The following is a 127,319-nucleotide window of genomic DNA, read 5'->3' on the forward strand; positions in this document are numbered from 1 at the left end:
TATAACGAAATAATGGACAGTCCTGACCAGGGCACGAACAATGGACCCTCACAGCAGCAGGCAAACAAAACACTCCATCACAGAAATTTCCCCCCAGAAAGAACCTTTTTGATAGCTAGTGTTTCGTAAACCTGCTCTTCATCACCCAAAGTTTAACACTCACATCACTCAGTTCTGCTTCCTGATACAGCAGTGGTCACTAGACTAGCAGACATCAACGTTTTGTTCTTCTCTCATAATATTAGAATAAGTTGTTTCCCTTAGCCTAAAGGTCTTAAATGAAAAACAAACAAAAAAAGAGTTTTATAACAAGATGAAATTTGTTTATTGTAAGATGTTTTGTGGGATAAAAAAGGAATAACATACTAGAAAATTAAAGTGCATGATATTGTGTTTGTTTGTTATTCTGCTAAGTTATCAAACATGTAGAAACAAATTCATAAAATGGAATCTCAAAATGAAAGGTATATGAACTATAAAAATAGATTTGAAAGTCAACTTCAAAAAACACCCGGCTACTTGACCTATATAGAATCTCCATGTTACGTAACACAATCCAATGTCCTTTTTTTTTCATGCAGAATGTGTATAAGAACTTAAAACTTTGTGCAAGAAAAGAAAGTTTGCAGAATTCTTGCTTCAAATTTTCTTAAAAACTTGAACACCCCCCCTCCTCACCCAGCCCTTTCCCCATTCTACTTTCAGTCAATAAACAAAACTCCAAACGTAAGGCAGCGCCAGGGTTCTTCCTTTGTGGCTTAATTCTCAGTTTTCTCGTTCTCTTCTGTAGATCTCTTCACTCCGTATGTGGTGGCTCTCCAGTCTTGAAGCCCATTAGAGTAGGGTCGACGAAATGAGTTGAAAGGTTGAACACCGAACCACTGATATCGCTTATTCAGTTTAGACAAATCTTCCCAGCTCATTAACAGGTCGTTGTTTCCATAACCGCCGTAGCCGAAAGCTCCCAGATCACCGACACCCCCTCGCTTCATCCAGTCTTGCCAAGATTGGTAGTTGGACCTGCTCAGGCCGTTCAGGCCCGTAGGCATGAATGGGTACTGACGCTTAACGAAGTCGTCCCATCTCTGATATTGGCTGCCGGCACCGAAACCTGGTGGGTATCGGCTAGAATCCCAGGAATTCCACTGGTCGTCGCCAGTTCTCTTCGACATCCAGTCGTTCCATCCTTGGAGGACGTTCCTGTCAACGGTTCCAAATCTGTCGTCTGCACCGACCAAACCGAAGCCGCGTTTGTTCATCCAGTCCTCCCAGGGTTGAAATTTGTCCCCGACCTGGCCGCCCCTCTCAAATGGGTTGCCGGAATCTCGCTTTGCACCCTGCGAGGTTTTGTCTTCGTTGTTTTCAAACTTTTCTCCTAGACTTGCACACGTACATATGGCCGGCAGCACCAAGGCTATCAACAAGAACTGGGCTTTGGAAAACATGATGAACTGATCTGTAATAGAAAATAAGTTTACAAGTGAATAAAACAAGAACACGTTTACAGTTGATTTACTAATAAACAAATACTATCAGAAATTGTATATTTGTCTCATTTTTCTTTACACAAAAGGTATTATCTCTTTTTATATCAGCGCTTTTGACAAATATCATTATTACATTTGAGTTCAAAATAATATAGAATGTGTTGGCTTACTTCACAAAGAAATTGTATATAATATTCTAACTAACAGAAAAATATCACATTATTTGCATAATATTTTATTTTAGTTTCTTTATGTTCCTTACATAAAAAATCTGCTCATACTTTTAAAAACATTAACTTGTGCTGTCTAGGACAACAATGAAACTATTTGAATGTAAATACATCAAAAGACTTCGATGGTATTATGTAAACTCAAGAAGTCTAGAGCTAAAACAAGACGATGTCTGAACGAGAAAACATGTAAAAGGAAAAAAAAGGAGAAGAACCGCACTATTACTGCCTTATATAAGATCTGCAAAGTTTCAACTTGATCTGAGAATGGGTGTGGGAGAAATAACGTGTCCAAAGTTGGTACCAGACAGACAGAGTTGATACAAGCTTTGTAAATATCACCCACCCATTTACCGTGCAGATAAAAAAAATCGCTGATTTGGTTTGCGGGATAAACAAGTTTTGGACAAGTAATGTCCAGTCTAGTAGACGGGTCATCGTGGTTATAACGTCCAGATCACTTTTTTTTCTGTGGTCAGCTTTTGAAACGAGTGCTGTCTGGTCCGTCTAGCGTGTCAATTGACGAGGGTAAATGCAATAATCCCAAACGACAAACTCAACTTTTTAGATTGAACTTGAGACTTCCTGTTTAACATCTGTGAGTTTTACCTTTTGCCCATTTTCCTTTCTTCACTAAAAACAGTATTTCAATATTGATTTTGCTTTTTACAATACCTCTATTCAAGTCACAAATTCGTGGAGGAACCTGTAACTTGGTCTAGATCTAGATCCAACATCGGCAATGAAAGGACTATCGCGTTCGTGAATTTCCGAAAGGCCAAAGTATTGTTGATTCCAGAGTTTAATAAATTAATATTCAGGAACATTTTGCGCATCATCTTCTCAATCTAGGTCTAAACGCCTATCTTTGGAATATTATAAAGTGTAGTAGGCCTAATCTATACATTCGCTTAACCAGGATTCTTTCCTTGCGGGGGGGGGGGGGAGGAACAAAGCAAAAAAAAGTTACATTGTTTTTTATTTATTAGTTATCAAGAGAAAAACAATCGCGCTCTAAGTTGACAAAAAGTTATTATCTTTAAAAAAAAGTATTTCTCATGTTTTTCTTGTTGTATACTTTTTCATTTCTCTCCCAATTGTTTTCTTAACATTGTAACTCCCCCAGCCCAGGGGTTTTGCAAGAGAGGATTTGAGCCTCCCAAACCCCTCCCTCAAATGGAGAATGATGATGACACGTTATTTTGTTGATACTTAACTAGAGATAAGACTTTCTAGAGTTCTTAGGGAGTTTGTCCTGCAGTAGAACAGTATAAAGATAAGACTTTCTAGAGTTCTTAGGGAGTTTATCCTACAGTAGAACAATATAAAGATAAGACTTTCTAGAGTTCTTAGGGAGTTTATCCTACAGTAGAACAATATAAAGATAAGACTTTCTATAGTTCTTATGGAGTTTATCCCACAGTAGAACAATATAAAGATAATCAGTTTGAGAATAAGAAATGACATAATGTAGTATGCTGCTGGTGCGTGATTGTTGTTAGCTGCAATGAGTAGACTATATCTGCCTGTACTTGTGGAGGCGTATTACGGTGCAGTTTATAACAATGTGTGAGTTGTTGAACAGCTAATGTACAATTCGAAGGTGTCAATGACTAACATAAGAGTGATAACGACTTCTATACTATCATTGTACAATCTGCGATCGGTCCACGTCTCTGTGTATATTCTTGATGAGATAATACACACAATGATACTACTACTAGATCTTTTTATAATAATAAAGTGCCTTGATATTAGGCTTACATATCAACCTTCGCTAAGTCCATGAAATCAAATAATCTGTTGACAATCACGGGAACTCGATGCCCCACACAATACATCACATGGTACTCAAGATGTCCGTAATATCTGTGTTAAGTCCACGGGAGTTGACCACGAGAGGACAAGATCCATACCACTCACATCACAACCTTCAAGTTACGCAAGGGACACAACTTTACCATGGATGGGGGAGGGGAGACAACTCTTTGGTCAACTCCAATACAAGGTCGTCTAGACGCTATAGTCATATGAGAACCTTCTATTCAGGCCAATGTTCTCATTGGGGAAGAAAGAAGACATTCTTTTACTTAGGAGACCAAAGCACATTGCTGAGTTTTGATCAATTCAAGATATCTGGATCTAAATGGAATGGCATTTTGTATATAAGTCTATATATTTTGTTTGCCATGTCTAGACAGGTCTTTGGATTTATCTTTGCACTTGTATAAGAAAAAAAAAGATTAAGAAAAATATTTAAATATTCACATTGCATTGGGGATTATCACGTTCAACTTTGAACACAGTAGTCGCCTCTTTTTTTTTTTTGATCCTTAAGATCGGGGTTTACAGTATTTTTCACCAATAAAATATAGGGAAATAGAAAAAGAGGCGATATGGCGAAATGAAGGGGGCAATATAAGATGTGGTAAAGAAATAAATAAAGAAGAAGATGAAAGAGATTTTAAAATAAATAAAGTAAACGACGCGAACAATGTCAACAGCTAGATGTACACACTATTAACATTTGTTACTCTCCTCATGTGTACGACAAAGACAATGAAGCTATAATTTGGTTTGAGTTGAGCAAAACGAAATGCAATCTCTCTGTTTATGGTAGCTAAAAAAACAACAACCAGCAAACACCTTCGCTGTTTATTATGTTTTCATATGAATGCACGGTGGTACTGGGACTAGAAGAGGAGATTAAAGAACGTGAAAACATCTCACAGGAAGTTGAGCAGCAAGTCTCTCCTGACCCTGACATCTCACAGGAAGTTGGGCAGCAAGTCTCTCCTGACCCTGACATCTCACAGGAAGTTGGGCAGCAAGTCTCTCCTAACCCTGACATCTCACAGGAAGTTGGGCAGCAAGTCTCTCCTGACCCTGACATCTCACAGGAAGTTGGGCAGCAAGTCTCTCCTAATCCTGACATCTCACAGGAAGTTGGGCAGCAAGTCTCTCCTAACCCTGACATCTCACAGGAAGTTGGGCAGCAAGTCTCTCCTGACCCTGACATCTCACAGAAAGTTGGGCAGCAAGTCTCTCCTAATCCTGACATCTCACAGGAAGTTGGGCAGCAAGTCTCTCCTAACCCTGACATCCCAAAGGAAGTTGAGCAGCAAGTCTCTCCTAACCCTGACATCCCACTCGTTACATTTTAAACGCTTCCTTTTTCTTTTCAAAGTAATATTTTGCGCTCCAAACTCTACGCCTATGCAAACATCTTCTATGAACATTAACGATTTAATAACATTACAAAAAAAAATTAACAAATGTATATTTAATGATGTCAACAATAACAACTGATATCAATATCCGATAAGAAAAGATTGATAACCCCGCGGCAAGACGGCCTAAAATGACTTCTATTAAAGTATTCAGTGTCAAAGTGACAATCTTTTGTTCTATTCTACTGCCCCAGGCTATCGACTGATTTGACTAAAATACTTAAAATCATTTCTCGTTCTATTTGATTTTATGTAGTCAAAGGGTATTATTTCTCTTTGTCTAGTAGAATATTATTTCTTAGTTGTCGGTCTTGAAGTATCTTTTTAAACTTTCAATTAGCTTCAGAGTTTTTATAGGAGAGTACAGTACACAATAGAACGCACTTCAGTTCATCCCATAGACAAGTACATTAACATTTCAAAACTATACTAAGTAGTTACAAGGAAACATTTAAAGCGATGCCTAAATTGAAATATTTAATATTTACTATTTAATTTTCTTAACATGTACATTTGTTATTCTTTTCATAATAGTTGAATATATTTCCCAGCATGCCATGTCTCTTCCATCCATAAATTCGGCCGCATGAAAGCTTGAATTAGTGAATTGCCTGAGCTAGCCAGGAAAACCAGTGACTAGGCAGAATTTAAATCATTGGTTAATATGCATTACAAAATGCATGACGCGTAGGACGTAATCATCTTCTTTTTTGAAGTAACGTCTGTATTATATAAGATAAGATAAGAATTAAGGGTTTAGGCTACTTTCCGTTACCAGAGGGGACTATTGACGAACAATGTCAATGACAGTCATACAGGTGTGTGTACTATATCTGACCATAGTGATCTGTAAGGAGGGGGACCATTCATTACAGACTATCATGCTGTACAAACATTGTTAGTAGTATGATTTATTAGAGCGCCTGATTATTGTTATTATTTGAATGTATACTACATACATATTGAAAGCTTGTAGACCCACGGAGACGTGGTGACAGAGGAACCCAGAGGTGCCGGGCTCGAATCCTATTGAAGGCAGGGATTTTTAATTTGGGGATCTTTAGGGCGCCAAGCTCTAATGGGAACCTGATTTTAGTTGTGGAAAAGTAAAGGCGGTTGGTCGTTGTGCTGGCCACATGACACCCTCGTTAAACATGGGCCACAGAACCAGATGACCTTTACATATTTACATAGATCGCAATGTCTGAGAGGGAAATAGTAGATATATAATCTATATAAAGGCTTTTCTTTTATTAATAAAGAAAGTTAGATTAGAAATATTTTCACCAACTGTTTTTGTTTAGCGCAATATCATGCTTTTAGTTTTCTCAATACGCTATGATCCTATCACTTGTCTAGACCAGTTGGAAAAAAAAAGGGGGGGGGGGAGAAAGAAGTGAGTATATGTGTGATCGCTTTTTAGATTTATTTTTATAAAAAAAATGAGCAATCTTAATTCGAACTCGAGGGCTAAGGCCTCCTCAGCCTCCTGAAGCCAACACGCTAACCACTGTGCCAGGGAGCTGCTTATGGAAATAGGTTTTATAATTATTTACAAACTTTTCTTTCTACAAACAATGAAAGGGGACTAATTCAACGTATACCACCTTTCCAGTCAAGTAAAATTTCTTTCCCTAGTTCGAAATACTAAACAAAATAATTAATTACCAATATTTAATTAACTAATTGGTAATTGTTTTTATTTATTATTGTGTTGGCATGTAAAAGAAATAATTGTGCAAAGTTTTAGCATGATCCGACATTGTGTGTGGGAGAAAGAACGTGTACAAACGTTTTACCAGACAGACAGACAGACAGACAGAATGAGTTGACATAAGATTTGTTAAAAGGAAAATAAAGTGTGGAAAAAAAAATCTTTGTTCCAAGCTGAAGAACGTTCTAGATCGAGTTGTCTTCTCTTTCCATATCTTGATCACGTGACTGAGACTTTTCTTTAATTTCGTGAATTAATTGTTCTTTTTTACGTCTGGCATTGAATGAGTCCAGAAGACAGTCTACTGTGTGTATTTTTAACAAGTCCTAGAGGATTATATACACACTACTAGAAATGGCGTGGGAGTAGAAATGTGGGAGTAGAAATGTGTGTGGTGGAAGGCGAGCAGGAACGAGTGAAGATATTTGAATTTGTCTGTCCTGGTTCAGAAATAATCTGTCATGAGTCGGTATTAACCTGTCATGAGTCTAGACTTGTAATTTGAAGACGGTCCTTGGCACATTACAATTCTAACGTCCTAGCTGGCAGAGAATGGCTGGCAGTGCAAGGTTCGAACTTAGAACGATCGTGACAATAGTCTAAGTTTGTTTTTTTTAAGTTTCTCTTCATCGATTCTGTTTTACTTTTTGAGTGTCACACGTCACTGACACTTTTCAAAATATTGATGTCCAGAAATATTGGTAACTTTAGAGCAGTGGTTCCCAAACTTTTTTGTCGCGTAGACCCCTTGCCATGTTTTCTGGTTTTTGGTAGACCCCCTGCTTAGATTATACCGGTACTGCATTTTTTTTTCAAATTCACAAACTCCATTGTTTAAAGTAATTTCTAACTGTAGTGAGTTGAAGAGTAAATAAGAAATTTAAAGCTACTTTGTAATATATTTATTGATAAAATTCAAAACAATTGATATGTACTACTGGAACCACCAAAAGACACTGAATATGTGTGTCGTTGTTTTTTTTTTCGCAGGTTCATCATCCATTCCTACGGATATTATGTTTCATATAGGAATTTGTCGTTCTATGAAGTAGTTCTTGCTTCAAACAATATATATATCAATAAATTTGCTTTACGTATCACTGTCTTTATATTCCTTTATCTTTCGAGTCTTGTTCAAAACAGGAGTAGGGGTGAAGTAACTGGCGCCTAAACCAGAAAGCTTTTGGCAGTAGGGACTCATTAACCTGGGCTAGCAATCCACCTAGCAGGGGGGAAACTGAATTCAAGCCTCTGCTGTCTTTGAGATCTACCCAAACATGGGAACTGTTTCCTGGGTCAACCCCAAAGAAATAAGGAGCAGATGACCCTTAGGCAGTATGCAGCACACATCGCTACACACTGGTAGAGCCTGCGAGGCCGCTAATCCCAAACTGTATATATTGTTTGCGAAGAATTACACAATAAGCTTTTGTTATAACTCATACCACCGATGTGCCTACTGTATTGTTGGTAAAAGAAATTTGTTTAAAATAATATCAGATGTACGTTTGTGTAAAACAGTTTTTAAAACTACTTTAACAGCTGGTAAAATCAATGTTTTATCTATAGTGTTTTCCGTATTTGACAATTATTAGAGAGATTTGTTAAGACGCTCACAAACCATCATCTTCTCTATATGATGTTGAAGAGAGATTTTGTGGGTCTATTCTGAACTTTAGATTTGAGAGTTCAAAAGTTTTTGAAACCTTTATCTTTCTATCAGGGTGGTATCGTCTCAATTGATTTTTCAGAGTAATTAGTTTCATATCCTCATAAAAAGGGCTCTTGGCAACCGCTTGTTTGACAAGGAAGAAATGAATCCAAATTTAAATGACTAACTCTGTATAATCTACATTTGTTTTTGTTACATGCAGAAAAAAATGAAGCTATTTTTATACGTATGGAAATTAAATATAACAATTTTTAGTTTGAATAATATGATAAATAGTGAGGATTAACTAAGGCACAAATCATATATTAGTGTATGAAATAATTACATTGATGAAATGTGAAAATTAAAGTTACGACCTGCTTAAATGAAATCAATTTTCGTAGACCCCCGTGGACATCTCATAGACCCCCAATTTTTTTTTTTCACTTTCGTAGACCCCTTGGAGCTCTTCGTAGACCCCTGGGGGTCTATATAGACCACTTTGGGAATCACTGCTTTAGAGTATTGTAAAAGTGAGAATGTCTTCTTGAAGAAATTTATAATTGATAATGTTTCTTTAGTATCAACATAATTATTTTGCATTTAAAAACAAGTAGCCGAACTTGGAGCGGTCCTTTCCTTGAACTCTTTGCCTACTTTCGTTACATGACCAAATCGAATGAATCTCTGGAAGTTGTTGTACTCAGTCTCCATTGTGTTACTCTGCGACACATCAACTTTTTAAACAAGGCTTTGTCCTAATATTGAGCTCAACTATGCTATCTTGATTAAATACTCTACGTATAATTAAAGATTGCAAAAATACTTAAAACATTTCATTTAACAAATGGCACTCACACACACAATATGTATAGAAATTATATCTATTGGTTATATATATATATTAAGGTGATAAGAAGATGAGCTACGGATCCGATCTTATAAGCTACAGACGTTCCTTCTGACCAGAAGATAATTAAGATAATTAAATTTAAATCCCACACGTGTGTCAGTCTAGACGTACATGTCATTTTGAGACTCTGATAAGTCATTGGTTTTCCTGGCTGATCCAGGCAACCCGATCAATGCTTTACTAGTCAAAAAGAAAGTTCAAAGCTCAAAAACAAAAATATACTGCTGCAGGGGTGAGCAACTGTATAGAAAATACAATAAACATGCATAGGTGTACCTGCGGGACCAAGTCAAACAAAGAACGACTTAACACTTTACAATTAACACAATTACAAATTAAGCCTATTTTGTGTTGTTTGTCTTTTTTGTTTGTTTCGTTGCTGATGAAGGCCTGGTGGCCCAAACGTCCGTCGTTTTGCTTGGTTCCGTATGTTACACATTTGCATGTTTATTGTATTTTCTATATGGCCAAAAAGAGCCTCGACTTCATTGATAACGAAATAGTACTGCTGATTTATCTTTACTTATTGAAAACAAAAAAGTAGGTTATGCACTACACTATTCCAAGAGTTACTGTATGTTCTTTTTACTTACAAGCGTGTACATGTCACCTCATTCATTCAGACACTTCTCAGTTTATGTGTCACACATTCAATCATTCATACAATATACACACGCACGTTTACAACAAAGTTACATCAGCAATCATTCTCTCGTGAGTAAATGTAATCATCCAAATATCAAAAGCTTATTTTAGTAACAATAAATCCGTCAAACATCTTCTCTTATGAACAAAGCATGGTTTAAATTCCATATGGTACTATAAATAATAAAACAAATAACTTTGACATTGGAAAAAAAAATAGTGGAAGTTCACGATGCTGCAAGATGTAGTTGGGGGGGGGGGGGGGCTAGAGACGAGCAAATTATTCAGAAAGAAAAGGTCACGTGGAGAAAATGTCATGAATGAAAAAGTTCAGTTGTTTCCCTTGTGTTTTTATCCTCTTCAAACTGCGTTGTAAATTTCCTGCTATTTCAAGGGATCATAAAATGTCCAATTCGTAATATAATGTGTTTCTCGTTAATTCCTTAGGCTCCAGGCTATTCAATGTTTTTTTTTCTAATTTTAATATTTTTTTTGGACAACTGGCACGTTTTGTCAATAAAATTTCTTGTATGGAGTCTGTGAGAGTTTTTTTTTGTTCAGTGTAGAAGTGTTATTGTTTCAGCTTATTAGTGATTGGAAAAGATGAAGAAAACTTTCAGAATCCTACTTGAGCTAGAATATGTTCAGACTTGAGCTAGAATATGTTCAGACTTGATTTGAGATCGAATATGTTCAGACTAGATTTGAGATCGAATAATTAAAACTTGATTTGAGATCGAATAATTAAAACTTGATTTGAGATCGAATAATTAAAACTTGATTTGAGATCGAATAATTAAAACTTGATTTGAGATCGAATAATTAAAACTTGATTTGAGATCGAATAATTAAAACTAGATTTGAGATCGAATAATTAAAACTTGATTTTAGATCGAATAATTAAAACTTGATTTTAGATCGAATAATTAAAACTTGATTTTAGATCGAATAATTAAAACTTGATTTGAGATCGAATAATTAAGACTTGATTTGAGATCGAATACGTTGTATTATATATATTATGTGTAGACTGGACGTGGAGATATTTTAACACTACAAAAATGTCGTGAAATTAAAAAAAAAATTGGAACAAGTTGTTTTGTAAAGAAGTTATAGAAAGTAAAGTTGTTGTTTTTTTTCAACCGTAACCTATGTAACATATAATTTAATGTTTAGATCTAGATCTACTAATTGAACATCGAAAAAAAAGAGCACTCTAGTCTCATAAATATTACTTTGCAATTTTAGATACATAATCTAGAAATATCTAGGTAATCATCTATTTAAATGTAGTATACATTAGATGACTATAGTCAATTGATGTGAATTGTTTCGATCTAGGATTTCGGGATATTATCTTAATGGAAACTAACCGGAAATGTCTTTCTTTCATGAATTTGCGTGAATATATAGTTCTGTGATTAATACATAACAAATTATATATATAGGTCTGTGCGTTGATCAATCGAGGATAAGATTTTGTTTCCATTTTCCAGTCTATTTATAATATATAGTCTGTGAATCAAATATAATCCTGTCATTCTCCCCCAGTAAAATGGCAATTAACTAGGAATAACAAAGAATGAAAACAATCAACATTTCCTATGTAAAGTATAGGTATTCAGACCAAAAACTTAAAATATCTAGTCACTATCATAAATCAAATGTAATTATGAAATCCGCATATCGATGAAATAATTGAACAAGCAAACAAAGCATTGGGTGTTTTTCTAAAGAACTTTTTGTAAATTAAACAAGAACAAATAAAATATTATATTTTAGAGCAATACTTGAATGTACGTCCTCTAGTTTGGGATCTCATGATCTATGGAAATATTAGGAAACTAAACACATCCAAATAAAGCCGTGAGGTTTAACACAGATATTCACTTTTGATGAGTGTAACACTATTGGTAACATCAATAAACCTATCGACAATTGAGAATAGAAGATTAAAATGTAAAGTAGCAGTAGTAGTAGCAGTATATATATATATATATATATATATATATATATATATATATGAAGACTCAAAGAAAAAGGGAAATTCCTTTTCCCAAATAGCTAGAACAATGTAACAGAGATGTAGGCCTACTCATTCTTTCAAGTTTCAAATCAGCGAGACTAACCACCAACGACTTAGCAGAGTTTTAGTCTCTAATTAACACGAATGGCTAGATGAACACATGGACAAGCGTAGACGGTATCTTGTTAAGAAGGTCTGTATTTTATAAGATAAGAAGATACCGAATAGGTTTAGATTAGATCTCAGGTCGAATAGGTTCATATTATATCTTAGGTCGAATAGGTTCATATTAGATCTCAGGTCGAATAGGTTTAAATTAGATGTCAGGTCGAATAGGTTTAGATTAGATCTCAGGTCGAATAGGTTTAGATTAGATCTCAGGTCGAATAGGTTTAAATTAGATCTCAGGTCGAATAGGTTTAGATTAGATCTCAGGTCGAATAGGTTTAGATTAGATCTCAGGTCGAATATGTTTAGATTAGATCTCAGGTCGAATAGGTTTAGATTAGATCTCAGGTCGAATAGGTTTAGATTAGATCTCAGGTCGAATAGGTTTAGATTAGATCTCAGGTCGAATAGGTTTAAATTAGATCTCAGGTCGAATAGGTTTATATTAGATCTCAGGTCGAATAGGTTCATATTAGATCTCAGGTCGAATAGGTTCATATTAGATCTTAGGTCGAATAGGTTCATATTAGATCTCAGGTCGAATAGGTTCATATTAGATCTCAGGTCGAATAGGTTCATATTATATCTTAGGTCGAATAGGTTCATATTAGATCTCAGGTCGAATAGGTTTAGATTAGATCTCAGGTCGAATAGGTTTAGATTAGATCTCAGGTCGAATGGGTTTAAATTAGATCTCAGGTCGAATAGGTTTAAATTAGATCTCAGGTCGAATAGGTTCATATTAGATCTCAGGTCGAATAGGTTTAGATTAGATCTCAGGTCGAATAGGTTCATATTAGAGCTCAGGTCGAATAGGTTCATATTAGATCTCAGGTCGAATAGGTTTAGATTAGATCTCAGGTCGAATAGGTTCATATTAGATCTCAGGTCGCATAGGTTTAGATTAGATCTCAGGTCGAATAGGTTCATATTAGATCTCAGGTCGAATAGGTTTAGATTAGATCTCAGGTCGAATAGGTTTAGATTAGATCTCAGGTCGAATATGTTTAGATTAGATCTCAGGTCGAATAGGTTTAGATTAGATCTCAGGTCGAATAGGTTTAGATTAGATCTCAGGTCGAATAGGTTTAGATTAGATCTCAGGTCGAATAGGTTTAGATTAGATCTCAGGTCGAATAGGTTCATATTAGATCTCAGGTCGAATAGGTTCATATTAGATCTCAGGTCGAATAGGTTCATATTAGATCTCAGGTCGAATAGGTTTAGATTAGATCTCAGGTCGAATAGGTTTAGATTAGATCTCAGGTCGAATAGGTTCATATTAGATCTCAGGTCGAATAGGTTCATATTAGATCTCAGGTCGAATAGGTTCATATTAGATCTCAGGTCGAATAGGTTTAGATTAGATCTCAGGTCGAATAGGTTCATATTAGATCTCAGGTCGAATAGGTTCATATTAGATCTCAGGTCGAATAGGTTCATATTAGATCTCAGGTCGAATAGGTTTAGATTAGATCTCAGGTCGAATAGGTTCATATTAGATCTCAGGTCGAATAGGTTTAGATTAGATCTCAGGTCGAATAGGTTCATATTAGATCTCAGGTCGAATAGGTTCATATTATATCTTAGGTCGAATAGGTTCATATTAGATCTCAGGTCGAATAGGTTTAGATTAGATCTCAGGTCGAATAGGTTTAGATTAGATCTCAGGTCGAATGGGTTTAAATTAGATCTCAGGTCGAATAGGTTTAAATTAGATCTCAGGTCGAATAGGTTCATATTAGATCTCAGGTCGAATAGGTTCATATTAGATCTCAGGTCGAATAGGTTTAGATTAGATCTCAGGTCGAATAGGTTCATATTAGAGCTCAGGTCGAATAGGTTCATATTAGATCTCAGGTCGAATAGGTTTAGATTAGATCTCAGGTCGAATAGGTTCATATTAGATCTCAGGTCGCATAGGTTTAGATTAGATCTCAGGTCGAATAGGTTCATATTAGATCTCAGGTCGAATAGGTTTAGATTAGATCTCAGGTCGAATAGGTTTAGATTAGATCTCAGGTCGAATAGGTTTAGATTAGATCTCAGGTCGAATAGGTTTAGATTAGATCTCAGGTCGAATAGGTTTAGATTAGATCTCAGGTCGAATAGGTTCATATTAGATCTCAGGTCGAATAGGTTCATATTAGATCTCAGGTCGAATAGGTTCATATTAGATCTCAGGTCGAATAGGTTTAGATTAGATCTCAGGTCGAATAGGTTTAGATTAGATCTCAGGTCGAATATGTTTAGATTAGATCTCAGGTCGAATAGGTTCATATTAGATCTCAGGTCGAATAGGTTCATATTAGATCTCAGGTCGAATAGGTTCATATTAGATCTCAGGTCGAATAGGTTCATATTAGATCTCAGGTCGAATAGGTTCATATTAGATCTCAGGTCGAATAGGTTCATATTAGATCTCAGGTCGAATAGGTTCATATTATATCTTAGGTCGAATAGGTTCATATTAGATCTCAGGTCGAATAGGTTCATATTAGATCTCAGGTCGAATAGGTTCAGAGCCTAGAAAAATTAGATTCTGCAGTGCTAAAAAGAGCATAAAATTGTATTTAACTTTAAAACAAAAACAAAGCTTCATTTACTCTCTACACCGAATACATCTAAACGTCAGATATTGTTTTTCCGCCATTGATGAAACTCTGTTCAGATTTATGACAAGTGAGCAGTTCAGTTCTTGTAGTACAGTTAGCGTATTGGGACTTTTGTCGTCAATAATGTGATTGAAAATGGCTTGATTTTTTAACACTTTTCTGGACCAGGTAAGTTTAGTGATTAGAAGCCGAATATCGTATACAACAAATCTGATGGAATAATGAGCTATCAAAGCAACTTAATCTGGCAATTTGATTCGGAAATATTTTTTGGGTTTTTATAATAATGCTTAAGCTTATCATTTCACTTGTAATTATCTTTCCTCTACTCACTTATCTATATCTGAATATCTATAGTGCTAGGCATCTATAAAAAAAAAACCCCAACTACATCACGTGCCTTTCTTCAGTGATAGAACCATTCAGAGTTCTTGCTTGTCCCCTCATCAATACTACTGGACAACTGGACCTACTTCCAGGCCATACTAGTCGATATTGCCTGGGGCCAGAGCTTGAAAATATAGAAAATGATTTCAAATGGGACTGTATTCATGATTTGAGGAGAATTACTTTACATTTCTCAGTATCTCTTTTTTGAAAATGCTTTTTCTGTTGTTTTTTTTTTTTTTGTTGTTGTTTAAATTTACTTTATCATCACGGCTTTCCTTCTATCTCTGGTTAAAAATAAATACATTCTATTACGAAAACAATTCTAGCCATGTTCAATCATCAGGTCCAGTCTGCGTGGGTTAACAGGGAACGTGTTGTACAAACAGCAGTGGTGCCAAACTAGTTTCACTTAAGTCTTGTAGAAGAAGAGGATTCCATTTGAGGACCAAAATAGAGGCACTTTCAGGAACCAGACACAGGGTGGACAAAAAATTAGTTGTTTTTTGGTGCCTGTATTTTTTAACAGATTATTTGAATATGATTGGGGTCAGTAAATGGGTCGTAACTCCTCCGTACTCCTCTGTTCAAGTGAAGGACACATTTGTCGTTCTTTTATTTGTTTATACCACCAGCGGACAAAGGTTTTGTCTGCATGAGATGCGGGAAAATATGCAGGTCGCAAACTGGTTTTGCATAGTCATACGTAACACTGCACTCAACTTTAATCTTCAGAATCGAAGATATTTCCATTCTTTATTTGTTTTAGGTTAAGTTAACTTTGATGAATTCAGGAAAAAAAAAAGTTTTTCTGCAAAATAATATTTTGATCGAATATAAAAATATTTTTGACATTCGAATTTTCAGTCTGACCAGATTTAAATTTAGATCAAAAGGTATAAAAGGGAAAAGTTCGTCATTAGTTGCAAGTATACAGACACATTTCAGTATTCTCAGCAAGTATACAGACACATTTCAGTATTCTCAGCAAGTATTTATTTATTCAATGTTTTTATATTGAGTCATATTAACAGATTTCTTTGATCCTTTTTATTATAGAAATCAGTTTTTGTGCAATTAAATATTTTTAAAAACTTTAAATTTGAATCGAAGTCTCTGCTCCATTATTTCGCTCTTGCAACATGCAAAGTGTGTGTGTGTGTGTCTGTGTCCGTATATGTGTCTAGACATATTGCTAGAATCAGTACAACGTAAAAACCAGACGACATTAGCGTGATAGTATTAATCTAAAAGCCCCACGATAGGTGCATTTGAGAACTTTCTCTTTTTGGTAAAACATGTAAATGTATCCCGAGATGCTACATTGCTACTACTGAGAGTTCAAAAAAAACCCCCAACGCTTTGCTTGAAAGATACAGCAAAAAAAAAATAAAAGAAACGAGCAATGCCTTGAAAGTGTCCGACGATAATAGAAATACGGCGTGAAGAGATGTGAAGAGAATACATTCGACATTTTCTCATTCGACTGAGAGGAAACAAACATGTACAAAAGAAAATACTGATTTGAATGGATGGATTAGATTCGTATTAATTGCTTGTGGGGGATATTCCCCATCAAACTAGACGGACTGTCGGTCATTGAGTGTTTGGTTCTAAGTCTCCATTCGAGGTGGAGGTAATTCTGAAGACATTCACGTCTGCTATGGGATATGGTCTGACATTTTTCCCCCCAGGCTTAAAGGGGGGGGGGGGGGTCATTACGTAGATCTATCACCATCACTCGGTTAATCTGGTGTCAGTTTTTTTATAATGTAAGTGAAGGAAGGATCGTGCCGTCGTTATCCAATCGTCTGATCGCTGGACGACACAGGGAAATAATCAATTTCTCTCCGACAGGTAAGACAAATGCGTCAGAAGGAAAAGCAGGAAGAAATATGTTTTGAATTTTTTTTAATTAGAAGATTAATTTTTTTAGAATTCATTCATATCAATATTATCAAAATATAGAAAAAGAATATGAGGATTACAATCAGTGAAAACACTTTCTCCACTCTACACGTTTGGTTATGAATTTTTTTTTGGTAGTATTAAGACAGATAAAAAACAACTTCCCTTTGAATATAAAATTATAGAGATGTCAGCATTATCTGACACTAAAACTCATCGGGTTTAGATCTTGACAACATAATTCAAATGTCAAGTTAATGTGCACTCGAAAAATAATATTTTGACGCATATGTACCAAAGTGTTTTTTTTTTTTTGGGGGGGGGGGGGGAATAACAAAAGGTTGAAGAAAAATAAAATGATTATCGAGCTATAAAAATAGAATATACTGTCATGTAATAATACACGTCTCAAGGTCAAGATCAAGGCTGTTTTAATTGTAGAAACAATAAACAGAATGTTTACATTTTGAAAAACAACAGTAAATTTCAAGTACTAAAATAGCCAAGGAAGTTCTAGTTCTTACTGGCATTTCGGAGAAGCTTATTTTAGAGCGGATAGACTATACAAAGGAATACAGCAAGCGGGGTTCATTCAGTAAGTTTGAAGCCTCATGTTAAGTCTAATTCTGTGAATGGAGTATTGAAATTAAATTATATTGTGTGTTTATTGTGTGTGTTCAATGTGTTTACTCAATAAAATTAAGCTACTTCATTTCAAAAGAAGAAATTCTGTTCTTTCTTCACTACTACAAATATTTCCGGCATATTTTCGACATTGGGTCAACGGCTTGAACTTCTAAAATAACCACTGTGCATTTAAGCACGGGATTTCATCATACCAATACAACAGATTTCTAATACATTTAATTTGATACGATTACTTTTGACTTGACTAGAAGCTCACAAGTTCTTCCCAGACTTTACTGTGTCCTACTTTTTACAATGCAGATTTCTTTCAAATAATCAAATATGAACCTGCAACTTAATGTAACACTGGTTGTAATGAAATAACAAATCGAATGCTAGAAATGACATGAAAGTGAAAGCGGAAGTTGTTAGTTGAATCAGTTGCCAGATGGATGTTGATACTAGATGTAGATCTACATTTTTTTTATCAAGTTTCTTTTATCTGTAGGCTATATTTCTTGCCACAATTTGATATGTGAGACTTGCAGCATTAAAATTATCTTCTTATTTTTTGTTTATGGGGGAGGGGGAGGCGGGTGAGTATGCACAGTACACACATTCCGTTGTTTTAAAGGAGTGTACGTTTTTAAAAGAGGCATTTAAACTAATTCTGTTGTTCAGGGGAAGTCATCACCAGGAGGCTAGAGAACTTCCTTTTCAAATATTCATTAGGTCGTTGAGGTGTTAGAGATATCTCTTGCTAAACACTAAACATGTCTTCTATTAATAGGAAAAGAATTGCAACTAACAGAGAGTAGTTTTTAGCATTGGCTTATAATCAGAGACACACTTATTATCAGAGAAACTCTTATTATCAGAGACACTCTTATTAACAGAGACACTCTTATTAACAGAGACACTCTTATTAGCAGAGACACTCTTATTAACAGAGACACTCTTATTTGAATATATTTAGTGAAAAAAAAAACTCATCACGAGAACAAGTAAGCATATACATTAACGCATTTGATATGATTATTGATCTTTGAACGACTATATTTCTATATTATTCTCCTAAACTAAAAAAATTTGATAATGAAGAGTTTTATAATTTAAAAGCATTAAAGGTCAACTGGCCTTAGGCGTGAGCCATATCTGCTTCAGGTATTTAATAACACTGAGACACGTGAATAGTTTCTTCTTGAAATATATATATATATATATATATATACACAAATGCAAATAAAAAACACTTATACCTATAAATAAAGTATTAATAAGTGTGAGAATCACTGTAAAATAAAACATTCACAAAGGTAAGTTAAAGTGACAGTTTACTTACTGACTCCTATTAAGTTTCTACAAGTCTCTACCAGATATTGCTGGCTATTTAAAGATATGTTGGATCAATTTACTTATAGCTTTATTATATAACGAAGGATTTTTCTACGCCAATTAAGTATGCTAACTATTTTCTATACAATTAAGAAATAAACAAAAAAAAGATAATTTTTTCGAAAGAAAGATGTTAGATCACTTCTACAGGAGTTACAAGGGTAAGTCTTAGGCCGAAAGTTCATTCGACAGATTTTCATTTCATTTCTCCTCTTCATAGTTATATTTCACACCTAATAACAACGAAAATATGTGAGCCTCGGCTTGGAGATTAATCGTTAATGGAAGTTATCTAAAACAACAACATACCCCATTGTGATATCAACTGACCTCACAGATACCTTCAAGGCCCTTGGTATTCATAGGAACATTCTCGTTGCCTATCAGAGGGCGGTACTCCTTCAGACCTGCCACATCACCAGAAAACTCCTCGGTGGAAACTGATAAAGGGACTACGATGAATTTTGTTTCGCTTTAACAAAACTCGACCCTGGCTGCGCCAGAGAATGAATACTCGTTCTTTTCTAACATAGTAATTATAATAATCCTATGACAGTTAAAAACAAACTATGAAATAGGAAGACGAAAACTTGAAAGCTTTGAACGAGAATGTTTTCTTTTAAAGATCAATTGGGTATTCAATCTCATTTATTTTTGGCTTTCTCTCTTCCTCTCTCTCTCTCTCTCTCTCTCTCTCTCAGACTATCTTTCTCTCTATTGAATTCTTAACGAAAAAAAAATGAGCAAAAAAGCGTGCTATACAACTAAAAAAAAAGAGAAATGCCACAAAACGGGATCTAAAGTGTATATCATTCATAGTAACCATGCCGAAACCGCATTAATCAGATCACCAATAATAATAAGGCATAATAAGGAATGAAGTATTTCCAGTGACTACGCAGCCCCAGTTGTGACCTACATATTTTGCCACATCCAGGGCAAGCATAACCATTGTCCGCCGGTGGACGATTAAGATTTTCTTTTCGCCGTCTGCGTCTGTCCTCGGCAGCGGATTTTCTTTTGGTCTCAAATCTGTATCTATATTCCGCGGCCTTTGTAAGTGACCTCCAGCTGTCTCGTTCTGAAGCCACATGCTACCAGGTGATCTCTTCTAAGTCAACTAAGGCAAGTAGGCGCCTAAGCTGGTCTTTGAAGCGTTTCCGTGGGGCACCTCTGTTACGTCGACCACCTTTTAGCTCACCAAAAACAATACTGATCTTGGCATACGTTCAGATGACTAACACTTTATAAATAGATAATTTAAAGGAAATAACCCAATTTTTTACTACTCTAACACCTAAAAACAAAAAGGCCACACCCCACAAAAAATAATTTCTGGGAGGGTAAAACATATCAATATGGATTGCACATCGTTTTTTTTTTTTAAACTTAACTAATTATCTACATTCTACAGTCTTTAGTAATGCCCTAATGGGTGTCACAGCTCATGAACAATAACTCTTTCTGGGAGTTCGTGTTGCTCAGTTAACTTTCTTATTCAGAAGTTCTATATATTTTTTTCTTTAATTACTGTTATTGATGAAGACCTGGAAGAGAAACAGAGAGTCAGACAAGGGCACTGGAAGACGTGTATTGAGTGAGACCGAAAAGAAGAAGAAGGAATCAATCAGGATGATTAAATCCTCACGAAATTTACGCCATCTTAATCCGGCAAACTACTCTCTTCGCCTCATACCCACTATTAAAAATGGCGTCCGAAGAAAGGGGGAAAAAGCTTGCTTCTGATTGGCTGGTATTGGGGTAACGTGACAGACACTCAAACAATCGTCGATGCAAATTGATGTTCGATCCATTCAAACTACCACAAATCGTGGACTACATTTACTAACCACCAATATTTTTTTTTACGCTTTCGACTTTTATTTAGAATGAGAGTTTATTAACAGGCTAGTGGTTCCTGGACCCAGACAGCAAATTACAACATACGAATTTCAGAGGGAAGGGGGACAACACATGCTAGCCCAAGGAAGCTTGTCGTCTGGTAAAGTTTGAACTATTTCCACCAACAGACTTTGTAGAATGGCGCCATGTTCATACTAGTAAATTCAACCTATCATGGACATTTGTTAATGTGTGTGTGAGAAAAAGAGCATGAGAGAGCAAGAGAGGGAGAGAGAGAGAGAGAGAGGGAAAGAAAGAGAGAGAGAGAGAAAGTGAAAGGAGATTGAATGAAATTTAAAATGATAAAGCGAAAAAAGAAAGTAACAGAGAGATTAAAGAGAAAGAGACGAGAGAGAGAGAGAGAGCAAAAATAGAGGAGGTATAAACGAAAGAGTAAGAGTGAGATAGCACATAGAGAGTGGGGAGAGTAAAAACAGAAAGAGAGGAAATAGAGGAAATATGAGAGAGAGAGACAGAGAGAAAGAGAAAGAAGCATACTAAATCTAAATATTTTTTCCAAATATTGGTCTACATCTTTCTATAATCTAAATATTTGGACAATATTCTTTTTTTTTAATGTCTAGAATTATTATTTTATCAGCATTCTGTTTACACAAAAATCAGTACATTAACAAACAATCCTTTCTTTAACAATCCTTACATTAACAATCAATCCTTACATTAACAATCAATCCTTACATTAACAATCCATCCTTACATTAACAATCAATCCTTACATTAACAATCAATCCTTACATTAACAATCAATCCTTACATTAACAATCAATCCTTACATTAACAATCCATCCTTACAGGACCAAGTTTCTGGGAATAATTCTTCCATCTGTCTTTTCTTCAATATTTCACAAAGGCTTCAATCTACCTTTTAGATATAAAGACTATTAGCTTGAGGCATGCGCGCTTCGTTATGGCAATGCTGTATATAGAACAATTTAATCCGGACCATATGCCAGTGAGAATCATTGATTGAGCATTCTTTGTCGACCTCATTATTTTAGTGTGTGTTTGTGTGTGTGTGGGTGTTTTTAATCTTGTGTGTGTCGCGTGTTCCCCACACTGAGGTATAAATGAAAATATATTTCAAAATCTTTTAATTGTATCACATCAGATGTATGTTTCACATACCTGTTTGCATTGATAGGAATCCCCCCCTCCCCACCCTTCTTTGCTTTTAAAAGTCTTTTGTTTTATAAAGAAACTGTTCATTGGAGTTCTGTTTATTTAACAATCTTTCCTTTTTCTGAATTGCCAGGGAAACAAAAAGTGCTATTTAAAAATAAAGAAAATTAAATCTTTTTCAATTACTCATGAATGCACACGTGTGTAGAAAGCTTTTTTTTTTATTTCCTCTCAAGTTTGAAAACTTTTGAAATGAAACGATTTGTTCACAAAGATCAAAACATAAGAAATACGTTGATGGTATAATGATTAATTAGAATCTCTATGGTGACGGTGGAAAGAGGTTAGCGATTAGTTGTAAATGATGCAAGATAAACGGCCTTATTGTCAGCGGTCTTAGATATTACAGACGACTGACTGAAAAGACGTGTTATTGTAGTGAGTTGGATTTTTTTCAGAGTATCATTTTATATGATTCCTAAAGTCTTCTATATTGATTTCATTTGATCTCAAGTTGAATCTGTTTATATTGTAGTAGAAGTTCCATTTAGTTTTGCTCACAAAAGAAGTGATTCAAGTTATTTCAAGCTTTACAAGTTAAAATATAAAACGCCTATATCGGTTTAGTTGTCTACCAGCAGTTTGGTGCTACAAGTCAACGGCCGTCAACAGTGCTAGCAGGTATATTCCACATGAGACAAACTCGCAAAGCTGCAGCGAATCCAGAACAACGCTGCACAAATGGACCTCATTCACCAACCGTAAACAAACAACATTTAGCCACGTTATTCTCTATTTCTTCTATACAAATTACGTTATACACTAAGGCTGTCACGTGATACGTTTTTTTCGTTGTTTTATGAATATTATCACGTGGCTAAGTGTTGTTTATTTACGATTGGTGAATGAGGTCCATTGTTCTACGGAAAACAAGACGCGATTCTGCTACAGATCTCTTGCGTACACTCTTTGGCTTCCTGTGTATGCAAGAATCAACTACAAGGTGGCCAAAGTTATATCTTTTAGATGCTTCGTACAACTACAAGGTGGCCAAAGTTATATCTTTTAGATGCTTCGTACAACTACAAGGTGGCCAAAGTTATATCTTTTAGATGCTTCGTACAAGGACTTAGTTATTTGGTTTAGAGATATTTTTTCATTGATTTCATTTAATCTCAAGTTAAATTTGTTTATATTGTAATAAAAGTTCTATTTAGTTTCGTTCACGTAAGAAGTTATTCAAATTATTTCTTCAAGTCTTATAAGTTAAGATATACTACGCTTACAGTGGTTGAGTTGTCTACCAGAAGTTTGGTGCAACAAGTCAACGACCGTCAACAACGCTATCTTCTTTTTATTGCCTCGTTTATGTATTTCTCGGAGTCCCTTTTAACCTCAAATGAAAACGCATCTCCTACAATGGATAACTTCATAGAGATCACTCTAACAATAAAATCTGGAACTATACTTGTTCAGATTCAGTAATGTATTTTAAAGGTGAAATATACCAGCGTCATCCTTTCCGCCCTAACACCAATGAGGCTTAATCTGGACACACTGAAGGAATGTTTTCCTTGATTTAAATTGTGTTCATTTCCGACAACTCCGTTTTGATTCTCTAGCGGAAGTGGATTTCTTCCAAGCAAAAGGGGGAGAAAATTCTTAATAAACTCATTGTGATTGCATATTATTGCGTGGGATGTTTTATTTTTGAAGGAAAATGAAAACTTAAAAAACAATTTTAAAAAGAGACTATTAGATAAAAGTGATCAAGTGCTACAAGGAGGTCTTGCCAGATAGGATAAAAATGGTGTGGTGGACAAGATTAGAAGAAGTCTTGCCAGATAGTGTGAAAATGGTGTGGTAGACAAGATTAGAAGAAGTCTTGCCAGATAGGATGAATGTGATGTGGTAGACCAGGGGTGGGTAAAAATTACGGCCCGCGGGCCACATGCGGCCCGCCGGAGTGTTATATGCGGCCCGCGAACACCCCAGAAATCAGGAGTGCTCACAGATAATTTTTAAAAAAATGCAAATATGTTAAAAATAAATAATTTTAAAAATCTATTGAAACTTCTGATTCTTCAACTTATGATGAAGAAGCTAAAGAAACGTTGTCTATACATGCAATTCTAAAACGTTTGAAGTAAACGAAGATTATTCTTATTAGCAATATTTCGAAACATTCAGCCAAAGACACAAACTCAGGTCGGTAGTTATTCTTTACAATGAAGAACTGTGTTGAATGTGTTCGCTTGAAACAAGATGATAAGTGAAACGACAGAAAAGGCGTGTTTTCACTGAGAAAAACAGTTTTTTTAATAAATTAAAAGAAAAATATCCCAACCATAAACTATACATGGATGACATAGCTGCATTGAATATCAAAAACATTATTCACCCAATTATCTCTGCGATCAGACATATCAGATAGGGGTCTTAACCACAGGCAGTTCCAAGAAGTACTATATTTAGCAACACAGTAGTGTCCGCTGGCTTAGCATGACCAAGTTATTGAGAATTTTTGATCTCAATAAAGAAATTATGTTCATTGAAGGACTTTGTTACTAATATTTCTAATGAAGAAGGGAAGACGTCATGTTTTTTTTATCGACATAACTGCAATTGGTTGTTTACATTTCAAATGTATACGCATTATATTTTTTTTCAAACAAAGCTATCTCATTACTCTAGCAAGCAAGTGAAAACAGGTTTTGATATTTTCCTTTGCTGAAACATGAAACTATTTCTAGTGAAATGGTTAAAAAGTACAAGACTTATTTGGATTCCGAGATTGTGGACTTTGAAGACAACTTTTAAGACATCAGTTTTCTATACCCTCAGCTCACCATTTAGTGCAGTAGTGCAGAAGCTGCTTCAGCTCCAGAGGACATAATTTAGTTAGTCCTTCCGGTGGAGCTTTGCTGGTGCAAGAAGCTGTATTTTCGCACTTTAAAAAAAAAAAACTTAGCTGCTAAACTTTCACATTATTTGGGTTCAAATACATCTGTGAATAAGTAGTCTATGTATTTTATTGAAAATAAACAAGTGTAAGAACAGGTCGATGCTGACTGACTGTAATTTGACAGCTGTCACAAGGATAAGAACTAGTAAGCTATTGCCTCAGTTCTGGAACATTACGAACGAGTGTATACAGCTAAATACTCCACACTAAGTACAACTGTACATTTGCTGGGAAATGTTGTGAGATAAAATTGTAATGACAAAGAATTAAAAAAAAAATTGTAAAATTGTTATTCCTCGAGTGGAGTCTAAAAAACGAAATGTAAATGTATAATATAGTATAAATGTGAATCAAAAGACATCAAAAACAGTTAGCTAGCGTATTTTCCTAAGTTGTAAGACATACATACATACATATATGTATATATATATATGCGGCCCCCCATCCGCCAAATTTTTTTTATGCGATAGATAGAAAAAGGTTGCCCACCCCTGTGGTAGACAATATGAAGACGAAGAAGCCTTTGTGCAAAACAAGACAATGAAGAAGAAATCTTGCTTAATTAACAAGAGGTTGGTGAAGTAGTGATAAGCAAGACAATAGTTGGTTGATCGAAGAAATATGTGCCTATCTGTTTACTTCTTTTCTATTAATTTTTTTTCATTAAACAGGATGAGTGCAGTGATTGGACACCACGATAACCTGCCAAATACTATTTACAAAAAACGCAAACTAAAACTCGGTGCTCGCAAAGACCCTCCTTCAGGGAACAGTACCATGAAAAAAAAAACAAGGAGGCAGACAGAGAAACCGATGGGAAGACAACATAAAAGAATGAACGGGCCTGCCATCGAAAGAGATTCTATCCAAGGCCAAAGACAGATAGGAGTGGAGAAAGACGGTCAACAGCTCTAGTGTGGTGCCCCAACGGTCCAACAAACTAAAGGATAGGTGAAAGTATAGGAGAAACAAAATAATTATACAAACATTAAGGTATGGGAAAAAAATAACCATGTTATCAATTTGGAATAAGAAACATGGGATTTATGTATTTTTATTAAAGCTACTATGAAACACATTCTAAACTTATAAGAGAATCCAACAAACGAGGAAAATGTAATGCGGCTACATGCATACATATGTAAACATAACAAAAATGTAACAAAACCGCAACAGACTGTAACAGCGTGCTGTTGCTGAGGGCAAGCCACTGACATTACCGACCAGGAAACCTTACTTATGCCAGTGAAGTCGCAAAACTTACTGACAGATAGAAGATGCTATCTTTCAGAAACGAAATGCAGGCGTTAAGATAGAAAGGCAAAACGTGAAGGGCTCATTGGAGGTGAATGTGGAACCCACGCTCTGTCAATAGGAATTAAGATTTCTTTTTTGAGCACAACTGGCTTGTATCTGCCTGCTATAGATCAGTTTGTTTTCATTTAAATGGAGTCTTCTGGGGAAAAAAGCTTGTTCACTGTTCTATTATTTTACATTATAGTACCTTCATAAAGCCAAATTATATTTCGTTCCTGTTACATATTTTCTCTGGGCGAGTAAATTTCTAGTTTTTTTTAAAAATAAGTTAAACGTTTAAATTAAATATTAATATCTATTTCATCATAAATAAGTCATAAAATCCTAAGTAAAAAAATACAATTTTTAGCTACATCATTTCGACAAATAACAAACTATTTGTATAAATGCTACTACACAAATACAAGAAAAATATAAACATACTTTCTTTTAAAAAAGACAATACTTCTTTAGTGCAACTTACAGAGAGCGATTATTTCACTCTAAATAAGTAAAGAATTTTAGATACAAAAATACGGAACATTTATTACCAGACCCCCATCCCCCTCTCACGAGAAAAAAAAACAACCTGGTTTAGAAAATGCATAAATCTACTTTATTTTATACTGTATTTTAGATCTGGACTTTTACACTTTTGTATCTATGGACATATTTCAATATTCGACTAATTAAAAAAAATTATTTGTTTTAGATAAAGTAAACGTTAGCATATTTAATTCAGAAGGTAAAAGTTACACTCATTTTTAGCATGTTATAAAATGTTAAATCCGATATAATATTTCTAATAACATAAGTCCAAGTGAAAATATTTCCATGTCCATGTCTATTTAAAAAGCCACCAAAACAACTCCATTAATGACGGCCTTGATGGGTTCAGTTTCCTGTTTCTGTTTCCCCTCGTTCCGAGAGATAATGAGCAAGAGAAGCCAAAGATAGATTACTGACATAAGAGATATATTGTAACACACACAGTGTGTTTGAATAGTAAGCTGGGTCTTTAACACCTGATTTGTGTCCCCTTTGTTTCATTTGAATTCTTTGTTTTTCTGAAACTTGTCTTGCTTTACTATTCATTCATCTGTGAGTTCTTATAGCAATAAGAGTTAAGCAGAGTGTTTTGGAATGTGTGTGTAAGTTTCTGATGCAACCAATTAGTCAAACTTTCTCAGATATTTTGTTTGTGTTGGAATTCAATGAAGAGTTTCTGATGCAACCATTAGTCAAACTTTCTCAGATGTTTGTGTTGGAATTCAATGAAGAGTTTCTGATGTCGCAGTTGATGTTATAAATAGGTAAAAAAAAAGTTCCCCTTTCAGACCCTGCGATCTATAATATAGGGCAGATGATGTATAGGTCATCTGTTTCATAGGGTTTCATGTGGCTAGCACAACGACCAACCGCCTTTATTTTCCCCGACTAATGTCAGGCACCCATTATAGCTGGGTGGACTCAGAGTCGCCCAAGGTTTCTATTCTTCATCAGGATTCAAACCCGGGACCCACGGTTCACAAGCCAAGCGGCTTACCACTCAGCCGCAGCGCCTCCGAGGTTATAAATAGGTAAGTGTAAACTGAAGTTGGAGACTGGAGTATGTATGGAGTATGTGGTGGCTAAGGATCAACAAATACTTTAGATAAATATGCATATTAAAATTTTTTTTTTTCAAGAATATTTCGACCAATCTTGAAACTTCTATGTTACAATATAATAATATAAGAACGTTTAATTTACACCGTAGGCCCACAATTTATCACATTCTCTAATCACCGAGAAGGTCAAAAATAAAAATGTAAATGACAAGCCTCAAGCAATGTGCAAGATTTTAGAGTGAGTCATTGTGTTTTAACCCACGGAGTGTCCTTGTTTCTCATGATCTTGCCCACGCAAAATGAAGTTATTATCTTTGGCTCCATACATCAGAGAACGTCTGGTCAAGTTTTATTATAAATACAAGTAAATCTTTCTTTACATCTTTATGGGAAAAAAATGTTTCTTACACTCATAAAAAATGTAAATTTAAATTTTACATTTAAAAAAAAAAAGAGAGAGGAGATACAAGGGAGAGAACTTTGTTCTTTTATTTTCCGGATGAAAGCAGAAGTTTTGTCCAGAAGAAAGTTTCACTTGTAAATCTTGACCTTGCAGTAGCCTGGGGGCAGTTGTAAACAGGAGCATTCTCTTTTCCGCTTTAATTAACTGGACAGTTCGTGTCACTTCGACCTGTTAACAGGTCACGCCAAAGACAGGAAATAAAGGAAGTGAGCTAGTGGACGTAAACTCCATCACAACACAGTTTAGGAAGTGAGCTCAAGGATGGGGACAATTTTAGATGACCTTGTCTTCAAAGACTCTGGACAGTCTGACCATCAGCAAAGACCTTGTCTTCAAAGACTCTGGTCAGTCTGACCCTCAGCATCTTTTTGTGTAATAATTCCATCCGATAAAATCAATTTCGTTGTATAAGCTTTAAATTCTATCGCAAGGGTCGAGCTTTGTTAAAGGTAAACTAAATTCATTGTATTCCCCTCAACAGTGCCCACTAAGAAACTTGCTGGTGATGTGGCAGGTCTGAAAGGCAACGAGAATCTTCTTATGGGTGTTTAGGCTCCTGTAAGTGTCAATATCCCCTCAGTCGATATAACAACAGGGTATATTGTTATTCTAGTCAACTTGCATAACCGTTTAATCTCCAAGCTTAGGTTACCATATTATCTATGTTCTTCCATTTCTGCTTTCCTTTTATTCTGGGCTAGTGTTACGGCGATGTCAATGATTGTAACTTTTTTTTTTTCGTTTTTGTCAATAAACAGCAAATCAAACCCACCGTTTATTATTATTATTATGTTAGAAATGAACGAGTAGTCATTCTCTGGCGCTGCCAGGGTCGAGTTTCGCTAAAGAGAAACAAAATTCATCGTAGTCCCTTTAACAGTTTCCACTGAGGAATTTTCTGGGGATGTGGCAGGTCTGCAGCAGTACCGCCCTCTGACAGGCAACGAAGATGTTCCTAGGAATATTAAGGACCTTGATGGTGTCTGTGAGGTCAGTTGTTATTATCCCCTCCGTTGATATAACAATGGGGTATATTGTTATTTTGGACAATTTCCATAGACGCTTAATCTCCAAGCCCAGGTTCCCATATTTTCTTTGTTTTTCTATCTCAGTTTTTCTTAAATTATGAGACAGTGGTACGGCGATATCGATAATGGTAGCGGTTTTTTCTTTTTTATCGATGAACGGCAGATCCAGGCGATTGAAATCTACCGTTTTGTCGGTCAGAATAGGTCTATCCCAGTACAGCAGATGTTCAGTATTATTATTATTATTATCATCATTATGCTTCTAAAAGACATTGTTCACAAATTAACACTATGTTTAACCCTTAAAACTACTGATCTAATAATTATTTTCAATGGATATGAAACTACCAGTCTTTAAAGTAATGTTCTGAATAACCCCCCTCTCCCACCAGCTTACCCAGCAGCACTCTCCCTAAATTAAAATAAATACAGTTACGCTATTAATAACAGAAATGAAAATCTATGGAGTCGATTCAATGTGGACATATTTACACTACGTAGTGACCATTCCACCAGGGACTCATTCGATTAGGTTTAGAAATGACTCCTCGTGTAGTTGTTTCAACGCTTTGACCTAACTCTGACCTGATTTAATATTCACCAGAAAATGTGTTGAACTTAAATGTCACAAGTTAAAATTGTCGAATGACAATTTCTGTCTCAAAAATGTTTCTAGAAAAGCGGTAAATAGATTTAGCATTCAGGTGTCAGATATTTAAACAAATGACTGTAAAATAAGCTAGCTTGTGAACCTATACGAGCTTGTAAAGTTATATGAGCTTGTAAAGTTATATGAGCTTGTAAAGTTATATTAGTTTGTAAAGTTATATGAACTTGTAAAGTTATATGAACTTGTAAAGTTATAAAAGCTTGTAAAATTATATGAGCTTGTAAAGTTATTTGAGTTTGTAAAGTTATATGAACTTGTAAAGTTATATGAACTTGTAAAGTTATATGAACTTGTAAAGTCACGTGAGCTTGTAAAGTTATATGAACTTGTAAAGTTATATGAGCTTGTTAAGTTATATGAACTTGTAAAGTTATATGAACTTTTAAAGTTATGTGAGCTTGAAAATTATATGCCTATGAGCTTGTGAATTTATGTGAGCTTGTGAAGACCTAGAAATGAATGAAATTATGTTTTTACTTTTGTGTTGCTGTTTTTTTGAGAATGTTTCCAGTAAATTGTAGGTTTCCTCGTTGTCCTTGCAAAAAGATGATACAAGATAACAGACATAAATGTAAGTATTTTTGCAAGTAGAATTAGTTTTCGAAATTTAAAGATATGGTACAAGTCAATATTTTTTAAACTAACTTAATTACTGGTTTTGAAAATAAAATTAAAAAAAAAAAGCTTTAAACACATTAATCATAGAGAATTCCATTGCATAACAAGATTTACCATCAATCACGCTATTAAACACATCAATAAATTCAGTAAAATAAACAATAGCATCAAAATAAACACCAACAACATAAACATCCAAAAACAGTCATTTACAACAGCACCATCAAGAACAAAATAAGTAATAACATCACGCACCTTATACACGTACATCAACACCTGCATCTATAACATCAACCGCAACATCAACAACAATATCAACAACATCCACAAAACAACACGGAAAACATCAACAACAATATCAACAACCAATCCACAACAACAACATATCAAAATCACCTTTCATTATCTACACAATAAACAACAAAACCAACAACTAGCAACACCTTTAACATCAAAAACCAAATAAAAAAAAACGTGAATCTACTATGCTGATAAATTTCTACATAACTTAAAGAAACAATTATTGACTTAATTACTAATAAGAAAAACAATATGCTGTCCTGAGCCGCAGGCAACTAATTTAAAGAAAATTGCACAGCAATTAGGAATAATTCTTTGTACGGCCTCTCCATGCTTATTTTAAAAATGTGTCCTCGGAGGCATTTAACTAACGTGTCTTTAAAGCAGACACCATTTAAGAACATTTATTAATGACATATAATTTTTTATTTAAATAGAATTAATAGCACACTGGTGTAAAATTTGCGAAATCATATCTTCAAATTAATAATAAATAAATATAAATAACCGGACACTCAAGGCAAAAAGTTTGTGCGAGTTTTGTAAGTGATCCTGGAGAGGAAGGAATTTGGTTAGTAATAATTTATATGCAATGGGGAGAGGGAGAGCGAGAGAGAGAGAGCTAGAGAGAGAGAGAGAGAGAGAGAAAGAGAGGGAGAGAGAGCATCATAATTCACGCATTTCTACAAGTTGAATGAGGCGACTGATTATTTGTTAAAAGTAATCTTAGAGAAAAACAAAGAAGCGAGACATGAAGCCATGAAAAAGTAAATGCTAGAACCCTTACCGAGGAATCTGTCATGACATTAACGAATAAAGAAAGACTATTGTGTACACACTAAATAAAAGAAAACTACCTTCTCAATTCCAATGGAAATAACGCAGAGGAGATACAGCTAGTTCTTGAATCGTCAGAACAAAAACAACAGAAACATCTGAATGAAACAAGATGCCATCGAGAGATGGAGATATGCTAGCATAAAGTTTGTAAAGAGTCGCATAGGACATCAGATGATGGATGACATTTAGATCTACACTTGATATGATCAGACGGTCCACTGGGACCTTAACATGATCCATTATAACACAGATACAGACAAAAACATGCATGGCAACCATCATAATAGTTTATGATATACGGCGAAATATGTAGGGTTTCGTCCCCTTCGATAATTGAACACATTATTTTTACCACACTCGGTATCGGATCTAGTTAAAAAAAAATTAAACAATTATTTATTACACCTGACTAAACATGAATAAATTTAACAATTAACCTATCAGTCAATTATTTATTGGTAATTAATTATTTAGTTTAATATCGAATAATGGAAATAACTTCTACATAAAAGATATAGTTGTTAGTGCGGAGTTCCATCCCTTAGATAAGCTTTGTTTTTCAAAAACATTTTTAAAAAATATTGTTTGTTTTTAGCATGCAGTTTCAGGAAACCAAAGTCCAAGGTCAAGGTAATGTTTAATCTATTTGGGTCATCACGGCTTGGTGTAGCATGCAGAGTGAGTTTTTAGAATTGTACATTACCACGAGTCTTACGTTCAAGAATCGCCAGTTATATCTAAACGTCTAATTGTCGTGTCGCGGACCTATTGTGCTACGCGAGTCATAATTTTAAGTACAACTGTTAATGAGAATTCTTCCGAAAGTTAAAAAAAAAAAGCATGTAGGCCCAGATCTGTTACAATGTTAGTGGTACAGAGTGTGTGGCTGAGCAGTCTTCCTTTTCTGTCCATCCACCTCTTGCTAGACTTCTATATAGTAGTGTACCACATAGAGAAAAACGTGCTCCCGAGGCAGGCACTTTATTGGAGCCCCCCTCCTGCCCCATTTAAAATGAATGTATATAGGCGCCTCTCTGTGTGTGGCACCTCCCTGAGGGTAGCGCCCGGGGCATCGTGCCCGCCTCCCCCCCCCACTCACTACGCCTCTGGTACCACATTCAGACATGCTTAAGAAGGACGATTTACTGATAATGCATTTTTAGATTACTATTAAAATAATGACTTTATGTGTGATTACTATTTTGTTGTGAAATATAAACGCTATTATTCAGAAGCTTATATTTTATTACTTCCCCTTGTGCTGTGATTAGATTTTAATTTTTTTTGTGTGTTGTAAATTGAATAACATGTTATTTAGAGTTTTTTTCCCCCTTTGTGGGCAGTTCAAATAAATGAAACTAAACTAGGGGAGATCAATGAAGAAAAAAAAGTATGATGCGAAGAAGGTCAAAAGATTGTGTTAAAAGGGAAGGTGTTACTTTTTTTTTTTTTAAACTCATGGGCGGCACTTCCGTTCAGCTTTGTTCTTGAGTTCCACACTGTGCTGCAGGGGGGTAATTATTTGTCTGCATTGCATGCCCTGTTATCAAGAAACTTTTATCAAGAATTATGTTTTAGATAGATCATTGTGTGTGTGTGTGCATTCTTGTGTGTGTGTGTGATCATGTTGATGTACATTATTTATGGCAGCTGTGCAGAAAGAAAAACAAATAGTGTGTGAGAGAGAGAGAGAGTGTGTGTGTGTGAGTGTGTGCATGTTGGTGGGTAGTTGGGTGGGTAAGTGAACGCGGTTAGTTGATCTACATTCTGAAACTGGTTGATAGAGTTCCTTTATGCCCAAACTAGGAATCAAAAGTTTCTTATATCTTTCATGCATCTAACTTTCCCGTCAAATTCCTGGATCCGCTCTCTAGAAAGTCTATGTACATGAGATACCGATATACAAGTCAGGTATCTGGTACATGAGATACCGATATACAAGTCAGGTATCTGGTACATGAGATACCGATATACAAGTCAGGTATAGGTACAGGAGATACCGATATACAAGTCAGGTATCTGGTACAGGAGATACCGATATACAAGTCAGGTATCTGGTACAGGAGATACCGATATACAAGTCAGGTATCGGTATATTTACCAAAAAAGATTCCGATGCAAATATTGTACCATTTTAGATTCTATTGTTTAAATAGGCTTTTACAAACAAGGAATTAATATTTTTTAAGGGCTCGTGTGGGTAAAAACTGGACACGAATGATCAATCAACTCCTTTGCGCCATGGTTGATACGCCACAGCGTAGCATACATAAGTAAGCGTAGATAAAGTCTCAAGAAACGCACTGAGCTGTATAACTTATGTGTATCTTATGACTTCTTATAACGCATTAAACGAAACGTTAGAGATCATGTGACTTGAACAAAAAAAAAAAAAAAGAGGAAGCCCAACATTCCCAGTTGTAGAACTTGAATGTATTCTTTCAACGCTACTATCTTTCCTTTTACAATACAGTGATTCTCACAGTTCACAATAATTGCTCCCTTTTTTTCTTACTGGGCGCGTGTAGCTTCGTTACATCTTGAATAGCCAATGGATAAATGTGCTCACGCTTTTAACATAAAATTTATAGAGAAAGCAGAAGTTACAATGTAAATTTAGTTTCCCCAGGCGGCAGAAGTTACAATGTAAATTTAGTTTCCCCAGGCGGCAGAAGTTACAATGTAAATTTAGTTTCCCCAGGCGGCAGAAGTTACAATGTAAATTTAGTTTCCCCAGGCGGCAGAAGTTGCAATGTAAATTTAGTTTCCCCAGGCGGCAGAAGTTGCAATGTAAATTTAGTTTCCCTAGGCGGCAGAAGTTGCAATGTAAATTTAGTTTCCCCAGGCGACAGAAGTTGCAATGTAAATTTAGTTTCCCTAGGTGGCAGAAGTTGCAATGTAAATTTAGTTTCCCTAGGCGGCAGAAGTTGCAATGTAAATTTAGTTTCCCTAGGCGGCAGAAGTTGCAATGTAAATTTAGTTTCCCCAGGCGGCAGAAGTTGCAATGTAAATTTAGTTTCCCTAGGCGGCAGAAGTTGCAATGTAAATTTAGTTTCCCCAGGCGACAGAAGTTGCAATGTAAATTTAGTTTCTCCAGGCGGCAGAAGTTGCAATGTAAATTTAGTTTCCCCAGGCGGCAGAAGTTGCAATGTAAATTTAATTTCCCCAGGCGGCAGAAGTTGCAATGTAAATTTAGTTTCCCCAGGCGGCAGAAGTTGCAATGTAAATTTAGTTTCCCCAGGCGGCAGAAGTTGCAATGTAAATTTAGTTTCCCTAGGCAGCAGAAGTTGCAATGTAAATTTAGTTTCCCCAGGCGGCAGAAGTTGCAATGTAAATTTAGTTTCCCTAGGCTGCAGAAGTTGCAATGTGAATTTAGTTTCCATAGGCGGCAGAAGTTACAATGTAAATTTAGTTTCCCCAGGCGGCAGAAGTTGCAATGTAAATTTAGTTTCCCCAGGCGGCAGAAGTTGCAATGTAAATTTAGTTTCCCCAGGCGGCAGAAGTTGCAATGTAAATTTAGTTTCCCCAGGCGGCAGAAGTTGCAATGTAAATTTAGTTTCCCCAGGCGGCAGAAGTTGCAATGTAAATTTAGTTTCCCCAGGCGGCAGAAGTTGCAATGTAAATTTAGTTTCCCCAGGCGGCAGAAGTTGCTCGTTAACCAGCCACAAATTTCTGGAGCAATTTTGTCATCTACTAAACGCGCATTGATTTTGTAATTCAGAAGCTTTGAGAGTTCTAAGCCAATCCTGGCTATTGTCGTCGAAATGGCATTCAAATAGTTGCAGTGGTTTATAAATATACTTATATTGTTTCATAAATCGTTGTTTTAGACGTTGCCAATTGTCTCAGGGATCCACGCTTTGAGGCCTACTCCAGAACTCCACCCACGTAACAATTCTAGGTTGCTGGATCATCCGTGAATTGATGCGTCAATTAGATTCACGCTTGCCTCTCTCGGTACATAATCACTGACTTTCTAGTTAGTGTACACACACAAAATTAGAACAATTTCACCTCGGCATGCTGAGCTCTTCTCTCTGCTGCAGAGATCACAAGGTGCAGAGAACACGACAGTGGGTGCTTTAAAGATTTTCTGATCTGTATTTTCACGGGCAATGCAAGATGACAGCCGTGTGGAAACGTTCGTTAGAGGAAGCCAAATAGAATCCCCGTTTAGATGCCAAATGAAACTGGTGGAGGTGAAAAAGAGCCTCCACTGTTCTGTCACAATCCACACATGCCAGAATGTGAGGACCTTTCATTTCTGATACATGCGGGAGAAATCCATGTCACCTACCGTTAGGTTGTCAGCCTTCGCGATTTTATTTCACATGCTTTGCTACATTAGAACACCGCTGGCACTACTTCGCTCGCACTACTTTTTATGCACTACTTTTTATGCACTACTTCCGTGGCAGCACTTAACAATTAGGAGAAGGAACTCTTACCATTTCTGTCCGACCTCATCTATTATTCTAACGCCATTTCTTTACATTTAGCTTATTTTCTGTGAATGCGTCCTAACAACCCTATTCGATTTTATTTAAACATTTAAAAACCCAGCAGTTTTTAAGAACAAATGTGGGTGTTTGTTTATAAGTCATTGTTTACAGTATTTGTATATTTATGTTTCTACAAAGCTTATATCAACTCACTGTCTGTCTGGTAAAAAGTTTGTGCACGTTATTTCTCCCACATCCAATCCCGGATCAAGCTGAAATTTTGCCCAATTATTTCTTTTACCTGACAATACAAGAATCAATAAAAAAAATTAACCCGTTAGTTAATTAACTATTGGTAATTAACTATTTTTGATTGGTATCTCAAACAAGTTCTAGGAATTATTGATGGGGTTTAAAATGGAGGATGAAATACTAGAAAACAAAATATTTTTATTTTTGACCTACACAACTGGAAGTTTAATTTTTTTAAGTTTCTTTTAAGGACTGAGTTATTGAAAGCAATAATACTTTTCTACATTTTTTAAAATATAATCGAAAGCACATATTGTTTCGTAAAATTATAGAGGAAGGCAGTTTTTTTCTTTTTTTATTTTTTTTATTGAACATGACATCGGTGTTAGATTGACCTATTGGCAACACAAACTATACTTTGAGGGCGCCTACTTGTGTTGAGTGCCCCCACAAAAATGGTTCCAGGAATATTTTCATTCTTTTTGAAAAAAAGAGCAAATGAGAAATAGCCTAATGTTGATTACAAGGCTCCACATATCTTTAAAAGCTTAGGGCCTTATCAAGTTCTGGTAGTCTCACGTGATTAAAAAAATATCTATTGAAAAAAAAGCCATTGAAAAATGAAAAGGGTTCCGGAACAAAAAATTACATTAAGTGTAATTATAGCAATTAGTTTGAATCATTCATACAAATAAATTTGTAATAGGTCTAGACCAACAATAATGAATCTGTGCGATTAGAAATATTTTTACCAATTGTTATTGTTCAGGAAAAAATATGTATGTTATTCTATTGTAATAACGAACGATTGTTTGTATCTTATTGGTAATAATAAAATAAAGCAATAACGATTGAGTACTTGGCTAGTGTTAGAAATGAAAGCATGATCAATGGAAACAATAACGTAGTTTTTCTGGGGTTTTCCTGTGTGTGGTTTTGATGTTGATCCCAGCTTCGAATAAATGTCGTCTAGTCATTAAAGACGCCATCTTTATGTCACACATTTCTAGTGTCAATGTTCTGGTGTTGTCACATTTCTTTGTCCCTGGCAGAAGTGACGCCAGCTTATATTGACTTGACATTATCAACATCTTGTATTGGTTGCTCTTATTTGACCTTCACCTTTTCAGGATTCCCCCCTATATTATTTGTATGCAAAATAAAGAAACAAAATAAAAGATATTGACTATGAAAACAGTCTTTAAAACGTAAGCAGGTCATGGGTGATGCGAACTCCCAGAATGAAGACCTACTTGAAAACAATACTATAAGTAGTGGTCTCTACACTTCCCCACTTCTGACACCAAATCGCCGCCTATAAATGAGAGAACATAGGTTTAAGTTCAAACACGTGGGGAAAAAAGCCATCAGGTCAAGGCTGTTCGTGGGTGGGACGAGGGAGTGTGAGATAAAAAGAACTTAATTGGAAGGAAGGGGGCGAACAGGGGAAAGAGTTATTAGCTTACTCTAGGACGACTTCGAACGTTAAGCAACCATACCATTTTTTTAATATTCATTCAAAGTGTACAAGTTGGCAATTATCTTCCCCTGTTTTACAGGTAATCAATGGCAATATCTTTTGTAGTAGGTCTATGGTTAGAACTATGTGTCAGATTACAGAGAATGTTCTTAAGCTGCTTGTTAGTACACTTAGGACGTTTTTGTAAGATAACTTCGGGACGTCTTTTTTATAAGATTACTTATTTGACATGAGCTCAGCTAAATACTTTGTTTTGTTGTCCAAAATATGATGCAGCATTGACTTTGTTTCTAGACTTTTCTTCTGTTTTCCCAACTAACAAAAATAGAAAGTGAAAAAAGTGTGTGTTTGTGAGAGAGAGAGAGAGAGAGAGAGAGAGAGAGAAAGAGAGAGAGAGAGAGAGAGAAAGAGAGAGAAACAGAAGGATGGGGAGAGAAGATAACAAGAAGGAGTGAAAAAGAGTAAGAGAGAGAGGAAATGCCTTTGTTCCTGTTCTCCTACTAATAAAAGAAAATAGAGAAAGATAAAACAAAAAAGAAACAAAGTTACAAAGACAGTTTGTGTGGAAACACAAACTCAAAATCTACCCCTGAAGTGGTCCACCCAGGCAGATAAAAAGGCAGGTTTCAATATTTTCAGATTAAAATTCTATCATAGGCAAATTACAGAGAAGAATGGAGAAAGAAGGTTGACAGATCTTGTGTGGTGCTTCAACGATCCTGCAGAGCAAGGAATAGGTAAAAGTGAAGGTGCAGTTGAATGTGAACCTTGCCTAACAGTTGTCATATCATGATTATCTAGTGATCTAATTGTTTTGTATAGGGTCAATCTCTTATTCTTACTTTAGTGTTTAATAGTGATACCATAGCAATGCAGTTCACGGAATAATATGAAAAACTACTTATTAATTGTTGTTTTAAATTATGTTGACTTATATGCATACTAAATAGATTTTTTCTATTTAAGAAAAAATAATAATTTTTTTTTGCTAAATGTATAGTTAGCATGACTAAACTTCGCAATACAATTGTAAAAAAAAAAATTGTGTCAAAAATCCAAAACCGTTATCATAAATGTGTTAACAATATGGTAAATGATAGTTTCCCTTACTAAATAGCCTTCTGAGTTTATTACTATTAATAGTGAATAGTAGTGAAAAGGTGTACTTTTATGAAAAAAAACTGCTTGCATAGTTGATTTTAAAAATTACATTTTTCGTTTTCAGAAAAGAAAAAGAAGCCGTTGCATCAGAACTTTGAATGGTCTAAAATATCATGATCTCGGTTTTTCAATATCTTTTCCAGTTTACGAGATCTGAACGGGCGGATGGACGGACGGACGGACGGACAGAAAGACCACACAAAACTAATAGCGTCTATTGTGATGTTGCTAGTTCAGGCTGTCTTGAAGTCAACCAATTACTCTGCAATCGTTTGGGTGTAATTGTTCGGGTGTATTACGTGTAGTTGACCAACAACACAAACAAGAACTGGCACATCAATTGTAACAGGTGAAGAGATGTAGTCAACGATGATGAACAAGTTAATATATATTTATTATGATAAAAGGCCACAGTAGAAGTCTCTGTCACTAAACACGTCGTTACCCTGGAGTGTTCTAACGCTAACTGATTTTCCGGTCTCTAACCCAACATATCCCAAACGTCACTAGTCCCGTTCAATATGCGTCTACTATGGTGCGTCGCTAAATAACTAAAATAACTAACCTATATAAATAAGGTGTCTAACAGATTCCTCCCCCCCTTGAAAAAAAAATATGTCAATATTTTTCCACTACTGTCAAGTCTTACAAGGGCATTTTCAATTTAAGGGGAAGACAACAAACATAAAATCTTGACATCTTCATCTTGACTTCTTCATCTTGACATTTTCATCTTGACTTGACAGTTCTTCATATTCAATGTCAATGTTCATAACAGTTCATAACATTCCAGAATCATCCTCCTTAGTACACAGTTCATCATAGAGGAAAATGTGGCATCCTATGGGCATGTCCTACACATCTCAAATGTTCTTCACTGGCAGTAATCTGATAAAATACAATATTTCAAAAAACAATTACAAACTTTATTTACACATTCAATACATTTTTCTTACCACCCTTTTATACGCTTTTGTCCATTTTTCTTTTATACTCACCCTTTTCCATAGAACTAACTTTCGTCAATGATATATGAAATGATTCACACAAAAAAAAATATCCATACTTACTTTTAAATGCTTAACATCAAATTTACTTATCTCCCTTTTCCATAACATATAAATGGTGTCAATATATTAATATATATTACATACTCAATATAATCATAGTTTATTTACAAAATTGTTTCACTTCAATGTCATTCTAGACAATAAATCAGCTACAATATTCACAGATCCACTAATAGCTTTCACTTCAAATTTATACTCCTGTAGTGCTAAGAACCATCTATAAACACGACTGTTTTTCATGCTCTTTTGCTGTATATATTGAATAGGTTTATGATCAGTTAATAATATGAATTTCCTTCCTATTAGATAACTCTCTAGCTTAGTAATTACCCATATTACAGCTAAGGCTTCTCTTTCAATGACACTATATTTTTTCTCTGCCTCTGACAATTTTCTACTTACATATAATATAGGATGTAAGTTATCATAGTTCTGCATTAAACAACCACCAATAGCATTACCAGATGCATCAGTTGTGACATAAAATATTTTGTCTTTATCAGGTAGTCTTAATATTAGTTCATGACTAAAAACATCTTTAATTCTGTCAATAGCTTTCACACATTCCTCATTACAAACTACTTTTTGAGGTTTTCCTTTTTTAAGTAAGTCATTTAGTGGATTCACTATTTCTGCTAAGTTCTTTATAAACTTTCTGTAATACTTTACTATTCCTAATATGCTTTTAATTTGTCTTTTTGTTGTAGGTATTTCAATATTAAGTACTTTCTTTATGTTATCTTCAATAGGGCTAATCATGTTGTTATTTACTTTATGTCCTAAGAAAATTATTTCCTCCAATCCTATTTCTACTTTTTCTGCTTGAATTGTAAGTCCACTTTCTTTTATTATTTTGAATACTTCTTTTACATCTACCAAATGTTCCTCCCAACTATTATTAAAAATACATATGTCATCCAAATAGCAAATAACATTTTCTTTGTTTCCAATTATCATGTTCATCATTCTATTAAATGTGGCAGGTGCATTTACTAATCCAAAACTCATATAATTCCATTGAAAAATACCATATGGTGTTACAAATGCTGTGTAAGGTTTTGCATTTTCTGTTAAAGGTATTTGCCAATAACCTTTAGTTAAATCTAATTTAGTAAAAAATTTTGCTCCATTTAATTTATGTAAAATATCCTCTATATTTGGCATTGGATATGGGTCAAATTCTGTGATGTTGTTAAGTTTCCTATAATCAATACATAACCTTATATCTCCATTCTTCTTTTTGGCTATCACAATTGGTGAAGCATAAGGAGATGTTGATGGCTCAATTATACCTGATTCTAGTAAATTGTCTATTTCTTTCTTTACTTTGTCTTGTAAATGTAGCGGTATTCTATATGGCTTAAGCTTGATAGGTTTTGTGTCTGTTACTTTAATGTCATGTTTAATAATATTAGTTTTTCCTGGTATGCTGGAAAAAATTTCTTTGTATTCCTGTATTATTTTAGTTATATCTTTTGACTTTTCCTTAGTTAAATTATTAAGATTAATCTTTTGCCAAGTTTGATTCTCTTTTGTTTCTATTACAGGTATTTCCTTAATATCATTTTCATTGTGATTTTCATTTGTTATTATCATCAAGCATTCTTCTCTTTCTGAAAATTTATTTTCTATTTCCTCCTGAATGTTTTGTATCAACTCATCTTCTCTATCATGATACAGTTTCAAATTATTTATGTGATATGTTTTAATTTTCCCATTTATTTCAATTTGATAATTCACATCACTAATTTGTTTTATCACCTTAAATGGACCTTTCCATTGTTTACCAATTTTATTTTTCAGGTCATTTATCAATATTAATACATTGTTTCCTACTTCTAGTGTTATCAATTGTCTTTTCTTATTTATATTCTCATGAGCACTTTGTTTGTACTTCTTATTGTTGTTATATGCTTGAGTCCATATTTCTTTCAATTCTGTTGTGATTGTTGTTTCACTGTCATTATTTAATTTATTCTCATTGCCTATTAGATTTTCTTTAAAAACATCTAATTCATCTCTGGGTTTTCTTCCATGTATTATTTCATATGGTGAAAATTGTGTTGCTTCATGGATGTTGTTTCTATGAGCAAATAGTACATAGTTAATGTAATGATCCCACTTGTTCTGATTATTCTGAATTATTTTTGTTAGTGATCTTTTTAATGATCCACCATATCGTTCACATAAACCGTTACTCTCCGGGTGGTAAACCGAAGAGTATATGTGTTGTATATTGTATTGTTTAGTCCATTTCTTAAATTGTTCTGACTTAAACTGAGATCCCTGATCACTCAATATAATTTTAGGTATACCATGTCTTGTAATTACTTTTTGAGTTATGGCATTAATGATATTTTCTGCACTTGTATTTGATAATGGGATTGCCTCTGGGTATCTACTAAACATGTCTATTACTGTTAAAATGTATTTGTTATTATTTTCAGTTTGAATTAAAGGACCTATTAAATCAATAGATACTTTCTGAAATGGTGCTGTAGGTTCATCCATTTCTTGAATAGGTGCTTTATTCACTAGGCTTTTGTTAGATCTCTTTTGACATATGTCACATGAGTTTATGTATTTGTTGATTGTTGCTTTCATTTTGGGCCAAAATACTTGTTTTGACAAATTCCTATAACATTTCTTTACTCCCCTATGTGCTGCTAAATTATTATCATGTGTCATGATTAAAACATCTTTCCAATATTTCTGTGGTAAGACAAGTTGTTTTATTTTCTTGTTATCCTTACTTGTTTGTCTAAATAATATTTTATTCTCTATACAAAATTTCTCCATTGGATTATTATTGTTTTTATCTAATATTCTTGAATAAATTTTCCCAATAATATTGTCATTCATTTGTTCTAATGCAAATGTGGGTGTTGTTTCTTTTTCACTTTGAGATATTTGTGTTTCAAGACTATTTTGTGTTTCATTTTCTATCTCTCTTTCCTTAACATCTGTATTTTCTATTTGTATTACATTACTGGTTTCTTCTTCTTTATCATTACTTATTACATTTATTGTATTTTCCTGTTTCTCATCTTGTTTATTCATTGATCTTGTTATTACCATACTTGTTATATTTTGTGTTTCTATGTTTTCATGATTTTGTCTTATGTTTTTGTATTTGTTTTGCCAGTCTTCTAATTCTTTTCTTGAACATTCTTTAACTCCTTTTATGTTTCCTACTAACATATCATATCTCATTTCTGGTATTGCAATGCCATCACAATAACCAGTGAAAAATGGAGTTTCAATGTATACCCTTATAGCTTTAAATTCCCTTACAGTGCCATCTGCTAATTCTACTTTCTTAGTAAACCCTTTATACCAATGAGGTTTGACAAATTTAGTTTTTACTGCCAAAGTGTTACAACCTGAATCTCTGATTAATTCCACTGGAATTCTATCTACAAACCCTGGGTACACTGCAAAATTGTTCCTATTTCCTTCCATGAAATATACCCTATCTGTACCTTTATTTTTGTATTCCCTACTGTAACTCCTATTTCTGTAATTTTCCCTGTCATTCCTATCTCTACTCCTATATCTACTGTTATTTTGTTCATTGTATCTATTTCTACTTCCAGACCTACTATTCCCTCTTCTACAGTTAGCTGCTATATGACCTTTTCCTTGACATTTAAAACAGGTTATTTCACTATATTTTCTATTTCCACTATTTGATCTGTTTCTATTTCTACTTCTATCAACATTTTCTTTGGTGTATCCTATTAAATCTACTTTGCTCTTATCCCTATCAGAAAATGGTTTATTTGGATAGGCATTTTTGTATACTCTCATTATTTCTGTTATTTCATCTATAGTTTTTGGGTTTCTTTCTCTAATAAAAGATTGTAACTGAGGATCACATTTATTTACAAAGTTGTCCACTAGAATAAAATTTTTTAATCCTTCATAAGAGTTATTCACTTTTTCTAATTTTACCCACTTATTGAAAAAATCCTTTTCCATATTAATGGTAGTTTGGGGTTCTATTCCTAATGATGGTATATTGTCAAAGTATTTCTTTCTAAAAGTTGTAGCATTATGACCATATGCATTTAATAACTCTCTTTTTAAAACCTGATAGCTATCATCAATATGATGGTCATGATTTTGGCATATTGTTAGAGCTTGACCATGAACAAAGTCTATCAGTATTTCAGACCATTCCTCTTCAGGCATATTAAATGTAGACATTTTTGCCTCATATCTTTTCAGGAAATCACCAATGTCATCCTTCTGTTCATCAAAACTTTGTATTTTTCTCTTTAGCCATGTCTGTGAATTAGGGTTGTCTCTTTGAGTGGTATAATTATTTGAGTTATTTGTGTTATTTCTTTGTTCAGTTTGGGCTCTGGCTTGTGCTGCGTCCAATCTCATCTTCTCCATTTTAGCTTCATGCTCTCTCTGCCTTTCTTGGTCTTCTTTTTGCTTTTCATATTCTTCCTTTCTGATCCTTTCTTGCCTCTCTATCTCTTGTCTTTGATGTTCTTCTTGTCTTTCTATCTCTTCTTTTTCCCTTCTTATTTTATCTTGACGTTCCATTTCTTCCCTCACAACTTGCTGTACATAAGCGGCTAAGTCTTTTCCTTTTAACTCCATGGCCTTTCCATCCTGCATAGCTGTTTCCTTAACCTCCTTAAGGTCCACATATGATGATGTAGCCATTGTGTTTTATATTTTATATATATTTTTACTTAGCCTATATTGGTTATGGCTATACTTTAAAAGTTTTTACACACTTTTATACCAGTTTTAAGTGTTATGTCTCTATCTATAGATTTAGTAAATGTGTAAATCTAGTCTGAGTTATTATGGTTATATTCAAATCTGTATATTAGGTCCAGTATTACACACAAATTTAAATCTAGTATATTATAGTATGTATAATAATACTATTTAGATCTATAGTTATCAAGAGCACTATGACTTTTAGATCTAGTATGAATAACTATGATCAATTTTAAAATCTGGTATGACTGAAGTCACAGTGAAGTGTTTAGAGTAAATTCAAAGACTGTCTAGAGTCCAGATCTAGATTAGATTATGGTTCTATTTAACCATACGAAACAAATATGTGTATACAATGTCAAATATATCTTCAACAAGATACATATATCTAGAATGTACTACCTTCATTCATTTTTCAATTAATAATATTTCAAATTAGAGTCTAGATGATTAAATTGTACCAAAGAGATGTACAACAATTTGTAGATCTAAATTTAGCCAGACGACAGTGTTTGACTACATAGCCAGTTTCGGCATTATTCTCATGGCAAAATCATATTTGATTTTAACCGCTCAAACTAAAATTATTTTAGTCTGATTCACAGTAAAAGAATCCTACCCGCACTTTCTATCATTAAGTGAAAAAAATTACAGATCTAATTAAATTAATAAAAATAAATAATTTAAAATAATATAAACAAATGAAATAATTAAATGAGACTATCACTATGGGTTGGGATGTGACAATATGGCACACAATGATAACGTCACGAAGTAACCAGGCAACAACGGATATGACGTTTACACAAACAAAACAAATTACAATCCTAAACGTATAATATAGCTTTTCATCTAAATTACGTCTTCTACCCCGACGGGTTTTAAGGCGCACCACCTGATTTTACTCAGGCTAACGTACCAAATTTAGACAAAATCTATTTCTAAGGGCAATCTAAACATATACTAATAAGAAAAATGGCACTTAGCTTTTGATAAGAAAGATCCCTTTGTTCGGACTCCCGAATATGTTAGATCACAACAAATTCCACTGCCTCTCTTCCAGTTCTGACTCTGTTCTCCGGTGCTACCAGTATCCCACGTAATGCCACAGATGTCCTGATATGCCACAGCAAAATGTTCCAGTTTCTTCGACGACTGTTGATGACCGTATGTGTAGTTCCGACGACTTTGTGTACACAGTTACTGACGAATAGGTTAACGGTTCTTCTGGCGATGACTTGACTTGTGTAGATGACTACTGACAAATAACAGTCTCTTGACGGCAACTTGATCTGGACGACTGACGAATAATGAATTTCTTGACGATGACTTGATCTGGGCTGACGAATAACGGCTTTCTTGACGATGACTTGATCTGGGCTGACGAATAACGACTTTCTCGACGATGACTTGATCTGGGCTGACGAATAACGGTTCTCTAAAATAGTTCACTGCTTCTGCTGCTACTCTGGTAGTACGACGAAGTTTGCTGTTGTACTCTGCTTCACTAGACCAAACTGTCCAATGTAGACTAGGTGAGACCAAGGTCACCTCCGACGACGTTCCGTTATACGACTAACGGTTTTCAACGAAATTAAGTGGATGTAGCTGTTTCCACAACTTCACTGCTAACAAGTCTAGGTATGGTCTAGACCGACGAATACTAGATAGATCAATGTTCAGTACTGATAAAGATTACTTCACTAACCTTCCAAAGGTTAAACACAGTGACCGTTATAAACGTGGCAAGCAACCGGTTCAATGAGCAAACTGCTCCACAAGAATCTCTCCAAGGGTAAGACGACAGAGCGATTTCGATTTAGTTAGCTACCAAACTTGTAGTACTCACAATACTTCTGACAGCGGGCAAACTGTCCTTCTCGAAACTGACGAGGTAAAACTTGATACTCAATGTGGCTCCTATGACGAAGAAAAAATATGTCCAACAGGTTCACTAACGATCTCTCACCCGTTATGAATGAACGGTTTCTCTGGTTGTAGGTCGGTTCAGCATATGAAGATCAGGCGTTGCGATGATTACGGTCCTGACGAAGGTCACCCTGAGTTAACGGCTCGTTGAACGTGCGATCAAACAGGCGACGACTGCTTGTAGATCTAGAACAAAGTCACTCTGCGATGCTGCTGTGTTCAGCCGTACTCCGATGAAATCTTATAACTTCGAGTGCACGACCCTCACCTGAGTAAACGTTCTGCTTCGAGGTCCGGTTCGATGTTCGGCTTCAACAGGGGTCCGGCTTCGAGGTTCGGGGTCGCCACTGTGATGTTGCTAGTTCAGGCTGTCTTGAAGTCAACCAATTACTCTGCAATCGTTTGGGTGTAATTGTTCGGGTGTATTACGTGTAGTTGACCAACAACACAAACAAGAACTGGCACATCAATTGTAACAGGTGAAGAGATGTAGTCAACGATGATGAACAAGTTAATATATATTTATTATGATAAAAGGCCACAGTAGAAGTCTCTGTCACTAAACACGTCGTTACCCTGGAGTGTTCTAACGCTAACTGATTTTCCGGTCTCTAACCCAACATATCCCAAACGTCACTAGTCCCGTTCAATATGCGTCTACTATGGTGCGTCGCTAAATAACTAAAATAACTAACCTATATAAATAAGGTGTCTAACACTATTCCCCTTTCGGGGGTCGCTAAAATTAAAAAAAAAACGGCGGCATTGAGATCAATTGCACCGGCTAGGCGTTAATGGCGTAGAATGTTTTAAAAGGTGAAAAGTCATCTTGTTGGTCTATTTGTATGTAGAAAATGTAACGAATTTATGTTGATAAACTGATACAATGTGTATAGTCTCAGCAAATACACAAACATACTGTACGAAAAAAACAAACAAAATTTTAGTAATTTTAAATAGGTTCAACAAAATTACATATAGACGTTTAATTGTGAGTAAAAACAAAAAAAGCAGCCTCGACTGAACAACCAACCAGGTATTTGGTCGCATCAAGTTTTCGTCACAACACCATTGCCCTAAACTTTCATTGAGATCGGGAATGGGTTATTGACATCCATCTGGCATGTGGTGAAAGGGGTAAATGACACATTGACATCTGATGCCAAACGAGAGAGTAAAGCGGAAACGCTTCCATGGTGCTCAGCGCGGTACAAAACAATCAGGTTACAAGTGCGTTGTTGACGTCCTGGGGGTCTCAACACTCGCAGCAATAACAGGCTCACGGAAGGTGCACTTAACAGCAGACGAGTCTGGAGGTTGAGACTCCCTGAATGGCGTGTGGAGGAGCAACAGGTATTTACCCGGGCAGCGTAAGATGTTAGCGTTGTGTCAATGTAACTGCCTTGTTTTGCATGTCTCTAGAATAATGTCGGGGTTTCATAGAAAAATAAAAAAAAGTTAACCTTGTGGTAGAAATGACAATACAAAAACAAGAGATCAATATCGATGGTTATACAATCTGACTGAATGTGGGTTTTCATAAGGTTGGCAGCTTTTGTGTTATTCCTCCTGAGATGAACTTTGTATTTTTTTAAAGCTTATATTAACTCACTTGGTTGTCCGTCTGTCTGTCTGTCTGTCTGGATTGTTTAACACGTTTTCCTCACTTCTCAATCTCGAATCAAGTTGAAACTTTGAACTATTTCAGTATAAGTATCAAATATTCTTTGAACTATTTCAGTATAAGTATCAAGTATTCTTAAGTACATTGATACTGAATTTGTCTCTACGTTTACCAAAACAAAGACGACGTTTGTGTGACAAAACGTCTTACTTTCCATGAAGATCTAATGACGATCACGGCCATAACAAAATGTACATGTGCTATTTATACCTCAAAAGTTATTGTCCGTTGCTGCCTCCTTATTTATTACACTTAATATTTGTTTTAGGATGAATAGTCCACCCTGATTGAACAAACAAACACTTCATTATTGGCCTTCTCGTGAGATTTTCTCTACTTAATTCGAGTAAAAGGCGTTGTAGACTCAAGGAGAAAGAATTTCTGAAGCTCAGAACTATACTCTTGAAGACGGGACCTTTGATTTTTTAGAGAGTTGACTTAATCCTGTGTACTACCATGGGGGCTTAGGGCTGCAACCACATATCTCCACCGAACTCGGTTCTGAGCAGTTTTCTTCATCTGCTCCCATGTCATTTCAGTATCCTCAGCTTCACTGATGACTGACCTCTTCGACGTTTACTTGGGTCAGCCCACTTTCCTCTTTTGAGAGAGTTGTGCGTATATAAATGTTAACTATGGTATCTTAGAAGAAAGATGGCAGCCTTGTCGTGCGGTATGAGCGCTGAGTTCCGAGTTTATACTACGATCGCTACCTTCCCTCGTCATCCTGAGGGAAGTTTGGACTAGGAAGTAGATTATCTTCGACTCAAAACATTTCACAAAAAGACATTTAAGACTATACTCTCATATATTTTAATCCGGTTTATAGGAATGACAATGTCTCATATATTAGCTGAACTTTAGAGGACTATGCTATTATTAACTTCATGTCTTTTCGCAGTTCATTTTTTTTTTCATTTTAACGTTAAGTTAAATACTTGTTTGTACAATGTTTTACGTTTCGGATGTTCCTTCAGAGGTGAAGATAATTTACCTCCTAGTCCAAACCTCTCGCAGGACGACGGGTGAAGGGGGGGGGGAGATGTCAAGGATTTAACCCGGGACCATCAAGTCCGAACGATGCTTCTGTATGTGGACCGCACAGCTACGCAGCTATTCAGTATGTATATAGTAACATTAGTGTATCTAGTTTCAAGTTTTAGTTGCATAGTTTCGCAATTAAAAAAAAGTAGACATTCGCTTAAAACAAAATTATTACGATTTGATCACACGAATTTTACCAAAAACTGTCCCTCGGCCACCATAATAGCCTTTGAAAGTAGAAAAGTAATAAGTCGAAATTCGAAAAAGTCAGGGGAGACAAACAACAACAGTTGTCACATAGAGGCCAAGCGGTTAACGTTCTTGTAAAACCCATTTCTTCTGAACTCTGGCCTGAACACTGCTAGGGCGTGGGTAACCCTGATAACCCTGCTTCATCAAATTAGGCCCACGGTTTCCCGTTGAGCATTAGGGCGAAAATCATAGCCCCGCGGGCCACGTTGAATAGCCAGTGACCAGCTGTAGGGGCTACTACGTCCATTTCCTTGAACCCTTTATGTGTGTGCCTGGATGTGCGTGCACGTGTGTGACGTGTCCTTCAGCTAGTCCTCATAATGAGGCTACTTAAGTCTTGGCTTCACCATTTTGTCTACAGGGATGGGGCGTGGTACTCACTGAAAGTTTGTTGAACCTTTTCTTTACTTGAGAAAATACATTTGTTTCTTTCTAAAGACCCTGGTCACTAGGGTCAATTTTATGTCTAATAACTACTTGAGATCTTCGGAAAGTGTGCATTGTATGTGAATAAAACAAGCAGAATATGAAACATCCTTTTAAAAAACAAAAACAAAGCTTACCTAAAGGGGAAAAACTCCGTTCTTTAAACTATATCTACCAATAATGTAGAAGCTATTTCCCTTATTCGATATCAAACAAAATAATTAATTACCAATAATGGTGGGAAGCGTGGTCGAGAGGCTAAGTGCGCATGAACTTGGCTTGTCTTGGCTACCTAGAAGGGGGCTCGAGGTTCGACACCCGACTCGGGCAGAGTTGTGTTTACTGAGCGCCTAAAGGCAGCACGGGAAAACCAACTCCTAGATACCCCCTGCCCCCCACTGGTCCACAAATGAGATTGGACCAAAAGCGCTCTGAGCATGCTATAAGCATGAAAGTAGCGCTATATAAAAGCTATAATAATAATAATAATAATAATGGAGTATTTTTGTTTATTGATTCTTGTTTTGTTAGGTACAATAAATAATTGTTTAAAGTTTCAACTTGATCGGAGAATGTGTGAGGGAGAAATAGCGTTAACAATTATTTATGCGGACTAAACCCAACGAATTTAGACATAGTGTATATGTGAATACTGAAGAATTAGTTTCCCTTGTTGCTATTAAACAAAATTATGAGTTACCAGTAATTCATTGTTTAATTGGTTACTTTTTTTTATTGATTCAAGTTTGTCTATATCAATGAACGATTGTGCGAATTTTCAGCTTGATCCGAGAATGAGTGTGAAATAAATAACGTGTACACACGTGTTACCAGTCAGACAGACAGACAGACAGACTGACTGACTGATTTGATATAAGCTTTGTAAAAAAACAAACTAAGCGTGTCTATAAATGTGTCCATGGTATACTGACCTAACGTTTAAGCACGCCTTATTTGCATTTCGATTTTTAGGATTTCATGACATTCTTTTTAAGCAATAAAATACGGTAACGTTGGGAAAAGAAAGTAAGCGATATGCAGAAACGTGGAGGCGATATAAGCAGAGGCGTAGCTAGGACGGGGGGAGGATAGGGGATAAGTTGAGCCCCCTTCCCGGGCCCCACTTGAGGTGGGCCTCCAAATGAGTGTTTTTTACATTAAATATTATGTAACATGCAGGGGCCCCCAAAGTGGTCAAGCTCCCCGGGCCCCCAAATGATGAAAAATTCCTAGCTACGCCCCTGGTAAGGAAATAAAAGGAGGAAGATTGGGAGTGATTTGAAAATAGATTAACTAAATACTCTAAAGGACGCCAAATTGAAAGATCGATCACTTTTGCCAATTAAATAATACAGAATTAGTTTGCACTACTGGCAAACGAGCTTGTAAATTTGATTTTATAGTGCAAAAACAGATGCACAAAAACTATTGTAAACCTTATAAATTATATAGATTATTAATGTCTTATATCTTCTGTACCTCGGGTACATAAAAAGAGAGCTATTTATAGTTATTCGCCATAAAGGTAAAAAAAAAAAACAACTTCCCACAACAAAACAAAAACAAACAAACAAACAATGATGTGGAGATGTAAAGAATTACTTCACTAAAATCCAACGTCCACTTTATCTACAGTAACGTTCAAGTGGTCACTTATCGTAGAGTCCAGTCTGACTTTTTATTACTGTGATTCAAAAGTATGCCCCGAATCGTTGAGCACTTGCGTTGAGAAAACGAGTCTTCAACAGCGAAACTAACATTTTTCTAACCTCATTTCTGTCCCCGTTGGCACTACAAGTGACCACAATTGACCGGAGGCGAACTACAGCTATTGCTACTTTGTTGACAAGAAGTGGATGCTGTCGGCCAGTGAACGTTCCAGACCCCTCTTATGGTCAATCCTAAAACCTCATTCCTGAACTGAAATGGTACTCTTCCATTTTATATCCATTGTTTTCTTGTTGTACCGATCACACCGCGCATGCCCAGAATGGCTTTCTTCTTTCTCGTCTGCTAGTGGACATTGTGGAAATAGTTTGGTCAAGAACGAGAACTCTCTCTAAACAAGTAGCACCTATCAGCAGGAAAAAAAACAACACATCACTTCCAAATAGGGCCTTGGATGAGTTATCTCCCCCTTCACTCCTCCTCCGCTATCCTTTAAGATATTCCCTCTCTCTCTCTCTCTCTCTCTCTCTTTCTCTCTCTTTCTCTCTCTCTTTCTCATACGCCCTTCTTCACTATCGGTATCTCACTGTTTGTCTCACACTCTCTTTCACACACACACTCTCTCACTCTCTTACTCCAACTCACCAACTTCTCTCTCTTTCTCTCTTATTTTGTCTGTATTTTTCTTTAAAATTGACAAATCTATTATTTCTCTCTCTCTCTCTCTCCCCCCACAATTTTAAATGCTGATATTCATTGTTTTTTTCCCAAGCAAATTGAATGATAGTCTTTCCTAAGAAACTGAAGTATCGATCCAACAAAAAGTGCAGCACAAAAGACTAGCACGTGTGTACACAGCTCAGAGCAAAGTTTGCTCAAAATTTAATGAGCATATTGTCTGGTGTAGATACCACAAAAACAATCACACGAAACGATCATAATATGGGAACTTCAAAGGACAGACAGTCTACAATCTACTGCGTTACTGTCAACATCCTAAATAGTTATCTCAAAGTTGGCAACTAAAAATATCGAAATAAATAGACATTCGTTGGGGAAAAGGTTAAGGTTTGTTGTCAATTACTACTTTAACATTCAAAGTCAGTCACTGCTTCAAAAGTCAATCACTGCTCCATTATACAAAGTCAATCAATACTTCAAAACTCAATCACTACTTCAGCATGCAAAATCGATCACTACTTCAGAATACAAATTCGATCAATACTTTAATATTCAAAGTCAATCACTACTTAAAAAGTAAAAACACAACTTCAAGCAGTCACTACTTCAGAATACAAAGTCAATCAACACTTCAAAAATCAATCACTACTTCAACACACTAAGTCACGTAATACTTTAAAAGTCAATCACGACTTCAACACAATCACTACTTCAGTACACAAATTCAATCACTACTTCAGCATAGATAATTATTAGAATCTTGAATACAGAAAGTCATTCATAAGTTTAGCCAACTGATTTATTCATTATTGTAGTTTTCTAAAAAAAAAAAAAAAGATCAGTTTAACATCCGTCTACGTAATACTTTAATCCATTCCAACAAACTTCAATTTCTTCCAGTCTGACCAGACCTGTACGTGACACAAATGGACAGTTAACATTTAAAAAAACAACAATTTTCTAAAGAAACTCAACTCTGAGAATTTAAAATAAAGGTTTCCATTGTCGTTGTTTTAAAAAAAAAGTCTCATTTATTTTTCGTTTCGTAATTCGTTTATTTCTAACTATAAGCCTGGATTTGAACTTCCGAAAATGGAAAGAGTTGGTCACAGAAAATAACTAAAGGTTATACAGTCACTGAAGGTTGACACTTCACAGTAACAACATTATCTTGTTATCTTGTATACTTATTTCATCTAGTAAATTGTACTTGATAACACTTTTACACACAAAAATAGTTTGGTGAGTCTATTATTTTCTTTTTATTTCATTTCAACATTTTAACAACTTCCAAACTAAAAAAGATATAGACTCTATACCTGAGTATAGGAAATGAAGGGTTAAATATAATTTTAATAAGACATAAGAGAAAGAAACATGACAAGACTAATGACTGAATTGGAAAACAGTATGACATTAATGACTGAATTGGAAGACATTGTGAGATTAATGACTGAATTGGAAGACATTGTGAGATTAATGACTGAATTGGAAGACATTGTGAGATTAATGACTGAATTTTATAAGACATTGTGAGATTAATGACTGAATTGGAAGACATTGTGAGATTAATGACTGAAATGGAAGTTTAAAAACAACAACTAAAGAAATTAAAAGACGAAAGCTTGAAAAACGTTTTTTTACGTCAATAAAATACATTCTAATTGAAAGATAATAAACTTTACTTATGAATAAAACTACTTTATAAAAGTTTAACCAACAGAAATTTTTTAAAAATATCTTAATTATACATAAATCGATACAAATTTTAATGACAAATATATTGATTAAATGTTTCATTTCTTTTCTCTATTCAGCCATTTAATTATTATTTTAGTGTAATTAGACTTAATGAGCGGCTGACACATTGGTAAAAAAAAAAATAACTCAGTTTTAACAAGTTTGTATCCAAACACCACGTAGCCCACAAAACCTCAGATCAAGAAAATGTTTCTTAATTAATGAAGTAATTAGATCTAGTTGTGCCACACACACCATCACCCCAATTAAACCAAATAGTACACCTCCACGAGACCTGTAATCACTGAAACCAAATCTTCAATGTGCGTGTTCTAATGTCCAGAGTCTTTAGAGAACATAGGGCGGGGAAGTATGGGAGGATTTCAGTTTTAACTCTTTGCCGTTAAGAGAAGAAAAAAAAAAACAACTAGAGTTAAATCGCTGCCTAAACATTCCTTGTCTTTATCGGAATTCAAACTATGGTATACTACATGTGCATATATGCCACTCAGCAACATTTAACATTATATAATATGTAATCGAGTTAATTATTTGTGTATCTCTAAATGCATAAACATTGTAAGTGAATTACGAAATTCCGAAATCTGTTGAATTATATTGACTACGTTACTTTAACAAATGTCAAGCTCTCTATAATGTGTTAAACGTTTTGACGTCAAACAAACGGAGATTGGGAAGCGTGGTGGCTGCGCGGTAAAGCGCTTGGCTTGGCTTGCGAACCGGGGGTTCCGGGTTCGAATCCTAGTGAAGACTGGGATTTTTAATTTCTGGATCTTAGGGCACCTCTGAGTTCACCCAGCTCTAATGGGTACCTGACATTAGTTGGGGAAAAGTAAAAGCAGTTGGTCGTAATGCTGGCCACATGACACCCTCGTTAACCATAGGCCACAGAAACAAATGACCTTTACATCATCTGGCATATAGACCACAAAGTCTGAAAGGGGAACTTACTTTACTTTTACTTCTACAGAACAATCGATGATAGCAAAAAGACATCATTCACATCCTTTTAATCACGAGACATTGCAAGTAAGTTCTAATCTTGAAAACATTGTTGATGAGACAGCCAAGAGAGTCATTTTACTTTTAAATACGTTTGTTATGACATTGAACATCCTCCCTGCCCCCCTCCCAACACCATTCTACTTCCCTCCCTCCCCCAGAAAAAAAAAAGCTTACACCGAATAATAACATTCTTCCAAGGTGGCGGTAATGAAATAACACTCACCCTCCGCCAGACAAACCAAATTGTCTGATTCGAATCAGAAGCGAGCAAGGGAACGGACGACAACTCCGTGTTTACCTGTTGGGAGTTAGAGTTATTTCCCGTTATTGGGACCTGAACTTCAATGCGGTGCTAGAATTTGCTACGTGTTTTATCAAGGAGTGTCAATTGTATATACACTCTTCCCTCTACGCTTGTTCGATAGAAAGAGGCATAACATGAATAAAGAAACAAGATTTCAAAGAAATGTGAAGGTAAAAGGCCAGTAGATGTCCTAATGACGTCAAAGAAACGAACCATTTCCAGAAAGTTCTTGAAATTTTGATTAATAAAATTTATATGATGAAAAAAAAAAAAAGAAATATTCCTAGATTTTTGAAAAATCTGTTGGTGGCTCAAATCAATGAGATATTATATTCATTTTTCATTTTAGATTTTAATATATCGCCCAATTCAATTCAGAACAGTGAATTTTAACAGTTACAAAAAACAACAACATGATATGACTTTTAGTAATCTTTTTAGACTTTTTATGAAAAAGTGTACAAATAATTTCTAAATTCCTCGAAACAAATATTTTCAAATAGGCCGGTGATAATAACTGCATTTGAACCAGGACTATCTCGACTGCAACTCAAGGGCATGCCACACAACCAGCCAGTCTTATCCCTGTACTTATAAACACAAGAAAGTCACGTGTTCGAAATAAAACTTTACTTTAACTCAAGCATTCAATGGACAATATTCTAGTTACAAATGGACACCATAATGGAGTGGAGAGTTTCAGACACGGAAAGAGGTCCATAAGCAGCTAGTTTCTTGTGTCCAGTGCAGAGAATAGGGAAGTATCCAGTGCACAGAATAGGGAAGTATTGAGCAAGGAATCATTACAATAAACCTGAAAGAACTTTCTGGCACTTTTCATCGCCTTGCAAACACAGTTTTAAGCTCTTTCGCATTTAGCACAATGTCATTTGTATTGTTTACTTGTTTTCAGTGACATTTCAATGTGGCACAATGTCATTTGTATTGTTTACTTGTTTTCAGTGACATTTCAATGTGGCACAATGTCATTTGTATTGTTTACTTGTTTTCAGTGACATTTCAATGTGGCACCTTTGACATTTTTTATGGTTTGTCTATTTATTTCTTCTTCATCAATTTCTTACCTTTTCCCTTAGGTTCCATTACATTGCTACCACATGTCTTCACATCGCTTTAACTTTTTTTTCTCTCTTTTATTAATTTCATTGCTTAATGAACATATAAACCGGATTTTAGAAATCTAAGAGTAAAGAGTATATGTATAACGGACACTCTACGTGTGCCTTTGTGCAAGTGCTAAATTTAAACAAAATATTTCTGTATTTTTTGGGGTTTAGGCCTAATTGAATCGACTACAACGACTTACACGATTAAATCATTTCACGAAACTAACTTCTAAAATGTTTCTCGGTCAGTGGGTCTGGTTGTAAATGTCGTTTGGATCTAATGGAATCTTTTCTTTTATTTAACACTGTTTCCCGCTCTTCTGCTAAAGCTTTAATTTCAAACTTGTTTTTATCTCTTGGAAATGATTTTTTTTCTTGCGCCGTGCAAAAGTCTCTCTGGAAGAGATTTAATTTGAAACCTTGAGATTACAGAGCGAATTGCCAAGAACATTACAGGAACTTTCCAGGAACATTAGTTTAAATAAAGAAAATTTCATTACCTGATTATAATTAATGTTAACATTCGTTTAAAAGATTTATGTTTGTTTTGGAAACTGCACTATTGACAATTTTTAAACAGTTTGATATATATATATATATATATATATATGGACCGAATGATTATTAGACTGTAGAGCGAAGTATCCCTACTATTTATCTACAACAGGAGCTGACTGGCCATATATGGGCATTTAGACAAATGCCTGGGACGCCCTCAATCAAATGGTTAGTAGTCCGACATCGAATTAACCGATTAGTAATGATGTACATGGCCAAAATGAAATATTTTTAGAATATTCTCTTTTAAAAGGGAGGACGTCGCGATTGACCCACGTATAGCCATTTACAGACTTTACGGTGTAATAGATGTCTAACACATTTTCAGTACTGATGGAATACCCTTATACTGTGCTTTTGATGACTTTTTTTTCTTGCTAAGTGATTAACAACCAACTTAAGATTCCTATTTATATAGAATTCCTGTATGTGTGATCATACTCGAGTCTCATTAAAGTATTCGATTCTTTAAAAAAAAAATGTGTATGACCAAGTGACAAGGCAGGTCACCTCGAACCCGGGTACGCTATTCTGCCTCAACATGGCACTCGGGTAGAAACGATCGTTTGAGGAAGTGATTAGGCTAAATGAATAGCAAAACAAAACTCCTGTGGGAGTGTTGAAAGAGAACTTCCACTTTTCCTGCCAATAATCCATGCGCCGTTTCTCAAGGGACCGTTACACTAATGGCGAGTCCTGCACGGTTACCTCGGTACAACATAGGAAAATGGCGGAGGTTCCCTGTGTACTCGGCCTTCGGCCATGCATTCTAGTCCATGCGCACGGGGTGCCTGATACATCGGAAATAGCAATGCTTTACATAGGCATTGACTTGGATCTCTTCCAGACAGAACGGTTGTTCACGCAGGCTTACATAGGCATTGACTTGGATCTCTTCCAGACAGAACGGTTGTTCACGCAGGCTTACATAGGCATTGACTTGGATCTCTTCCAGACAGAACGGTTGTTCACGCAGGCTTACATAGGCATTGACTTGGATCTCTTCCAGACAGAACGGTTGTTCACGCAGGCTTACATAGGCATTGACTTGGATCTCTTCCAGACAGAACGGTTGTTCACGCAGGCTTACATAGGCATTGACTTGGATCTCTTCCAGACAGAACGGTTGTTCACGCAGGCTTACATAGGCATTGACTTGGATCTCTTCCAGACAGAACGGTTGTTCACGCAGGCTTACATAGGCATTGACTTGGATCTCTTCCAGACAGAACGGTTGTTCACGCAGGCTTACATAGGCATTGACTTGGATCTCTTCCAGACAGAACGGTTGTTCACGCAGGCTTACATAGGCATTGACTTGGATCTCTTCCAGACAGAACGGTTGTTCACGCAGGCTTACATAGGCATTGACTTGGATCTCTTCCAGACAGAACGGTTGTTCACGCAGGCTTACATAGGCATTGACTTGGATCTCTTCCAGACAGAACGGTTGTTCACGCAGGCTTACATAGGCATTGACTTGGATCTCTTCCAGACAGAACGGTTGTTCACGCAGGCTTACATAGGCATTGACTTGGATCTCTTCCAGACAGAACGGTTGTTCACGCAGGCTTACATAGGCATTGACTTGGATCTCTTCCAGACAGAACGGTTGTTCACGCAGGCTTACATAGGCATTGACTTGGATCTCTTCCAGACAGAACGGTTGTTCACGCAGGCTTACATAGGCATTGACTTGGATCTCTTCCAGACAGAACGGTTGTTCACGCAGGCTTACATGCCTAGAGCTCGAAGAGCCTTCGGCTCAGCTCTTCGACAATCAAACTGTCACCTCGGAAGAATGCCATAGAACAGAGGAGCAAAGATTGTTCCCCGGCAAAAAGAAGAATGCCATAGAACAGAGGAGCAAAGATTGTTCCCCGGCAAAAAGAAGAATGCCATAGAACAGAGGAGCAAAGATTGTTCCCCGGCAGAAAGAAGAATGCCAGAGAACAGAGGAGCAAAGATTGTTCCCCGGCAGAAAGAAGAATGCCATAGAACAGAGGAGCAAAGATTGTTCCCCGGCAGAAAGAAGAATGCCAGAGAACAGAGGAGCAAAGATTGTTCCCCGGCAGAAAGAAGAATGCCATAGAACAGAGGAGCAAAGATTGTTCCCCGGTAAAAAGAAGAAGGCCATAGAACAGAGGAACAAAGATTGTTCCCCGGCATAAATCAAAATGCAGGAGACGAGTACGGTGGCTTGATGACGTAGAGGCAGATCTACAAGAGCTTAAACTCCGGGCATGGAGACTTAAAGCTTATGATAGATCAGAATGGAGAGAAGTTCTAAAACAGGCCAGGGCCCTCCTGTGCTGTAGTGTCAATGAGATGGATGATGCAGACGAGGAAGAGCTGTATTTGGTTTTTCGAAATTCATTTGGTTAGTTATTGATCTCAATAGCAAATTCCTTGAAGACATTGACACCCAACAAAACGGTTCATCAATACACTCATGCTTGCCTTCAGTTGTCGATGCTATAACAGAACGGTACACATTATAAGGACAAATCATTCTTATATTAACTCGTATATACGACACACACTTCGTTGGTTGGATCGTATGGTAACGCCTAGACCAATCTTAATACCCGGTCTGCCCCTAGTCCACAGACAGTTTCACGTTTATTCTGAAATGTCCAAGACACGCACACATATATAAAAATGATAAACAAAGCTAAATCCTAGCCTGATGTTTATTGCGTTAAAATAAAATAAAATAAAAAGTCTTTAAAAAAGAATATTTAAACAAATATAATGCAGATTCAGTAAATATTTCACAATTCTCTGAAGCAAAACTATTTTCCTTTTAAACTTATGAATTTCCATTAGCCTTGAGTTGAAAAAGAAAGTAACATTAAAGAAATGATGTACTTTTTTTTTTAAATATACCACTCGTTTTGTCTGCCGTTTGTGGCCACATTTGAAACCGATGAGCTTTTGTTTTTCTTCAAGACATTAAGACTATAAAACAGGTCAATATTTAGGTGAATAAAGTAAAGAAAGAATCTAATCAGCCGAGAGACACATATTAGATGACAACATTCCAGAAAAAGAAACGTAAATGATGATTTCATGTTTGAACTAGAAGTTTGAGCTACAAACAATAAATAGGAATTGAATTCAACGGGCTGAAAAGCTGGTGTTTATTATTATTATTATTATATCCAAAAATTTATAACATATAACGTGGCCAGTTCAATGTGCAGAACTTGTTACATGTAAAAAAAAAAGGTACTGCTTTCAGACCTTGCGAGCTATGAAGGAAAATGATGTAGAGGTCATCTGTTTCTAAGGCTGCCGGTAATTGAGTGTGTCATGTGGCCTGCACAACGACCTACTTCCTCAACGTATGTCAGGTACCTATCAAAGGTGGACTCAGGGGCGGGCTAAAAAATCCCAAAGTTCAAAGTCTCAATCTTCACCTGGATTCGAACTTTAGTCTCATCGGTTCGAAAGCCAAGTCCTTTACCACTCGGCCACTCCTCCCATCAAATTACAAATTTCATCCGCCATAAAGAGTTTCATGAACTCAGCATTATCATAGAAATGTTCGAAATACAATTTATCCTATAATATAATCGCCACTTGTCCACTAAAATGAGTTGCCTATACTAGTCCTGTTTTTAAACGTCGTCACACAGTGATAATAGTTGTATATGTATAATTTATAATGTTATGTATAATTTATAATGTTATGTATAATTTATAATGTTATGTATAATTTATAATGTTATGTATAATTTATAATGTTATATGTATAATTTATAATGTTATGTATAATTTATAATGTTATGTATAATTTATAATGTTATGTATAATAATGATGTTTTCACAGATGCCGTCTATGTCACTGCTATCCCTGAAGTTGTTTGATCCAGTGTAACAGATAAGAGGAATCAGACGTTTGGAAGAAAAGGAATCGTGACAACGAAAAAAGTTTCCAACACAATCAATGACGATCTGATCCCTGGGAGAGAAACAAAGCGAAAACACGAAAACAAAGAGAACCAAGTAGTTCATTCACAAAGAGATGTAGTTTTATTTCCAGAATAGAACTCTTTTTTTTTTGTCTGCTTTGTCGTGCGCAGCAAGACGTTTGTAAGCTTACTGAGTGGGTTGACTTTGTAAATGGGTGAGTAAGTGGGTGGGTTGAATTAGTGAATGGGATGGATGAATGAGTGGGTTGGCCTAAACTGCCATAGAGCCTAGATTGATCTTTTCTTGAGCTAATTTAGATATACATTGATTTTTTTAAAAATTAAAAACTCTCCTTACATTTTAAATACGTGGTCCAAAGACACCAAACAAGTAGATTAAAAAAAAAAGTTTTAATGAATATTACAACATAATAAAAAGTCTAAAATATTTTCTCAGAACTTTTGATTTTATCAAAGGGCGTAGGTGGGAATCGATGTAGACAAAAATCTACACACACACACACAGAGAATGAGAAAGAAAGACAAAAAGAGAGATCCGGGTTGGGAAAAGTTCTAAGATACAGAAGGTGGGGTAGGGGGGGGGGGGGGTGAAAATGGAAAGAAAAGTAAAACTAGTGAACCAGTTGAGAGAGGATGGTCTCGAGTTTTAACCTGCGAGTTGCCACCGCCCTGCCATCCTACAGGCACTTAAGGCTAGGATGTAATCATTGCCATTTCTAAAGGAACTTGATAATCTTATAGAACATATACGAAGTAAATGAATGCAAACATAAAAGCGTTCTTGAGTCAACCTGTTCATTGCTTTTATATCAATACATCTGATAAGATTATTTTAGCAGTTTAATAAACAAAATATTGGCTAAAATAAGAGATAAAAACGCAAGGCACTATGACATATCTATATATGTTTACGGACTCCTTCAGTCGCGAAACGACTATTTAACATCTCATGGAAATTAGATGAATGTCTGGGCATTAGCCCAAGCCAATGACACTAGCTCCAGCTGAAATAACCTGCCCAGTGTGCAGCCTAACATTACGGCTCACATAGGTCTCACCAGCCACACGAGGAGGCACAAAACCACAGTGCAAAGCCGTCAGCCTCCTGGATGACAAACGTGGTCATCATCGAATCTCGATGGACGAACTATGCACATATCTATGGTCGGAAAGATGTCATCTCTATATATACAGGGGCGTAACTAGGGATTTGGGGGCCCGGGGGGATTGACCTCTTTGGGGGCCCCTTGCATTTTAACATTCGACATATGACATGGAATAATGTACGCAAAAATATATAAGCCCCAAATCAAATTGGTTCAGTATATCAGTAAATTTAACAAAAAGTAATCAAGACTCTTTTAATGAATAATACCTTTGTTTATTAGTTAAATAATGCACAAGTGACAAATCTAAATTGATATCGCTTCACGTCGTGCATTCTGTGCAGCAAAGACATCTATAACATCAACTACATCGATACTTTCTAGTATTTGTGACTTCACTGACATTAAAGCCATGATAAGCCTTTCTTGTGTCATTGTGCTCCTGAGATAGCTTTTGATGAACTTGAGCTTTGAGAATGATCTCTCACATGACGTAATGGAAGTGGCCTGAGTTAGCAGTAATCGGAGGAGGTTGCAAAGTTTGAGCACACGTAATTACCATATGAAGCCTGTTTCTTCAATATGTCTATTGGTGATTGTATTACTGGTTTGTTGATGAAAAGTGCTCGTGCATCAATGACATCATTGAAAAAAGCGATTTGCCATTTATTTCATCATACAAAAAAGGGAAAAGTAGCACAGTTTGTCATAAGCGGGTCTTCATCTAACAGGTGTCTAGGTTCAAGAAGAAACCCAAAGGTATCCATTTTCTTTCCAGCCTTTGGAATCTGCCCTTCATCTCCATATGAAATCTGTCCAGCACTTCTGTCGCAACACGTTTGAATTGCAGTTCTATTGACAGTCCTACATTAGAACTCAACTTCCCATTAAGTCTTTTCTTTCTTCTGGTTGTTTTGATTACAGGGAATCCATAGTATTCACTACCTTCTTTTGCTTTTTCGATGGATTGGGTTTTTGTCAATTTCTCATCATTCTGCAGAAAGCATGAATGGGTACTAATTTCTTTAGCAGCTTCCCGTATATGCAGTCCAGACTTTTGTAGTTTCTTCTGAACTATATTAATTGGGCGCAAGAGCTTTGACCAGAATTCAAGATAGGCAAAAAATTCTTAATTTTCCACTGCATGAAGAAGATTCTGTGCTAATATTATATGGTATTACGTCATTGTTGGTTGTTTATGTTTTGTGCGCAAGCAAAAGGATTCAGAGCATACAAAAGTGGGAAAGATCCATATCTCGTTATTCTCGAGTATAGAAATACTCCGAAAAGTGGACTGCCATATTCACCATCACAACTGCTGACGAGTAGAAAACTCAGGGAATCATTCCAACTGAATCGGTAGCTGAAAATGCAGAGACATTACTCAACGAACGACAGATGAAAAGCAAAGTGAATTACAATGCAAAAGCAAGACTACCTAAAGATTATTCTGTCGGAGAGTTCGTCTAGGTCAAACATGGCAGAAAGCAGTTGTCATAAAAAACATTCAGCACCCAGATCTTACATCATAAAGACAAACGGACAAACGGAAAAACATACAGAAGAAATCAACGCTTTTTGAATAAGAGTTTCGATGAAGACATCTCTGGGTACTATGATACCGATGAAGACAATGAACTGCAAACTGTTGGAACAAACGAAACAGACAGTTATAGACCAACGTCTAGAGAACTTGTTGTGCCAGTCAAGACAACCAGGAGTGGACGAATTGTTAAAGTTCCTAGTAGACAGGGCCGGCCTTAGGCCACTGCAGCCTAAGCGGTCGCAGTGGGCCCCGCGCTTTCATAGGACCCGCGCTAATTCTAAGTGTACATTATTAAATTAAACCACTATAACGTATATAAAAAACAGGGTTTTCGCGACCTCCTGATTTTCCAGGGCCTCCAGGAAATCTCATGAAAAGTCAAAATATACGATAAAGTCCTGAACTTTTTTTGAATTTATTCAAATCTCCTGAAGAATAGAAGAAATTGACATTTTGGGCTGCCTATAAAAAAAAAGTGGCATTGCGAGCTTTCATTTGATAAAAATGTATTGCAAAGACGAAAGTAGGCCTATTTTCTAATTCAAAAAAAAAAAAAAAATATTGACATTATGCTCATCCCTACCCAGACTAGGCCCCGCGCGATCCGTTTCGCATAGGGCCCCGCAAATTTAAGAACTTTAAAAGGAAGGGTGTGATAATAACTTCAAAAGGAAGGATGTGCTAATATTATATGATATTACGTCATTGTTTGTTGTTTATGTTTTGTGCGAAAGCAAAAGGATTAGATGGAAATAAAAATAGAGTTTCCATTGGATTGAGGAAAGATGAATAGAGGGATAATAACTCGAGTGTGAAGTTTAATTCTGAAATTATAGACGCCACACCCGAATAATGGACTATTCTAGAATTATTAAGAATAACTTTTGGATCTGTTATACTCGATTCTCTAAATTTTGCTTCAAGGTTAATTAGTGTAGCCATAAAATACTCGCCATTTAGATCTATTATTAGTAAAGGTAACAAGATACCTGGAATTCGCTGTATGTTATGCAGTTTTATTCGTGGCAACAAAGTTTAAAATGTAAAACTAACTTTAAAAAAAATTTGATCTCTGTGGGAAAAAATATTTTTAAAATGTCAACAAAGTCAACGTACTGATAGACCTAGATCTAGGTTTGGTCTTTGTGAAAAATTTAATCCATAAATGTTGAAAAAAAAAGACACCCTTTGACACTATTTGTCAATCAGTATATTAATTTATGTATTTACAAATAAATTTCGGACACCCATTTGGGGGCCCCCCCTATGTGGGGGCCCGGGGGGATTTTAAAATTCTCCCCCCCCCTCCCCCCCCCCCCTTAGTTACGCCACTGTATATATAGTTATGACATGATTAGGATTTAGGTATTTGTTTCGGAAATAGGGTTGAAAGTTTTACGTAGTGACGAATGACGTAAAGTTTGTTAAAAAGTAAGAACGACGGCGAGTAAACGAGGACATTAGACGGGTCCCTTCTTGAGGAGTAAAAGTGTCGACTACCTATCTTGATTGTTTTGGCATTTCGCCGGTGTTTGAAGGTTACCTCCTGTTTATTTCATTGTTTGTATTTGACTCGGCGGAAGAGCCACAACAAGATCTATATGTATATAATCAATGACATATTAGAACACGCCACAAACTGTATATCTTGCTTAGTTTTTCTAATACTATTACTATTGACTCCCCCATACCCCACTTAGTAGTTTAAATTTATTGTGTAATCATTGGCACTAGTCTTATGTTCATCTTTGAAGAATAGTTATAAAATGACCACTAGTCAGAACTTTGTGACTCTCCTCTTTCCGCAAGGGGACGCGCCCCACAGTTTGAGAAACGCTGCAAAAAGTTTGCTTTTGTGGCCATGTTGGCGGCTCAGAGATAATTTTTTTTTAAATTAACTTTAATTTCCACATTTCTAGATCTATAGATCAAACAATGATCTTGGTTGCTATATTCAGTCTTTAACATTGACTTTCGATTCAATATTGAACATAAGGTTAGCTGACATCCCTTAAACAGGTTTCTATACTGAAACATCGGTTCAAGAAATTAAAATTAATAATCATTGATTTAACAAATACTTCAGAAACGTTAATCATTTAGAAATTGAAAATACATTCTAAACAATCACACATCTAGAAGTGCAGAGTTCAGTGTTTTCGTTGTGAAACGGGTTGTTGCAGTGTGAAGTCATGGGTTTGAATCGCACAGCAAAGACAAGAGCTCTGTTGAAGGGCTAGAGATGTACAAATGCTTCACCAGAGGATAAACTGACGTCTGCAAGTGTGGCATGAAACATTCAAGGATTTAATTAACAGTTGGAAGAAGGAAAAAAAAATGCCCAAGATAGGCCCACGAACAGGTAAAGGTAAAGAACGGTTCCTGGCAGATGGTAAACACATCAGGAGCAGGGGAAAAGTTTGAAAAACGAAGCAACATTTGGTCGTAACCCCCGACTGTGTGTCTCATAGACTGACCTCTTTAGCCACATGAAATTTCGCCACGGATCTTTTTCTAGTCTTTCTAAATGATTGCCAGGCTACAGTATACTATATAATCTTTTAAAAACGGTTTTCTTTGAGGAAGCCGTGTGCTTGGTCAATACCAATATCCTGTTTAGGTTTTTTTTTTTCATATTACTTCACGGATTTCTCCACACAAAAAAATGTCTAGATCAAAAGGAAAGAAAGCCTACAGGAATGGAACCCAACCATCAACTCACTACAAACGTGTTACTTCAGCACGCGAGAGACCTTCAATCCTATTTGGATACAAGACTTGCACGATCGAGTCCCTTCAACTTAGACAAGCACGTGTCTAGAGTAGCAAATATTTCTAAAGGAAGGCATTGTAGATACTGGCACACAAAACATAATTAGTTAGGTTTTGAATAACGCTGAATTGCCACTTAAACCAAGTTAAAAAACAACTCGTAAAGTTCCCCTTTCAGACCTTACGATCTATGGGGCTGGTAATGTAAAAGTCATCTGTTTCTGTGGCCCTCTCGGCCGGCGCGCCTAAAAATTGGCGAGCACTTAAAAAAAAACAACTTTGACACTTTGTGGATATAAACAAAAACACGACAATTATTTAAAGAAAGTTTGTGTAGAAAATTAGACGAATGCTCTAAAAAGAAACACTGAAAATTCAAATCTGTGCTAAAATCATCATTAGTTTAATTTTTTTAAAGTAAACAAATGTTATTTCTTACAGAGATACAAAAAAATATGTATAAACGAAAGAACAAATGTTTATTTGTGTTCCTCAAGTTACAGTTTAAGTTGACAAGAAAATGTTCTAACAAGAACCTTCTATAGGGCACGGAAGTTGATTTCATTGCATGTTAAAACATGGGAAGCTACAGAGAGTTTAAACATGAGAATCTACGTCTTTATAGCCTAAATATAGTCTAAACTCTTTGTTTACGTATGACCTCAAAGATAATTACTAATTCCAGTATTTTCTTTCTTGCTGCTAAAACTAATCACGTCAAGTCGTTAGAAAAAGTAATTTCATTTTCTACAAAGTTGTTGTTTTAGGACTTCTACTGGAAACGTAGCGGGACAAACAGAAGTAGTCTTCAGAAGAAAAGTTGCTCAAAGGAAAGGGGAACTTACTCATCCCTGGATATAGATCTTTCATGCACAACAGCTACATGATAACACAAATCAAAGACCAAAAGGAATCGATTCTAAATAAACAGTTCAAATATAATGTAAGTGATGTATGAAGCATTGCTAGTCAAGGTATCGGAGTATTGTATTGGCAGTTAAGGCATCCGAGTATTGTATTGCCAATCAAAGTATTAGAGTATTGTATTGCCAGTCAAGGTATCAGAGTATTGTATTGCCAGTCAAGTATTAAAATATTGTATTGTCAGTCAAAATATCGGCGTATTGTAATGCCATTTAAAGTATCGGAGTATTGTATTGCCAGTCAAATTATCAGAGTATTGTAATGCCAATCAAAGTACCATAAGTCTTAAACATTGACTGTTAAAGTACCAGAGATGTATATTGTATTGACAAAGTACTAGAAGTATTCTACACTGACAGTTAAAGTACCAGAGATGTATATTGTATTGACAAAGTACTAGAAGTATTCTACACTGACAGTTAAAGTACCAGAGATGTATATTGTATTGACAAAGTACTAGAAGTATTCTACACTGACAGTTAAAGTACCAGAGATGTATATTGTATTGACAAAGTACTAGAATTCGTATACACTGACAGTTAAAGTACCAGAGATGTATTGACAAAGTACTAGAATTCGTATACATTGACAGTTAAAGTAGCAGAGACGTATATAGTATTGAAAAAGTACAACCACAATAGAGATATATGTTAGATTGACAAAATGCAGGACTGTTGAAATACCTAAGATATAACTTTTAACATAAATCTAAACGGTCTAAAATGTTACTCTATAACCTTAAATAACTCACCAAGTCACGGACCATGTGACAATTTAGAATCGTATACCTTACGAGTTAAGGATTAAGAAAAATCTTGATATAATTGAAGATGTATTGATTCAATATTACTTTCTAGTCAAGCGCTTAAGCTAAAGTGAAAAAAAAAAATGTGCTGTACATAAACATTTTTCAAACCTTGTAAAGCTCAAAGCATTGCCACTAAAAGTTTTATTTACTTTCTTACCTGTTTAAATCGTGAAGGTTTCGTAAGTAAAGGGATTTGAGTGAATTATTGTGTTCGATGTCTGTCCACTTTCCTATGAACTTAGAGTTGACGCTGTGAGATGTCTGTCCACTAAAGCCGATGGCAAAGTGGATACAGAGCTAACTGTGAATGTTTTCTTGTTTCTGTACTGTGTGTATGCGTTGCGGTGCTGATTCAAATATCTATGTCTTCAAGGCGTGACAAACGGCCGCGCGGAAGAAACTTTATACAGGCAGGTGACATCCCAGCATCCCTTAGTCAAATCACTGGGACCCGCGTAGTTCCATCGATCTACGGCATCACGTGGTTCACGCTACACCGTTTTTTTTTGTTTTTGTTTTTGCATATTTTTTTTTTCAACTTTGCGACTTCTTTTTTTATTATACGCCCCTTTTCTCATTCTCAATAGCTCTATCTCTTCCTCTCTCTCTCTCTCTCTCTCTCTCTTTCTCTTCATGTAAAAAGTGAAAGGTTCCGAAGTTCTCAAACTGCGATAATGTTTAGGGACGATGGTTCCATCATGGTGGCAATATTAGATTACAGGCTCCTCTACTCATATCGGTAAATTTTATAGTACGATCGGTGTATTCGATTCTATAATTAATTCTTATAGCTTACGTGTTTCTCTGGACACATTTTGGATAGATGTTCGAATTCGCGTTTAATCTCATCATCGTGACTAGTTGAGCAAATTTCTTCTTGGAAGCTCTAGCATGTTGGGAACACCCCCACAATTATTATTTCTAGTGTAAATATACTTAAGTTTGTACTGAGCACTGTATTTGTATTCTGCATCTCAAAAGTGGGAAGTGATTGGGGAAGCTTCCAACTCTCTCTAGCCACAATAGCTACGGAGGCATACCGGGATACCTTTTGTTTCTTTTGAGGAACACCACTAGTAAAAGATTGAAAAATGTTGACCTGTTCTTTAGTCGCTTGATTAGTAGATGACAACCTTGCTGAGTTACTGAGTCTGGCGGAACCGTTACCACAGACAGAAGAAGGGGCAATGGCGAGCAACTGGTGCCTAAACCAGTAAGCTTCGGGCAGGAGGGGCTCGTTAGCCTTGGTTGGCTACCCATCTAGGTGAAGGAAAACTCTGAATCCAAACCCCCGCTGCCCTGCGGCTATACTCAAACACGGGAAAGGCTTCGGGAGACAACCATGAGGAAAAATCAGGAGCTGGTGACCCTTAGGCAGACTGTGGCACACCGTGCTACAGCCTGGCAGATCCTGCGGCGCTACTGATCCCAAACTGTATTGGATATTCCGTTCCTTTGGTCACATCAGCTGTGCGGAGAGGGGGGGGGAACTGCTGTGTGGGCGACATCGTTCCGACCATAAACAATGCCCAGGCTTTCATCTCACTTGCTCTGAGATGAACCATAGTCGTTCTACGACTGAAGGAGGCCAATGAATAGATGACATAGATATAGATCTATGCTAATTTTAACAATGAGGCCTTAATTAGAACCTCAAATGTGTGATTAAAAAGCATCGAATAAGGCTACATAATAATCAGCCACCACACAGAATGGAATCGCCGTAAGTTCTAAAACTCGATCAAACAAGAAAGTTGTTCATTATGGAAATGCTCGACGCTGACGAAGCAACTCTTCTTGATAAACCTGCTAGACTAGACTCAAGACTGTTTGATGCATACTCACAGTTTGGCTTAATTAAACGTTAGTCAAAGAGAAACCAAAATACTAGCCATTTGCCCAATATACAAGGTGTGCACCTTAAATGACCATTGATGGCCAAACCCTGGAGTAGTTCATTTTTATCATCTTGCCTCCATCATTTCCAATGAAGTGCTTCTAAATAAGAACATAAACATAATAGCTTAGGTATAAGGGCTGTAGACAAGAGTCTGGGACACTGGGACAATGCTTTGCAGCCTAAAGCCTTAGGTTACCAGACCTGTGTGCTGAGCTTTCTGCTATATTGAAACACGGTCCAGCGGAGAAACTGAAAAAACGTGCCAAGATAACATCACTAAGGAGAAATCCCTGAAAACAGGGAGCCATCAGCAGTAAACGCCTTGCCAGGCTTAGAAATAACATAGAACGCCCCAGGAAATATTTTATGTAGATATTATAGAGTGCAGGAGTGGTGCATGTCTTCTTCTCTTAAGATACACTGATATGTGTAAGCAGGACATGAATCTCTTTAAGCACTAACAGATGAAAGAAACAAGTACAGTGGACAGACTTCGAACAGACCAAACATACATGTGAAGGTAGCCACCATTAAAAAAAAAATAACCTGACCTAATCGAGACTATTCATTATAGAAGGCTTCAACTTTGTCTTGCAACATCACAATCTGAGACCAATAGCTAGTTGCCACGTCGTACAGACCTGTGACGTGGCAACAGGCTATTGGTCTAAACTGCCCATAGGTTCCAAGGTATGACGCTTGGTCTCGGCCTTACTTCTCGGATACATGCAAACTTACTAGTGAAATGCTTTCATGCGTTTTTTTTAAATTCTCATCTTATACAAATGATCACGCGTGATCTGCTTTTGAATCTAAGAATAATTACCATACAGGTATTTAAATTACATATATTATATATTCATATACTTTATCTTCTATATTGATTTCATTTGATCTCAAGTTGAATCTGTTTATATTGTAGTAAAAGTTCCATTTAGTTTTGCTCACAAAAGAAGTGACAAGTTCATTCAAATAATTCGCCTACAGTGGTTTAGTTGTCTGCCAGCAGTTTGGTGCTACAAGCCACGTGATAATATTGAAAAAACAACGAAAAAAATGTCACGTGATAGCCATTGTGTATTACGTAATTTGTATAGAAGAGAGAGAGAACCACGTGGCTAAATGTTGTTTGTTTACGATTGGTGAAGGAGGTCCATTACGCTACGAAAAAAAAAAAGACGCGATTCTGCTACTGATCTCTCGCGTACACGCTTTGGCTTCCTGTGTATGCAAGAATCAACTACAAGGTGGCCAAAGTTATATCTTTTAGATGCTTCGTACAACTACAAGGTGGCCAAAGTTATATCTTTTAGATGCTTCATACAAGGACTTAGTTATTTGGTTTAAAGATTTTTTGGGGGCTAGAATTGGAAAAAAAAAAAGGGGGGGGGGCCTATTAGTTTTCGCTTGAAATGAGCATGGCTGCAGTTTACTTTCAATTTTATTGGGAGATAAAAATGCATGCAGTTTATTTGTAATGCTTACTAAGAGCATCTAAATGGAAGATTAGGCCTATTTGTGTTAAGACAGATTACTATATGAATGATTATAACGAAGATCTTTTTGTATAATTGAAGTCCAAGATTATCAGCAGATAGTTTACATTTTTTCAAGTCTTAAGATCTCTATACAGAATCTAATTTACACCAAAATAGAAAAATACAAGAAAACAAAAAGAACAAGAAAACAAAAAGAACAAGATAACAAGAAAACAAAAAGAACAAGATAACAAGAAAACAAAAAGAACAAGATAACAAGAAAACAAAAAGAACAAGATAACAAGAAAACAAAAAGAACAAGATAACAAGAAAACAAAAAGAACAAGATAACAAGAAAACAAAAAGAACAAGATAACAAGAAAACAAAAAAGACAAGATAACAAGAAAACAAAAAGAACAAGATAACAAGAAAACAAAAAGAACAAGATAAAAAGAAAACAAAAAGAACAAGATAACAAGAAAACAAAAAGAACAAGATAACAAGAAAACACTAAAAAAAAAATTACATTGTTCAAAAAGACAATACCTCGTTATACAACTTACAATAAAATTTAATTTTCAGTTTTTTTAAAGCTCCAATTGGGTATCAAACTGGTGATATTGACACCGTCAGTTTCTTGATTGAACTATTCTACCACTTAGGCCAGCGGGCATTGTATAAGATCACTATTATTTATGGTACTTTTATTACATGTAGAATTCTTAAGATCTAGTCTTGATTTAGATCTTCTTCTAGATCTTGAGTATATTTTTTTAAAATCTAACATTCATTAACATGAGAAAAGCAATCTCTCTCTTTAAGTGGCATAAAGAAGGTATTGTCATTTTAAAAAGTATTTATATATTTTTTTTTGTTTAGAATTAAATAGTTCAAGGCAATTTTGTTTCCATGCAATAAACCACGTCATTACATAATTCTGTTACCAAAAAAAAAAAACAAAAAAACTTTTCCGATCTATGCTTCCACGTCTGCACAGCTTACAACAGCTTCTGCGTTTTCTCTATCACCTTCTCATCAAGAATACTTTCTCGAGACTCTAAGACAAACTTCTAATAATTACATTTTGCATCGTTTCAGCACTTTAATGCATGAAGAATAGTATTCTCACATAATAATGTGTGTATTAAATGGAACTTTAAGTCTCAAGAGACAATATGTTTCTCTTGTTACAGTTCAGGAAACAAAAACAGTCCAATCCCTGACACACGTAAAACATAGCAAGAGTACAAATTGTGTAATTAAATGAATGTACACTTATAAGTGGAGTCAGGGGGACTTTGGTGAATTGTCTTTCTCTTTAAAGAGTCAAGTCTCGTTCCTGGAAGTGTTTTACGATGACTATTAGTTCATTTGTTTATGACAATAATCATCTTCCGTTATCGAGACTGTGGGATTGTGGGTTTTGAAGTAGAAAATAACCGTTAACTTTTATTTATTTACTTAAGATCCTTGTACACGTTTATTTGATCTGTACAATCATCAAACTGTAAATGCAACATTTCCTCTATCAATAGTAGATTCCAATCTTTGCCTTGTTCCACTAAAGGAAAGACAACAACAGAACAGACTTCTCAGGGTAGGTTTAGCCCCGGTCGATAGCCATTGAATAAATGACCGCCTTAGCCCGAGGGCCAGATGTCCACGCCTCCCACGTCCCAGATAAAAGGAGGCGAGAGCAAGCCACTTAATTGGCACCGAACTGATAATATTGTGCTGTGAAGGAATCTAGACAGAATTACAAAGGCCGGTCTGTGATTTCTGCTGGACGTAAAGTGCCCTATTAGCGTAGAAGTGACATCCACCCTAAGTTATCCCCCCCTCTCTGTTCTCCTGAAAAAGTCACTTCTCCTCCATGGTGATTTCTACCAATTTCTTCACAGCAATCGGTGCGCACATGTTTTGTGTGTGTCCTTGTAAATGTTGTTGTATTACTTGGCTAGACGGTCTAATGAAAACTGAAATGATAGCAGCGATTTGGTTTTTTAGCTGAACTTATCAACTTACAGCTAAACGATACTCCTCTTCTCAGTAGTAGGGAGAACTCATTGTAGAGACGTGCGAGTCATGTGAGCCGATGAAAAGATGTACAATTGAGAGGATGTTTCATAATGTAGTTATTGAGTAACAAATGAGCTAGTCTGTTTCGAAGTATATTGTTAACATTTACGTTGTGTCTGTCTAGTGATGCATGTAACAGTATTATAGTTTGTAATAAAAATCTTGTTTTGCTAAATAAGAATTTTCTATTCTATTATTAGGTAAAGCTGGAAGGGGAGGAGCTGTTATTCTAAGAATAGAAACATCGAAAGCCTACATTCATTGTCAGTCCGGCGCTACATTAGAAATATTTGAAGTGTTAAGACAATCACAAATTTGTAATGAATGTTTCTGTGGCACATGTTCGTCAGTTAAGAGATTTGGAATGCCGTTCCGGTTCTAATTGACCGCATACCCTGTGTATCAGCTGTGTGGAAAAGGTTCATCTTTTAGCCAAACTAAATGGAAGTATATTAAAACAAAAGCTTAAACCAGTTCATGCACTACTACAGTCTAATGAGCTCTAGTCCGAAGGGTGCTGTATTTTATATTGCTACATATAACCAACTGTAACCTATAATATTTTGCCACTCTAAAGCTGACAAATCCATTGATGGGGTTGGATTTAAGATCTTTTTTTCGTCCTCTTGGCGTGTCTTCGGTGATTGTTTTTTGGTTAAAATGTGTGCCCCCAGTCGCCTATGTAGCTTGCCATCACATACGGAGCTAGGTCTTCAATTCTATGCTAATAAGGGCAAGCTGACACAGTCATTCTTCAAGATAGCAAAAAAAAAATGCCTTGAACATTTGGTATTCCCTCTTCCTTGATAAGTGCCCAACCAAGTGCCCACCAGTAAGCTGTGCATCTACAGCGTCCACACTGGCATTTTCCAAAACATCGCTACCCGTAATGCAGCGGAGATCAGAGCCATCATTTGGTAGCTAAACAACATTTGTTGACATCATTTAGATCTAGAGCACTTAAAATAGGGCAACAAAGATTACGATTACTGAGAACAATGTCCTCCTTTGGTGTTAGGGAAAAGGCCTTGTCAACGTTTTACCATGCTCATATCTGCAGGATTTTTACTTTCAATATCACTGCATGGTATTGCAATCTGAACATTATCGAGACAACTCATTTGCAGAAAATCTTAAATCCTGCTAGTAAGTTATTGGCAGTTGACCTTTTTTTTTTTAAATACGTTTTGCGTTGTGCCACTGACAGGGTTAAGGTCGAATGAGTTTATTTTGAGCTACAAATCAAGAAAGTACAATAAACATGCATATGTGTACCCTGTGGGACCAAGTAAAACAAGGGACGTTTGGGCCACAAGGCCTTCATCAGCTACAAAACAAACAAATTTGTAGCAAGAAAGTACAATAAACATACATATGTGTACCCTGTGGGACCAAGTTAAACAATGGACGTTTGGGCCACGAGGCCTTCATCAGCTACAAAACAAACAAATTTGTAGCAAGATAGTACAATAAACATGCAAATGTGTACCCTGTGGGACCAGATTTGACGTCTATTTTAAAAAAAGCTTTTGCTATTTATTGTTTTTTACATGTATGAAAATTGATCTGAGACCTGGGTGATTCTCAAAAGTTTCCACCGGAGTTACCTGCGTTAGAAAAGATTCCACGACACCACATGTAAAATGTAATAGAACACTAGCAAGGAACATTGTCCAATACATTGATTAACTCTACCCACCCAGCGGGTTGTTCAAAACATTTTGTTTACCATTCCATGTTCCCTCCCCTTTATTTAAGCGTGTTTTTTTTTTTTTTTTTTTTTACATATTTGTATTTTTTTGTTTTATTAATAACAAAAACTAATTTATATTAGAAGCTAGATATGACGTTTACACCCCCCTGCCCCCGACCCCACCCCCCCAAAAAAAAGTTTCTTATAATTAAGCTAATTTAAGAAATTTAAAAGACAGAATAAAGAATATTTTTTTTTTAATAATTATAATTAGAGAATGAAAGAACAAATTTGTTTGCATAGTCGATTGCATCTAAATGACATTGATTGTTACTATACTTATAATGACATTGATTGTTACTATACTTATAATGACATTGATTGTTACTATACTTATAATGACATTGATTGTTACTATACTTATAATGACATTGATTGTTACTATACTTATAATGACATTGATTGTTACTATACTTATAATGACATTGATTGTTACTATACTTATAATGACATTGATTGTTACTGTACTTATAATGACATTGATTGTTACTATACTTATAATGACATTGATTGTTACTATACTTATAATGACATTGGAAATATGATTCATCGAACTGCACTAACATTAAATGAAGACTTTAGATTTTGTTGTCATGACATAAGTCAAACCATACACTTATACCTATATACTACTCTAGACTGGACATGGAGATTTTTTCAACACTAAAAAAAGGGCGTGAAAATTTTTAGAAAGTTGGATCAAGGCGTTGTTTTGTAAAGTAGTGAGAAGAAGTAAAGTTGTTGTTTTTTTTCAACCCTAGCCTATGTAACATATAATTTAATTTTTAGATCTAGTAATTAAACATAAAAAATAAGAGTACTTTGGTCTCATAATTATTATTTTGCAATTTTTAGTTACATAATCTAGAAAGACCTAGTGTGATGGCCTTGTTCAGACTGTCTTGAGGTCAACTATAGATGACTGTTGAATTTCAATCAATTACTCTGCAAGCGTTTGAGTTTTATTGTTCGGGTGTATTCAATGTAGTTGATCAACAATACAGAATAAACAAACCATCTATTTAACGAGTGAAGAGATGTGGTCAACACTGATGAACGATTCATAAGATATTTATTCCAAGAAAGGGCCATAGTAAAAGTCTCTGTCAAGTAAACACGTCTTTACCCAAGAGAATCCTATTGCTAACTGATTTTCCAGTCTCTAACCCAAATTATTCCAAACGTCACTAGTCCCTTTCAATATACGTCTTCTATGGTGCGTCGCTAAATAACTAATACTATAAACAAGGTGTCTAACAGATTCCTCCCCCCCCCCCTTGAAAAAAAAATGTCAATATTTTTCTACTACTATCAAGTCTTACAAGGGCATTTGCATTTCATGGGAAAGACAACAAACATAAAATCTTGACATCTTCATCTTGGCTTGACAGTTCACACTATGTTCATTTCAATGTTCATAACAATGTTCACTTGTCACTCTATATACTTTCGAAGTTCATCATAGCAATGTGTCATTTCATGGGCACTTCATAGATCTCACACAAATATTCTCCACTGGCAGTAATCTGACAAAATATAATATTTCAAAACAAATTATAAGCTTTGTCTCCACATTTAATAAGTTTCTCCTTACCACCCTTTTATAAGCTTTCGTCCATTTTTCTTTTCCACTCACCCTAGATAATCAATCTATTTAAAGATGATTTAAACCAACATGAATTATTTCAATCTAGGATTTTTGAAACATTATCTCAATGGAAACAAACAGGAAATGGCTTTGTTTCACATATTTGCGTGAATATCCGAGAAATGATTTTGCATTATTTCTAAACTTTGAAAACTAAAGATCATTACTTTTCTAATACAGAAAAGATTGATTGGGGCGACTCCCCTTAGAGCTTGAAAAAGAGTTTACATACATAAATATACGGTGAATATACTATTAAAATCTATGAGCCAAACCTTTAATGTCCAATTTTTCAAGATTACAACAACGTTCAAAAACTGTCCAGCATTTCTGCAATGAAACGAAATCAATAGCGTTAAGTGAATTCATTGCGCAATAGAAATTAAAACATTTTCTTGTGAATACGGTATAACAGAAATTTTTTTTTTAAATCACCTTTTAGTAATCAAATGCTCTATCTTATCTTATCTTATCTTATATAATACAGACGTTACTTTAAAAAAGAAGATGATTACGTCCTACTTGTCATGCATTTAGTCATGCATATTAACCAATGACTTAAATTCTGCCAAGTCACTTGTTTTTTTGGCTAGCTCAGGCAACCCATTCCATGCTCTATTAGCACTCTAAGTAGAAAAAACATCTGGTTGGAGGCAATTGTTTTAGGCTTGAAACCTATGCAGTGGGGAATATAACATTTTTTGCCTTTCACTCTTGAAGATTCATACTGCGTAACATTCTAAGAGAAACTCAAACTAAGTTTCATTGTACGTAGGCCTACTAAGGGTGGATGAGTGTGAAGAATATAGAAATTTATCGTAAGATTCTTAATGTCCTCTCTTTTTAATCTGCCTACTTTTCAGAGATAGCAAGATTCTTAATGTCACTTCTCTTAAACACTGGAGGTAATAGTGGAATATGGATTTCATTAAATTCACTGATACTAAATCTAATTTTGACATTTTTTTTTATAAGAGATAGACTGTGAGGTAGGGGGGGAGGGCGAAGTAAAAAAGCGCCATACTTAGATCGGTAGGTCTACGCTATATTGATGACTCCGCATTTCTTATTTTAAAAAATGCTAACTAGCGCGTTTTCTTTTTTAAATTTTGATTCGGTCATGTGATCTCTTTTTTTTTTTATATATATCTTGTTGTCCTTGCCCTACTTTAAGTTTTTTAACCTCGTTATAAAACATGATTTTTGTCAGAACTCGGTTTGGTGTGTCGTCGGCTAATGAGGTAATTTGTGTGTGTATATGTTCATTCGGTAAATCTTGAATAGCTGCAGAAAGCACAAAGTAACAAACCATCGGAGGTTGAAGGACATGTACTCTAATGTATTGTGATAGCTACTAGCGGTTGAGGTTTCAAAGGGACGCAACTTTCACGTCAGTTGTCCAGACGAGACAGTGAGAAAAAGCTAACTATGGAAGGGACGCAACTTTCACGTCAGTTGTCCAGACGAGACAGTGAGAAGAAGCTAACTATGGAAGGGAGAAAACGAATAGACAATTGAACGCAGAAAAAGGGAGAAAACTTTGTGGTGAAAGGTTGAGACAAGCGCTTTAATGTTTAGAAAGAAATTATTATAGTTTTTAGACTTCAAGATTAAATATTTTCCCATATATCTAAAAAATATTAGGAATTAAAAGTTCATTTTTATTGTTTTTTCTTTATTTCATTCTATTTGAAACTAGCCGGACATTACCCTCGGCCTTCGGGCCTTAGTTTGGGTATTACTGATGTAGTGGATTGGATGCAGTTGCAAGTCAAACATGGCGAATGTTTCCTTGTCATTTGTATATTTTTGCCACGAAAATGAAAGTATATTGTGAAAATGGGTTTACCCGTTCAGACGATATATTCATATCTAATATAAAACACTGTGAAAACGAATTTACCCGATTTGTTAAAAAAGTTTCGTCCTTTAATAGAGATATATTTAGGTATTTAAATTTTTATTTTATTTTTAGGGCCTTTTGTTTTTGGGTGGGACATTAAACATATACTACGGTCTCCGCCATGATCTAAAGAGCAATTATGCCAAGTTTTATCAAGATGGGTCAAACGGTTTTGTTTTCTATGCAGGATATACCTACATACATTCGCCTTACTTTCTCCTTTAAATATTAGATAAATCATTTCTGTCATTCGGCAAGCTATTTGATCAGGTTAGGTTAAAGTTGCACAAAATATAAGATTATGCTTTGTCAAAACTCAACACTACCATAAAGATTAAGTCACAGATCCACTACAGCAACTGCTCTTGTATATATATCTCTCTCTGTGTGTATGTGTGTGTGCGTGTATAAATAGGCTGTGACACAATGTTCTGCTCACGCGAAGAACAACGTAAATTTGAAATTGACTTATCCAAGTATTATCCAAGTGGTGACCCAAGACGAAGAACGTGACCTGGAAATAAATAAAAATTACTTACCAAAAACAGCAAAGACTTTATACAAACATCACAAGAAGGTTGCATTGAGTTGTATTTTTAGATTTTGACATTTTTAAAACGTAACATTTTCTTTGTTTGCTTTCCGATGTACAAAGATTGCCTTCACGTCTGCTAAATGTCAACCACTTCCTGTCTAGCAATCATGCTCATTAATTCCCCCCCCCCCCCCCCACGAATTGATTGGTTGTGATCATCATTGAATGTGAATAGTGTTTTAAGTAAGCATTTAAGTGCCTGCCATTTCTCCAGATCTTCAAGTTATTAAATATCAACAGTAGCCTGTTGATATGTGGTCTAATGTTGTATAAAAGTTAGTTCCCTTAGCAGATGAGGAAGCGTGTGATGTTCTTTATCTAATGTGGTTGATTAAAAGCCTGTGTGTGTTTTGTAACTCGGACTTGTAGTCTGTCTATTTCTACTCGTAATTAAGAGTTAATTAACAAGCCCAAGACAAATAATAACCTAATAAATGAATTAATATTAAAGAGATACATGTTTACAGTTGTTACAATAGCTTGTCATTCCATTTCTCCTCTTGCTTTTATAACTATAGTAGTCTTCAGATCGTGTATTTAATGGTAGGCTTTCAATGGCGTATCCAGGGGTGATAATAAGGGAGTACCTCAAAGACTTCAATGATGGTCTCGTCTAGGATGTAAACTTTTGACTGAAATTATGTTTAGTACGACTACTTTGATGTTTCGGCTTCCAGAATTCTATTAGCCTCCAGCTCCAAGTCCTCCATAGAGCAGTGTCTGACGTAATCCTACTTTTTAATTTCGTGTTATAAGTTTTGATTCGTTTTCTGCCTCTGCATCATTTTCATAAATATCACAGAAATTGAAATCAAATAAGAGGCTAATTTATTCGTCAACTTTTCTTATGCCTCTACTTGCACCTGTAATGCTCATGTGAGACTGAACTTGACACACGTGAACTTGCTCTGAAATGTCAGAAATGTGACAAGTCCTTGACGACGTCATGGAGAGACCGAGTCCTGTGGGGCCAGGGTCCACGTGCACATTGAGACGTCATTAGGGACGTGTGATGGGAAGGTCTTGTTGATGGAGATGACAGCTTGGAATCAAACCAGGTCAAAAGGTAGTAAATGATGGTTGAAGAAGGGTTATTGGGGTAAAGGTCATCGGTTGACGATGGTTAGAAGTCAAACGAAAAGAAAACGACTTGGATCCTTCTATTTTCATATCATGTATTTTCATATCATCTGGGTAAAAGGTCACAGCTCATGTACATAAAGCGATTGGCCTATTGGAGATCAATTATGCTATAAAATTGTAAAAGGAGTTAAAGTGGGCCATAATTTCGTCTTGGCATGGTAATATTAATAATAATTTGGTCAAAGCAATTAAAGAGTATTCTATTTAAGCACGTTGGATTGCGAGTCAGGGATTATTTATAAAAGATCTATGTTGAATGAAACTTTTTTTTTTCTTACATGTTGGACCGCTTTGTGCTACTGAACAATTTATAAGCTTACTTTAGGTTAGTCCCACTGTAAAGAACAAGACAATATTTTCTAAGCGCTCAGATATATCGTGTTGTTGGCTTGTTGTTCTCCTCTGGATGACTGCATGCGACAAAACATTGTCTTAGTTTCTGACTTTATGGCATTGTGTTTTTAAAGACGTCTTTAGAATTTTCAGCGTTGGAATGGATGCAGACGAAAGTGTTTGGAATGTTTGGCTGTTCATAGGCTACAGGATCTAGAGAATTAGATCTAGATATAAATTAGTAAATGGTTTCTTTGTGATAAAAGTTACTGAGTGTTTAGTGGATGATGCAGGGACAGTGACTACCACTGACTGATTGAAAGAAAGAGAATTGGGCAACAGGAGACTGAAAAGGAGAGAGAGACCGACAGACACACCATTTATTTGTTATTTCTGAAGTTAAAATTGGCTTAACAAAAAAATAATAAAGATACAGTAAATGGAATCTACACAAGAATTCAACATATCTGAAGGTAGGGAAAGGCATTACAAGACCGATACATTATAAACCAACATATTGTAACACCCATGCAATGTCACACTCCAATATTCAACTAGCATATATATCCATATCACCATACAATATACAAAAATCTTAGAAATCAAACAATAACACTTTTGAACTTGGTTCTCTTTATTTGCATTTTAGCAGAGCACAAAAGATGGAATCAAAATATTTTCAGTTATGACAATATGTTTAAAAGTTATGTGTTGAAACTTATAAGATAAATATGAAGAAAGAAATTTTGAGCTTTAAAATTAAATGCAAAAAAAAAAAAAAAAAAATGCTGCATTTGAATGTAAAAATTACATTCATTAACATAAAAGAAGTTTCTTTTTCATGGCAGTAAAGATAAAATGAAATATCATGAAAGCAAGGCACACAGATTCAGTTGAAACATAAAAAAAAGATTATAATGAGATTATCATGTGATATTGTATATAATAAAATGTTACTGAACACCAAGAAAAATGTTAGAATGTATAATAACTATTTTAGTCTGGTTAGAATTAACTTTGTAAAACATATGTATTGGTACATTGAAAAGAATAACACAGTATTAAAAAGCCCAAAAGGCAAAGAAAACATCTCCATCTGTCCCATAACAATGCCGCAAACCTTAAACTTTAAAAACAAATCTTAAGCATACACTGAACAAAAAAGCATCAACAAACACTATTTCAATTTTTTGGGGTTCTAATTTTTTTCTGCTTAATAACTAATGTGATGAAAAGATTGCACACTGATGTCAATTATTTAGCTATAACAAGTTGAATTAGTGAAGAAAATTTAGATCAGATGATTATGGGCTTAAAGGGTTTACAGGTATATGAACAGTTGAGAATGAAGACAGTATGGCTATATCCTAAACTCTAAATCATTTCTTAGTTTGTCCAGAAAAACAGCAACAAAGTGATGAAAGGAATTAAAAATCACAGATTCAGAAGGGACAGCCGGAGGAAATGCACATTATTATGCATACATATCAATGTGCAGATAATAAAAAAAAAAACCAGAAGAAATGAAAATAGGACCAAAAGGATCCTGTTTCTTGCTACAGAAACTAAACAAACCTGTATAGACAAAAGTAGAGAAGACTAAGGGTAGTATGATGGTGTTAAGTTCCCAAAAAGCTAATAAGTGCTTCTATAGTTTCTATGTATGTGAATATTTATACATACTTTGTCATTAGCACAAGGAACCGTTCAGAAAGCCATAAGTAACCTTGCAGCCTTTGCAAGGATTAAAAGGATGGTGAAATCTGATTTTTCTCCTCTGCAATATGACTTTGTATAAAGGAAACTTCCTTTTCAGATTGTTTTTATTTTAAACTGTTTAGATGTATGTGTATTTTCAATTTTAAAAAGTGTATACATTTGGAAGACCATATACAACGATTGCATTTACTGAGTACTTAACATTTTCACGTTTGGTTTTCAGTCAAGACTCTTTATCATGGGTGCGTGTCTGTGCCTGAGGGACCATCTTACTTGTTCATATTATTCTTAAAAAATAGTTCATTCACATATGCATACATGTGAATGTTATGATTTTAAAAACCATTATATCTATTTCAAGTCTGATAAATGCAATTTTCAATTTTTATGATCTGCATTAGACAAACAACACTAACACAATAGCAGCTTATAAAAGACTGTGTTAGGATTTTTACAAAACAATGCATTGAATAACAAACATTGAACAGTAAATTCTTTCAGGATGAGACAGTCAAATGTGACTCTCTAAAGAATCTAAAAATCTGTTTTCTAATCTACACTTATTGCACACAAAATAAGTTTACTTAAGACACTAGTATGCCAACTTTGAAGTCAGGAAGTTTAAAAGGAAGAGTTTGAAAAGCGAATTGAAAGGACACATTGTAATAAATGATCAATGTTACATATTAAAGTATTGTGTTCTAGTACATCATAATTTTGTCATTGATATTGTTAAAACATATTTTTATGGCCATTTTCATTGACATTTGACATAGTTATTTGATACCCAGTTTTTGTAATAACAGACACAACAGACATCAAAATACATGTGGGAAACTTAGTGTCGAAATGAGATGGCGAAATGTTAATGTTAAGCATATATAATATTTTGAGATTTGTTTGTTTTTTTTTAGAGATTCACTGATATTGTCATTTTTTAGTTTACATCAAATAAAGAGATTTTCTACAAAGTTGACAAAGAAACAAAATGTATGAATTAAAAAAAAATGTTAAAAAAGAACCTCAGTCATAGAAAGAAAGAAGTAATTTTTTTTATACATAAAAAAATAAATCTTTCAACACTATCACTGTTGTAAAATAAACAAAAATAAATATTTGTGCTCCAAAAATGATAAAACCGTATAGGCTCTGGTATGTTTTTTTGTATGTTTTTTGTACATTAAAGCAATGTCTTAATGTTTTTGTCAAATATAGTCATTGCTAGAAAGGTTGAAACTTTTAAAGAGATTTCTTCAGTGTATAATAATGCCATTTCTTCACTTTATCAGGCTAGAAGGTATTATCTGAATTAGATTTATTTGAAACTCAGCAAATCAAGCAATAAATAAAAATATTGACTTTGACTCGATTCTGCCATAAGAGCAGAAAGAAAAAAAAAAATTAGTATAATCTAAAAGCACAACAACCTTATATGTAAGTGTATTTCAACAACAAGTAGTGTGTCATTGATCAATTAAAAACATAACACTTCAACTATTGTTGAGGGTGTTTGTTCTTTGAAGTCTATCTGTGATCCATTATTGCTTGTAATGCTTCAGTGTCCTGGCTGAAGGGTCAGTGGTGTCTCCAGACCACTTAGGCATCCAAAAGTAGGGTATCCAGGATGACTTGTGTGCATAGTACTTCTCAAAAATGCGTCTATAGTAGAGAGCCTCAGAAGTCTTAGGGGTGTTATGTGGGTACAAAGTGGCTGCTTGGGCCAAGTCATTCTTGTTGATCTACACCCAAAAATAAACAAAGAAACATAATTTTTTTAATTGGATAATATACTTGTATCAACATGAATGAGAAAGAATAAGCTGAATCATCAATTTAAAATTGAGTTGAAATAATGCCGTTAATAGAGAAACTGGCAGGAAAGATTTATTGTTTGAGATTCATTAAAATGTAAATAGAAGAAAAGAAATGACAGAAATAAACCTTCCCAAAATAAACCATGGATTTTTTAGTTATCTTTGTGTCAAGGCCAAAATTAATCAAAGCTTTCAATTAAAAGTTTAAAAAATCTAAAAGTTTTAGATGAAATAAAAAAACAAATGTCCCAATGTGAGCACAACTAATCTCTCCCATTTGTAGTTAGCTCATAACAAGCACTTCCAGGGTCGGTCCTACAGATCGTGGGGCCCTATGCGAAACGGACTGCGTGGAGCCTATTCTGTGTTGCGATAAGGATAATAAGTGAAAATTAAGATTTTGTATTAGAAAATAAATTCATCTTTACATTTTATTCATACTTTACTAAGTACAAAATCACTGGCAAATTAGTTAGCTTTACGAGCCATCTACAGTAGATAGTAGTTTTTCAACAAAAAGCTGATAAACATTCAGATCTGCTTTTTAGATTTACTATCGACTAGCAAAATATCGCTTTTTTTTAGCGGCCCCCGTAAGGGGAAAAAGCCGCTATTAGGTTTGTGCAAAATGTCCGTCTGTCCGTCTGTCCGTCTGTCACACTCAGATCTCGAAAACTAGAAGAGATATGAAAAATATTATTTCATCATTAAATCCGGCTTGAAAAGTTTAGGTGCAACGGCTACTTTTGGTTTTCTAAAAGCAAACCGTTTAATTTATAAAATTAATTATGCAAGCGATTTTTTCATAAAAATACACCAATTCTAAAACAATTACGTAAATGTAAGGGAGGCAATGTTACAATATGCTAACAAAGATGGACAATTTTGTGTATTTTCAGTATCACTAAGTCAAATATATTTTTAAAATGTACAGGAAATGTTTACAACAAATACAAATAATAGTTAAAGACGTTTTTTCTGGTCAACTAGCTGCTAAAATAAAAAGAAAACATTTCTGTTTGTTTATAAAGGCTAATAATGCACTTTGTATGTAAATATCACGCACATTTTTTTAAATGGACTTTTTATGCAGCGATTTTCGTGCAGTAGCGTAACGTTGCAACATGATCAGGTGCTAAACCAATTCCTTAAACTTTTTTTAAAAATCAGATTTTATTTATTTTTTGTTGAGTGCCCCCATCCGAATAAAAGAAGCTTATTTTTGTGCGTTTTGTCTGTTGGTCGGTCTGTCCGTCACGATTAGATTTAAAAAACTAGAACTCTAAAAGCTATTGAAAATCTGATTTACCCTTTAATGTTCCTCCCATAACATCTCAATAGTTTTAAGTATCTAAAATTGATTGTTCCGGATTTTTTTGTGCAAAACTAATCAACGCCAACAAATGTTTGTTTGCTCTTCTAACTTATATTACATTCAATTTCCATGCTTAAACGTTGCAAAAACACATTATCAATAATATGTTGTTCTGTTTTTTATGTAAATAGCATATTAATGCTAAATCATAATCTCTATACTGACTTATATTTCATTAAGTGTAAAAATGTTCCGGATATTGTTTTATAAAACATGAATTATGCCTAATGATTGTTTGAAATCGCATAAGGCTTTTAAAAAAAGTAATTTACTAGAATTGATTACTGAAAATTACTTTTTAGACATTTAATTTTCTTGTAAAACATAACATAGAAGTTTTGTAATCGATAAATAAAGTTCCGGATTTTGTTTCTTACAAATCGTCGCCAGAAATTTCCGAATTTATTTAAAAATCTACTAACGCCAAATAATTGTTTGAACTCCCTCTTCTAATTAATAAACAAATAATCTTCTCATTTACGAAATAATGTTTTTACGGATTTTTATGAAAAATATTTTAACTCACTACTCTCTTACAGTACATTTAACTTTCTACCTAAAACATTAAAAAATCTAATTATCGTTAATATTATGTTCCGATTTTTAAGGAAAACAGAATCCAAACACCAAAGTAAGGTATGAAAATCTCTCCACGTGGCTGTAGTACATCTAATTTTTATACGAGACCATCCAAAAAATGTAATTAACGGTATTACATTTATCTGAAATTCTCTTTTTCTTTTACTATTTATACAAACATCCGGAACAATCTATTATATAAACTTTTCAATTGTGTTCATACCTAAAAATTATTGCGATGTTTTGAAACGTAAAATAAAGGTTAATCAATTTTTAATAACTTTTAGTTGTTTTTTATTATATCAAGATAACGGACAGACCGACTGACAGACAAAACGCAAAAACAATGTGGCTTTGATCCTTTTTAAATAATATCTATTAGAACTCAGTGCACCAATGTCTATGAACCCTCGTTAAATATCTCGTGTAAATAAAGACATTTTTTTTATGGTACCGGTACTAGCCTATTGTGAGGTAATGGAATTTTTTTTCTTTGACGTCATATGAATGGACTCTTTAAATGTAATGTTAAAAGAACGCACTCGGTGCACCAATGTCTATTAACCCTCGAAAAAATTGCTTGTATTAATGAAAACATATTTTAGTCTAACTAAGCCGTGTGACGTAGTGTTTTTTTTTCCTTTGACGTCACATGGAATGAATTCTTTAAATGAAATGCTAAAAGAACGCACTCGGTGCACCAATGTCTATGAACACTCGAGAAATGGCTCGTGTTGATAAAGGTGATTTTTAGTCTAGCTAGGCCGTGTGACGTAGTGTTTTTTTTTCCTTTGACGTCATATGAAATGAATTCTTTAAATGAAATGCTTAAAGAACGCACTCGGTGCACCAAAGTCTATGAACACTCGATAAATGGCTCTTATAAATTAAGGCGATTTTTAGTCTAGCTAGGCCGTGTGACGTAGTGTTTTTTTTTCCCTCTGACGTTATATGGAATTAATTCTTCAAATGAAATGAAAAAAGAACTCGGTATAGTAATGTTTATTAAGCCTCGTTATGTGACTCGCGTTTAAAAAAGGAATGATATCTTGATTTAGATCTAATCTAGATTTTTTAAACTAGATCTAGATTTTTATTTCAGTATATCTAGATCTGGATTTATATTCTAATTAAAATTATTTTAGAGTCTAGATCTAGAATTTCTAGATCTAGTTTAGACTAAAATAGACTAGATTAAGATGTAGAATTTCAATTTCTAAACTTAAAGTGTAAAAAAAAAAGTGTAGATTTTCATTTCCAAACGTTTTGATCAATATTGTAATGTTTTAATATACTAAAACTAATCTACTATTTTTTTATTAAATTTAAATTTACGGCAAATGAATCTTTGAAACATTATTACTTTTGACCATCGGATGGCTGCCTGGTCGTGCGGTTTGCGCGCTGGACTGTCGTTCAGATTTATGGATGGCCCAGGGTTCAAACCCTGCCCGCTCCCATCCCCCGTCGTCCTGCGGGAGGTTTGGACTAGGAAGTAATTATCTTCAACTCTGAAGGAACATCCGAAACGTGTAAAACATTTTACATCAAAATTAAATCACCTCTTGAATATTATTTGCGAATATGCAGATCCGACAGGGATCCGACTTCGACGGGGGCCGCCTCTGAGTTTGTGTAACACAAACTCTCTTTGTAATCTTGTTTTTTAAGAGTTTAAGATAGATTTAAATCTATATTTGTATGCCAGTGAGTATTAAAGTAAATTAAGAATTTAAACTGTTTTTTTTTTGGTTATAATTCGCCTTATTATTACAACTTTTTTTAGTGAAACTGACAATGCTGTTTTTTTTAATTGCTAGTAGAATTGCGTTTTCCATATTGAATGACACCCAGAAATGACAATTTGGTCTGTTTTTAAGGAGATTTGCATCAGTTTTCAGAAGATTTTAATAATTTCAGGAGATTTTCATGACTATTTACGTATATATTACAATTTCAGGAGAATTCCAGAAACCCTCTAATATTAAGTTAAAATGGTATATTTTTATAATTTATGCCTAGAAATCGCGGGGGGCCCCACTGCGGCCGCATAGGTTGAAGTGGCATAAGACCGGCCCTGAGCACTTCAAAATGACAATGTTATTTGTTTGAATTAGTCATATGAACAGTAGCCCTGTCACTCCAAATTTTTTTCTATATATTGTTAATAGCATATGCTTCTGTAAGCAAAAAGTCATGGGAAAATATCATGTGTGGATATTTCAGAAAGTATGAACTCCAAAATATCATTAGCAACAATCATGATTTCCTCTACACACACTACTAGTTTTAATCATCACTGTGAGAAGTTCTGCTTGTTGCCTGACTCCAGCAAGCATAAACATTGCATGATTTTCTAAACAGTCAAAGAGATGGACAAATAGATGGCAATTTAGTTTTTAAAAAGATTTTTGGCAAACTATTCTTTGCTAGCACATGTGAAAAATAACTGTATAGCAATATTTTATAAATGTTACTTGAAAAAATAACAAAAATTACTAATATCATTTCTTTACTCTCTACTAAATTATATTACTATTCTTAGTACATATTATAAAAGTCTTTTTGTTTGAAAATGGTGCATTTGTATAATAAACATTTGAGTATAGTTAATTTTAAAAAGAAAACAGTTAGCTTTTAGAAGATCAAAAGTAACCTTTGCGCATGATTTTAGAATGCTATGAAATAAGAAGTTGGATTTCTAATAGCACTTTTAATTTTTGAGATCTTAACATGATGGGAGGCTAAGTGGTAAAGAGCTTGGCTTCTGAACTGGAGGTCCTGGGTTTGAATCCTGGTGAAGACTGGGATTTTTAATTTTGGGATCTATGGGTCCCTCTGAGTACAACCAGCTCTAATGGGTATCTGACATTAGTTGGGGAAAAGTAAAGGCGGTTGGTTATTGTGCTGGTCACATGACACCCTCATTAACTGTAGGCCACAGAAACATGACCTCTACATCATCTGCCCTACAAGGGCTGAAGGGGGAACTCATCATGACAAGTGGACAAACAAACCACAGGAAGTATAATAGTTGCTTTTCCACTTTTGGGAGTTGTTAATAAACATGAAAAACAAAACAACTGACCTGCTCATTGCAGTGATCCTGTATAATTTGATACCAAGACCTTGAGACTGAGGAAATACCGTCACTGAATGCTTCCTTTGGTCTCCACAAGATTTCATTGGGCAGTAAATCACAATCAGAGAAAGCTGATCTTTAAAATAGTCAATGAGAAAAGGCATAAGGTCAAGGCTGCATTGAATATATAATGTCAAGGCTGCATTGAATACATAATGTCAAGGCTGCATTGAATACTTAAGGACAAGGCTGACACATAGAATCATTTTGTTGCTGTAGTTGCTTATAAGATTAAAGTCATTGTTTGTTTTTTATTTTGTATCTATCAAGTTTCAAATGTCTTGCACAACACTTGCAATGTCTGTAACAGAATAGGTTTAAATTTTTTATTGTTTTCTAGTTATGTGTAATTCTTGCAGTTGATTTAGTCAAAGAATAAGTCAGCTTGACATTCTCTTTCTGTACTGAATAAAACAATTTAGTGAAGTCTTTATTTTTCCAAGTTTATCAATAAATTAGCTAGAACCTTATAAATGTTTGTGCATAAGCTTTTCTATATTTTTACTTTGGTGTATATTAATAACTAACAAAAAAAAAACAAGACAACATTGAAATCTATGGAATTAAACTACCATCTATTGTGGAACTAAATTCCAGAATACCATTTGATAAGTATAGATCTATATTATTATTGTTAGAGAAGCAATGCTGAGGTGGACAATTGTAATGGAATCAAATTTTCATTCTGTTTGGACCAATACAATTATCTTATTTTATCTTATCTTAATCAATCTGCATATGAAAAAAATTATTTACTTTAAAAAAATAAAACAGCACTGAAAAGAAAAAAAAAATATTCATACCACACAATGTTTAAATTATATTCTTTGTCTAAAAAAAATATTGTGCCATGAAAACTGTTGCCATGTAACAATACACAACTTTGCAATTTAAAAATTGAAACAGTGTCTATTTTGATGTGTTTTGTCAGGAGGGCCTGACAGTGGCCCTGACATATCTTGGCAAAGAGGGAGGGGAGGAACAAAATGTATGGGCCAATAATCTTTACTTGAGTTTTTATTTAGAGCCATTAGACTGTTTCAGCTCATTAAAGATTTGAGCCTGGAGAGAAATGAAGCAATGCTGTTTCAAAACTTCCACTCTATTCTCAAATAACAAACAAAAAGTTTATGGGTGAAATCCTTTGTCTGTACGGCTGTTGTGACACATTACTAAATAATGTTTGCATCATTGTGGCTTAGAAAAAGGAAACATAATTCAAACAATGCTGTAAAAAAAGGAATTGTAACCTAGGCAACATAGCTTTTTCTTTAACTAGGCAACACAGCTTTTTCTTTAACTAGACAACACAGCTTTTTCTTTAACTTGGCAACACAGTTTTTTCTTTAACTAGGTAACACAGCTTTTTCTTTAACTAGACAACACAGCTTTTTCTTTAACTTGGCAACACAGTTTTTTCTTTAACTAGGCAACACAACTTTTTCTTTAACTAGACAACACAGCTTTTCTTTAACTTGGCAACACAGTTTTTTCTTTAACTAGGCAACACAACTTTTTCTTTAACTTGGCAACACAACTTTTTCTTTAACTTGGCAACACAACTTTTTCTTCAGCTAGGCAACACAACTTTTTCTTTAACTAGGCAACACAACTTTTTCTTTAACTTGGCAACACAGTTTTTTCTTTAACTAGGCAACACAGCTTTTTCTTTAACTAGGCAACACAACTTTTTCTTTAACTAGGCAACACAGCTTTTTCTTTAACTAGGCAACACAACTTTTTCTTTAACTAGGCAACACAGCTTTTTCTTTAACTAGGCAGCACAACTTTTTCTTTAACTAGGCAACACAGCTTTTTCTTTAACTAGGCAACACAACTTTTTCTTTAACTTGGCAACACAACTTTTTCTTTAACTAGGCAACACAACTTTTTCTTTAACTAGGCAACACAGCTTTTTCTTTAACTAGGCAACACAGCTTTTTCTTTAACTAGGCAACACAGCTTCTTCTTTAACTTGGCAACACAGTTTTTTCTTTAACTAGGCAACACAGTTTTTTCTTTAACTAGGCAACACAGTTTTTTCTTTAACTTGGCAACACAGTTTTTTCTTTAACTAGGCAACACAACTTTTTCTTTAACTTGGCAACACAGTTTTTTCTTTAACTAGGCAACACAGTTTTTTCTTTAACTAGGCAACACAGTTTTTTCTTTAACTAGGCAACACAACTTTTTCTTTAACTAGGCAACACAGTTTTTTCTTTAACTAGGCAACACAACTTTTTCTTTAACTTGGCAACACAGTTTTTTCTTTAACTAGGCAACACAGTTTTTTCTTTAACTAGGCAACACAGTTTTTTCTTTAACTAGGCAACACAGTTTTTTCTTTAACTAGGCAACACAACTTTTTCTTTAACTAGGCAACACAACTTTTTCTTTAACTTGGCAACACAGTTTTTTCTTTAACTAGGCAACACAGTTTTTTCTTTAACTAGGCAACACAGTTTTTTCTTTAACTAGGCAACACAACTTTTTCTTTAACTAGGCAACACAGCTTTTTCTTTAACTAGGCAACACAGTTTTTTTCTTTAACTAGGCAACACAACTTTTTCTTTAACTTGGCAACACAGTTTTTTCTTTAACTAGGCAAGACAGTTTTTTCTTTAACTAGGCAACACAGTTTTTTCTTTAACTAGACAACACAACTTTTTCTTTAACTAGGCAACATAGCTTTTTCTTTAACTAGGCAACACAGTTTTTTCTTTAACTAGGCAACACAGTTTTTTCTTTAACTAGGCAACACAGTTTTTTCTTTAACTAGACAACACAACTTTTTCTTTAACTAGGCAACACAGCTTTTTCTTTAACTAGGCAACACAGCTTTTTCTTTAACTTGGCAACACAACTTTTTCTTTAACTTGGCAACACAACTTTTTCTTTAACTAGGCAACACAACTTTTTCTTTAACTAGGCAACACAACTTTTTCTTTAACTAGGCAACACAGTTTTTTCTTTAACTAGGCAACACAACTTTTTCTTTAACTTGGCAACACAGTTTTTTCTTTAACTAGGCAACACAGTTTTTTCTTTAACTAGGCAACACAGTTTTTTCTTTAACTAGGCAACATAGCTTTTTCTTTAACTAGGCAACACAGTTTTTTCTTTAACTAGGCAACACAGTTTTTTCTTTAACTAGGCAACACAGTTTTTTCTTTAACTAGACAACACAACTTTTTCTTTAACTAGGCAACACAGCTTTTTCTTTAACTAGGCAACACAGCTTTTTCTTTAACTTGGCAACACAACTTTTTCTTTAACTAGGCAACACAACTTTTTCTTTAACTAGGCAACACAGCTTTTTCTTTAACTAGGCAACACAGTTTTTTCTTTAACTAGGCAACACAGCTTGTTCTTTAACTAGGCAACACAGCTTTTTCTTTAACTAGGCAACACAGTTTTTTCTTTAGCATGGCAACACAGCTTTTTCTTTAACTAGGCAACACAACTTTTTCTTTAACTAGGCAACACAACTTTTTCTTTAACTTGGCAACACAGTTTTTTCTTTAACTAGGCAACACAGTTTTTTCTTTAACTAGGCAACACAGTTTTTTCTTCAGCTAACATAAAAATGTTGCTAGTGTAAAGTATTTTCATTTGTAATGTGCCATTGTTAGAATGTTGCATTTAACATACATAAGCCTTACACCACATTTCCATTTGTTTGGGTCAATACAATCTTATCTATTAATTAGAGATCAATGCACTTTACCATGATATACAATTCAAATAAATAGAACAGAACTTTTAAACTGGGTTAAGCAGGGGATTTCGTTAAGTCACAAGCTTGTTAATGGGCTTTCAATGTATATGTTACAATATTTAGCATTCATTGAAGAATGTTAATGCAACTTCATTTGAGATTAATGTTGAAATGAACAGATGTATAAAAATACAAGAAAATATTTCAATCATCTAAAGCTGTAGATATTCTTTTGCCTGTTGTTTTTTTGTTTGTTTGTTTGTTTGCTTTTCTCTTCATTCTTTTATATAATGAGGCATTAATTAGTCAACCCTAACTCATCATGGAATCAAAATGTTTGGCAAGTAAAATTAGCAAGGCTGTAGGAAAAGTCAGGAACTCTGCCCAGTTCCCACTTGGAATGATTTCTATGATATTCTATAGAAGGTAAACCAGAGAGCAAAGAGAGAGAGAAGGAAAGAGAGAACAGGCCATGAAATTTCATTGTGACAGATACACTCATTCACAAGCTAAACATATATGTTAGGTTGATTGTTAAAATGTGGCCTGTTTATTAACATTAAAAAAAAATAAACAATTTAAAGTCTGGGGAAAAATTAACGGGCATAGCCAGTGTGTACTGCTAGTAGTTATATAGTTACCTTGTCAAGATTGAACATTTGCAGAATTATATGTGCTATGAAAGCTAAACTAAAAATGATGTCAATTCTAATAACGATAAAAATATTTTTTGCTGATGATTCCTTAACTTCTTAGCAGAGTTTAAGTCATTGATTAACATGCGTGACTAGATTGACACATGAAATGCATAGGATGTAATTTTAATAGTGCATGACTAGATTGACACATGAAATGCATAGACGTAATTATCTTCTTTTTGAAATAACTTCTGTAATGTATATGAAAACATAAGATTTTTCAAGTCTTTCACCTTTTCTTGGCTGCTTTTATTTGGGTTTTGAAAGTCTATGTTACAGGAAGATATGAATTCAACTTTTTGCACAAGCTTAGTGACTTCTGAACCTTTGTTTAAAGTACTACAAGGGAGTACCTATTGACATTCCTTTGGATTCACACAAAAAAGAAGATAACTTTTGACATTCTCCACTCTGCGCAACTTTTGTACAATAAGTATTGCCTCTATTCTGTAAACAGTAGAACACACCAAAACATTATGACAGGAAGGATTTGTATACTGACCTAAGTAAATATTTTTCTATTCCTTCTTTAGGCTGGCGTAATTCTGGGTCAATAGACAAGTAGTAACTGGTGAATTGATGGTCCAGGAAAGGGACGCGGATCTCAAGTCTAAAAAACATAAAGAAAACAAAGCTCTGATTTAAAAACAATGATGAAAATGACAACAACACAATTGAAAAACAAAAAAGCAATAGTTAGTAATAATTAGGCCTTCTAAACATGATAGTCAGAGTTTAGATAGCTGGTAAGATGTTAATTCAGAAAGATTTACATGTCTTAGTCTAAACACCTGCAGCTATACATTGTGGTATTGCTCTCCTAGTTGTTAAAGCAGACATATAACTCGATAACTATTTGCAGTTCACTCTCTGTTACAAGAATATGGTTTTAGAACCTCTTGTCTTGACAGCTATTTTAGAACCTCTGGTCTAGACAAATATTCTACAAGGAATTCTACAGCAAGACTTCAGGCCTACCTCGAGCCAGAGCTATTTTGAGAGATTGTAAGGACTGGAGTGAGGTTCATTCAATATTAACATAGTTCTAATCTGTACAGTCAGTAGTACATTCAATGTACTTTTCTTGGACTCCCTTCTAAATCTGGTATTTATGAATCATTCATTGCGGACTGGCACAAACAGTGATGAGGTGGTCTGCCTTACTTCCTACCACAATACCAGTCCTACATCCCTCAATACCAGTCCTACATCCCTCAATACCGGTCCTACATCCCTCAATACCAGTCCTACATCCCTCAATACCAGTCCTACCTCCCATCCCTCAATACCAGTCCTACCTCCCATCCCTCAATACCAGTTCTACCTCCCTCAATACCAGTCCTACATCCCTCAATACCAGTTCTACCTCCCTCAATACCAGTCCTACATCCCTCAATACCAGTTCTACATCCCTCAATACCAGTTCTACATCCCTCAATACCAGTTCTACATCCCTCAATACCAGTTCTACATCCCTCAATACCAGTCCTACATCCCTCAATACCAGTTCTACATCCCTCAATACCAGTCCTACCTCCCTCAATACCAGTCCTACCTCCCTCAATACCAGTCCTACATCCCTCAATACCGGTCTTTTTTTTTACGAGAGACGTCTGCAACCAGTTCGATGATTCAAAATGTTAGTTGTATACGCCTTGGTACTTCTTTTGCCACAGAGTCACCGTTTCTCTCAGTTGAGGCACCATCGTTCTGTTGGCATGTTTTGCTTGAATAAACCGCCCCCCCCCCATACAAGACGTCTTACGAGAATGTTCTCATCACGAGGCTCAAGATCATTGCAAACATACACACACACTCTACTGCCTGGAATGTCTCTATCTCACTGCCGCATTAAATGAACTTTATTTCACCTCTTTTTTTTTTTTTTTTTTTAGAAAGAATCGTGCGTGGTAGAAGACAGGACAGTAAAGCTCAGAGAATGTAGGAAATCGTTGGCTGAGGGAAGCTCCTGCCTAAACATTTTTTGGTCGGGGAGGAGGGGGGCTGTTGCTAGACAAAGTTTGAGCAACTTTGCTGTAAGATGTGACGGTGAGTCGATTCAATGTCTTTTGTTTTCACAACAGCACACAGAAATGAAGAAGCGGCAGTTTCGAAAATCGCCATGTCTACTAATGACATTGTTTTCCTCTCCAGTCCCACGCTACCACACGTACTTCATAGAAGGAAGGTCAAGTGATAAATCTAATCCAATAAAATGTGTAACACAAGTAACCTGACCCTTCTATCCTTTCCAAATGCATCAACCGTAAAAAGCCTAACAAAACAGTAAAATAAAAAAACCTTGAGATAGCCGAACCTATAAACCGCCCAGGGGAGAGTACTATTTAAAGTAATGGGCAAAGTTAACAAACAAAAAAAAAAGGTAAATGAATTAAAGGCATGTTTTAAATTTAACGAGTATTGATCAGCCAACCGTTTGTTCAATGTCGACCAAGTCAATATTTTAATTCAACCGAACAAAAAAAAAAAGCCTTAAAAAAAGGTGAAGGGTTTACGTTTGGCCATTTGTTTCAATCATTGTGTGTGTGTGTGTGTGTTGATGTATCTGCATGTAGACCTGACCAGTGACGTAGTCTACTTATCACTAGAGAGGAGATGTAGTGCTGACAATGGCTAAAGATCAATTCAGAGATTAATGTAATGAAACAATGATACAGTGCCTAGTACGTGTGTATCTGTCAAAAATGGAAGCTAGATTAAATAAACAGACAAGACAAAAAGATATATATATATATAGAGAGAGAGAGAGAGAATATATTTATATATAGAGAGAGAGACAGAGAGAGATTTCCTTTTCAACTGATCCAAAGAGATGACACCTAACCATGGCAGAGGACAAAGAAAGTGTTGTGACATCAAGGATTACATGTTATTTCACAGCCTGGTTCAGACTTAATGGACAACAAAATGAGGGAGCTAACCCAACGTTTCCTATTGACGTCAATGTGTGACTTATGTCCGAGACGGGGCTAATGGACAGAGGATTCCCATGCCCCCCTCTCTCCCAGTGTACTCACCCCCATGCTGCAGTGGTCCTATCACCTCTCAGCACGTCATAGTAGTAGAGGTCGTTCAGGAGCCGCCTGCTCTCCTTGTCTCCCTCTGTGGCCGAGGGGGCCCGGTGGAAGTATATGTAGCCCTGGGCCAGTTCGTCCGAGCCCTCGCCGGACAGGATGACAGTGGTGTCTGTCTTCTCCTTGATGTACTTGCTTAACAGAAACATGCCTGGAAAAGAAGTGGACACGGCCATGAGGTCAGTGCAGGCAACACTGTGACGTCATATCCTGAGCTATTTTTGTTTGAAAGGTCAAGACAATACCACGCGTTGTGACATCACTTTGTTTTATTTGAGATTCTCACATTGTAACACTTTTTTTTTTATACACGAGTGTGTTCTCTTTGTAAACTTAGTTTTATGCACTTCACTTCATTGAATAAAAAACAATAAATTTAGGGCAATCACAGAAGGAAGGTCATCATGAGGCATACGCATTTATTTGATTTACAGCAGGGGCGTCGTATCAGTTGTGGAAATAGCACCAAAAGAGGGAAGTGCATTGCTTATAGGAAAGAGGCAAAACGAGTTGATATATTAATAAACATTATGAAGATAACTTGGTGTCACTTTCAATGACGGACTACACGACAATACAAACAAGACAACGTGATGTATTCCTTGTAGTCCAGATCTAAAGCTTTTAAAGAAAGATAACGCAACAGTTACGTCATTTTTAAAGGAGATAATCTGAGCTGCGAGTTGGGTTTAAGAGAGAGCTGGAGGAATAGGGAAGAACCTTTGACCTCATAAGTGAGAGATTCCGGATTTTTCTTTTTATTTGGGGCGTGACACTGGTTTTTTTTTTTTTTTTTTTTTTTGCAGATTTATTATTAAAAAACAACAACAACAAAACAACAATACATAAAAAATAATACTGCATGTTGTATATATTTGTATACTTTCTTTATTTTATAGCTCGCATTGGTGTGTCTCTGACTTTAAGTAGTGCACGCGCAGACGATGTATAGAAAACCTAAACAGACACTCGGCGGACAACGGCTTTGTCTGTAGGTAGCAGCAGCTGAGTTCCGAAGTCGTGAAACACGTTAACTCATGTTTAATCTTCGAGATGGAAGACATAGCTATAATTATTACCAGTGACGTCCTCTAGACCAGTGGTTCTCAAAATGTGGTCAGCGGACACTCAGGGGTCCGTGAGACGATAATAGGGGGGTAGGAAGAAGATGAAAATTGATCATAAATAAAATAATTTCTTCGCTAAAAGCCAGTTTATCCTATCAGATGATTTGAATAACAATCGCCTTCACTGCTGCTTAATTATTTCATAAGTCTATTACGTACATATCTCTCTAACGACTTTAACCAAAGATTGGAAGACATTCTTCACTTGGATATTCCCGACTGGGTATTGATTCCCTTATGCGCGTAGACAAACACAGATCCCAATCACAAAAGAATCAATTCTGATAGAAGAGCAGCTGATTGAAATATATAAAAACGAAGCACTTAAAACCCATGTTTGAACCAGTAGACCACTACTTCTGGTTTCAAAAACAGATTCCAATGTTACATCCTGCAGTATGAGTCATTGGACAGATATTGTGGATTAATTTTGTGTGTCTTGTTATTTGGCACGACTTGGATACATTGCCGTCATGAGCCTCATCACAAATACAATAGAAAAAGAAGAAATTTATGCTCGAAGAGATTTGGAGTTGCTCTAGACCAAAATATTTAGCTAGTTATATAGGTCTGGGCGTAGCCCTGGAGCCAAGCGTTTTCCTGCATCGAAATCCGGGAAGCATTCTGTTGGAGTCCAAACCGCACTATGTCTTCTAGTAAGAAAGGGCTGGTTAGGGTTAGGGGTAGTCTTTCGGGAGAAATTCGACCGTTCTGACGTAACAATGACTCAAGAATCAATAGTAATAATCTTGTATTTACTTGATTCATACTCAAATAGAGTACCCCTTTCAGATCTAAAAGGTAGATGACGTAAAGGTCATCTGTTTCTGTGGCCCATGGTGGACGAGAGTGGCATGTGGCCAGCACAACGACCAACCGCCTTTACTTTTCTCCAACTAATGTCAGCTAATTATTAGAGCTGGAAGGACTCCCTAAAGATCACCAAATAAAAAAAAATCCGTCTCCACCAGGATTTGATCCCGTACCCCCGCGCCTCACATTTAAATTTTAGAAAAAAAAATTCTCGCCCAGTTGTCAACAGGTCGCGACTCCTTGGGTTTGGGGGGTGGGGGTCCATGTTTCAAGGCTTAAGAAACGCTGGTCTTCATCATACTAACAAACGTAGATATGAGTCTAAAGTAGCACATTAGTCTGTTACTCCAAACTTTGTCTAGACAAACTAGTTCCCTGTTCACGGCGATAACTATGTTTACTAATGACTAATAATGACCTGTTTCACAATAACGATAGTAATTAATCAATAACAACAACAAAAAATTAATGACGATTCATCACTTCATCAATGAATACAGTTTATTATGTGGCATCGCGTACTAGAATATCAGCGACCTCTTTTCACTGACGCTATAAAGTTGTTTATAATAATAATTTCAAATTGCGAAATAGTGAGAAACTGGAATAAAATGCATTTCACTATTCTCTAAAAGTTATATACCATGTACTGATCTTCTTCAACGGAATATCCGTCCACAAGACAAGATGTTATGGTAAACTGGGGAAACAAGTGGCTCAGCACTGAAGAAGTGTTGTTACATCACTAGCTCAATTGTAAAAGTAGAAAAGGACAATAAAGCGGGGTGTTGTACACAGGACTTTACAGGAATCTTGTCTAATTGTGCAATATATACATTACGTATGAATGAGGATTTCACAAAATATACGTACTGCTATTATCTATTTATTGAGTTTCTATAAAAGCTTTTTTACTGTGCCAGATATGCATTTTATGGGTCCTATAAAGTTGGGTGATGGCTGGCTGACTGGTCGGGTGGTATGCGCTTCAGACACAATAGTCATTCAAACCCTGCCCGATACATTTTTCGTCCTAACAAACAAACTGATGATCTAGTTTTGTATTTAAACAAAACAAAGAATTTACCATTCTAATTCCGTATACTCACTATAAAAACCAGCAAAATAAATAACACAACATTTTTTTTAAAAGCCTAAGGGAAAGAACTCCACATTTATAGACTGTAAGATTTACTTCCCTTTTTGATATAAAACATAATTAATTATTTACCACTATTTAATTAACTAATTGGTTATTTTTATTTTTTAAAATTGATTCGTGTTTTGTTAAGAAGAATGGGTACTTCGATCCGAGCATGGGAAGTGGGAGAAATAAAGAGCTCAAAAGTTGTACCAGACAGACAGAGTGAGCTGTTTAAGTCTTTGTAATTATCTAGATCTAATAGCCATGAAGACCTAGGCCAGTCTAATCATGGGAGATCATTTTGGTGTCAGTAATAAAAACACAGCAAGCTTTCAATGCACAAACAACTCAATTCATGTGAAAATAGATATCAACTAATAATGTTCTCGTCTGTATAAAACTGTCCAAAAATATGACAAAGTTATAAAACACACACGCACACAGTGAAACGGGAATAAAAGTTCATTGAGGTAAAGAAAATGTAAACACTTCCCAACACTGCACATAATTCTTTTTTTCTTTGTTATCTCTTTCCCAGATCTGGGCTCACAAGGGCGGCAGTAATTCAAAGACGAATTATGATCAGCTCTATTGCAGATAATTACTCAAGAGAGGATATCCGGCTATGTGTCATCAGCAATCAAAATATTATTACGAATGTATTTTCTTTAAACTTTTAACTAAAAGAAATTTTAACAAGAAAATAAAGGGAGTTTGTGCAGTACAAACTCGTGGGCGACACTGCGGGTCTTATACACTACTTTCCTCGAAAGCTCAGTCCTACATATAGTATGCAGTAACGTGTAATCGTTACAAAATTACACGGAGCTGCCGGATAAATCTTATCTGTACATACATTGTCCATTCCTAATTTGTAAAAAAAAAAAAAAAAAAAAAAAAAAAGCTCACACTTTTGGAAGAACATGATTAGCTTTCTCAACTAAGAACACATACTTAGAATTTTGTTATTGCTTACATTTGACACTAATATATTTTTTAAATTAAACATTTTCATACTTTTAATAGTGCTTTTAAGTTAACAGATTTAAACTTGACAGAAAGACAAACAGTAACATCTTGTATGTATGTCACTCTGTTGTCTTCTTTTATTATCTCATCTTATTAATTACAGACGTTCCTTTCAAACACCAGATACGCGTATCCATGTGTTAATCTAGTCAAACAATAACTCTTTAGCACCGATTGTTTCTACTATTGATGGTCTGCAAATGAATGAGATTATAAGGACAAAACCACCAACAATCATATAGGCCTGTCACGTAACACAAAACAGCTGTTGCATTAAGTTTTTAATTAGATTGTATTTCTGCAGAGCAAGGTCATGGTTATATGTTGTTGACGGATTTCACGGTATGGTAGCCTCCAAGTTTTGTATACAAAATTATCACATCAGAAACGCATTGTCTGATCAACACAATCTCATCGTAACATCAAGACGTCATTGACGTCTGACATTCTAAATATATCATCACATAGAGCCTCAAACAGATATTGTCTCAAGGCCTAATGCTAACACACATGTCAAATTCGTTACGTTTATTTTGAAGTTCTATCTTGGTCAAACTGGTAGAAACTGGTGCCAAGTCCTACATTGAGCTCAGACACGGCGTCTATGCGGTATTTGCATTGTAATGAAATGCCCAAATGACAAATGTAGCTTGTTTCAAGAAAAAAAAAAGGTATTAACTTGTTTAACGAGTTTGGCAGTTTAGTTTTGAGATTACGGCCTTGTCTAGGCTACGGTCTAATATGCCAACATTAACTCAAACCTATTAGAGTGAACACTGAAAGCTTGAATGGACTCTATCGATTGTCTTGGCAAGTGAAGAAAAACGACCATTTCGTCCTGAGAGTTGGATTCCAAGATGGGGGCGGGTGTACCATCTTGGATAGTGGTCACGTGAGCTACAACCATAAAGGCGTGGGCGGCACTAAATTTGGTGAGGACACGCAGAACGTGATAGTCCTAAAATGTCATGAACCTTGTTGAAACTTTGATCACATCAATCTTATTTTGAGTTGCATTCTGCGTTTTCTAACTATTTTTAGCCAGTATCCCTTGAGTCATTCATTTCGTACTTTCCGTTGAAGAAAAAAAAAACACGCCATTACATACACCATGACACGCTAGTCACGTGAACAGGGCACGGCAGACATTTTGTAGGTACACAGTAGCTATCCAGTTCTTGGTGCATCCCCTGATTCTATTGTAAAATGTACTTGTGGGAAAAGTTGCGTTGAAATAAAGATTTCTATCTTGGATTACTTAGTTTATTGAACTGAGTTTGAAAGAAAATTATTCAGCGCTGAATTGTTTCATTGTGTCCTAGAAGTGTGTTGAATACATTTGTAGGTACCTGGCAGGTTTCATTGTGTCCTAGTAGTTTGTTGAATACATTTGTAGGCACCTGGCAGGTTTCATTGTGTCCTAGTAGTGTGTTGAATACATTTGTAGGCACCTGGCAGGTTTCATTGTGTCCTAGTAGTGTGTTGAATACATTTGTAGGCACCTGGCAGGTTTCATTGTGTCCTAGTAGTGTGTTGAATACATTTGTAGGCACCTGGCAGGTTTCATTGTGTCCTAGTAGTGTGTTGAATACATTTGTAGGCACCTGGCAGGTTTCATTGTGTCCTAGTAGTGTGTTGAATACATTTGTAGGCACCTGGCAGGTTTCATTGTGTCCTAGAAGTGTGCTGATAAAACAACGAAAAAAACTGTCACGTGACAACCATCATGAATTAAACATGAGATCGTAAATTATATAGAGGAGATAGAGCACCACGTGGCTAAATGTTGTTTACGATTGGTGAATGAGGTCCATTTCTCACTGGACGAGTGTTTCGAAAAAAGGTTCCTAACGATTTTCCTAGAATTTTGAAAGCTAATGTATAAATTTGGGGAAAAAAACCTACCTAATTGACCACAAGAGAAAACTCTGGTTTGACCGTTACTTTTCAAATTACAATCACTCTTAAAATTAAATTTGGCTTAGCCTACGTCATTTTATTTTGAACTCGGCTGCAGCGAGAACTTCCGCAATCAACGCAAATGTTTCTTTGTATTCAGGAAAGAGTTACATGAAAAAAAAAAAAAAAAGACGCGCATACACATTTTGTGCAGTCTTTTTGCAGAAATAATTAGATGGACTGTTAGTAGAAGAACTTGATTGTGCAAAGCTGACTGGAAAAACTCCTTGGAGTACTGAAGTATAACAAGAAATAAATAGAATGAGAAATAATAGACCACGTTAGATTATAGGAAGAATTGTTTTATTTTATGGGTTTAGGTTTTGGGTTTTTGGCACATCTGCACAATTTAGGCCATGTTGTGCCCATTTTATTTTATGTGACATGTTTTTGTTGTACAATTTCGGAATCGGGCGTTCCTTCAGAAAAGAAGATTTTGAAGTCCAAGCCCAGACTTCTAGCAGGATGGTATCGAGAAACCCTTTAGTGTTCCGCGAGACCTGAATGGGGGATTCACGAACAACTGGAGTCATTAGATAATACGCCATCACATGTATTAATCTCTCGATAAAAAAGAGGCAAAGTGTTCCGCTCAATACTCAGACTGTGCGAAGTGTTCCGTCATGAAAAAAGTTTGGGGAACACTGCAATACAACAAAGGAAGCCATCTAGGGTAATGATAGAAACAAGTCAGCCATAGGTAGTAACGTAATGATAGTCCAATGATAGAGAATAAGGTGAACTCTTCAGTTGTGAGGTTTACTTATTCAAATTTAAAACAAAACTTGTACACCGGAAACGTCTGAGGGGAGACTACAAATATTTCAAAAGTCACGGACCTACATTTCTTATCAAGTTCAGTCAAAATGAAAGCTTTTTTCGACAAGACATGAATCAATTATCTATTTTTCCAAGCAAAGTTAGAATAGAATAACTATTGTTTCATAGTGTTTCAAATGTAGGTCTTCAAGCCAGAAACAGGTAGAAATGTCATACTAATCGGACATCAGTTCAATAAAAGTTACCCAATAATTAATGACTACTTAATAAAGCTTTGTTTTCCATACATTTCAAGCGGTATAAATTATCTTTTAGATGGCAAAATCAACAACTTGTAAAATTAGCAGCGACAAGACATTTACATAAATGCAAATACATACAACCTAAATACTGTTTTAAATTGACAAACTTAAAAAAATCCACACTTAAAACTAGTCGTCCACCTACCATGTTCAATTTTCTTTCTCTATCCCTCTATTTATAGCAATGTTTAAAAAAAAAGGTATTGGGTGGGAGCCATGGCCATGAGACGTCGATTGCGTCAACTTTGCTTTTCTAATTACCCCTCTAGTTAGCTCATGAGACTACGCCTGGTTCCATTGTTTGCGCGTCTCGCGCGGTAGCCGCAAGAACAAATATAACACATAACGATCTCGCCATTAGAACCGACGTACCCACGATGAGCCGGTCCTTTTACCGCTTGCTATGTATGAGGCTCGAGGACACAGGGATATAATAAACCAAGCAGAGAAGAAAAAAAAAACTCAAACTTTTTCTTGCATTCTGAGCAATCCAGAAGTAAGCCAGACCAGCTGAAGATTCCAATTAGTTGTCAAGGGTTAATAAGATGCATGTAATTGGATTGGACGCTGCAACACATTATAAGTGAGACAGGTAATGATACAAAAAGAAAAGGGCCGCCGCTGCATCGTGGCTGACCTTATAGATCTATTACACGAAGAAAAGATTTGGACAAGATATGTGCAGAGTTTGGCTTCTAACCTTATTGTGTTTGGGGGGAGAGTTAAGATACCTTGTACAGTTAATGTTTTTTAGCGGCCCCCGTAAGGGGAAAAAGCCGCTATTAGGTTTGTGCAAAATGTCCGTCTGTCCGTCTGTCCGTCTGTCACACTCAGATCTCGAAAACTAGAAGAGATATGAAAAATATTATTTCATCATTAAATCCGGCTTGAAAAGTTTAGGTGCAACGGCTACTTTTGGTTTTCTAAAAGCAAACCGTTTAATTTATAAAATTAATTATGCAAGCGATTTTTTCATAAAAATACACCAATTCTAAAACAATTACGTAAATGTAAGGGAGGCAATGTTACAATATGCTAACAAAGATAGACAATTTTTGTGTATTTTCAGTATCACTAAGTCAAATATATTTTTAAAATGTACAGGAAATGTTTACAACAAATACAAATAATAGTTAAAGACGTTTTTTCTGGTCAACTAGCTGCTAAAATTAAAAGAAAACATTTCTGTTTGTTTATAAAGGCTAATAATGCACTTTGTATGTAAATATCACGCACATTTTTTTAAATGGACTTTTTATGCAGCGATTTTCGTGCAGTAGCGTAACGTCGCAACATGATCAGGTGCTAAACCAATTCCTTAAACTTTTTTTAAAAATCAGATTTTATTTATTTTTTGTTTAGTGCCCCCATCCGAATAAAAGAAGCTTATTTTTGTGCGTTTTGTCTGTTGGTCGGTCTGTCCGTCACGATTAGATTTAAAAAACTAGAACTCTAAAAGCTATTGAAAATCTGATTTACCCTTTAATGTTCCTCCCATAACATCTCAATAGTTTTAAGTATCTAAAATTGATTGTTCCGGATTTTTGTGTGCAAAACTAATCAACGCCAACAAATGTTTGTTTGCTCTTCTAACTTATATTACATTCAATTTCCATGCTTAAACGTTGCAAAAACACATTATCAATAATATGTTGTTCCGTTTTTTATGTAAATAGCATATTAATGCTAAATCATAATCTCTATACTGACTTATATTTCATTAAGTGTAAAAATGTTCCGGATATTGTTTTATAAAACATGAATTATGCCTAATGATTGTTTGAAATCGCATAAGGCTTTTAAAAAAAGTAATTTACTAGAATTGATTACTGAAAATTACTTTTTAGACATTTAATTTTCTTGTAAAACATAACATAGAATTTTTGTAATCGATAAAGAAAGTTCCGGATTTTGTTTCTTACAAATCGTCGTCAGAAATTTCCGAATTTATTTAAAAATCTACTAACGCGAAATAATTGTTTGAACTCCCTCTTCTAATTAATAAACAAATAATCTTCTCATTTACGAAATAATGTTTTTACGGATTTTTATGAAAAATATTTTAACTCACTACTCTCTTACAGTACATTTAACTTTCTACCTAAAACATTAAAAAATCTAATTATCGTTAATATTATGTTCCGATTTTTAAGGAAAACAGAATCCAAACACCAAAGTAAGGTATGAAAATCTCTCCACGTGGCTGTAGTACATCTAATTTTTATACGAGACCATCCAAAAAATTTAATTAACGGTATTACATTTATCTGAAATTCTCTTTTTCTTTTACTATTTATACAAACATCCGGAACAATCTATTATATAAACTTTTCAATTGTGTTCATACCTAAAAATTATTGCGATGTTTTGAAACGTAAAATAAAGGTTAATCAATTTTTAATAACTTTTAGTTGTTTTTTTTTATATCAAGATAACGGACAGACCGACTGACAGACAAATCGCAAAAACAATGTGGCTTTGATCCTTTTTAAATAATATCTATTAGAACTCAGTGCACCAATGTCTATGAACCCTCGTTAAATATCTCGTGTAAATAAAGACATTTTTTTTTATGGTACCGGTACTAGCCTATTGTGAGGAAATGGAATTTTTTTTCTTTGACGTCATATGAATGGACTCTTTAAATGTAATGTTAAAAGAACGCACTCGGTGCACCAATGTCTATTAACCCTCGAAAAAATTGCTTGTATTAATGAAAACATATTTTAGTCTAACTAAGCCGTGTGACGTAGTGTTTTTTTTTTCCTTTGACGTCACATGGAATGAATTCTTTAAATGAAATGCTAAAAGAACGCATTCGGTGCACCAATGTTTATGAACACTCGAGAAATGGCTCGTGTTGATAAAGGTGATTTTTAGTCTAGCTAGGCCTTGTGACGTAGTGTTTTTTTTTTCCTTTGACGTCATATGGAATGAATTCTTTAAATGAAATGCTAAAAGAACGCACTCGGTGCACCAATGTCTATGAACACTCGATAAAAGGCTCTTATAGATGAAGGCGATTTTTATTCTAGCTAGGCCGTGTGACGTAGTGTTTTTTTTCCTTTGACGTCATATGGAATGAATTCTTTAAATGAAATGCTTAAAGAACGCACTCGGTGCACCAAAGTCTATGAACACTCGATAAAAGGCTCTTATAGATGAAGGCGATTTTTATTCTAGCTAGGCCGTGTGACGTAGTGTTTTTTTTCCTTTGACGTCATATGGAATGAATTCTTTAAATGAAATGCTTAAAGAACGCACTCGGTGCACCAAAGTCTATGAACACTCGATAAAAGGCTCTTATAGATGAAGGCGATTTTTAGTCTAGCTAGGCCGTGTGACGTAGTGTTTTTTTTTCCCTCTGACGTTATATGGAATTAATTCTTCAAATGAAAAAAGAACTCGGTATAGTAATGTTTATTAAGCCTCGTTATGTGACTCGAGTTTAAAAAAGGAATGATATCTTGATTTAGATCTAATCTAGATTTTTTTAAAACTAGATCTAGATTTTTATTACAGTATATCTAGATCTGGATTTATATTCTAATTAAAATTATTTTGGAGTTTAGATCTAGAATTTCTAGATCTAGTTTAGACTAAAATAGACTAGATTAAGATGTAGAATTTCAATTTCTAAACTTAAAGTGTAAAAAAAAAGTGTAGATTTTCATTTCCAAACGTTTTGATCAATATTGTAATGTTTTAATATACTAAAACTAATCTACTATTTTTTTTATTAAATTTAAATTTAAATTTACGGCAAATGAATCTTTGAAACATTATTACTTTTGACCATCTGATGGCTGCCTGGTCGTGCCGTTTGCGCGCTGGACTGTCGTTCAGATTTATGGACGGCCCAGGGTTCAAACCCTGCCCGCTCCCATCCCCCGTCGTCCTGCGGGAGGTTTGGACTAGGAAGTAATTATCTTCAACTCTGAAGGAACATCCGAAACGTGTAAAACATTTTACATCAAAATTAAATCACCTCTTGAATATTATTTGCGAATATGCAGATCCGACAGGGATCCGACTTCGACGGGGGCCGCCTCTGAGTTTGTGTAACACAAACTCTCTTTGTAATCTTGTTATTTATATTTCTCGTTTCCTACTAATTGTTCAAACCCTCTTATACAAATGTTTAGAAGGTACCTAAATTGTTAAACAGGCAGCTTTAAAATCTTTTTTTTTATGATACTGATGGCTGTCTCTAATTTCTCAGGCTTTCATTGTTGCAAGACGTTTTTCTAATGATTTCTAAATATGAACGTGCGATAAATGTTCATGTACGTCTATTTATTTCTTCAACGTTTTAGTGAGTAAGAAACATTGGAGGCGAGTGCGGGAATTCCCGCTGGAGAGATGTTACAAACAAAAAACAAAAAAACGTAGTCGATATTTTGAAAAAAAATTATAACGATCAAACCAGAGTGGTCACTGTGTAGCCTATTAGCTAGTTTTGCTTTTTTTTGTTGTTGTTTTTTTCCAGAGATTTCGAAACTTAAAACTTCTAGGAAAAGCATTAGAGCCCATCTTCAAATACCGGTTCAGCCAACCACCCATAAAGAGTGCTAATACTTGTTATATTTGGGTTAACGGTAGGAATGGTAAAAATGGTTTGTGTATCTAGAACTAGCAACATTTTACTGGAATGATGTTTGGGATTTAGTTCGAAGTTTTCATTGATTTCCACCTAATTCTTCTTCCGACAACACGAGGTGTAGCTCGACACAGTAATGTGTACGAATAAATATGTTGGGAACAAAATATAAATTAAAAAAAAAATGGAGGGGGGATGGATGGTATATAAAAAAAAATGGGGGAGGGGGATGATCTATAGAATTGTGCTTTTTTTAGGTTGGTGTAAAAGTAGAGGCTCCTCTATTGAGGAGAAACTATAAATAGCTAGCTTGTTGGTAGATTACGTGAACAGAGGGCTGAGAAGTAAAACCTATGGACAGAATATGGGAGATGTTGATAAGCTGTTTTGGTTTTTTTTAGTTCTATGTCTATGATCATTTGTGTCCTTATAAGCCTTGCAGAATCAAATTCTCTCAGCTCTTTTGTTTGTAGCTCATTGTTTTAGTTGGCAACATTGAAGTTCAATTGAGCGTCCTTGACATTGTTTAGTTGATCGTGAACTTCTTCAGTTTAGAAAACAGTAAACATGAACATTTCATTGTATATTGCAGCTAAAGAAATAAATAACAAAAATAAGTTGCGTTTGCAAAGGTGGCGCTTTTCTGCATACGATAAGTTACGATAAGTATATATCTAATAAGATACAGCGATTTCGGAGGTGGGGCAGTCAAAAATCATAGTCAGGATGACCGGGAATTCTCTTTAAACAACAGTCAAATTTCGATCGAAAACTTATCGAGTGCTATTCACTTCCGCTCCGGCTTGGAAAGGAAGCTGGGATCGAGAGATTGCCAGCGGCCATGTTGTAATCATCCGCACTGGTCTTGAATTTTTTTCTTTTTCTTTAAAGAAGCTGAAGGTCGACGAGAGAGGTGGTCAATAAAAGGGATGGGCTGAAGAAAGATGGAAATGATTTTTTTTTCACGTCATTTCCAAACATATTCTCACTCGCCAGATTCAGCGAGGCAGACGATATTGTCCACGTGACAGGCATTTCTTCCAAAAACAGGTTTTCACTGCGTAGGCGAATTAGTCTAATCTGATAAAATAATCACTGAGGCGGAACAATTTTCTCTGATATAAAATCTAATTGCGATTTGTAAATAAATCATAATTACTGCTATTGGCCTTGAATTAAGACGATGCGTTTGTTCAATGCATTGTCAACGATCAATGCACTTGCTCTGGTCAAATATGATACGATATTCTTGTTTTCAAAATTGGAGAAATAATTTGTGAGTCAACAATTTGAAAAAAGAAAGTGCTTACTATCAAATTTGAAATCTATGGGAAAGGAGAAAAAACAAGTTTGGCAAATTACGAGAAATTACGATGAGCTTTCATTGATTCTGGGTATATTTTTACATTGAACATGGGTTTTTATACGAAACTCTCTATAAAAGATAAGTCCTCCAAGAATTGGTAGGATAGATAAACACTCCCCAATGTCTTACAAGAAGTGGGGAATTGAATACTATGCATTTGTTGTGCCCAATTTTTTTTAGGGACAATACACGTCACAGGCCGAAAACTCGTATAACCAAATAATCCAGCCAAGTAGACCTGAGCCTTTGAGGCTCTATAGACTAAGGACATATGTTTGAACAGACCGGATAGCGCCTATTTGTCAGGACATGACACCGGGGGGGAGGGGGCTGTAGGTTGGGCTACATTGGTTTCTGGTTATGATAAATAAAATATTAAAGAACTGACCCATTTCATAATGGACAACACATTTAACAGAAACAGTGGCGCCTCGAGAGAGAAAGTTGAAAGAAAAAAAAAAAGGAATACTATTATATGGCCTACACTTTGTCTCTAAATATTTCTTGCATTTTGAGCTACTTTTAAATAGCATATGTTTGTTCCTTTGTCATTAAAACCTCTTATTCAAAAGTCAAAAATTGGCGCTATATTAATGGAAAATCTATTAGGCTACAAATGTAATTTTAAAACTAAAATTGAGAAGTATTTCCCCTCTTTAAAGGCTTCTCCTTTTCTTTTTACGACGCCTATGTGTTTCGTTGGTTACAAATATAAATTCAGAATGTTCTTTGAATTTCCAAACGGTTCAAAATGTGATGACATTAAACAATTTGTCAAACTAAAAACACAGCTTCCGCTAGCTGACAAACGAAATAAATAAAAGAATAAACTAGTAGCAGAGCATCATTCTCATTTGAAATGAAATTGTGACTTGAGCTGAAGACAGAAGAGAGCAATGACTGGCGTGCTATTCAAAGACCTGATTCGAGTTTTATGAGGTTGACAAATTGGGTAGAGAACACGACCTGCAGAGAAATGGTGTTCTAAGTTGAAAGCGTACTGAAACTAGCAAAATATTAAGGTTTTACCCACAGTGACCCACATGCTACAGACTGTTCTTCTTACAAATCTTATTGGTCTCAAGTTTTGTTTGTTTTTTTCCAGTGAAAATCTTGGGTTTTGAACTTTTTTTTTTTTTAAAGACTACTATAAAAAGAATACATAGAATTTGGCTGAAAACAATAAGTTATGATAAAATTAGAGGTTTCAATGGAGTTACGGGAGCACTTTTAAACTGACGTTGAATCTTGACATCTAAAAAAGAGTTTGAAAGAGGGACAAACTATTTCATGCTCAAGAAATCAAAAAGAGTCGCCTACATACATCAATTCTCCAATGAGGACATTTTGATGTTACAAAATTGAAATAACGATTATGTCTTATGTAAATCATGCTGACCACTTTTACAAACAATTGGTGAATGACTGCCTGGTCACGTGCTATGTTCTCTGGACTATGGTCTATATGGCTCCGGGTTCGAACCCGGCCAGCAGCCCTCCCCAGCTTTCCATTCTGAAGGAACACCCGAAACATATAAAACAAACAAAACCAGACCCTCAAGACTCGCAAAGATAAATCTGAAAGTTTCAGTCGGAGATAGAAATAAATTCGATGCTCACCAGCTGGACAATGATCACCAGAAGAATCAAGGAACGAGACAGTAGGCAGCTTCGCGCATACAGCAGAAACTGTAACATGAGTGTAACACACAATGAAGCTACCAATTTGTTTTTTAATGACTAGCTTCCTTCTTGAAGCTCAGCAGGGTATAATGAACTCTGCAGAGCGCTGAGGGCATTACAGAATTGTATTTCTACAGACTGGCGTGTCAACTCAGTAAGGGGACAATAATTTTATTTGCTGCATTTCCTCTTGTTTCTATGACTGCGTTTTATTTAAATGTTAAATTATTTATTTATAAACGTCACCTGAGCTATGAATAAACAAATAGAATGTATACAATGCCAGCGATTCCAGTACACTATATGCTAATGGCTTTTTTTTTTACCAGATACGCCCGGTTTGTTTTTTTTTCGATCTTAATTTTTAATTTTTTGTACCCGGTACCGTAATATTGTTCCCAATTTCCAAAACTGACACCCACCACAAAAACAATTGTAGCCATCCATGGAGAGAATGACTTCGGGTCATCATATGAATATTTTGATTTCCTTTTTTCCCCCACAAACATGACAGGATCCTTTCGCCCAGGTTATAGTTTTGTGGAAAAAACCTTAAAACAGAGCTGGTTATTTTGGGGTATTTCCAAGCACACTTGGAAATGATTGAGCTAGATTTGTCTCTAATTTAGAACCAACATAGATTGATATATGTGTCAATGGGTTTGACGTTTAAGTGTGTGTCTTCTGTTCATTACCTAATCTGATTAAGAAGAAAACAAGTGCTATAATTGGATAACGTATGGTAATGACAATAACTTTTGACCTTAAGATAATCCTATATGTAATAAAGCGAGGTCAAAAGTTCATTGACTTTAAAAAACAAATAAAAAGAGATGCCAAGACGAACGTAAAATTCAAAGTTATTGAACTGAGAGAAAGAGAAATGAACTGTGGCGGGTCATAATATGATAACTATAATTGAAGCTACAATTTATCACTTTCCAGCCACACTTAGTTACGAGTACATTAACCTTAATGAATGACAAATGTGTTTGTACGCCCGGAATAGCATGATGCTATTCCAAAATCAAAGGTAAAGAAATGCATTTAAAATGCTATTGAGTCTTGATTTACTATCTCAGCTGTTCAGAGACAATTGTACGGGCGAGCGGTGAGACAATTAAAGAGCCATTCAATAATATCGTATTTATATCAGTTAAGTCTTAGTGCAGACAGTTCAAGGCCATACAGTAACTGTTAGAAATGGTAGTAAAAAAAAAAACAACCTCCTATCGGTCTTAACAAAAGACCAATGTTCAATAATCCATAATTATTTCAGAGATGTAAGCACTGTATGTACAGAGAAGCAAGCCCTAAGTAGGCCTACTTACTTCAGAGGCAAACACTAAGTACTTAATTCAGAGAGGCAAACACTAAGTAGCCTCCTAAATAAAGAGTGGCAATCACTAAGAAACCAAGTGCAGGCTGGCTTGCACTGCATACTTAATATAAAGAGGCAAGCAAAGCAAACAAAATATGGAGAGATGAAAAAAATATTTATATATATATATATAAATATTTATGAATAGTATAATAATGACTGTAATGCTCCCCTCGGTGGTTTTACTGATGTATCAACTCGCAACCGATTTGGTTCGATACCTCACCAACTAAAACAAGCCAGTAGACTCATTTGTCAGTCAATCACAGGACATTTTCAATCAATACACCAGACTGCCATTGTTACAACCTGGCCGCCGTGTATCGTGTATCAAAATAATAAATGGGAGAGGGGAGAGATGGGACGCACTGTGGCGCCAAATTAAGAGCATCATAAATCACACGCGACTTCTGCTCATTCCCGGTTGACTTTTCTTCCATGGGAGTTTCAAGTGAAAGCACACACAGGGGACATTATGGAGATGTATATTGATAAGCTATAAGAGGCGAGGAGTTTATAGATTTCAAGACAAGCCGGAGTTATTTTTAGAATTTTAAGGCCATCAAAAGGAACATAGGAAAACACTGAGAAGTGGTGAGTGTGTTTCACGTGGCGAGTTTCAAGGTAAATTCAATCTAAAATTGTTTTGTTGACAGAACGCTAAGACAAGTATTGACCATGTGTATAATGTATTTAAATAAAATCTTCATTTTAAGAAAAGGCTAGCAATTACTAGGGGCCATAATTATGCTAATTACATTCATTAAGCTTCCGTTCCAAAATAAAAAAGGACAAGGAAACTATCTTAGAATTACGTCAAAGGCTTTGATATTTTATTTTACAGGGAAAAACAAACAAGACAAGAATACACACTCCATCTCTTTCAATCTTTATTCTGATGTTTAGTTTCCAACGATTAAAGAGTTGATCAATAAGCATTAAAGTAGTCGAGGGCGAAAAGTTAATTTGTTCATATATTGAAACTTCATCTAGTATAAAGGCAAATTACTGTTCAACCCGCCATTTTTGTATTAGGCTAACTTGTATCTCATCATGCTTTGATATTGAACCATGTTTTCCTGCGGTCCTCTATCGTAATAGAAAAAGTCCTCTCACAGTAAAATATACTCCCGCAGAACTCTTCAGTATCAGTATAGTAATACACTTTACATTTCTGTTGTTTTTTTTAATTAATGGCCCGAAACACATAACGCAATTAGTGTAATAACATTTATAATTATTTCCTTATTATATTACAACCATTGGAGGACGATGGTTATGCCTGTGTTACATTAGGCTAAATATGTAGGTTACAGCTGGGGTTGCGTAGCCACGGGAAATACTGCATTCCTCATTAAGCTTCGGCCTCGAAGACAAGCCTTATTAATATTATTATAATGTTAGAAACGAACGAGAAATCATTCTCTGACACTGCCAGGGTCGAGTTTCTTTAAAGAGAAACAAAATTTATTGTAGTTTATTATTATTATTATTACCTAAATTACTTACAAATGTACTGGATTAAACCTAATGTCTTGTTCAGAAAATATGTATGTTGTTTGAACCAAAGATTCTTATTCCTAAGTTGTCATGCACACATTTTATGCCAGTGCAACTTTATTGTTTTTACTAATAGCCCATTACAAATAAAAGCAATTAGTCTAATAGCATTTATAATTGATTCCCTATTCTATTAATTGAACACGTGTTTGACAACACCTAAAGCCGTGTTCCGAGACTGTGAAGTTCCAACTCAAATATTCGTATTTCTACGTTGTCCTGCACAAATATTTATCACTGACAGGTTTTTTTTTCGTTTTCCTTTATTGATTTTCTTCACCCTTTCATTGAAGGTGTTATACATTTGGAAGGGAACAGTTATGGCTGGAAGACAGTCCACTGGAGAGAGCGGATATTTGAAACACGGCGTTATTTCCGACATTGTGATCAGGGCAGGAGATCAAATGTATCAAGCCTGTCTGTTCATTCCCCTAGACAAGTTGATGAATCAGTTTGTAATTACTGTCACATGTCCTTCAGACTTTCTGTAACGTCTTATGTTGAGGTGGAGGAATTAAATAAAGGAGAGAAGCTCCTTGTTTAATAGGAACTTTTGTATATTTTTGTTATTTGCTATTCCATTTAGTAAGCTAATGCCTGTGTTTATATGTTATGCATGTATTCTGTATAATATATATACAGCCTATATGTGGATGTGTAAAGTTTGAACATAAGGTCAATGTGATGTTCCTTGTTTGAGTTGAAGTATTGTAACCAAGAAACATAAACAAGTGAACCTGAATAAAAGAACGTTAGCTGAAGGTTGAGGAGGTACTGTAGAAGTTTCGAATACATTTCATCTCCATTTTAAATGACACAAATTTTTTTTTCGAATTAATGCCAATGATCAAACATCTGCTGAGGATGTCGACTGACACACTACCAGAGATAGAAGACTGACACACTACCAGAGGTAGAAGACTGACACACTACCAGAGGTAGAAGACTGACACACTACCAGAGATAGAAGACTGACACACTACCAGAGGTAGAAGACTGACACACTACCAGAGGTTGAAGACTGACACACTACCAGAGATAGAAGACTGACACACTACCAGAGGTAGAAGACTGACACACTACCAGAGGTAGAAGACTGACACACTACCAGAGATAGAAGACTGACACACTACCAGAGGTAGAAGACTGACACACTACCAGAGGTTGAAGACTGACACACTACCAGAGATAGAAGACTGACACACTACTAGAGGTAGAAGACTGACACACTACCAGAGGTAGAAGACTGACACACTACCAGAGGTAGAAGACTGACACACTACCAGAGGTAGAAGACTGACACACTACCAGAGGTAGAAGACTGACACACTACCAGAGGTAGAAGACTGACACACTACCAGAGGTAGAAGACTGACACACTACTAGAGGTAGAAGACTGACACACTACCAGAGGTAAAAGACTGACACACTACCAGAGGTAGAAGACTGACACACTACCAGAGATAGAAGACTGACACACTACTAGAGGTAGAAGACTGACACACTACCAGAGGTAGAAGACTGACACACTACCAGAGGTAGAAGACTGACACACTACCAGAGGTAGAAGACTGACACACTACCAGAGGTAGAAGACTGACACACTACCAGAGGTAGAAGACTGACACACTACCAGAGATAGAAGACTGACACACTACCAGAGGTAGAAGACGGACACACTACCAGAAGTAGAAGACTGACACACTACCAGAGGTAGAAGACTGACACACTACCAGAGGTAGAAGACGGACACACTACCAGAGGTAGAAGATGGACACACTATCAGAGGTAGAAGACTGACACACTACCAGAGATAGAAGATTGACACACTATCAGAGGTAGAAGACTGACACACTAAAAGAGGTAGAAGACTGACACACTAAAAGAGGTAGAAGACTGACACAAGATCAGTGTAAGACACAGTATTGCAGTGGATAGACACAGTATTGCAGTGGCAAGAAACATTATTGCAGTGATTAGACAAAGTATTACAGTGGTGAGACACAGTATTGCAGTGGTGAGACATATCATTACAGTCTCATAGTAGTGAGACACAGTACTGCATTGGTAAGACACAGTATTACAGTTGTAAGACACATTATTACATTAATGCAAAGTTGAGATACAGTATTCCCAGTGATGAGACACGGTATTGTAGTGGTTATCTATTGGTGTGAGTGCTGTGCACTCTGAGCTACATCACCATCTAGGGGCAATAAGTAAGAGTTGTACTTGCTCGGTATGTATACCTCGCAATGTAGGTGGCAACTCACCACTAGAACTAGTGAACTTTGCCTGATCTAAGCAATTCTAGGCTCTCATATTTTTGAATGTTCAAAGAAGGAACCAGGTTTAATTCTCTTTATTCTTTATTAACATTGATGTAATGTTACAAACATCCTCTTCTTTCAATTTTAAAACAAAAACTTCAACAACAAGTTAATAGAACAAGCAAATTAAACCTCAGTGTGTGGCCTATAGCTGTATATAATTGTTAAGGCCTAAGCAGCCAAGTAAATACTGTAACTGCACTTTTCCATAATCTTGTTTATTTCTTGTGTACATATCAACTTGTATGCTTATAGCATGCTCAGAGCACTAGGATCCAATCTCTTTTGTGAACCAGTTTGGGGAGAGGGGAAAATTCAAACTTGAGCCCCCCCACCCTTCATAGGTGGCCAATTGATTTTTGCCACTCAGATATACATCCCACCACATCCCAGACATTTACTTAACTACAAGATCATCAATCTATTAGAATGTGGTGGAACTTTCAAAGCAAGAATATCAGACTGAGCAAGCTTAACTAGACAGACACTCTACCACCATTACTCATTTAACAATTAAAAAAGAATGGGTATTCATTTTTCATCAGAAAGGCTGACATTAGTAAGAAAACATATTGTTTCTCCTGTGGTAAAAAAAAAAAAAGTTTTGCAGGTTTTGCAGTAGAGAATGAAGCTATCCACTCTCTCAATATAATTTTTAATAAAAGCCTTATGCTTAATTCAAATAAAAAAATATGCAGTGATTTTAAATAATCTTCAGGATAAAAATTTTTGTTTGTGATTTTTCAGCTCATTAAAAGTAAACACAACTAAAATAAAGACAGGAAAAAGCACTTTATAATCTGGTCTTAGCAATATGTCACAGCATTTCTCATTTAGTTCACTTTTTTTTCAGTTATTAAGGAAGGGAAATAATAAGAACAATAACTGAACTATTAGATTACTGTTCCTTTTTCTAGACTTTTTTTTTTTTTTCAAGATTTATCTAAACATTTTTTTTTAAGCACACATTACAGAAAATGTAAAATTAATTCAAAATAAGGATACCCAAATTAGGAAGTACTGTAAACACCAATTTAAATATATATAGTATGTTAAAACGTTTTTTAATATCAAATATTAAATTCACCCGCATGTGATGTATGTGTTAAGCCCTTTAGACTTTCTTGTTGTGTTACAATTATAAAAAGAGTTTGTTTAGCAGTCTGATGAACTATGTATATTGTTGTAAACCAAAATCAAATGAAAAAGATGCATACAGTTATTATTGACAGAATTAATGATAGTTTCAAAAATAATCTGACTTGAGTTAATATTACACATTACGTCAATAACTGAAGAAAAAAAAATTCTCCCATATTAAATAAGGTGGAAAGTTAAAGTTTTTTTTAAATTTCAAACATGCTGCCAAAGCAAAATGAGCTATTGCTCAAAGTTCACAATACATACTGCATGCTGACATTGATATAGTAAGCCTAGTACACAATATGCCTTAACAAAATAATACTCACCAACAGATGCCCTGACTGTAGTGATGTCATAGCTCTCCAAGTGGTAAATGACACTTTCAATGGCTTCCAAACCTTCTTCAGGGGTCATCAAAACTTCATGGTGCTCAGTGCCAAGGAAGTCAGCCACCTGCAATGGGACAAACCAAGGATCTTAAAAGAAATACAAAATTGTTCCAATTAATTTTCACTGTCATAGAATCAAGAAAAATATATTTTACAAAAAGCACAAAATGAATTAATAATTAATACACATAAAGTATAGGGGGCTTGATGACTGCGTGATAAAGTGCTTGGCTTCTGAAACAAGGGGTCTGGGGCTTGAATCTCAGTGAAGATTGGGATTTTGAGTTTTGGGGTTTTTTAGAACGCCCAACACTGAAGGGTACCTAACATTAGAAGGGAAAAGTGATTGGTTGTGCTGGTCACATGGTACCTCATTAACTGTTGGCCTTATAAACAGATGACCTTCATGTCATCTGCCCAATAGATCGCAAGGTCTGAAAGGGGGGGTACTTTATTTTTACTACACATAAATTATGACATAATCATTAATAAATTATTACATCATTTAAATTTACTTTAAAATAAACATGTTATTTAAAAAGTATCATATTGATTTCTTTACAAACCAAACATTTTTAAGTACCTTTTTTGCAGCTACTAAATCTGGGCTTCCTTCTAAACCTATTGCAAATGTCTGAATAGGATAATTAATTCCCTTCTCTTTTGTGAGTTTAACCAAAAGAGCTGCTACAAGGCTAGAGTCCAAGCCACCTGCAATTCAAAAACCATAAAGTAACAAAATTCTATTTTGCAAGCCTATAGAGCACCATCTATTTAATTGAAACTTCTTAAATAAATATGATTTCTTTAAAAAAATCTAAGTAATCTAAGTATTGAATTACGTAAAAAAAAAATCTATTTTGTTGTTGAAATATCAACAGATGTACTAATTTCAGGTCTTACCAGACAAAAGGCATCCTATACGCCTGTCGGCCATAAGGCGTTTTTCTACAGCTGCTTGAAGTAAGACTTTGATATTTGTCTTCACATCGGGTACTGCAACCATATCAATTTTTGTTAAATCCTCAGAAATGTTAAACATCCCATTAAACAATGGTAAATCAAATGACTGTTTTCATTTTAAATAAAAAAATTTAAAAGACTTTTAAAACATATATTAAGTACTATGTTTGTTTTGTTTTTAAGATTCTTTTGAAAGTCAGATTTTAGTTACAAAATTTTTGGAATGCAAGGAAGATAAATAAAAACAAATACTTTAGAAAAAAGTATAATGATAATAATACTAATTCTGATGATGTAAACAGAACAAAAAAATCTTATATGTCAGACCTAATGATGATGGATCAACTCTTGTTTTATAAGCTGGGCTTTGGCCTGGTTGATTGAACATGATTCTCTTGTCTAGAAAAGCTCTACCATCTTTGTCTAGGTTGTAAATTTCAACATGGCCAGGAGGAAATGGCTCAATATGGACTTCATCATCAGATAAACTGTGCGTTAGACCAAACAGACCTGTAACAAAATGATGAAAGTTTGTTGTTGAGACTATTGTATAGTTCTAGATTACAACGGCAGAGACAATGTATTTAACCCTGTTTTTTCTCTTTGTGACAGATGTGAAAAAATATAGGCCAACTTTTAACAAATACAACATTTTATTACAAAAATCTATGTAATCCCCTTTAATATTCTTGAGAAGAACTTAAATAAACCCTACATAATATAAAGCCCTCTTCACACCATAACTATCTTCTGTATTCAGATCTTTTGTCTAATCTACATTTACTGTACAATAATCCCATTACTTACAATATAAAAAAAACACAAACCTTTAGCCTCTGAGCAGACAGCCAAAAACCCTTGATCTGTTTGAAATCTGAACAATGGTCTGATACCATAAGTATCTCTACCCAATATGACTTTCCTGTTGACGGTGTCAAGGATACAAAAAGCAAAAACACCATCTAGTTGTTTAGCCATTTGCTCTGCTCCAAGCATCTCATATAAATGAATGATTGGTTCACCATCAGTGTCAGTACTGGTAACTAGGTTGAACTCTTTGTCCAGCTAAATTTTGGGGTAAAAAAAAAAGGAGGTACAGTACAGATGATGTTTCTAATGTTTCTAACATAAATGAAAGACTATAGAAATGTACAATATTGAAACAAATTTAAATCATGTGTGAGTTCCTGACATTGTTAGTGGATGAGAGAGAGAGAGAGAGAGAGAGGGGGGGGGGTAGATAATAGGTGCACTACTGCTGACTCTTTTTTCCACCTTATACAATATTTTGATCCCATATTATAATTAGAACTTTGAATGAATATTCTAGTACAGTGTTTAGTGTAAATTTTTTGATATTCTTGTTGAATTTCAAACAAAATTAATTGTAGTAATAATAATTAAAAAAAAAAAAACAAGAAAAAGTGTTCTGGCATCTGTGTCTTGCTGCTGTCACTTTTTTTAAAAAGTTGTCTGCATTGAAAAAAAAAAATTTCTTGGGTCACGACAAGACCGGCCCATTTGGTATTGGCCCACCGTTTGCCCATATAGCCAGTCTGCCCCTGATGGCTAGCCAAGGATTCATGAATTAGTATAGAGAGTGAAAGTCCAATCCACTTTAGAAAATTAAACATTTTAATATTACAAACATTAATCATAAAATAAATAAGCAGACATAATAATTAAAGCATAAACATAAAATGTAAATCAATTTAAATAAACAATCCCCAGAAAAATAAAGCACAATAAACAAAGAACCAGAATTTTCACTTTTCCCCTTTTTTTATACTCCCCAATATGAGAATATTTATAGAAATACCTAGAGTGTCATTAGATTGTCTGAAGTTGTTTTTTTAGCCCCCTTATTGGACTTTAATGAGTTTATTTATTTTATTAACCCTTAAAGTGTTCTGGAAAAAAATATTTGGACAAAACTTTCTTGCTATTTGCAACCTTGACATTTTATCACATGGTAATGGTATGAATAGTCTAACTTAAATCGACCATCTGCACACTTCCTCAGTCTTTAGATTCAAAGACTGTGCCTAATGATTATTGAAATATAAATTCTAAGAAGATTTAGTATTTAATGTTTACCAAAAAAGAAGAAAAAAAAATTTTACTGAGTATCAAAGACAAAGATTGAGATTTAAGTGAGATTGTTTGTGCGCATAATGCATTATTTAGAAATTCCTCTCTTTCAACAAACTGCTTTGTTCTCCTTCTTCAACAACCAATTATAAAAAGAGACTTTGATGATAATTTCACCTAAGAAGAAAAAGATTTTCATCCTTTTGATAATGCCTGCTGTCGCAATGTTTATTGAATCTTGGACAATGAAAACTGGTTTGACAATGGGGCCAGGAAAATGTGTGTTTAAAAATAGAATATGTAGGATAAAAATTATAAAAATTGTTTGCTACTCACAAATCAAGAATAATTTCATTTTACTTTCTTTGTAACATTTTTTCTTATTCGAATTCACAATAATGTTGTTTTGTTTTTTTAAACTTATTTTAAACTTGGTCATTCTAACTGCTTACCAATCTGTGATTGTATATTTCTCCATTGTAGATAAGCCATATGTAGGGATGGGTGTATAAACGCATAGGCTGCATTCCTCTTATGTCATCAACAATAGCCAATCGATGAAATCCTAAGCAACAGTTCTGAAACAGAGTGTACAATAACCCATCCATCATGAGCTATACAAACAATCAAAAGTCAGAATTCTATTTCATAGTACTTCAACTATAGGTTTTAATATTTTTTTAAAGATATTGATACATTTCTTTAATTTGTAAATGTATTTTATTTTATTGTATCAAGTAATGATAGGTAATATTCTTTGAGTGTACAAGCTATTAAGTAGAATTTTAGCTATAAATCTTACTTGTAGATGGTTGATGTTTTCTATACGAAAAGCATCAGGACCTCTATGCGCAATTTTGTGTACAGCATTACACTGAACTGACACATTGTCATCAGAACCAAATACAGCCCATATTCCACACATGTTGGCTGAAAAATGAAAAAAAAAAAACAGAAGATAACAATCTTTAAAAAATGTTTAAATTACAAGTTTGCTAAAAAGCTGAAATAAAATAATTTCCCTAATGTTAAGAGTTGTCAAAGTATTAAAGCTAGTAGACAGAAACAGTATATTTAATAATATGTTAACATCAGGCCCAAAACACACAAAATGACTATTCATTGAAAGCCAAAGACATGAAAAAAAAAAGATCACTTAAAGATAGAAGCACATCCTAACCTGGACACATATGGTCCCAATTAGAAACCTGCAAACAAAACAGCTAATTTTATTTATCTTTGTTTCTGTGATGAACTTTCATTTTTACTTATTATTGCAAAGTTGTCATATCTTGAATTGTGAAGTATTAATATGCCCTAGCAATATAAATAAATAATTTCTTTTTATCAATGATTTATTTTTTTGCTGAACCATAAAAAAAAATTCAATGAGTGTTATTTTAGAGTCCTTGTGCATTGTTAATTGTTTCTTCTTAAAAATATTATGGCTCTATGATTACAAAAAATGTGTAAGACTCATTCAATCCAACTTCAAATAAATAACATAATTCTTTAAGACTTTTTTTTTAGCTACCTTTGGTTGTAAATGATTAAGGTTTGAAAAAAAAAAACACTTTCCAGCAGCTGACCAATCCAAGAAATCCTCTATCAAAGAAACTGTTGCTTTTACTCATATGGATAAAAAAAAATTGTATGTTTGAAGATGGTGCACACCCATCAGAAGTGTTATAGCCTCTGCCTTTGGCTGATGGTATGATTTATTTCAATAATGTCGATCTGATTAGAGAATTAATTTACATAGCTGACCCGGGTCTATTTAGTGACAGGTGAACACTTCCTGAAAGACACAGTTGTCCAAATGGGGTGGGTTTGGGTGAACGACTGTTTGCACATGCCTGGAAAGTTAGGTAGGCGAGGGTGTGGGTGGGAGGGGGCAAGGGGAGGGTTAGAGAGTCGCATGCATGTGTGGTGTTTGCATGGTTGGGCAACATAGAGAATTATACATACAGATGTTTGGCTAGATTAACACATGGATACACATAGAACTAATAATCTTTTTTTCAAGGAATATCTGTAGTAAATCAGAAGATAATAGTAGTAGTAGTAAAACCTAACAGCTACTGTTTTTTAAGCTGCTGCCCAATTCCCAATTTTTAGACAAAAAAAATAAATGGTTTTGAGACACAAAAAAATGTGGATAAATATTTTCTTAATATTTGTATAAATTTCGTTAGTTGTGTTAATTTTTTCTAATAATCTAATGAAACAAGAAGAAACAACTTCACTTAAAAAACATTATAAACAAAAAAAATAGAACACAAATTTTAATTGAAAACAATAATAGATCTAGATACTATATTATGTAATATACTTTTGGAAGATGGGGATTCAAACCCATTGCCTTTGCTTAAGGAACCGTGACCCATGAACAAATGGATGTGATTAAATGATCATCTTGTTGATGGGGGCTTTCAGAAAGGGGGGTAAGTCAGTGAAGAGCATATCCTTCATCGCATGTGGATATAGGATAAAATCCTTTCCTGGGTCAAATCTTCATAAAAGAGATTTATCTCTAAACTTTTTAGACATCTCGACGATGGAATGACAATCTAGATCATCTTTACATTCATGAGTAAAACATTTATCTTGTAACAATACTGCCTGATACTGTTCACTAGAATTGATATCTATAGTTACAGTCTATCGAATCTATCCAGATTCCAAATATACAGATCTAGATTTTATTTAGCATATTTGTTCTATAATACATAGTTAACATGTTTATATAGATCTACATTTTATATATATAGGCCCTATATTATTTTTTAACCATATAGACTATATATATAATTATATATATATATTGACATTGAGAATTGACTATTCTGAGTATAGAGTATTTTATAGATAGATCTAGTACAATTGTTACATTGTAATAATAGTATTAATAATAGACTATGTGACTATACTTAGTAGATCTATAGTCTCGAGAGGTCTAGAAATTTAGTAATCTAGACAATACTTATATTAAGTTATATTTAGATCTCGAATTGAGTCGAACGGCTCGATAGATGATATGATACTACCCTTGTAATGTAACACTACAGTACTAGTATAAACTATAATTATTTATAATTAGATTAGTTTTTAGATCTAGATCTAGACTAATCTAGACATACACATACTTCACATATAGAAATTGGATATTGATATATCATATACTATAGTCATAGATCTAGAATAATCTAGATTACTAGACTAGATTAGATCTACAATTCTACATCTAGGCCTAGGTCTAGATCTATAGTAGTCTATAGATCTAGATTCTAGATCGAGCATATCATTTTTGTTATCATTAATTATCATTAATATCATTGTCATTATCACTCATGCAATATTAAAAATAGCCTACCTTTATCAATATCTACTGATGCTGGGTGTAAATCTAGAAATAATTGAACATATGTTTGTAAATCTAGACTGTCTAGACTACTCTAGACCTAACTAGGATACCGGTAACAGAAAGCGAGCTTCGAAGCTTTACTGAAACTATGCAACGGGGTCAGGTCAAAAGATTAGGTCAACAACTGCTGTCAAATGTGATGCAACACAACGAAACGCTGTGCTACTTTTAAGACAAGCTAAATAATAGATATATATATAATAATAATAATACGGCTTGTCTTCGAGTCTGAAGATTAGTGAGGAATGCAGTATTTCCCGTGGCTGCGCAGCCCCAGCTGTGACCTATATATTTTGCCACATCCATGGCAAGCACAACCATATCCCATTGTCCACAGGTGGTCGATTTAGATTTTCTTTTCGCGTTTGCGTCTGTCCTCGGCAGCGGATTTTCTTTTGGTCTCAAATTTGTATCCCGCGGCCTTTGTGAGTGACCTCCAGCTGTCTCGTTCTGAGGCCGCATGCAACCAGGTGCTCTCTTCTATGTCAGCTAAGGCAAGTTCGCGCCTAAGCTGATCTTTGAAGCGTTTCCGTTGGGCGCCTCTGTTACGTCGACCACCTTTTAACTCACAAAAAAAAAAATAAACTGCCTTTGGCATACGTTCGTCCCCCATATGGGATACGTGCCCTTCCCAGCGTAACTGTCGGACCATAAGAGTTCCCTCTATACTGTCCATACCGGCGTTCGCAAGAACATCGCTGTTTGTAGTGCTGTCCTGCCACCGTATGTCCATGATGGAGCGCAAGCATCTTTGGTGAAAGCCCTCAAGTAGTGTTAGTTGTTTTCTGTATAGTATCCATGTCTCAGAGCCATATAAAAGGGTCGAGAGAACCACCGCCTGGTAGACATATTCATGAATTTGTAGGCAGGCGGAGCCATTTATTCCACCATACTTTCGCCTGAAGGCGTCCAAAAGCGCTACTGGCCCTAGACAGACGTTTTCAATCTCCCTTGAAAGTGAGGCATCATTTGATACTATACTACCCAGATATGTGAAGTGGTCTTTGGGGCTGAGTATGTATTATTGGGTGACTTCTGGATCATGACTTCTGTTTTCCCAAGGTTTATAGATAAACCGAAAGAGGCGGCAGCGTATGGAAATTCGTTGACCGCGTTCTGGAGATCAGACACAAAGACTCTTTTGTTCCCTCGGCAATCAAATCATTAAACAGAAACAATCTGATATAAACGTTTCACATGTAAATTACGAATTTGTCTGGTATGAGTGTACATTTTTAAAATAGTTATAATGTTTTGTTTGCTGTAATGCACCCATTGTAATACAAATTTCCTTACGGACAATAAAGATTATTATTATGTCAGAAACGAACGAGTAGTCATTCTCTGGCGCTGCCAGGGTCGAGTTTCGTTAAAGAGAAACAAAATTTATCGTACTCCCCTTAACACTGAAGAATTTTCTGGTGATGTGGCAGGTCTGCAGCACTAGGAATGTTCCTAGGAATGTTAAGGGCGTTGAAGGTATCTGTGAGGTCAGTTGTTAATATCCCCTCGGTTGATATAACAATGGGGTATATTGTTATTTTCAGGGGCGGACTGGGTATCAAAATCGGCCAGGGCATTACCATATGAACCGGCCCACAAATGGCATGTCATATATTTTCGGGGGGGGGGGGGGGTAAACCCTCTCCGCAATATATATATATATATATATATATATATATATATATATATATATATATATATATATATATATATATATATATATATATATATATTAGTGTGTGTATATGTA

General features: G+C 35.2%; 3 protein-coding genes and 2 long non-coding RNA genes across 7 annotated transcripts; 1 reads left to right on the top strand and 4 right to left on the bottom strand.

Annotated features, from left to right (window-relative positions):
* Positions 1 to 298: 298 nt before the first annotated feature.
* Positions 299 to 68,924, bottom strand: LOC106078654 (uncharacterized). Of its 2 annotated transcripts, none has more exons than XM_056015086.1 (2): positions 68,667 to 68,924; positions 299 to 1,456 (listed from the first exon to the last, which is right to left on the bottom strand). In XM_056015086.1, the coding sequence occupies exon 2, from the start codon at positions 1,443 to 1,445 to the stop codon at positions 759 to 761; it is 687 nt and encodes a 228-aa protein (XP_055871061.1). In that variant the 5' UTR covers positions 1,446 to 1,456; positions 68,667 to 68,924; the 3' UTR covers positions 299 to 758. The 2 variants fall into 2 exon arrangements, with proteins under 2 accessions (XP_055871061.1, XP_055871069.1); XM_056015094.1 differs by lacking the exon at positions 68,667 to 68,924 and adding an exon at positions 31,846 to 31,966.
* LOC129926252 (neurofilament heavy polypeptide-like) lies at positions 34,540 to 35,211 on the bottom strand. Its single transcript, XM_056029005.1, has one exon. It carries the CDS (start codon positions 35,209 to 35,211, stop codon positions 34,540 to 34,542), a length of 672 nt encoding a protein of 223 aa, XP_055884980.1.
* LOC129923575 (uncharacterized) lies at positions 53,768 to 61,887 on the top strand. Its single transcript, XR_008775543.1, has 3 exons — positions 53,768 to 53,902; positions 55,392 to 55,450; positions 61,251 to 61,887. It is a non-coding gene; the product is annotated as an uncharacterized LOC129923575 (long non-coding RNA).
* Positions 68,925 to 76,611: 7,687 nt separating the features above from the next.
* Positions 76,612 to 79,945, bottom strand: LOC129927188 (uncharacterized). Its single transcript, XR_008778791.1, has 3 exons — positions 79,811 to 79,945; positions 77,644 to 77,698; positions 76,612 to 77,246 (listed from the first exon to the last, which is right to left on the bottom strand). It is a non-coding gene; the product is annotated as an uncharacterized LOC129927188 (long non-coding RNA).
* A 2,024-nt stretch (positions 79,946 to 81,969) lies between these two features.
* LOC106069428 (asparagine synthetase [glutamine-hydrolyzing]-like) lies at positions 81,970 to 125,715 on the bottom strand. Of its 2 annotated transcripts, none has more exons than XM_056015104.1 (12): positions 125,516 to 125,715; positions 122,945 to 123,072; positions 122,595 to 122,720; positions 120,879 to 121,116; positions 120,379 to 120,561; positions 119,992 to 120,084; positions 119,672 to 119,799; positions 119,026 to 119,152; positions 97,426 to 97,633; positions 94,890 to 94,997; positions 89,918 to 90,047; positions 81,970 to 84,800 (listed from the first exon to the last, which is right to left on the bottom strand). In XM_056015104.1, exons 2-12 carry the CDS (start codon positions 123,065 to 123,067, stop codon positions 84,600 to 84,602), a joined length of 1,665 nt encoding a protein of 554 aa, XP_055871079.1. In that variant the 5' UTR covers positions 123,068 to 123,072; positions 125,516 to 125,715; the 3' UTR covers positions 81,970 to 84,599. The 2 variants fall into 2 exon arrangements, with proteins under 2 accessions (XP_055871079.1, XP_055871083.1); XM_056015108.1 differs by lacking the exon at positions 125,516 to 125,715 and adding an exon at positions 123,677 to 123,817.
* Positions 125,716 to 127,319: the final 1,604 nt, after the last annotated feature.

This window comes from Biomphalaria glabrata, chromosome 1 (genome assembly GCF_947242115.1).
Source record: "Biomphalaria glabrata chromosome 1, xgBioGlab47.1, whole genome shotgun sequence".
NCBI lineage: Eukaryota > Metazoa > Mollusca > Gastropoda > Planorbidae > Biomphalaria > Biomphalaria glabrata.

What these genes read in the sequence shown, in the direction of transcription:
- LOC129926252 (XM_056029005.1), bottom strand. Translation starts at nt 35,211, where the DNA reads ATGGAAACTAAATTCACATTGCAACTTCTGCAGCCTAGGGAAACTAAA.
- LOC106069428 (XM_056015104.1), bottom strand. Translation starts at nt 123,067, where the DNA reads ATGTGTGGAATATGGGCTGTATTTGGTTCTGATGACAATGTGTCAGTT. An exon ending in TATAGGATGCCTTTTGTCTG is followed by an intron (nt 119,800 to 119,991) that starts GTAAGACCTGAA and finishes TTTGAATTGCAG; the next exon opens with GTGGCTTGGACTCTAGCCTT. An exon ending in TACAGTCAGGGCATCTGTTG is followed by an intron (nt 97,634 to 119,025) that starts GTGAGTATTATT and finishes CTTCTTTTCCAG; the next exon opens with GCATGTTTCTGTTAAGCAAG.
- LOC106078654 (XM_056015086.1), bottom strand. Translation starts at nt 1,445, where the DNA reads ATGTTTTCCAAAGCCCAGTTCTTGTTGATAGCCTTGGTGCTGCCGGCC.